This window comes from Melanerpes formicivorus, unplaced genomic scaffold (assembly GCF_026170545.1).
Source record: "Melanerpes formicivorus ecotype bairdi unplaced genomic scaffold, bMelFor1.0.p_v2 SCAF_10, whole genome shotgun sequence".
In the NCBI taxonomy this organism is placed as follows: Eukaryota; Metazoa; Chordata; class Aves; order Piciformes; family Picidae; genus Melanerpes; species Melanerpes formicivorus.
Window position 1 is genome coordinate 9364589 of NW_027142362.1, and position 140400 is coordinate 9504988.

Below are 140400 nucleotides of genomic sequence, written 5' to 3' on the forward strand. Positions count from 1 at the left end.
TCAAAGTACTTTCCAAATGTTAATTAGTTTCCTCCTCCCAACAGGCCAGGGAGATATTTGTTATTACCATCTCTGCTTCACAAAGGAGCCATTCTGAGCACGTTTCACCCCATGACTTGGTCAAAAGCAGGTAATATGGCAGGAGTCTGTTTGGAACTGATCCAGAAAAATTCCTGACTCCCATTCTTGCTGCCAGACAGCATTCCCTTCTTGGGAGTGGGGTGTGACACTCACCTTCACAGCACTTGCCTGCCCTTCCTCTGGTGCTTTTATTGGTGGCTCTTCAAACAAAAAAGCCAGACAACGATAACATGACACACCCAGGGCAGGCGAGGAAATGAAACTCCTCAAAATCAGAAGCTCTGAGTTGGCTTAGGGTTGATTTTCAGTCTCTTTCAATGTCCAAGAGTACATTTTATTTAGAGGCTGGTTTAGAGCCCTGCTGTAGAGTCAGAATCCTATAATCCATGCTCAAAAGGCGACTAACGTGGAACCGTCTGCTCCAATGCAGCCCAGGTAAGGACAGAGTGTTGGTGGAGAGTGCAAGCGAGCAGCAAAGGTCTGAGCTGAGCAGCTCATGCTGCAGCTGAGCCTTCTGAAACACTCTCACCAAAAGCAGAGGTTAAGTTAATGATGAGACAAGAAGACCATGTAGAGACAGCGTGACTCCGGCAATCCATGAGAACAATGCAAAGTTCAAAAATAGCAGTATTGACTGGTGGAAAAACAACATACATATAATTTTCAGGTAATTACTACAGTGTAATTATCTCTGTTGTTTTCATATGAGCCATCTGAAGTGAACCCTGCTTGCTACTGGAGCTCAGTTTTATTTACAGTGTTCCCACGACTAAAGTGGTTCTTTAGAAACAGCGATTAGGTAAAATAGAAAGACAGGAGGATTTCAGGCCAGATACTGTCTCTGTGCCAGTGGGCACAGCCCAGCTGCTGGCTTTTTATTCAGTGCTCTATCCACCTGGACTCTGAACCCCACTGTAGGCAAGATGAGAGTTAAAATACTGGAGAAGACAGTGTAGCATCTGTGTTGTCTATATTACTTCCATGAGTAATAATCTACACCTGTACTTGTCTACGTTACTTCTGTGTAACTACCTCCATGCTGTCTGTGTTACACAGAATCCCAGCATGGTGAGGGTTGGAAGGGACCTCTGGAGATTACCCAGTCCAACCCCCCCTGCTAAAGCAGGGGCACCCACAGCAGCTTGCCCAGGATCACAATGGCCAGGGGGATTTGGAAGCTCTCCAGAGAAGGAGACTCCACAACCTCTCTGGGCAGCCTGCTCCAGGGCTCCAGCACCCCTACACTAAAGAATTTTCTCCTCCTCTTCAGATGGAACCTCCTGGGTTCCACTTTGTGCTTGTCCTGTCACCCACCTCCTGGGTTCCACATTGTCCCTTGTCCTGTCACTGGGCACCACTGACAAGAGTCTAGACACATCCTCTTGTCCCCCATTCTTTAGCTCTCAATGAGTATTGAGAAGTTCCCCCCGGGGGCTGCGCTTCTCCAGGCTCAAGAGCCCTAGGGCTCTCAGCCCCTCCTTGTAAGCTTCTCCTCATACATTACTTCCATGTGTGGGTCCATAATGGAAACTGTAGGACAGAGAGGAGGAAAGAGACTGAAATGGTAACAAGGATTTTTCTAGATCTCTGCATGATGCAAATTTGTTATAAAACAAGCTTGTATGAAAATGTTGATCTGTTAAATGTACTGTGGGAGTGGATGAAGTGGGGGAGTAACACAAAGCATCAGAACCAAGACTTACTCTCAACCCAAGTTCTGGAAAATGCAGCACTTTGACTATTAAGGCTTCAGTTTTCAGCGGGGTTCTATTTATTAGGGATGAGTTAGTATTTGTAGAAAGCAACTCCTAGAGCATTGAGGCCTTGAAGTTTTAGATAAAACCACTATTAACTGGAATGAAGGGGTTTATGGCAGTGAAAACCTGGTTTTGTTGATGCTCTGAGTCTGTGGAGCTTAATTAGAATTCTACCTCACCTCTTGGAAGATACTTTGGAGATAGATACAGCTTTCTGTGATTTTTCTGCCCTTGCATTTGAATGGGTTTTGAGCAATTTAAAGCATCTGAAGCATCTGTCTCTTGAGGTATTGGCTTTGACATGGCACCACGGACTCCTCTCACTGCGGGTCCACAAAGGTCTGTTGCAGCTGGTCTTTGGCTCTTTCTTACTGTATCCCAACATTAAGAGATGGGTGCTAGTGACAAAAAAAACAGCCTTGTGATTCAGCCAAGTGGAATTTTGTTGACAAAAATGTCTGGATTTGACTCAGCCAAAGGAAATGCTTTTTAAAAAGTGCAGATAAGTATCTCAGGAATGATCATTTCTCAGGGAAAGAAATACTCTAGCCATAATCTAGAAAAATAGAACAATTCAACTAAAAATCCCAGAGAAAAGTGAACATTCAGAACTGGGGATGTTCAACACTGGCAGCTTTCCTGGGGTGAAAGTTACAGAGATTAATTGTAGGGAGTATTAAACTACATGCTGCAAGGCCGGTGGGATGCTGCTGGCTTCATAGCTGGGACTGGCTGTAGGGTAGTGGAAGCAGTGCCCTGTGACATAAACTCCTCTGGTGTAAATGAGCTCTGCTCTCAGTGCATAAGAGATGAAACGAGGCTGTATGGAGGCATTTTGTGTGGTACCTGGCCAGGAGGTTGAGGGAGGTTATCCTACTCTGCCCTAGTGAGGTAACAGCTGGAGTCCTGGGTTCAGCTCTAGGCTCCCCTGCTCAGAAGAGACTGGGAACTACTGGATAGAGTGCAGTGGAGGCTACAGAGATGTTGAGGGGAATTGAGCATCTCTGTGAGGAGGAAAGGCTGGGACACCTGGAGCTGTTGAGCCTGGAGAAGAGCAGCCTGAGAGAAGATCTACTCGGTGCTCAGCAAGGTATAAAAGGGCCTGTGGGGGGCAAGAGGATGGGGCCAGACTCTATCCAGTGGTATCCAGTGAGAGGACAAGGAGCAACAGGTGCAAACTGGAACCCAAGAGGTTCCACCTGAACAGGAGGAGAAAATTCTTTGGTGTGAGGGTGCTAGAGCCCTGGAACAGGCTGTCCAGGGAAGTTGTGGAGTCTCTTTCTTTGGAGAGCTTCCAAACCACCCTGGTGATTGTAATCCTGGGCAAGCTGCTGTGGGTGCCCCTGCTTTAGCAGGGGGTTTGGAAAGGATACTCTCCAGAGGTCCCTTCCAACCCCACCATGATGGGATTCTGGGATACCTCTGTGATTGGTTCAGAGGCAATCCAGGCACTTTCCTTTCCTGCACCTGTGCTGTAGGAAGGTTCAAAACCTGAGGGGCACTGTGGAGAAAGCAAATGATGGCTGCAATCTGTAGGCTGTGTGGTGTGGTCATGCAGCCACAGCAGGCTGATCCTGAAGGAAGTGGGAAGACCTCGTTCTGGTCATCCTCACCTTAAAACCTTGTGTTCATCTGACATGAGTGCTACTTTATTTGACATGGTCCAAATATAGAATAGCTTAATTATGAAGGACATTAGAGGAGTGCCATGAGCAAGCAAATATCATCCATTGACAGCGGAACGGAAAAGGCAAAGCAAATAGCTGTAAAGAATGGACTAATTGTTGTGCCTATTACTATTGTCTTGCAGCTGCAACTCTTTGTGTAGCTGTGAAGTACGTAGGGAGCAGGGCTTGACTGGGAATGTGTAATTCCAGGCTGGGAATACAATACACAGGGCACTCAAAAAATCAAGGGGAAAGAGTTTGTGGCACGGCGGCGGTCGGCTTGGAGTACTGGGAGTCGTAAACCACAGTGGTGTGTGTAGAGCAGCCAGGCAAGCTGATATTTCAGAACTGAAAAAACAGGAACTAGGCAAATGAAGCTGGGATGTGTCAGGCTGTAACGCTGCATGTGTAATTAAAGATTAGAGTAACTCATTTACATATGCTTTCCATACTGCAATAGCATTGTTGTACCAGGAGATCTAAGGATAGAAAAGTGGTGACACTAGCAGAATGGTCCAGGGTCTTTCCCTCCTTTAGGGCCTCAGGTGATTAACTCCCCCTCTGTTTATTTTACTAAGGTACCAGCAAAGGTGTAAGGAATCTTCCTTTTGTGACCAGCAGCCCTTGCTTTGGGCCAAATTTCAGATACAATGGTAACATAATATGATACAATATGTAATTAGTATAATTAAAAGGGCCAATAAGAAAGACGGGGACAGACTTTTGAGCAGAGCCTGTTGTGACAGGACAAGGGGGGATGGTTTAAACTAAATGAGATTCAGACTGGAGAGAAGGAAGAAATGTTTGCCTCTGAGGGTGATGAGACAGTGGCTCGGGTTGCCCAGAGAGTTGGGAGATGCCCCTTCCCTGGACCCTTTGCAGGTCAGGTTGTTTGGGGCTCTGAGCAACCTGTTCTAGTTGCAGATGTCCTTGCTGTCTGTGGGAGGGTTGGACTGGATGACCTTTAAAGGTCCCTTCCCACCCAAACCAGTCTAGGATTCTATGAATTTAATATAGTACTGCATGTGGATGTGTATTTAGGGGGAGATGGGTACACCAGCCAAGTCTCACTCAGTGCTGAACTTACTACACACACACTGAGCAAGGCTACATATGAAAAGGATTTATCTGATGTACTAGCTACTCCATTTTCTTCACAGACAGTTAAGCAATTGTCCCCAAAATGTACTTCTAGGTGTTTTTTTACCCCTGGAAAAGGTTATTTTGGTGACACATCTAAATGTTTTTTGTGCTCCAAACAATCTCTCAGGAATAAAAGATGTTTTTTTAGGACTTGGCCACATTTTCCTATCAAGAAATAGAGTCCTTGTGCCGCTATCACTAAATAATGTCCAAAAGCACCTCCCCCACTACTTCTGAGCAGAGATTAAGTTTGGACTATTAGCCAAAGAGGGGAAAAAAATCTTGGAGACTTGGGACTAATGAAAACAACATGTTAGCTGAAAAAATGCATATGCTTAAAAAATGTTATTGTGTCTGAACAGGGTTTGAAGCAAATGAGTTACGTGACAGGATGCATTTTTGGGGAGGTTAAAGAATAGGAAAATAGAGGAGAAGATAGAAGGTTGGTGGTCTTGGAGATCTTTTTCCAGCCTTGATGATTCTGTGGTTCTGGAAGCTGTGCATCTCATTGCAACATGGCAAAAAGGGGCACATGAACTTTTGAAAATGGGGAACTGAAAATATCCAAACATTGAATGGTTGAAGAAAATCTCCATCTTCATTTCTCTTTCTCTCTCTCCAGCAAAAGTTAAAAACAACCAAAATCTGTACCTGAGAAACAAAAGTGATGCCAACTGGAAGGGTTTTTTTTTTTTTAAGGTGCTCTTTTTTTTAAGGTGTTCTTACCTGTTTTGGTTGCACCCCAGTTGTGCTCCTTGATGGGCAAGTCCTGTTGAACTGAAGGCAGAACCGTGACAGACCTGAGCGTTGCCATCGCTGGCAGAGCTGCAGCAGAGCTAAAGCAACTGAGAGCACCTTGGAAAATTACTTTGTGTTGACAAAATCTTTTCTTGGCAAAGAAACCATTTTCTAAGTCTTGGGAGCAGAGAGGAACAAAATTTCATTACATGTAAATAATTGCCTAAAAATAGAAGCACAGATTGCTTTTCACATGAAATTCCTTCTTCATGCTGCAGTGTACACCACACTCAAATAAAAAGGCAAAGAAGTGACTGTCAGAAGTCCAGACTGAAAAAAACAAAAGGGTTTTAGCTGCTACAGCACTTGGGAGTGTTTAGGGTGACTTTTGAATTGAATATTCTGCACCCTCTCTTTTAGTTCACTTCCTTATTTTGATGTATCTGAAGGCATTCTTAGCCTGTGTTATTTAAAGCAAGGTTTGAAAGAGGACGCTGTGGTTTATGGCCATGTGTCAGGTTTGATAGTGTTATGCCATGATTTAGCAAAGCACTTAAGCACATGTCCACATCCCACTGAATTTGGTAGGAAGTGAAGAAGCAGAGGGAAAACTGTTTGCTAGGCAGCAAGCTCCTTTCAGGGGAGAGGGAAAAAAAAAATGATTAAAAAAGATTTATCTTTATACTATTATAGATCTTTTCACCAAATCCTTTCAACTAGACACAAACTCACAGATCAGATTAGATGATGATTATTAAACATATGCAAGCATTGAAAAGAAAAAAAGAAGTGCTCTAAACTGGGCTGGTTCAGACCACTGAAATAGATCAGCTAATTATGGTGCATGTGGGTGTACTGGGTAGTCATCTGACTGGCTTTTTTTTTTTCCTTTAGATATCTTGCCTAGCACCCTGCCCCCTCCCCAAACCAGCATTTTAGGCACTATGATAAGTCTTCATTACACGCAGTATTAAGCCAGAGTATCGGAGTATTACTTATCAGCCCGTTCTAATTGCTCCTCATTTTCTGAATGCTCCATTTGCTAACGCCAGTGCTGAGCACTGAGAACTGTAAAAGGAGTCAATGAGAAGAGTGGCGTGTCTGCAACAGAAATGGGACGTACCCACGACCCGGAGAAGAAGGAGGAGTCCCAGAGAGAAGATGCACCTGAGTTTTGAGTCACTACCATCCTGAGACCGAGAGAGGGAAATGTCTCTGAAAGATCCACCTGAGTTTTCTATCACATCTTGAGGCCGAGCTAAGGAATGTTTCAGGGTGAAATGCTTTGAAATGAAATGTTTGGGAAGAGGTGTGGGTTGTTTTCCTTGGGTTAGAGAATCAGGACTTTGTGTATCTTCTGAGTGATAAACAGGCTGGTATCAAAAAGCTACTTACTAGAAAGATACTCCATTCCACTCTCATATTCTTCCCCCTCAGTGGAAACTACCCGATTTTAAATTGTGGCCAACTATTCAAATCCAATGGGAGGCATAAATTATAACTCAGTAATAATCATGAGTGGTAATCTTTTTACTGCTGATTCCCTGTGTGGCCTCAAGCACGCTTTCTTTAATCTGCAGAGTGGAGATAATAATGCTTTTTTTGTCTTGCAATGCAGATAATAGAAGTGCTTGCTGAATGTGGGATGATTAATGTTACACCAGGTGTGGAAACATTACAAATTCTGTCTCTCTCTTGCTTAAAAGGGGGTACAATATTGGTCATGTTCAACACATTTTTTTTTCCCATTTTATGCAGTAAGGTGGTGGGGAAAGTCTATAATCTGTAATTAGGGAGTAGCACACAGGCAAAAGGAAGCTGAATCAAGCTAAGGTGTTGGGACTTAAATATTTGTATTTAAGCTGGTCAGCTTCACAGCTGATGCAGTCATCTTGCCAGGCAGCATTTTTTGCTATGTTTTTCCACCCTGCTGTTGCAAGAACCCACATTTGACTCTAACGTGAAATGACACTGGCCAGCTTGGATCTAACAGCTCTCTGCAGGCCCTCCTAAGAACGCTTACATTGCTCTTCCTAAAAGAAAAGCCCTGAACGAACTCACACCGATTGCCTGAACTTCTCCTGCAGTAGCTGAGGAAAATAAACCGTCTAATTTCCAGCTTCGTACAGGTAAGGAGCTGGAGGATGGCTGATGGCAGGACCCTGTCCCATGCTGCTCCCGCAGCCGCGGTGCCACCTGCCGGGGCCCAGCACCACGGCCGGGCCGGGCCGGGCCGGGCCCCCTGCTTCGCCTCGTACTTTTCACTCCTGAGGCACTCAACGCTGCGAATTAAGTAGCAGGAAGCAGAGTTGCAAATTCCAAATTTAATCAACTTATTGAGCACAGGAATGCGTGTCCGCTTCTTTCCCCTGACGATCCTCTTCGAGAGGGCTCCCAGCATGCCGGCGGGGCTGAGGGGAGCCAGGGCGCGGACACCCTCAGCGGCCCGGCCTCGGGAGAGCCGCCCGCTCTCCCTTCACGGAGCGAGCAGCAGGGAAGGCACCGCGGAGGGCCGCGCTGTCAGGACTGGGGAGGAAACTTTCCAAAGAGGGCGGATCGATGATCCCCGCGCCGGAGGCCCGGAACTCCCCGCAGCGCCGGGCAAGAATCCCACGGAGCTGCGGCCGGCAGAGAGCCGCGGCCGGGCTGAGCGAAGAGGGACAAAATGGCGCCGCGATTCAAACGCTGCGCGCTGCGTGCCGGCGGGGGGGCGGCGGGGGGGCGGTGTCCCGGCGGGGTTCACTGCGCCTGCGCCCGGAGTTGCAAGATGGCGGACAGTGCGGAACTAAAGGTAAAGCGCAGCTTCAATTCCCTTCGCGATGCCCCTCGCTGCTGCGCTCGGGGCCGCCGGGGCTGTGCTCCCTTCCGCGCTGGGGGCGAGCCAAACCGCTGCCGGAGCCTTGAGACGCTCCGCGCCGTTGCCTCGTCGGGGTGGCTGCGGCGGCGCCCCGCCGGCAGCGGGGGCTGAGGGACGGAGCGGGGCGGGGAGGGGAGCTGTCCTCCCCTCGCCTCCCGCCCGGCCGCTCTCTGCCGGGCAGCCCCACCGGGTGGCAGCGGGGGCGGGCGGGGAGGGCTCCCCTCGGCGCCCGGAGGAGGGGGGGAGGTTGGGCTCGGGCCGGGCCGGCGCAGGGGTGAGGGCGGCGGCGGCGGCCGGGGGGAGCCCCCGGGAGTTGTCGGTGCTAGGCAGCGGGTCTCGGCCGCCCCCGAGGCGGGGGACGGTTTATCGGGCTTCCCGCAAAGTTTCCAGGGGACTCTGCTGGCGGCTGCGGGCGGGAGGGGGCCCGGAGGACCGGCTCTGCCCGCCGGTGACAGGCGGCCGGCTCCGAACGAGCGCCCTCGCTGCCCGGTGGAGGGGTTGGGGGGGGCACACCGGCGGGGGAGCCCCGCTTGCCTCGGCTCCTTCCCACCCCGGTGAATAAAGGGACTTCAGAAGCAGATGTTGAGGAGTTGGAAGGTGTTCAACTTGCGGTTGTCCCTGTCACCCCGCGAAACGCATCGAAACCTGGTGCTGTGGAGCACCCTGGAGCGAAGTTGCAGCTCCCCGAGTGGGTCAGACTGGGCGGTGGGGGTTGGATCCTGCTGGGTTGATGTGGAGGGGGTTTAGGTTGGGTTCTGCCCGGGGAGGAGCAGAGGGAGCGACTGCAAAGTGCTTTCTGTCACATATTTTGGGAGATGGTAGTGGTGCTGTGGGGGGTGATGAGGTATGCACGTTGTATATACACACACACACACACACACACATAAAATGCTACCAAAAAAGACCTTTCCCAAAGTGATTGGAAAGTTTTTTGGGGGGGTGCAAACTCTGCCTTGCACACCCAGCAGTGCAGTTGGAGGATTTAATTGCGGTTGTCATAGGGTCGTTATTCATCAGGACGGCTCCTGTCTCCTTTAATACAGTGGAAGACCTCAATCAGAAGTATGTTAAATGCACAATGTAAACTACCGAGTATCTAAAGTATGACTAGGGAAATATTTTATTTTGCCTTACCCTAGAGTTTCAGTGGGGCTCAGTTTTCTCTGTACCAAAGGTTTCTTGCACTTTTCATTTTTCCATGCTTTTAAAGAGCTGTCAGGATGTAAAGAAGTAGAAAATCTTCTCTGTGTTCCAACTTCTTGGGGTCTCTCCCTGCCAGGCCAGGAGGAAAAAAAAGAATAGATCTTCCTTGAAATCTTTCTGTGGCTTTTGGTTTTCTGGGTATCTTGGAGAATGTATTGCTTGAGTTGTGTTGTCCCCAGGTATTTCCTTCCCCCTCCCCAAATTCTGCTTCCTACATAATGAGATGAAGGGTTAAGATGTGATTCCAGTGTTAAACTTTCGTTAATCCTAGTGACTGACTTTGTAAGAGTTTTTGGTGCAGAGTAGCTGGCTTGGGTTTATGCGATGCCTTTCTAAGCAAAACGACTCAAGTGGACTTAAAAAACAAACCAGAAGATCTAACCTATGGAATAAAGTGTTTGGGGTTTTTGATGTGTATTAAGATGACAGGATGGTGGTCAAGGGACAGTGCTGCAAGGCATGATTTCGCTCTGAAAATTAACAATTTATTGATCTTAGGAGCTTTGAAACCTGAAGCCTGTTGTCCATCACAGAGCCTCCAGGCTCTGGGTAAGGATACACGTGTTGGAGTACTGTTGGTCTGCACCAGCCTAGCTGAGAGGCTTCTCCTTTTCCCCTTCTCTGCAGCTTTACAGGTGGAGCTTTTGTGGAAGTGTGTTTGTGTCTGCTTGTCATCCTGGACTTCTTTATTGATCCTGAAACCTGCTTCTTGAGAGCTGCTAGACAGATACTATGATGATCTTATTTTTAAAGCAGTGTTGCTGCCTCAGGGATTTGACCAATTTATTTTGAATTTCACTTTACTGCTCAGGATGCCTCCGAGCTGGGACCGTAGGATAGTTGCACAGGATGCCCATGAAGATTTGTGGGGTGGGTTTGTTTTTTGGTAGCTGTGAGAGCTTGGCAGTTTAGATTAAGAGAGAAACAACCACCCCATTCACTTTGTAAGTTCCTACTTTGAAAACTTCCATTTTATTTTCCTTTTCTCTAGACTGTGCAAAGAAAAAGAGGTGTGTGGGTGTGCCCTCCTCTGTCGGGAGGGAAAGACAAGGGGGGGGCACGAAATTTCTCCTTAGGGTTGTAGCTGTCACATACTGCTTTTCCAGAAGCAGTACAGCTGGGTTATTAGGTCCTGGATGAGGTGAGTGCTCCTTGGAAAAACGTGGCTAATGGAAAGCTGTTAGGTGCAGCGGTTTGGTTGGGTTTGGGTTTTTTTTCATTGGAGCAGTACATCCTCAGAAAGCCTGCTTCTAAATTCTTCCTGCTTTTGAGAGCTGAAAGGTAGCTAAGGGGAGACCCTGCGATGGAGGACTCTGCTATTTGAAGAATGGACAGCGGATTCCTTTCATTATTTCAGTTTTCTTAGGTAAAAGTTTTGTTGTGTTTCTCCTCTGATTAATTAGCAGGCGGCATCGATTTCAGATTTAGTGACCTTTAAAGACTGGAAGCCAGTGTAATGGCTGTGCAGCAGCTCGCTCGCTCACTTTGCCAGATAAAGTTTGTCAGAAAAAAAATGTGTTCAGGTCCTCAAAACTTCCTCTCCTTCTGCGTAAAGAACCCTGGGGTTAGGCGCGGGCAGCGTGCACGCGTGTCGGTTGGGGTTTGTGATAGGACGGGCGGTGTTGCATCAATAAACTCAAATTAAAGAGCTTGCTTCCCCCCAGAAAAACAGTGGTCCTTCTTGCTCGCCATTCTTTTCTTACAGAGGTCTAAATCGTGAAGGAGCACTTCCTGTGATGTGTTTTCTTGCCACAATCGAGCATTTCAGGACTTTAGCCCGTTTGGTCTGTTGGAGGTGGGGGGGTGGGGGGTGGAAATCAGATAAGGTCAAACATACTTTGCAGACCTGAGGTTAGTAAGGATGCTGAATTCTGTGGTACCCTTGGAGGTTTGGGTGAACTGAACCAGCCTGCTTTCATTTATTGGTGAAGCAAGGTAACTGAAAAGTCTGTTTGGCTGTGGGTTACCTCCCGAACTCCATAGGCTGAGGCATATGTGAATTTTCCTGAGCTTAATTACTATTCCTGTATAATTGCATACAGACTCTTAATTTATCTCAAGGTAAGCTATTTAAAGCTCTTTCTAATTGGAAGGAGTATACTTGAGTGATTAAATCTTTCCTTCAATATTTCTTACATCTCTTTAAATTGGTTATTAGATTGTTGTGATCTTTTGCCTTCTACTGGAGTCTTTTGGAAATCATTACACAGTTTGCAATAATCAATTCAATTACACATGGATCAAAGAAGGAAAAAGAAAAGCTTATGTTCTAGTATTGTCATTCTTGATACTGTCCTAAGAAGCTGGTTTGGAAAGCACATGCTGGGAGGTTTTCTCCTTTGTTCTCTCTCCTTTTAAGAAAGTGCCTTTGGGGATTGAAGAGATCCCTGGTGTGTTTCTTGTTAGACACAATTTATACTTTCAAAAAAAGGAAAAAAAAAGTGAGCCAAGAGTTTGAATGAAAATTCATAATAGCATTTCCACACAATGGTGATGAAAACAAACCATTAAAAAAAAAAAATAGTTGGGAAATAGCCCTCCCCTCAATAGGGGGAAGCCTGTATTTTGGTTTGGTTGTGGTTTTTTTCTTTCTGAGGGGAGGGGGAAGCCAAGCAGCCCAGCGTTCAGGTGCTGCTGGTAATAGTGACAAATGGATCGCCGGGATGGAAGCAGGGCTGGGTTAAATTGCCTCGTCAGTGCTAATAAGCATAAGCTACCTATTTCAGTCTTCAATTAGAATTTTACTCCTCTATATTATGAGCTATTTTGGCATAATCCTTTTAGAAGTTGCTGGGGTTGCATGTTTCTGTGATTGAATTCAATGTAATCTACTTTTCATTGTTATCTGAGTCCAAGGATTACGTTATGTTCATGCCTGTAATTTGGTGCATGTCAGTGTAATTGTATTTTTAACTGTATTTTGGGTTAAATACCTTTTTTTTTTTTCCTTTTTTCTTTTTTTTTTGGTGAGCTTTTTGGTCTTCAGCACTGGCATTGCAGCTTATCAAATGAATAAAATTGGCAGCTGTGCATCACTGCTTAGCTGTCAAAGCCCCGATCCATAAGACTTCTTTATTGCCAATAAAACCCGACTGCACACTGTGTACACGTCAATATGGTGTCAGCACACTTCTGATGTGAGCCCCTCACGAGTGTTAAGGGCCATCCTGGAAGTGTTTGTAGCCTGAGCAAGTGGAATTCTTACTCATTACCCCATGTGAGAAGAAATGAAGGAGGGTAGAAGAGCCAGTAGTCCGTAGTAGGTATCTTAATGGGTTGAATGATTGGTTTCTCTTTTGGTCATAAAGGTATTTAGAAATGGAAGTGAAAAGATCTGTAAGATAAGAAGCAGGTAGAAGATGCATCTTACTTAGCTTTTTTCCATGAGAAGAAGAGAAAAGTGCTACCCCAGGGGAGGGAAGAGCTCAGGGCTGCTTGGCCATTGATAAGAATGTGGATGGCTTTGGCCCACCATATTTCAAAAGCATCCCACGGAGCAGGGTGTAGGTAGTTAATGATAGAATCCTAGAATGGTTTGGATTGGAAGATCAGCTAGATCTAACCCTGTGGTATAGGCAGGGACCTCTCCTACTAGACCAGCTTGCTCAAAGGCCCATCCAACCTGGCTTTGAACACTTCCAGGCTTGGAGCCTCCACAGCTCCTCTGCCCAGCCTGTTCCAGTGCCTCACCACCCTCATGGGGAAGAATTTCTTCCTAATGCCTAATCCAAATTGATCTCCTTCCATTTTGGAGCCATTACCTCTCATCCTGTCAGTCCATGTTTTTGTAACAAGTGCCTCTCTGGCTCCCCTGTAGCCGCCTTTGAATACTGGAAGGCTGCTCTGAGGCCTCTCTGGAGCTTTCTCTTCTCCAGGGTGGACAACCCCAACTCTCTCAGCCTGTCTTCAGAGGAGAGGTGCTCCAATAAGAGATCTTCAGATGCTGAAGTTATTTATAGGTTCCTGGGATGGTTTATGCTCTCAGCTGCCTTCATCTAGAGCACAAAGGAGGTGCAGACTTTGTCACTAATGTGTTTGGCAGGGTGGATTTTAGTTGCTGTAATCCATTCTAGTAGAAGTCAACATCTGATAATTTATCTCTTTAGTGCCATTATAGTGAAAAACAAAAGAGAACTTCCAAACACTTGAGAGTCAAGTGCTCTCTGTAATTGTTCTGAGATACCCCCAGCCCTCTCCGACCCTGAGAGCTGAGCTGCTGCAGTTCTCTGAAGCATCTCTTGTAATCCTTGTTGATTGTGGTGATGCTGATGAGCGAATCTGCAGCTGAACGCCAGGGTGAGTTGGCTGGTGGACTCCATTAGCGTGGAGCATCTTGGTCTCTGCCGAAGCTGCTGGATTTGAAGCAGCAGCGCTTTCTTGCTGTCAGTCAGTGTTTCAGAAGGGTTACTTCCTGTGCTTTGGGACTAAGTGTCCCAGAGGACTTGTGGCTGGAAATTGTTTTAATGTTGCAGCTTTTCTCTTACATGGTGGTGTTTGCCCCTCTGATTGCACAAGGAGAGAATTCTATCGACAAACCTGAAGTTATCTCAGAAATGTCTGTTCACTGTTGCTGTGAGAAACTTTGGCTTTGATGACAGATGTTACAGGTGCCCTTCTGGTGGAAGGCTCTGCTCCATCACCCTCCACAAAAAAAGGAGTAAAACCCTTCTGAGAGCCACAGTTTCACTCAAGAATGCAAACATGGGGCTTACTTTAAAAACTGGTTGCTGTATACATTCAGTGTCTTTTCCAGTCCACCCACAACTTGTGCTGTCCCCTGTAAGCAGGAACTTCATCTCTGCTTGACACACAGATGTGCCTGCCACAATCACTGAGAAATGTTTGTCTTGTTCTTAAGAGGGGAGAAAAGGGGAAATGTGTTGTTTGGATGTCTGCTTTGACACATGCTTGGACAGCTGAATTTCAGAATCCTCTTGATCCAGCTCAGGTATTGATTGTCTCATTGCTCTGTCACTATTCCAGCTCTGTGTAGCCCAATAAACGCTAGGAGCATTGGTTTGGGCTATTTAAAATGAAGATGATTGGATTTTCTGGTACAAGAATTGCATGTAGTCCCTTCAGTGGCAGTCTGTTCATGAAAATAAGTACCTTGCTTAAAAGTAGATTATTTTGCTAGTTAAAGGGGGAGATGAGGAGAAGAAAGGAGCTCCAGTAGCTTACAAAAGGGTGCTTATTTCTGTAATTTCACTCAGTGCTATCAAAGCCATTTTGAACAACTAGTCACTGCTGTAAAATGTGGCTGTTTCAAAGTGAATTTGAAGCTTTGGGGCTACAACAAGAAGTAGAAGATGTTAAGACTTGGGAAACGAGACTATATGGAGTTGATGATGGGAGATATTTCTTTATCTGGCCTTGTTCTGATATTCCATATTTTCCACAGCAGCCAGACCTAAACTAAACCAGATACCATTATATTATGTTCCTCTGTGTGCTGTGGCAGAGACCTTTCTGTGTAATTTCTTTTTTTTCCTGATTGTTTTGTGAGGCTCCTGTCTCTGTTGCAGCTGTATTGATCCAGGAGTTTGGCAGCAATCTGCTTAATCTCATTCTCCTGTTGGGATTAGGGTTGGCTATAGATTCACTGCCGTGTCCCTGCTGCTGTATTCTGTTCCTTAGCATATATATAGGACTACAGAAAGGTAGGAATGAGCAGAAGGTGGATTTTCTGGGGCTTGTCTAGAATATGTGAAACAAAGAAATGAAAAGCTAGTGTACAATTAGACCAAAGGTCAACCTAAGCATGACCTTTATGTCTACAGGAGATGATATACAAGAGATTTATATAGGAAGTGGCATGATAATTAATGGAGAAGGAAAAGGAGCCTTTGAAAGCCATTGCTTGGTAAGGATAGAGGCAGCTCTGCAGCAGAGCAAAGACACTGAGGGTAGGCTAAAGTTTATTTAGCACAGAGGACAGAAAGATAAGTGTTACTCACTTGATGTGCATCACTGAAGATTGCTTTGTAGTGAACTTCACTTGTTTTGTTTAGGAAATGGTAATGAGCTTTCTGGATACGTGCTAATAAACATGTATGAGTTCTGCCTCCTCTCTGCTTCTGCCAGGACCTCATGGGCTGGAGGTAATGCTTCACTTGCCAGTTTCTATCCTAGAAGTACGTCTAGCAGCAGGAGAGAGCAAGGAAGGCAGAGTTTCAATCTCTACCCTGCTTTGGGGCTGATAAACGACAGCTTTCCTGGGATAGTGAACTGTGAAGCATCCTTTTATCTCTGTAGATGTTTTCCTCCCTATGCCTTGCACGTTTTTCGTGTATATTACAAGTGCTTTTTCCCAGTTTCCAGCCTGGAGACCATTTATTGTGCTGAATTCTTCAGGGGTTCAGCAGGACTCTCCTGTTAGCTTTTCTTGGTGGTGTTTTCACTTTGACACCTGGTTGCTCCCTTGATCCTGGCCCTAGATTGTTTGGTAATGTTGATTGGAAGGGACCCTGAGAAATCTCCAGTCCAACCTCCTGCTCAAAGCAGGATCAGCTCTGAGGTCAGAACAGGTTACTCAGGACTTTATCCAGTCTGGTCTTTAAAACCTCTAAGGATGGGGACTGTACGATGTCTGTGGGCAACCTCTTTCACTTCTTAACTGTTCTCATGGTGAAAACAGGTGTGGTGGTTTTTTGTTGTTGCTGGGTTTTTTTCCTTGTTAATACTCAGCCTGAACCTCTTATTTCAGCTTGGGCCTGTTGTCTCATGTCTTTCTGCTGCGTGCCTCTGCTGTGCTGTGTGAAGATCATGGCTCTGTTTTCTTGGTGACTTCTTTTACATGCTGGAAGGTTGCTATTCGGTTCCTGTTCAATAGGCTGAATGAGCCCCATTCTCCCAGCCTCTTGCCAGATCATCTTGCTGTACCTCACATCTTTGACAGTAAGATACCAGGAGCTTGTTTAGGGATGGGATTTAAGCAGATGATTCTGTGCCACCAGTGTAGTTCTTGAGGAATTTTGCTTCCTCTGGTTTTCTGTTAGCAGAGATGTTACAGAATCCTTGACATCCTCAGAAACGTTCCTGACACTGTCCACTGTTATCACTGGAAACGGTGAAGGTTGCTTCAAGAATTGGATCTCAAAGCAGTGAACTTGCTGAGGAGAGATGATGGCAGATGACAGACAGAAGGTAGACAACTTTTCACCATGAAGCTCCGCAGCTCCAGAGTCAGACTCTGCCACTGCTCTTGGCAGCCTATTTCACTGCTCCACCACCCTCAATGTAAAGGAAGTTTCTCCTCATGTTTAGATGGAACTTCTTATATTCAAATTTGTTCCCATTACCTCTTGTCCTGTCACTGGGCACCACTGAAAAAAACCTGGTCCCATCCTCCTGACAATGTCTGGAGATGGAAGGGTCTGGTTTGGGTTGGAAGGGACCTCCGAAGGTCATCCAGTCCAACCCCATCTGCAATAAGCAGAGGCATCCTCAACTGGATCAGGTTGTCCACAGCCCTGTCAAGCCTTACCTTGAATATCTCCAGGGATGAGGCCTCAACTACTTCCCTGGGCAACCTGGTCTAGTGTTCCACTACCCTCATGGTAAAGAAGTTGTTCCTAGCACCCAATCTAAATCTCCTCTTCTCTAGTTTGACGCCAGTGCCCCTCATCCTGTTACTGTCTCTCTCCATCCTTCTTGTAGGCCACTAAAATGGGACCACCAGTGGAGAATCAGAGCTGAATCTTCATGCTTACCTTCACTTACAGCCTTCTGCAAGACGTTCCTTCTACCCCCTTGGTAGAGCAGAGTCTGGCCTCGGGCTTCTCCTTTCAGCTTTTCAAAGGAAAACACGATTACTTCGCACGCACAACAGAATATAGGATGGAAATAGCAGCGAAGATAGTTTTGCTTGGCAGTTCAGCAGAGGTGCAGCTCACCAGTGTTTATTTCTTTTAAAAGCAGAGGCCAAATGCAATAGAGATAATGTGCTTGGTTCAGGTGAAACCTGTAATCTGAGCTGCCGGATCTGCTGCAAAAAGTTGTGTGGCTAGGAATGTTTTCTGATACTTTTCGTCCCTCGTATTGTTTCTTTGAGACTCCCCTGACAAAATGATCTCACTTTTTTTTGTGTGTGTGTGTGTGCAGATGTCGGATCTCGTTTCCCCAGTGCAAAATAAGAGCCTTTTGAAACAGTCCCAAGCATTTATGTGGATTTTTTAGCTTATTGAAAAGTCCGTTGGAGGCAAGCTCTGCCCCACTGTCCGCGGAGCTGTTAGTGCACCTCCGAATATCATAGTATCGGTCAGGGTTGGAAGGGACCACAAGGATCATCCCATGCCATGGGCAGGGACACCCCACACCAGATCAGGCTGGCCAGAGCCTCATCCAGCCTGGGCTTAAACACCTCCAGGGACGGCGCCCCGACCACCTCCCTGGACAACCCATTCCAGGGCTTCACCACTCTCATGGGGAAGAACTTCCTCCTCACATCCAGCTTGAATCTCCCCACCTACAGCTTCATTCCATTCCCCCTAGTCCTATCACTACCTGATATCCTGAGACGTCCCTCCCCAGCCTTCTTGTGGCCCCCTTCAGATACTGGAAGGCCACAATGAGGTCACCTGGGAGCCTTCTCTTCTCCAAACTGAGCAGCCCCAAATATCTTGCACCAAGATGCAGATGGTGGAAGCTCAGCAGAAACAAAGCTCTGTTCTGTTTCCTAGGGTCTGTGTTGCTTTAGCAGTATCTCATCAGGGAATCTGCAGAGGCCACTCTGTGGCAGGGCTTCAGAATTATTATATATATTTTTTTTAAAAAAAATCAAGTATCAGGACTGCTGTTGGCTTGGATTACAAGAGTCTCAGATAATATTTTTCTAGAGGGTGTACACCCAGGTCTTTCTCTGGCTTAATTTACCTCTTTTTGGTGTTCAAATTTGCCTCTTTCAGTGGAGAGGTAATATTTTTCAGGAGAGGCTCTCGACGGTGTCGCTTGGGTTTCTGAGGGAATGGCTAAAAATAAACATGCTTTATAAACTGTAGAATGTGAAAGTAGCAGCAGTGGTTGAGACCAAGGGTCCATCTGGCCCCTAATTATCTCCTGCAGCTCTCAGAAGTGAGCATGTACAGAAAAGCGAAGCCAGGGGAAATACTTGTCGCCTCCCCGCAACATTCTCCTGATCTTCAATCCTCTGAACCTGTTGGACAAGGCACAGTAAATCTGGTTTCCATTGACTCTCTGGGTTCCTCTTGAACCTCTATAAACACTTTTTGTTCACAGTATTTTGTAGGGATTTCTGTTGATCTACAGCTTCTTGCTTCGTTCTAAGCCTGGTTCCATCCAGCTTCACCCACATGCTGTTCAGAGTCTCAACAGCTGACCCTTGTCTACTCTCCTTGAGCTGTTCATGATTTTCTAGGTTACTACCATACCTGTCCCCATGTGCTGTGGTTTTCAGTTTGAGAACTCTTAACCTTTTGCTCTTTCTGAACTAGGAAAGTCATGCTGGACATCTGTCGTCCTTCTGTGAACACTGCCACTTGTTCCTGTTTTATTTGTGAAGATGAGACTGCCAAACTCACCCACACTTTGGAGACCTGGGTGAGCCAGGGCTTCCTAGTGTATAATGATTTCTCATTTGCTGACTGCTCCCTTCCTAATGATTTCTCACAGTGATTTGTGTGTTTGACTGCTACCGAGCTGATGTTTTCCTAGGTCTGTTTATCTTGGGCCCAGGAACTTGCCCCAGTGTGGTAAAGGTCAGCCCAGAGCCCATCACTTTACATGTAAAGTGAGGTCTGACTGGTCTGCTTTTCCCCATAGACATCACTTTACATTTATATACATCGAATTGCTCAGTCACTGAGGTCTTTCAGCGATTCTTCAGTTTACCTTCATCCTTTTTTCCATGTCTTATCTCAGCAGCTTGGTCACCTCACTGATAGCTTCGTTTTCTCAGTCATTAACAAATAGGTTAAGCTTCCTGTGCTAGTGTAGTGACACAGAACTCCATGTGTGACCCTCCTCTATTGTTTGGGCTTGGGACAGCTTGGACACACTGGTAACAGAAGAACTTTGAACAGCAAGCTAAGGATCTGTGGTCTCTTTTTAAAGCCCACCATTATTAAGGCTGTAAGAATCCCCAGCTTGTGTGTGTGGGCTGGATTTTCTTCCTTTCCTTTGACCTGTGCTCTTCTGTTGTTTTTAAACATATGTAGAACTCTTGAGGTGGTGCCAAGCTGGTTTAAGGGGAAGCAGAGATCTGTTGAAACTTGTTTCCTCTGTTCAGTTAACTCAAAATATTTTTTTAGAACTCTGCCTCTGTTTTTCAGAGTAGATTTGCATAACTTAGTAAAGGCCTTGAGCTAAATATTGGGTGATGGACTCCATTGACTCCCTCTTTCCTCAAGCCTGTGCATGACTGATGTCTTGATGCCTCTATTTCTCCCCAAATATTAGACTGTCCTTTGCTTTTGATACAGAGGCTGAGTGAGGCTGTGAAGTAATGCCATGGTTACAACATTCTTACCTGGAAGTAGAAGCTGTATGTTATCTCCTGAGAGCATCGGAGGAGGCAAAAGGGTGAAGACAATTCATACTAAAATGACACAGCACAAAATGAACCACTGCTTCAGCAGCAGAGAAACAGGAATCCTGTCACTTAGGGCTTGAAATGTAGAGGGTGTATTCAGGAGGATGGGACCAGGCTTTTTTCAGTGGTACCCAGTGACAGGACAAGGGGTAATGGGCACAAACTTGAGCAGAAGGAGCTCCAACTGAACATAAGGAGGAACTTCCTTAGTTTAAAGGTGATGGAGTACTGGAGCAGGCTGCCCAGAGAGGTGGTGGAGTCTCCATCAGGGGAGACAATCAAACCCCACCTGGACATGTACCTGGGTGACCTTTAGATGAACCTACCTTGGCAGGGAGGTTGGACTCAATGGTCTTCAGAGGTCCCTTCCAGCCTCTACCATCCTTTGATGCTTTGTTTGTTTGTCATGAGATCCTAAATAATCTTTATTCCCCCAATATGTAAAAAGAGAGGGGCAGAATAAATTCATCATTCAAAGGACATGAATGAGCTGCAAGAGGCTTGTATTCTCACACATCCTCATTCAGAGTGGGACTTGGATGAGTGTGGTTCATGAGGTGGGGCAATAGTTTGGGCAGTGGAGATGAAAAGGAGCAGTGAGCAGGGCAGCATCTTCCCTCTGCCCTGCCAGGGGGCTGGGATTTTAGGGAAGGCAGGGTAAGAAAAGCGAGGGAGGGTTTGTCTCTGCAGCCAGTGCTGCAGAACTGCTGCACATCCTTGGTCAGGATTTCCACGTGGAAGTTTTAACTTTGCTATCAAAGTTGTTTTAGGCAGCTCCCTCAGCTTGGGTTGTTCTTGTGGCTGAAGCCAAGTTAAATGCAGTATCATTTTTGGAGGTTCCTCGCAATCAGTTTTGTGTATTTTAAACCATAGGTGTGGCTGCAATTTGGCTTCTAAAAACCTTCATTCCATCAAGCAGTTCGTTTCCAGGCAGGGCAGGGGTTATTGTGTGGATAGATTAACCAAATTCAGTCTGATTTTGATTGTAAGAAGAAAATACAGTGCTCAGATGGTGAGGTGGTGGAGAGGGGGACAACGGTGTGGTCAGATCGATGGCCCTGGGAAATGAAATATTGCTCTTCCCATTGAGCAAACATCATTAGTATCTTTCCCTAATGTGTGCCAGCATGACTGTGAAGGAAATATTTCTGTAGGTCTTGTCTCTGCTATATGTTGGCCAGGAAAATATTGCGTAGGGGATGTATTCCGAGCTTCCTAACCTGCTGCTGAGTGTGCTGACCTGGGATTAATCACTGTGAGCTAAGGGGTTCTTCAGCACTGCACTGCCTTTGAGCCTATAGGTAACACAGTGCAGCTAATGCATCTGAAAAAAAAAAAAAACAAACAATTTTCTGGTGTGGGCAGTACTGGAAGGACAGAGCAGCCCAAACTCTGAGGGATGCGGGAGGACCGTGGGATGAGGATCAGCTTTGTCATGAGTCTGGTGCCTAAGATGCATCTTCTCAGCCTGGCTGCATGTTGTCATTTGAGACTGTTTTCTTTCTCCTCTTTCTGAATGCTGAAGAAAAGCAGGAAGGTCTGCTTCCTCTCCTATTATTCCATCATCTTTCTGCATTTTTGCATAGTGGGAAGAAACCAGGCGTTGTGGGCGATATGAAAAACTGAGCTTCCTGCTCTCCCTGTCTTTGTCCCCTCGCCTCTTTTCGATGTCTTCCCCCCAGGATGCGCATTCAGCGCTTGGCACCACTGCTGCCCTGTTGCTCCCTTTCCAAGCTGTGCTGGTGCTTGGAATGGAATCAGTGTGATTCCTCACAGTCTTGCTGATGCTTTAGTGCCCTGAGTAGCAGCCAAAGAAGTCATCCATGTCTCGTTAACTTGGCTGGCCTGGGATCCTGAATCTTCCTTGGTGGGAACTGGGTTAAGTAGCACAGAATGGTGGGGGTTGGGAGTGACCTCTGGACATCATCCAACCCCCCTGCCAGATCAGGTTCACCTAAAGAAGATCACACGAGAATACATCCAGGCAGGAATTTAAAGTCTCCAGAGATGGAGACTCTACCACCTCTCTGAGCAGCCTGCTCCAGTGATATGTCATCCTTAAATTAAAGAAGTTCCTCCTCATGTTGAGGTGAAACTTGCATTCAAGTTTGTGGTCGTTACTCCTTGCCTTGTCACTGGGCACCACTGAAAAAAAGCCTGGCCCCATCCTCCTGACTCTCACCCTTGAAGTATTTATAAGCAGTGAAGAGACCCCCCACCCCTACTTAGTCTTGGCTTTTCCACACTAAAAAGACCCAATTCTCTCAGTCTTTCCTCATAAGAGGAGTGACCTAATGAACTTTTTTAACTGGAAGATGAACTTCTGCCTGTCACTATTTTCACCTGGATTTGGACAAGTAACATAGCAGAAGTTACTTTCACCCACCTTTTGATTTCTAGAGTAATAAATGTATTTTGGCGCCGGAAAATGGATCTGTCTCAATGTGTGATGTAAACACTAATTCTGTGTCATATTGTTGCATGCAATAAGTAATTCCTTTTTTACAGTTAGGAATAAATTAGGCTTTAGTGTACATTTAACTGCTCTATAAATAGTCAGACCTATAATTTGTGTTCCCTATTGTGCCATGACAGACAATAGCTCTTCAGAGTTTGAAAAACTGCTTTTTCCTAAGTTACTGGGTGGCCACATTGGGTTCACACATAGTTTCCTTGCTGGCAGTTTGTGGCTACTCTCTAGCCTAGATGCCTTGTTGAAAGTGAGAAGGTGCTAGGGGAGGTATGAGTGATTTGACAAGGTGATGTTCTGGGTGGTTGCATAGCTCTTTCTGTTCCTAGGGCAGTCATAGGTATTCATAATCCACTGACAAAACATTCCCACATTGATGCCCTCTTCTGTCCACCTCTGCCCATGTTTCTGAGGTTTACAGTGTGGATTTTGAAATCCCTTACATCCTTTTGTTTATGGCCACTGCAGTACTGGTAGATAAAATAAGGGAATCAGAGAAGTTGCTCCAAGATAAGTGATGATGCTTAAAGAGTAAGTATTCAATAGTTATGGAACAGAGAAAGGACTCAGTCCTTCTTTGGTCTTCAGCAAACAACTAGGACAAGCATGTTCTAGGAATGACTAGGGCTAAGGAAACAGTGAGAAGAGCTTGGATTACCTCTGCTTTGTAATGATGGCTCTGTTTCAGAAATAAGTAGAGGAAAGGCAAGAGCATGGGTGTCATCTCCTGAGAGAGGAGGAAGGCTTGAGCAAACAGAGTCCTTATCTTGCCTGAACTGTGTGAAGACCTGAAAAAAAAACTGCACTGAAGGAATGATTTTGAAGAGCTTCTCTAGAAACATGCTGGAAATCAATACTTTAGCAAAGCAGAGGCCAGCCTCAAATAATCTGTGCTACGATAAAACAGACAATCTCTAAGGGGCTGGAGAGCAGGTAGTTGATTTGTGTGGAGCATCTTACCCGATACTCTGAGGAACAGTCATGTACAAGGAAAATTTTAGTGTTGTTCAGGCTTTTAATTTGTCTTGATGACTTACAGCTATAGGACTGCTTACAAAGTGTGTACTTGAGCTTCCTTCTCTGGTTTCTATACATGAATTTGAAGACCTGATGAAATCAGTTCTGTGCAGAACGTCCAGCTTCGTTTAAACCCAGCCTCTCCAGATGCCAGTCTGATTGTTTGATGGAATATTTGTTTTCAGCTTATTGACACCGTGGGAACCTTTGGCTCTATTGCTTATCTCTCTGATAACATTTCAGACTAATTGTTAATAATAAATTATTTTCCTCAGTGGACCAGTGTTAGGAGGGAGTAGGCTGTTTGGCCAGTGGATTTCAGAGGTGTTTGTTGGCAGCAGATTTATTTCATCTCTGTTCTGTTTCTTCCTTTAGAAAGGGAAATCTTTTAATGATAAATTATTCAGTATTTCCCACACTTGAAATTTTGTCTGCTTTCTTAATTTTCCTGTTCTCCCTTCCTTCCTCCTTTCCTTCCTGCCTAGTTTGTGTTCTAGATGTTAACTGTTGTTGTGTTTTGTATCTTACCCTAGTTACAGATAAAAGCCCTGCCTAACATTCCTGTTGCATCTTTTGAGATGGTGTCTGAACAAGGTGATACTGGCACCCAGTGACAAAGATGGTGGCAATGGTGGCCTGATCTGAGTCCCAGCTCTGTGCATGGATCTTTGTGTGATGGAGGTCAGCATCTTAGAATTGCTCTTTTTAGGTGTAGTTCCCCAAGCCTTGGGGATGTTGGTCTCTTCTCCCAGGCAGCCAGTACCAGAACAAGAGGACACAGTCTCAGGCTGCACCAGGGGAGGTTTAGGTTGGCTGTTAAGAAGAAGTTCTATACAGAGGGAGTGATTGCCCATTGGAATGGGCTGCCTGGGGAGGTGGTGGAGTCACCATCATTGGGGGTGTTCAGGAGGAGACTTGATGGGGTGCTTGGTGCCATGGTTTAGTTGTTGGATTGGTTGATGAGTTGGACACGATGACCTTGAAGGTCTCTTCCAACCTGGATTATTATTCTTATTATACATGTCTCAAAATTTTGTGAGAAGAGTTGCTTCAAAGTCTAAGAGAAAACACTAATTTTATCAGCAGCCATTTGGGCTTAACTTCCCTCCCCCCATATTTTAAAGCGAGAATTGTGCACAGGTAACTTCAGTTTTCTCCTTTGCCTTCTCTCGGGGCACTAACACAGCAACTGGTTACTTTTTAAGGGAAATGAGATTCAATTAGAGACTGGCTTCTGCTGTTCAGTGCTTTGCAAGTTGGTATCCAGCTTTAATATGATTCTTAATTAAAACTTTTTGAGGTACCAGAGTAATAGGCAGTGGTGATGTAGCCTGTCTCCTGTGCTGCGTCCTACAGCATGGGAGAAAGGAGGGGAAAGCAAGCTGAACGTTGAAATGTTCATAGAATCATGGAATGGTTTGGGTGGGAAGGGCCCTTTCAAGGTCAGCTAGTCCAACCCCCCTGCAGACAGCAGGGACTTCTGCAACTAGATCAGGTTGCTCAGAGCCCCAAACAACCTGACCTACAATGGTTCCTGGCACAGGGCATCTCCCAACCCTCTGGGCAACCTGGGCCAGGGTCTCAGCACCCTCAGTGGCAAACATTTCTTCCTTCTCTCCAGTCTGAATGTCCCTTTTTTAGTTCAAACCCATCACTCTCTGTCCTGTCAGTCCCTGCTCAGAAATTAATCCTGGGGGGAAACTTCAACCCACCACACCATCTTATATGCCCCCTTTAAGTACGTTTGGCTGTGTAATCTCATATGCTGCAGTATTGTCTCACTTGAAGCTAATTAAATAGCAAAAGTTTGTTTTTAGTGGACAACTAAGCTCTTCAGTAGCAGGTGATAACTTAGAGCATGTGGAAAATAGATCACTTTACAGTTCTGTTAAGGTACAGAAATAGAATTAAAAGGAGAAAAAAAAACTTTGAGGAAAGCATGCAGCTATTTTTCACCTAAATAAAAGACAAAAAAACTTCTTTGGTGTGAGGGTGCTGGAGCCCATGAGTAGGCTGCCTGGAGAGGTTGTGGAGTCTCTTCTGGAGAGATTCCAAACCTGCCTGGCCATTGTGATCCTGGGCAACCTGCTGTGGGTGCCCCTGCTTTAGCAGGGAGATTGAACTGAATGATCCCCACAGGTCCCTTCCAACCCCCACTGTGCTGGGATTCTGGGATTGTGACAATAATTGGTTTTAATCAAGCAGTGCTGAAGTTGGCTGAAACATAGGAAGAAATAATGCCTGTTGATGCAGTAGAGTATTAAAATTGCTGCAAGCAAACATCAAACACTGGATGTAAGAATGTAGGTCTTGAAATTATGTCCCCTGCTGTTAAGAGGTTCTGTAAGCTGCTCCTGGAAGCTGCTGCTTTATCCGTGTTGCAATGTGAGTACATTCATTGCATTCCAGGTGCATTCTTCTCCAGCTTTCCTTCAAAACTGACTTCCAAAAGCTACATCTGCTTCATGCAGGTATTTTAGATGTTTCAAAAGTAAGTAGAGCTTCCTTCTCTGGTTTGCTGCTGGAAGAGAATGGCTAAAAGGATTCTTATTTAGTGAACTCCTAATTTAGAAATCCCTAATCAAATTATTTATGTAACCATTGCTTTTTTTCCCCTCCTTTTCCCCCTCCCTCCCCCCATTATTTATTTAAAAACATGTTTTCTTTTTAAAATCACTGGGGGAGGGGAAATCAACATTGTGGTTGTGAAGCTTCCAGATGCTGAGTCTTCTTGGTCCTAATTTCCACCCCCATCCCCCCACCCCCCCCTTTTCTTTTTTTAATACACAGAACCAATCTTTCAGGCTATTACTGAGTGCTCTTTAAGTTGTTATATTTTGATTATAATGAAGTAGAGCTTTTGTGTTGCTTGTTGGAGAGATGCTAACAGGACATACTGTGTTTAGCAAGCTCCTTGGCCAGCTGTGTCTTGTGGCTGGCCTGGGCTGTGCTGAAGCTTATTGCATAGGAATTAGCTCTTCTGTCAGCCAGTTGAAAGGCTTAGTTAAGGATAAGGACATTCCTAATAAAGAGTAAATTTGTCTGGCAATGACCCTCTCCCAAATAGCTGAAAAGAATTGTTTTTGTTATTAGCCTTAGGTATAAGCTGTTTGTCTTCAGAGAGGCAGATTGTTTTGTACCCAGAGATTGTCTAAACTGGTATTTCTGCAATTACCTGTCATAAGAATCATGCTGCTGCATAGCTCTGTGAAAATAATTCCCATCTGCAAAGATAAATCCACCAGGGACAATTAAGTTTGAGCGTGGCTGAAAAAAAATCTCGAGGTTCCAAGAACCAAAGAGAAGATTACTCCTGTGTCAGCAACCTTATTTAATACCAAAAGCAGTAATTCCATTCACCTAGTGAATAAAAATTCTCTTGAGAATGGTGAAACTTTTGTTATGGATTAAGATAAAAATGGGACTTACTTTAAATCAAGTACAGTTCAGCTGTGACTAAAGTCCTGGCAGGCTTTCTCCAACAAATGAGTTAGATAATGGTTGGACTCCATGATCTTTCAGGTCTTGTCCAACCAAAACAATTCTCTGACTCCAAATCTAGCTGTTGCTGGAGGAGCAGGTTCCTGCCCCAGCTGCCCACCCCGCTTCTCTGCTATATGACAGTGTAATGATGTGCAGCCAGGGCAGGACACAAGCATGGTTAAAAAAATAAATCATTAAAACCAAGAAAAATCAGTTAATCCCCCAGATTGCAGTGTTCCAGCACCAAAGGGGCATTCTGGGTAGATGGGCACACGGTCTGCTCTGGTGAATCTCTCTGCCAGAGGAAATAACCTCTAGGGAAAAGGGTGGAGTGGTCTTGGAGGGCAACTGCCTACGCTAATTAGCCAGGTTAGATGTGTCAAGGCTTTTGGGAGATGTTTCCCATGTATGATAGCAGAGCAAAATACCACAGGCATCTGCAAAAACCATAAGACAACTTTTAACACATGGGGATTCTATTAAGCATTCCAAACTCTGCCTGTTGTTAGGAGCAGCCACTTCAGTGGGGCTCGAGCTGTCTCACTGTTTGCTTTTGCATTAGCCTTTCACTCTCCAGTGAATTTTGTTATGGTGCATTTTCCTGTCTCCAGTAAGCAACAGACATCTCTGAGAGCTTGGTGCAGGATTAGGTGGAGGCTTCAGAACTGTGGGCTGGAAGGACAGTTTGGATTTAGTAGTGCTCATGTGTGAAACAACATGCTCTGACCTTACTAAAACATTAAATTTGAAGATGGTCAAGTTTCACCGGCACAACAGATAGAAGCAAGCAGTGTTTGCCAAGAGCAGATAAGGATACTCTTCTTTGTGCTAGCTGATCTGTGGAATTAAGAATGAAATGGTTATGGGATACTTGGTAAGTTGGTACATGAGCTGAGTGCAGAAGGATGGCAGGAGGAAAGTCACAGACTTGTTTCAGTTGGAAAAAAACCTCCAAGATCATTAAGTCCAACTGTCAACGTGACCATGGCTATTAAATCATGTCCTAAAGGGCCATGGCCACGTGTTTCTTGAACACCTCCAGGGATTGTGGCTCCACTACCTCCCTGGGCAGCCTGTTCCAATGCCTGGCCTCTCTTGCAGGAAAGAAATTTTTCCTGATATCCAACCCAAACTTCCCCTACCATGCTTTCAGGCCCTTTCTTCTTGTTCTGTCACCTGATACTAAGGAGAAGAGAGCGACCCTCACCTCAATCCAACTGCCTGTCAGGGAGTTGGGGAGAGCAATGAGGTCTCCCCTCAGCTTCCTCTTCTTCTTAGTAAACAACCCCAGTTCCCTCAGCCTCTCCTTAGCTGACCTGTTCTCCAGACCCTTCCCCAAGTTTGTTGTCCTTCTCTGGACATGCTCCAGCCCCTCAATGTCTTTCTTGTAGGGAGGGGCCCAAGACTGAACACAAGATTCAGGATGTGACCCCACCAGTGGTACAGGAGCACTATCACTTCTCTACTTCTGCTGGTCACACTATCCCTGATGCAGGCCAGGATGCTGTTGGCTGCCTTGGCCACTGGGGCACACACTCTCTCATTTAAATGGCTGTCAACCAGCAACTCCTGGTCCTTTTCCACCAGACAACTTTCTAGCAGGACCTCCTGCCCAGAAGCCCGTTAGATTCAACTGTTGCAATGTTTAGATGATCCTGAAGGTGTTTAAAAAGCTGTGTAGATGTGATGCTTGGGGATGTCGCTTGGTGGACTTGATAGAGTAGGGTTAATGCTCGAACTCCACGATCTTGAAGGCCTTTTCCACCGTTAAGTGGTTGTGTGGTTCGTCGCTCCCAGAGATTCCTAGTGTTAGCAAGTGCTTGAATGTGAGCTTCATCACCTGGGGAGGTAGGTTCAAGGGTCACAATGTTTTTATTAACAGATAGGCAGCCATATCATTCACAAGGAAGTGTATTGTTTGTGAGCATGCTAAAGTAAATAACACCTGATGACTTCATCTTGATAGCACACGTTCTCCGCTGCCGTGGGAAGAAATATGTTACCTGGTGGGAAATCAGGAATGCAGTGTGGGCTTCCTTAAGGTCAAACATCCATGGAGATAGCAGCAGTTGGTCAGTCCAGGCTATTTTTGATGCTTACAATATTTGGACATCATTTTGTTGACATCTTTTTAACGGATTCAAATCGTCTTTTTATTGCTGGTGTAGATTTGGCTTTACAAATCCAACATGTTCTTTATGAGCACTGATACACTGTGTAAATAGAGGGGTTCTTTGATTAAGAAAAACTCTATCTCCTCACTTGGATATCAAAAGGCAAATAAGATTTGTCCCTGCTGTTGGTTTGTGCCTGTTCTTTTAGTGCTTCCCTGCTTGCCAAAGATCACAGAATGGTAGGGGTTGGAAAGGAACTCTGCAAATCAGAGTCCAACCCCCCTGCCAAGGCAGGTCTGCCTAGAGAAGGTCACACAGGTGGAGTCACTGTCCCTGGAGGTGTTCAAGAAGCTTATGGATGTGGCACTTTGGGACATGATTTAATGGCTATGGTGGTGCTGGGTTGATGGTTGGACTTGATGATCTTCCAACCCAAATAGTTCTGTGTTTCTATGATATTGTCAATATGAGACTTTGTATTCATCCAGCTGGAAGTCAAAGAATTTATTGCCATTAGGGATGCCCGCAGAGCAGTCATCGGTAAATAGTTGTGTTTACAAGCTTGACTTTGAACTGGCAACTTGTTCCTCTCCCAGTTTTAACCCCTTCAGCATTGCTGTCCTGAGCTGTGTATGGCAAATGGTAAATCTACAGAATGGGGGCTGGGAGAGGGTTGGAAGAGCCCTCTGCAGATCATTGAGTACAACTCCTCTGCCAAGGCAGGTCCATCTAAAGAAGGTCACACAGGAACACTTGCTGCAGGTGTGTTTTGAATGTGTACAGAGATGGAGACTCTACCATCTCTCTGGTCAGCCTGCTCCAGTGCTCCATCACCCTTCAATTAAAGAAGCTCCTCCTCATGTTTAGATGGAACTTCTTGTGTTCACATTTGTGCCCATTGCCTCTTATCCTGTTGCAGGCCACCACTGGAAAAAAAACAACCTGGTCCTATCCTCCTGACCCCCACCCTTAAGTATTGAATAAAAAACACACCAAAACACCTTTATTTAGAATAAACCAAACCAGGTTGGAAGAGACCTTCAAGATCATCGTGTCCAACCCATCAACCAATCCAACCCACCTAAACAACTAACCCATGGCACCAAGCACCCCATCAAGTCTCCTCCTGAACACCTCCAGTGATGGTGACTCCACCACCTCCCTGGGCAGCCCATTCCAATGGGCAATCACTCTCTCTGTGTAGAACTTCTTCCTAACATCCAACCTAAACCTCCCCTGGCGCAGCCTGAGACTCTGTCCTCTTGTTCTGGTACTGGGTGCCTGGGAGAAGAGACCAACCTCTGCCTGTCTACAACCTCCCTTCAGGTAGTTGTAGAGACCAATAAGGTCACCCCTGAGTCTCCTCTTCTCCAGGCTAAGCAACCCCAGCTCCCTCAGCCTCTCCTCATAGGGCTTGTGTTCCAAGCCCCTCACCAACTTCGTTGCCCTTCTCTGGACTCGTTCCAGCAAGTCAATCTCCTTCCTAAACTGAGGGGCCCAGAACTGGACACAGGACTCAAGGTGTGGCCTAACGAGTGCAGTGTACAGGGGCAGAATGACCTCCCTGCTCCTGCTGGCCACACTGTTCCTGATGCAGGCCAGGATGCCATTGGCCCTCTTGGCTGCCTGGGCACACTGCAGGCTCATGTTCAGCCTACCATTGCCCAGTATCCCCAGGTCCCTCTCTGCCTGGCTGCTCTCCAGCCACTCTGACCCCAGCCATTGATCAGCATTGATGAGATCCCTTGATAAATAAGCCCTAATTTTCCCACCCTTTCCTCCTACGAGAGATGTCCCAGTCCCCTCAGCATCCTCTTGGCCGCTCTAGGAGACAGATGAGTTTTTCACTGCGAACAGCAGTAGCCCCCTTAGAGCTTGTAAGCATGCTGCATATTTATGAGCGTTCTCCTGTGCCTTTGCCTCCCCCTCCATTTTGAGTTACAGTGACTTCAACCTTTGAGTGTTTTGGTGGCGTTAGACAAACGCAGGAAGTTACAGCCTGTCATCGCACCGCTTGAGCTCCCCTGAATTGGGCCTTTCACTCCCTCTCGCAGGGCTCTTTTTATTCGCTAAACCGATTTCAATTTTTATAGTTTAGCCTTGATAGCTTCCCGGTGTGAGCCTTCCAGATAGGATTTAGGAGTAGGGGAATGTGCCTTTCATAAATGATGGGAACCTTTTTTTCCCCTCCGTGATTTCCTAGCCTCACAAACCTCAAACGTCTGCGCACCCCAGAGTTTAGTCTGCGTCGTTTGGAGAGCTCCTGGAGCTCAGGTCCAGCTTTCTTCTCCAGAAGATTTATAGCAGGGGTTAAAGAGGCTGCTGGTAGTGTGCAAGAACTCTCCTGTATTTTTACAGCTGGGTGTTGGAGGCATACTGAGATTAATTCAAAACCATTTCCATACTAATGTAATACTTCCTAGTTGCTTTCGGTAGGAAAAAAAGCAACCCCAGAACAATTTAGATTTTATTTGGTTTTATTTATTTTTCCAAACTCTCCTTTGGAAGTGCATTCTGGAATTCCTCACATAGTAGTGTCTTTGTTTTGTGAGGGGCATGTTTCCACTTGGCGTTGTCCTTGAGAGCAGCATTAGAACTTGGCCAGGGCGAATGTGTCCGCACTGTCAGAGCGAACTGCGGCCAAAGCTCATCCCTCCGGAGGGTCCCAAAGGTGCTGGGCAGGGTGTCAGCGTGAAGGCTTCTTTGGTGGAGTGTTCAGAAGAGCACAAGAGTGTAGACAGGAGGATTTTCTGTCTCATGCAGTATCACCAAGGTGGGAAGAGACCTCAAAGATCATCGAGTCCAACCTGTCACCCAAGACCTCATGACTAGACCATGGCACCAAGTGCCACGTCCAATCCCCTCTTGAACACCTCCAGGGACGGTGACTCCACCACCTCCCTGGGCAGCCCATTCCAATGATGAATGGCTCTCTCAGTGAAGAACTTTCTCCTCACCTCAAACCTAAACTTCCCCACAGCTTGAGGCTGTGTCCTCTTGTTCTGGTGATGCTTCACCTTTGAAGTGACTTGTTGCAGTGCTTGACCTCTTCCCTAATAATGAGTCTTAATTTCAGAGGCTGTTAGCAGATTATTGTAGCTTGAAATCGTGCCAGGGGAGGTTTAGGTTGGATACCAGGAAAAATTAGGAAGAGTGGTCAGGTATTGGAACAGACTGCCCAGGGAGGTGGTGGAGTCACCATCCCTGGAGGTGTTCAAGAGGTGTGTGGCCATAGCATTTTGGGACATGGTTTAATGGCCATGGTGGTGTTGGGTTGATGGTTGGACTCAATGATCTCAGAGGGCTTTTCCAATCAGAGCAATTCTGTGACTCTATTTCTAATCACTGTATTTCTGATACCAGAAGAAACTTCCTGTCAGGGTCTTAAACTGCTGAATATAAGTGAGTGACCAACCCTCCAGTATCTGTTTTCATTTCTTCTTCTTTCTCCTTTTTCTCTCTTCATCTTTGAACCAAAATTTGAGGTGATTTTCTTTTGTCTTTTGCTTCCCCCCCTCCCCCTTAAGCCTCATGTTAATGGTTAAGAGAATTATGAAGGCCCTGTTGTCTAGCTCTAGGCGGTAAATGCGGTGTGGTACCTAGCCAAACACTCCTTGTTGTGCTGGCAGAGCTTCTGAATGTGTTTTGGAGCTTATTCACAGCTTCTAGTTATCATAAACAGCCGGAAAGAACTTGTTAAATTTGCCAGATAGATCCCGGGGCTGATTACTGGAGACGGAGAAATACCCTTTCTAGAAAGCATTCATCACGTTGTGGGGACTGTTCAAGCTGCTGTTGATGGATGAGTGTGCTGCTCTGAAGACACTATCTTGTGGTGCTGGTGCTTGTGATAAATTCTCAGTGTTGTCCGTCATGCTTTCCTGGGGGACACTGCACAGTTTCTTTTAAAACATAAACAGAAGTCACAGTCTCCCGCCATCCCAGCGTGGTGGGGGTTGGAGCAGACCTCAGGAGATCATTCAGTCCAACCCCCTGCTAAAGCAGGGCCACCCACAGCAACTTGCACAGGATCACAGTGTCTAGGTGGGTTTGGAATCCCTCTAGAAAAGGAGACTCCACAACCTTTCTGGGCAGCCTGCTCCAGGGCTCCAGCACCCTCACACCAAAGAATTTTCTTCTTGTCTTCATCTGGAACCTCCTGGGTTCCAGTTTGTGCCTGTTGCTCCTTGTCCTGTCACTGGGCATCACTGACAAGATTCTGGCCTCATCCTCTTGCTCCCTACCCTTTATCTCTTGCTGAGCATTGAGCAGATCCCCTCTCAAGCTGCTCTTCTCCAGGCTCAACAGTCCCAGGGCTCTCAGCCTTTCCTCCTCAGAGAGATGTTCCAAACCCCACTTTGTAACCTCCCCTGAACTCTCTTCAGTAGTTCCTGGTCTCTCTTGAACTGGGGAGCCCAGAACTAGACCCAGAATTCCAGGTATGACTGACTGTAACTATCTGCTGCCTGGTTTTTACCTCTCAGCAAGTCCTCCCCTTCAAAAACTGGGACAAAAAGGTGAAGGCTCACGGTCTGTGGTGTTGGATCTCAGCAGATAACCTGTATCTGATCCTTTCTTGAGCAGCTGGACTTAGAGTTCATCTTCTGCATTCCAAACCAGTGTTTCAGCCCCCATGTATTTTTCTAGTCTAGAAATGATACTCTCTGCCTGAATCCACTTAGCTTTCCAGTTGCACTTCCTCTAAATGATGTGCCAGTGACACCAATCACACAGGGTTGTTGGAGGGATTTCTTACTCAGAGACACCACCACATAGATTTTATTTGGTTTTAAACTGAGTTCCCAACCTTTGTAGGTGAGTGAGGCAAGGTCCAGTTCCTGAAAGCCCTTTTCTTTGGTCTGACCTGTTAACCTGTGCTGAGAACTGGACTTCTCTCTGCAGGAATCTGCCAGACCTGAGCATCTTTCCTGGATGAGTGTCATGACTGGGCTGGGGTGGGAATCCATTCTTTAGATATAAAGACTTATCTCTGCTGGTTTCTTTGCAGAGAGAAATCAAAGTAGATGGTACTTCAGCTGGCTGCTTTATTAGAAGTTCAGGTTCCAGGTAAAGTATTTATTCTGGATGCTTCAGAGCATTCAGGGAGCAGAATGGTCCTGTTGTGTGGCACAGCCACATGTCTCCAACCAAACCTGCTTGTTTATTGAGAGAACTTGGTGAGTCAGGAGCTACAGAACATTCATTGAAGTTGCAGCCTGGTGGTTTGTATTTAATGGTTCTTTTGTGGGTGTCTTTGAGAAAACCCTTGTTCTTTCCTTACCTCCTAAGTCTCTACATGCAATTTTTTTTCCTTTGAGGAGCTTGAGCAATTTTTATTTCTGTTGGCTTGTAAAAAAAAGCGTAGCAACTTCTTGGAAAGACAAAGCTGTAGGTAGAACATCCTTCCCTATTGGTAGGCACCAGGGAGAAGTAGGTGGATGATGTGCGATGCCACACGTAGATTCCTTTTGCGTCCTTAAGCTTCCCAACTTCATTGGCTGTCTGAAGCAGGTGTAGAGCAGGAAACCATCCTTGTTTCCAGGTGAGTTGCTCAAGAACGTTTCCTCAACACACAGAAAAAGGGGATGCACCTTTTTGTGTGGCTGCAGCATGAGCCCATCAAATGGTTTGGTTCACGCAACTTGGCAGGAGAAGAGTGGCACAGATATTGAAACAAGCAACTGGGAGGTGGGAAAAGAAGCTGATCTCTTTGCTCTCATGAACCTTCTGCCTCCAGCCCCACCTTAAGACAGCAAAATGCCCTGATGGCTTTGGAGAGGGAGGGGCTGTGGTCAGCATCCTTGGGTGGGGGGCCCTGGGCTGAAGGAGGAGCATACATCAGGAGCCAGACAATCCCCATGACTAATGCAGCTTCTTGGGAGGAACACGTGGCTGTGTTGTGGAGCAGGAAATGTCAGATCTGTGTTTATAGATTAGAGTTACCTTCTAAACTCTGAAGGTCTTTAGGGTGAGTCAAAATAGAAATACTCTCTGTTAAACTGAGATAAGGGGAGTTTCTGTAAAGCTTGTTCTTACTCTTCTACACCTTGAACAGGTTCTCTGCCATCCTCATCTTCTCTCTGCATTTTAAGTGTTTCCTCAGTGTGGCAGGTACCAAAATGCACAACAACATCTGAACATGTGAACTCTTGGGACTGGGATTTGCTGGATCTGAAACTGGCTTGCAGTCAGCTTGCTGTGTTCCTCAAGCAAAGTTAGGCAGAGTGGAAGTAGCTCAACCTTTTTGTAGACTCATGGAATTGTTTTGACTGTAAAAAACCCTCTAAGAGCATCAAGTCCAACCTTCAACCCACCACCACACCTACTAAACCATGGCTCAGTGTGCCATGTCCACATGTTTCTTGAACACCTCCAGGGATGGGAACTCCGCCACCTCCCTGGGCAGCCTGTTCCAATGCCTGACCACTCTTGCAGGAAAGACATTTTTCCTAGTATCCAACCTAAACCTCCCGAGGCACAGTTTCAGGCCATTTCCTCTCATTCTATCACTTGAGACTAGGGAGAAGAGACCAACCCCCACCTCACTCCAGCCTCCTTTCAGGGAGTTGTAGAGAGCAATCAGGTCTCCCTCTCAGCCTCCTCTTCTCCAGATGAAACGACCCCAGCTCCCTCAGCTGCTTCTCTTAAGGCTGATTCTTTAGAACCTTCACCAGCTTTGTTGCCCTTCTGGAGTTTTTGTAGCTCAATACCATCCATTTCTTCTACACCAGCATGATGTTTGTTGGAAGATGTAGATGAGCACACAGCTAAGCACCGTCTTGCCTGTAGCTGCAGTTTCCAAGCTCTCTTTCAGTCTGTCTTGCAGCTGTGTACATCCTCTTAGTTTTGTTTGCTTGAGAATGTTTTTTTTCCCCCCCTTTTCTTTTTCTTTTTGATGTTATCTCTTTGTTTTGTTTTGCTGTTTCTTTTGTGCTAGGAAGGAAAACCCCAAACATTTTGCCAGCTTTGGTAAACAACCAGAGGCAGGGGCAGTTATTTGCCTTGTGGATATTTGCTGTTGTTGGGAGCCAGGCTCTTTGTGGAAGGTTTTGTAGCTCGCTGCAGCTGCAGGTGTACTGCTGTGAGTGATCTTTTTTACTTCTCCACTTCAGGCAACAGGGGAAAAAAAAGAGAGAGAGAAAGGAAAAAAAAACCACCAAGACTTGTGCCCAAAGGCTTTGTGCCTTTGCCCTTCAGCTTTGCTGGTGGAACTGAGCCAGCAAAGGGTTTGAATTTTGATGAGGTGAGATGTGATGGGGGACCATGAAAAAGATAAATTGCAGCGTTTTGGTGTGTATTTACTGTGTGTTTGACAGTACTCGGGCTGTTTCCCGGCTATAATTATCCCCCCCCCCATTCTAAGATTAGGGTAACAGTGTGACACAGGCCAAGGGCTTGTAGCCTGGGTAGTGCTTGTAGAAGCTGGTGGCACTTCTGCTGGTGGAGCTGGGTTGTGGCCTCAAATAAAACACAACTGGGGTGGAGGAGGGGAGAGGAATTTCCACGTTCAGATTGCAGTGACGTGGTGCCAGCACGGCTGCCTGTTGGGCTCTGCTTCCCCCTGCCACTGATTGACATGATCCACTGGCACAAGCCTAGGGATGGGGGGGTGTCCTTGTCAGGAATTACTTCTTTTTTGTTTGTGGAAGAAAGATTTATCAATGAAGGATGAAATAGTAATAAACTCACAAGCCTTCGTGGCTGGTTTTTGCCTGGCTGCAGTTTTGATCTTTGTAAATTTGTGCCCTCAACGCTGCAAACAAAAATAGAATCACAGAATTGTTTTAGTTGGAAAAGACCTCTAAGATTGTTGAATCCAGCCTTCAGCCTGTGACTGCCATGGCCACTAAGCTGTGTCCCTGTGTGCCATCTCCACACATGTCTTGGACACCTCCAGGGATGAGGTGAGGCATTCAGCAGGGTGGGGTTTTGGTGGTTTAGTTCCAGTTTTGGGCTACACGATGGACCCTGCTTGCTTTGTGCTTATTTCTACCTTGCCTATGCCTTCAACAAATGGAAAACACCTAACATGTAGCAGGAGCTTTGCTGGTAGATCAAGTATTTCTCAATCCTCTGTGTTTTGTGCACTGTGGGTCTAGGAGTTTATTATAAAACAAGAAGAGAGTGAAGCTCTCAGAGGTTCTGGCTGGTCAGGAAGTGACTTTTAACGGTGATAGTGGCAGGCATGAAAGCTTTCAGCTCTTAACTACTCATTCCATTGAAGGAATGTTTGTAAAACATTATAAATAGTGTTGTTCCATGTTTCAGATCTATTTGTTTCACTTTCCTTTCAGCTGTCAACACTTCAGATTGTAGCTGAGATGCCTTATTCTTTTAAGACGTCTCTGTTTCTCACGAAGTACCTCATCTGTTCTCATTAGTAGCTCTGTGACAGTCCCCGAGTTAAAAGTGTGAAGCAGGTTCTTGGGATATTCAGAGAAACAAATGCCAGCAAACTCCTGTTAAATCCAAAATGTTTGTGATGATCTGCAGCTAGTTTTGACTAAGGTTTGCAACAAGTTCTGTTGGAATGATTCAAGGGAGCAGAAATTTTGTGGCAAGTGTAGTTAAATCTATCTGGGTGCCACATTAAATAGATGAATCATCTAATTTGGGGCTTTTGAATAACAGGACTTATTTCAGCAGGGGGAAGTACCCCTCGTGGATACCTCTGCATAGGAGATCTCTTGCAGGTGCTGGAGGTTTGAGGAAGCAGCAGGAGGTTTGGGCTGGCTTTGCTAAAGCCAGAGATACCCTTCTAATAGTAGCACTTCTTATAGTGCCTTCTAATATTAGCACTTCAGGTTCAAGAATTAATGTGAAAATAACTGGAATAATGTGTGAGAGTGAAAACTTTGCCCAGCTCAAAGAGCTGGAGAGGGTGGGAGCATTTGTACTCTGGCAAATAGTATGTCATAGTTTGGTTATTCCCCCTTTGGTGGCTGGGATATGGCAGAGCCCTGGCATGCTGAATTAGCTGGTTAAGTCCCAGTTGTCATAGAATAACAAACTGGTTTGGATGGGAAGGGGTCTGTAAAGGTCATCTAGCCCAATCCCCCTGCAGTCAGCAGGGCCATCTGCAACTAGAGAAGGTTGCTCAGATCCCCAACCAACCTGACCTGGAATGGTTTCAGGTGTAGGACATCTCCTACCTCTCAGGGCAAGCTGGGCCAGTGTCTCATTACCCTCAGTGTCAAACATTTCTCCCTTCTCCCCAGTCTCAATCTCCCTCTTTTAGTTTAAGCCCCTTGTCCTGCCACAACAGGCCCTAATACAAAGTCTGTCCCCAGCTTTGTTCTCAGCCCCTTTAAGCCACTGAAAGGCCACCAGAAAGTCTCCTTGGAGCCTTCTCCAGGCTGAGCAAGCCCAACATTTTCATCCTGGCCTCACAGCAGAGGGCTTCCAGCCCTCACATCATTTCTGTGGCCTCCTCTGGTCCCATTTCAACAGGTCCATGTCTCTGCTGTGCTGAGGACTCCGGAGTTGGCCCCAGCACTGCAGGTGGGATCTCAGCAGAGCAGGAGGGGAGAATCTTGTCCCTCCCCCTGCTGCCCATGGTGCTAGGGATCAGCCCAGGACACAGCCAGGGCTGGGCTGGGAGTGTTTGGTGCCAGCTCATGTCCAGCTTTGCACTCCCAGCACCCCTAATTCCTTCTCCACAGAGATGCTTTTCATCCCTTCATCTTCCAATGTGGCTTGATACTGGAGTTGTCCCAACCAAGGCGCAAAGCCTTGCACTTGGCCTTGTTGAACCTCATGAGGTTCATGTGGGCCCACTTCTCAAGCTTGTCCAGATCCCCCTGGGTGACATCCTCATGCATGTCAACTGCAAACTTCACATGTATATACATACAGACTTCAAAAGTGATTCAGAATTTGAGCTTTGAGGTTGACTACAAAATGTTCAGGGTGGTTAATGGTTTCCTACAGAGGATCTTGATAGCCAGTTGTGGCAATGGGTTCCAGCCATGTCACTTGCTTGTGATTTCTTGGGAATGCCAAATTCTGCAGTAGTATCATTTCAGCTTGGCCTTGTGATGGTGAAGGAGCTGCTGTCAAGCCCTGAAATCAGTGGAAATCAGGCTTGTGAGTTGATTTTCTGGCTCCTTCTTGACTGATGGGGCTGTACTTGGTGCACAGCAGCTGGTTTCACTGCTTTGCATGGTGTTTTTTTTCCCTTCCTGAAGAGGTGAAACCATTTACAAGTCTTACCAGTTTAATTCATGAGACCATATTGGGAGAGTAAAAGACTGTGTAAATGAAGGTGCTAATTAATAGAAGGCAAAGCCCTACTCCCCCATCCAAAACAGAACATGCAGCTGTGATATGAGAAGGGAGGAAGTGGAAGCAGAAGTTTCCTTTAACTCATTCATGGTCATGTAGGGTTGAACACAACTCAGGTGGTAATTTTTCAGCCTCTTGTTAACAGTAATTTCTCTCCCTTTCTTTCAGACTGGGGGGATTAGTTATGCTGCAAAAAGTGAGGCAGGAGCTTGAAGTGAAGAGGGTTCTAGAGTCAAGCATTGGCACAGCTTCGACATGAGCCAGCAATGTGCTCAGGTGGCCAAGAAGGCCAACAGCATCCTGGCATGGATCAGGAGTAGTCTGGCCAGCAGGACCAGGGAAGAGATTGTTCCCCTGTGCTCTGCACTGGTGAGGCCACAGCTTGAATCCTGGGTTTAGTTTTGGTCCCCTCACTCCGAGGTGGACATCGAGTGGCTGGAGCAGGTCCAGAGGAGGGCAACAAATCTGGTGAAGGGTCTGGAAAACAGGTCTGATGAGGGAGCCAGAGTTGTTTAGTCTGGAGAAGGGGAGGCTGAGGGGAGACCTTATTGATCTCTACAACTCCCTGAAAGACAGTTGGAGTGAGGTGGGGGTTGGTCTCTTCTCTATGGTATGAGGTGTTAGAGAGGAAATGGTCTCAAGCTGCACTGTGGGAGGTCTAGGTTGGGTATGACAAATAATTTCTTTCCTGCAAGAGTGATCAGGCATTGGAACAGGCTACCCAGGGTGGTGGTAGAGTCATCATCTCTGGAAGTGTCAGGAAATGTGTGGACATGGCAGCTGGGGATGCATTTCAATGGCCATGGTTGTCTTAGGTTGAAGGTTGGACTTGATGATCTTAGAGGTCTTTTCCAACCCAAACAATTCTGTGATGGAGACTCCACCACCTTTCTGAGCATCCTGGTCCAGTGCTCCATCACCCTTCCATTAAAGAAGTTCCTCATGTTTAGATGGAACTTCAGATCTTCAAGGTTGTGCCCTTTACCACTTCTGTCTCTGGGCACCACTGAAAAAAAGCCTGGTCTCATCCTCCTGACACTCACCTTTGAAGTATTGGTCAACATTGAGCTTCCCCTACTTAGTCTTCTCCTCCCTTGAATAATAGCTGGTAGCAGCTTCTGGAAGCCGCTCCATCTCTGCAAACTGGCACTGGTTTTACCGTAGAGACCAGATAATCAGTGGGGCAAGAGGGGTGGTGAATGGTGTGCCTTTAAAAACCGTATGCTTAATGGGCTTAAGCTAGTTTCTAATGTTAGTGGTTAAGATGCTGCCTCTGGAATACTAATTATGATATTTTTTTCCCCCGCTTTGTTTCTTTCAAGCAAATGGTTATGAGCCTTCGAGTTTCCGAACTGCAAGTGCTGCTGGGTTACGCGGGGCGGAACAAGCACGGCCGAAAACACGAACTGCTGACAAAAGCACTGCATTTGTTAAAGGCTGGCTGCAGCCCTGCTGTCCAAATGAAAATCAAAGAACTCTACAGGCGAAGGTTCCCCCAGAAAATCATGACACCTGCAGACTTATCTATCCCCAGCGTACACTCGAGCTCCATGCCAGCAGCTTTGTCTCCGTCTACCATTCCACAGCTCAGTTACGATGGCCACCCAGCCACGTCACCATTGCTTCCTGTTTCACTTCTGGGACCTAAACATGAACTGGAACTCCCCCATCTCACATCTGCGCTCCACCCTGTCCATCCTGACATCAAACTGCAGAAATTACCTTTTTATGACTTGTTGGATGAGCTGATCAAACCCACCAGCCTAGGTAAGGCTGCAAAGCTTCTGATGCCATTTCGGCTCTTTTGGGTTTAAAGGGTAACGGAATGAATTCAGCTGCTCATGCAGCAACTGGTTAAATATTGCATCACAGCAGTGTTTAGAGAATTGCTATTTTTGGTAACTTTTGGAACAGATTGTTCTAGATGGAGAGACATCTTACGTAACACTCATTAGTTGCTTTAGCTGAGCCACTAAATATGCCTCAAAGATCCTTTATATTGAAGGGGTGAGTTTGACAGGAAACAAACTAAACCTTAGAAAGAGGAGAAAACTTGTCTGCTTTTAGTAGTTCTTAATAAACCTTAGAGAGTTTAATGACTTAAATACCAAACAAAACCATCCCTAAATCCATCCAGCCCCTACAAAAGCTTCTCATACATGCTGGGAAGGAATGCCGGGCTGGGTATTTGCTGTGCTGAATGTTATGAAGTTGAGGAAAGGCTTGTGGTTCTCTTGCAGTTGTGGCTACTTGTCTTTTAAACTGTCTTTTTTGTGTTGAAGGTTTAAATCACTTGTGTAGCTGCTGAGAATAATCTGCTGCTTACAGAGCATTATGTAAGAGTGCGTGAGTTTGCTGGCTCTGACTCCATGCAGCACTTAACAGCGTGGTTAACTTTTAATACTCTTAAAGACTGCCAGAATACAATAGTCCTGTTGATTTCTGGAGGGGCTGCTTGTATGTTGAAACCTTCTGTTGTCTTGAAAGCCTGGGAGAGATTCACTGTGTGAGAATTAGCTGGGAGGTGGAGATTTGTGAGAGTAGATAGGAGGAGATGGTGGGTGAGTGAAAACAACTCCTTTGCAAAAGAGATCTCCTGTAAACAAAAATGAGCAGGTATTACACACCAAGAGTCTGAACAGCTACAGGAGTGGAGGAGGCTGGCGCAGAATCATAGAATTGTTTTGGTCTGAAAAGACCTTTAAGATCATCAAGTTCAACCATTCTCTAGCTCTACCAAGACTGGTGCTCAACCATGTCCCTCAGCACCACCTCTCTCTGGCTTTTAAACACCTCCAGGAACGGGGATTCAACTGCCTCCATGGGGAGCCTGCTCCAGGGTTTGAGAACCTTTTCAGTGAAGAATTTTCTTCTAATATCCAACCTAAACCTCCCCTGGTACACCTTGAGGCTGTTTCCTCTCGTCTTGCCACTTGTTACTAGGGAGATGATACCACCCCCCACCTGGCTCCAACCTCCTCTCAGGCAGTTGTAGAGAGGCAGAAGGTCTCCCTACCATGTGAGCGGTGGTCTACAGATGTCTGAAGCATGCTGCAGAGTTGTTTGCATATATTTTTTGGTTGGTTTAGCTGTTATAACTGAGACATTGAGGGAAAACCAGCTTTTGGCAATCCCATGTTCTGGTTCAGGTATTTTTAAGAGGTATTTTCTGTCTGTTTAGCTTTAATTTAAGCCTTAATTGATTAATAAGCATTCCATGCAATGCTGGTGGTATAGGATAATTAGGTACTTGGGATGTATCTCATCACTTTTACATGATAAATACTTAACAATAATGCTGCAATTTCACTAAGACATTCCAATGCAGGAATTATGGGATGCATTTATCCCTAGATGTGGTAAGAACCCTTTGCTGTCAGTTCCGTGCCTGACAAACTGGCCCCTAGTGAAGAGATCATAAGTCACAGTCTGTCATGTCTTGTTGCTTGAGGAGTTTATATACAATGGGATGGGTTTTTTTTTCTCCCCTCTTTGTGGATTTTGAATGTCAGGGTAAGAAAATAGAAGTGGATGAAATTCCAACCAGATTAATTTTTAAGCAATTTTTGTCCTTTCAGGGTATGGTTGGGTGGGGGAGGGGGTATGTTGTTTTGCATGTGAACCCAGTCTGAAGATGACTTTCTGTCTGTCTGAAGCAGTGCTATTAAAAAGCTATTTTTCTTGTGCTTTTTGGGTGAAGAGAGAGCTTCAGTGTCTGTGCATATGAGGAATAGAATAGGATAGAATAGAATAGGATAGCATAGCATAGAATAGAATAGAATAGACCAGACCAGACCAGGTTGGAAGAGATCTTGAAGATCATCGCGTCCAACCTATCATCCAACACCACCTAATCAACTAACCCATGCAACCAAGCACCCTGTCAAGTCTTCTCCTCAACACCTCCAATGATGGTGACTCCACCACCTCCCTGGGCAGCCCATTCCAATGGGCAATCACTCTCTCTGTGTAGAACTTCTTCCTAATATCCAGCCTAAACCTCCCCTAGCACAGCTTGAGACTGTGTCCTTTTGTTCTGGTGCTGGTTGCCTGGGAGAAGAGACCAACCTCCAACTGTCTACAACCCTCCTTAAGGTAGTTGTGGAGAGCAGTAAGGTCACCCCTGAGTCTCCTCCAGGCTAAGCAACCCCAGCTCCCTCAGTCTCTCCTCATAGGGCTTGTGTTCCAAGCCCCTCACCAACTTTGTTGCCCTTCTCTGGACACGCTTCAGCAACTCCACATCTTTCCTAAACTGAGGGGCCCAGAACTGGACACAGGACTCAAGGTGTGGCCTAACCAGTGCAGTGTACAGGGGCAGAATGACCTCCCTGCTCCTGCTGGCCACACTGTTCCTGATGCAGGCCAGGATGCCACTGGCCCTCTTGGCTGCCTGGGCTCACTGCAGGCTCATGTTCAGCCTACCATCGACCAGCACCCCCAGGTCCCTCTCTGCCTGGCTGCTCTCCAGCCACTCTGACCCCTGCCTGTAGCACTGCATAGGGTTGTTGTGGCCAGTGTGCAGAACCTGGCACTTGGATGTGTTAAATCTCCTGCCCTTGGACTTTGCCCATCTGCCCAGCCTGTCGAGGTCTCTCTGCAGAGCCTCTCTACCCTCCAGCAGATCAACTCCTGCCCCCAGCTTGGTGTTGTCCACAAATTTACTGATGATGGTTGGTTGTTTCCTTTTGTAGTGGAAAATAATGTTGCTACAGTGCAAAACTGCTGGCTATAAATGTCATGGAAGTATTTGAGAGTAATAAAGATATGTGAATATGTTAACAGAAAAACTCTCGTGCATTGGCAGTGATATGCAGCTTTATATGCTGGCAACACAATGTGGAGCAGTTGTGCACACAGCTTAAGAGTTTGAAATGCAGGTATGGAGCAGACTTGGATTAATTTTCTCCATTTATGCAGTTGCTGATAACTCTTAACTACAAATATAATCCAAAGGGATTTGGTGAATCTTTGCCCCAAGTGGTCTGAGCATCCTCGTTACGGCTAGTTAAGCCGTGTGGGCTTCCTCAAACGTCAAGTGTCTAGGTTCCCTGGCTTTGTTTTCAAGGGCAGATGCATGTTGCAAACACTCAGAACTTCTCCTTGGCATCTGGCCAGCCTTCAAGCATCTCCTGTGTGCTTTTTCCCATCAGATTCTTCATGGGGTTAGGGATAAGAAACTTTGGAATTTACTCTGGTTGTCTCCACCACAAGAATGAACTGATGACCTGATCTGGGGCTTTGAACAGTGATCTCCCTGCTTAAAATGGAACTTACTGTAACAGGAAAAAATGGGTGTGAGAGAGAGAGGATGAGTGTGATCTCCACTGATTTGAGGATCTTTAGCTGCTTCTGACTGTTATTACTACAGTAAAAGTTGGGCCCAGCACATCTTTGGATGTGTTTCTCCTCAGTCTTTCATGAGTCATAGAATCATGGAATGCTTTATGTTGGATGGGACCTTTAAAGCTCATCTATCTAGTCCAAGCCCCCTGCAGCCAGCAGGGACATCTTCATTTAGAGCAGGTTGCTCAGAGCCCACCCTGACCTGGAGCAGTTCAAGGGATGGGGCATCTCCCAACTCTATGGGCAACCTAGACCAGAGTGTCACTACCTTCAGTGCTAACAATTTCTTCCTTCTATCCAGCTGCTCAGGTCAAGGTGGGATTGGTTGGGAGGTTTGCTATATTAGACTCCTGTCCCATCAAGATGTGATCATTAATTAAAAACCCAGTAATTTAAGCAAGCCTCGGGGCAGGGAGTTGCTCAGCAGGGCACTTGAACACACATTCTGTACCCAAATATCTTGTGTAGGTGGGTAGCATACAAGCTAATGTGAATAACAGCCAAGGAAATTAAACTTGCTAACTCTTATTTTTAATGTCAGGAACAAAAGCAGGAAATGGATGTTACCTTCTTACACTTGCTTCCTCAGAATGTAGCTCTCTGATTAAACTCCACAGGCTGACTGCTGACTGCTGCCTGCTGCCTGGGCAGGATTCGTGGTGAGGGCAGAAGGCAGTGCTTTACCCATCCCTACCCTTCTCACTGGCAGCAATGGAGGATCTTTGTTGAGTGTGGCTGGTTCAGCATGCTTCAGCTTGTATCCTGTGTCCAGCTATGGGACTCCCAGCACAAGAGAGATATAGATCTGCTGGAGTGGGTCCAGAGGAGAGCCACAAAGATGATCAGAGAGCTGGAGCACCTCTCCTGTGAAGACAGGCTGAAAGATTTGAGGCTGTTCAGTCTGGATAAGAGAAGGCTCCAGAGAGACCTTAAAGCTGCATTTCAGTATCTGTAGGGGTGCTACAGCAAGGCTGGGGAGGGACTGTTTAGAAGGTCCTGTGGTGATAGGACAAGGGGCAATGGTTTGAAACTGGAACAGGGGAGATTTAGGTTGGACATTAGGAGGAAGTTCTTCACAATGACAGTGGTGAAACACTGGAACAGGTTGCCCAGGGAGTCCCCATCCTTGGAGACATTCAAGATTAGACTTGATGTGGCCCTAAGCAGCCTGATCTAGTTGGAGATGTCCCTGCTGACTGCAAGGGGAGTTGGACAAGATGAGCTTTGAGGGTCCCTTCCAACCTGATGCAATCTGTGAGGAGCTAAGGTTAGATGGCATGTAACTAACTTCTTAATTTTATTACCTATCTGTGGCTTGCAGCAGCTCCTGCAGATTGTAGCAGTGAGTAGGATGCTTGGGGAAGAGCAGACTTGCCTAGCTAGTTGAACTTGTAAACTCAGCCTGTGCTACCTCAACCTGCTCTTGTTTGAAGAACTGAAAATAGCAGCCAGGCCCTGCTGACGGTTGGACTCTTCTCCTGCTGTTCCTCTGCTCAGATTGCAGAGTCTCTTGCTTCCTTCTGAGTGTTTCAAGTACTCAACTCCTGTAGCTCTCTCAGAGCCCTGTGGCTACTACTGACAATTACAGTTAAGCTGGCTGGGTTGTCAGCCTTTTCCATACTCCCAAGAAAACTGTCAGTGGGCTTGTTTAGCTGAGGCTAAGAGCTATCTGTCCTTGTTCAGTGGAGCTGTCGAATTTGATCCATATTTTATTAGTCATCCTCATTGCAAAATCAAGAAAAGCATCTATATTGGATGTTTTTGTGTGTGAGCCAGCTGGGAGGGCTCTGTGTTCTGAAAATGGCTCGTGGTGGATGAGTCTGTGCACTGAGCTCAGTGAGAAGTCTGAGCCCCCTGCCCCATGGTTAACCACAGCTTGATGTACCTTGAATATTGTGTCCAACTCTGGGGCCCTCAACGTAAGAAGGACACAGATCTGCTGGAGTAGGTCCAGAGGAGGGCCATGAAGATAATCAGAGGGCTGGAGCACATCTCCTACAAGGCCAGGCAGAGAGAGTTGAGGGCATTGAGCCCAAGAGAAGAGAAGGCCCCAGGGAGACCTTGTAACCACATTTCAATATCTGAAGGGAAGCTACAAGAAGGCTGGGGAAGGACTGTTCACATGGTCTTGTAGTGACAGAACAAGGGGCAGTGGTTTGAAACTGGAGCAGGGGAGACTTAGATTGGACATCAGAAGGAAGTTTTTCATGATGGGAGAGGTAAATTACTGGAACAGGTTGCCCAGAGATATGGTTGTAGCCCCATCTCTGGAGACATTCAAGATCAGACTTGATGTGGCCCTGGACAGCTTGATCTCCTTTCAGTGTCCCGGCTGTCTGCGGGGAGATGGGATGAGATGACCTTTGAGGGCCCCTTCCAACCTGATGCAGTCTGTGACTCTGTGATGTGGTTCTGTGAGTGAGTTTTTTGGAGGAAAAGCTGTCCAGTTTGGCTGGAAGGGATCAAAGTTGCTTTATTATTGTGAGTGTTGGTTTTTGACTAGGAGCTCTGTTAAATAGGAGAATTTGGCTTGTTGGTTTCTCAAGTGAAGCTGCAGCTTTCACTTGATTTTTTTCCCCTCCCCTGTTGTCAGCCCCTGGTGCACAGGCACTAATTGGTTGTTTTTTAACCATGGGGGCAACTTTCTGAAAGTGTAAGATAAGATCTGTTTTGTGTGGTGAAATGTTTACGATGAGATGAGTAACAAATACCAGGAGCCCTCCAGATTGTTATGAAAAGAACATCAGATAGTTAAGCAACATCTTAAAAATACTTCTCCTTACAGCCTATGTCAGTCCTAATTGCTTGAGCTGTGCTGCCGTTTCCAAACCTCCCATTTTTAACTAGATTATGGGTCTTTACTGACCTGTAATAGGAAATTAACCTCTTCCATTTAAAGGGCTAAAGAGGCTGTGGGTTAGGCTGTTCGCTCACACTCTCATAGTGGTGTATGGATAATCACCCTACAATTTATTTGCTCTGCTTCAGGGTTAAGCAGTATGGAACACAACACTGAAACTCACATCTGAAGCATGGAAATGAGGATTATTACCTTCAGGTGTCACCCTCTTGGAAGGAAGAGACAAGCATCCAGCTTTTGGGGAGCCATAGTATCACCTAGGGGTCTCTGTGTGCTGCCAGACTCCTGATACTGGCTCCATCAGGAGTTTCCAGACAAGCTACTGAGGCTTAGTTTAATTTCCTCATCTGTGGACTCTAATGACAGGGCTTCACCAAACAGCAGAATTTCACTCCCTCAAGATTTATGTGCTTACAAACCATCATTTGTACATCTGACTTTCAGTGGAGAGGGACTATTTATGAGGGCATGTGGTGATAAGGACAGGGGGCAATGGATTTGAACTAGAGCAGGGTAGATGTGAACATTAGGAAGAAGCTCCTTACAGTGAGGGTGGTGTGACACCAGGGTGGGTTGTCCAGAGAAGTTGTGAATGCCTCATCTCTGGAAGCCTTTCAGACCAGTTGAGATGAGGCTTTTTGCAACCTGGCCTAGTGGAAGGTGTCCCTGCCCATGGCAGAGGGGGATTTGAGCTGGATGATCTTTAAGGTCACTTCCAACTCAAACCATTCTATGATTTACCTTGAAATTGTCTGACTGTGACTGATCATGGGGCCGTACCATCCTTGGGGTCCCTTCCAGCCAGGCATTCTGTGATCCTGGGTGCTTGATCCTATGATTCTGGGTGCTGTGATTCTGTGTTCTGGAAAACACAACTTGCAGCTGATCTGGCTAAAAGCTCGAGGTTGCCTGTAGTTCAGGGTACGGCTATTAAATAATGAAACAACTCCCCGCGCTTAGAAATCTAGGTTGGAAACTAGAGAAGTTTTGTTTGGCAAGTGTTGCTCCCTTTCATGTATCAGCAAGCTGATCTGTTGCTCTGTGCAGCCAGTGCCATGGTTGATATGAAAGTCACGCTTTTACTGTCTCCTCTGTTTGTTATTTTTTTCCTTTGTGGGAGGAAGTTCAACAAAATGCTTTATTCTCAGCTCAGGCTTCAGCTTTCTGACTTCCGCCTTGACAGCTTCTAATTGTGCAAGAATAAGCTGAAATATTTGCTCTGTGCTGCTCATGTGCTGGAGCTGAACTAGGATTACAGTGCACTTAAGTGTCTTTTTTTGGCTTCAGCTTGTATTTGCATGTGGTTTGCCTCGAGTTCATCTATAGAGAGTCTTTCCAGAGTTGGTTGAAGTGTAAGAGAGCTTTAACCGGCCGGGTAGCTCCTGTGCTGCGAGGGAAGGACTGCAGTTTATTCCTGCTCTCTTCAGCTGATTGCTCAATCTCCTCATGTGTACAGCTGAGGTCACCCAAACTCCAAGGTTCTACAGGGTATGGATGTTTTCAGACACTGCCTCTCTGATGTGAATGGGAGCCACTTTGCTTCCCAGTATCAAATTAGGATGCCTTTTTGATGATTGTAGGCAGCAGGCTGAGGGAGGGAGTTCTGCCCCTCTCCTCTGCTGAGACCCCCACCTGCAGGTTTGGTGCCAGCTCTGGAGTCTTCAGCACAGCAGAGGCATGGACCTGTTGGAGTGGGGCCAGAGGAGGCCACAGCAATGCTGGGAGGGCTGGAAACCCTCTGCTGAGAGGCCAGGCTGAGAGAGTTGGGGTTGTTCAGCCTGGAGAAGAGCAGGCTCCAAGGAGACCTTTTGATGGCCTTTCAGTGCTTCAAGGGGCTGGTCAGCAAACTGGGGGCAGGCTTTTGGGCAGGGTCTGTTGTGGCCGGACAAGGGATGATGGCTGAAAACTAAAAGACAGAGATTGAGACTGGAGGAAAGGGAGAAATGTTTTGACACTGAGAGTGGTGAAAGCCTGGCCCAGGTTGGCCAGAATAGTGGGAGATGCCCCATCCCTGAACCTGTTCTAAGCCAGGCTGTTTGGGGCTCTGAGCAACCTCCTCTAGTTGCAGATGTCCCTGCTGACCTGGAGTTGAACTAGATGATCTTGGTCCCTTCCAACCCAAACTATGCATGGTTGGTGATTTGATCAGGAGTTGGGCTCAGTGATTCTCATGGGTCCTTTCTAACTCAGGATATTCTACAATTCTAATTAAAGCTTTTAGTAGAAGGAATTATGGCAAACCATGTGGCTGACTCAGAGCATGTGAGTAATCCATTAACGCTTAGTGAGCCAAGCTAAACTCAGAGTGGTGTCCCTTGTAGTGCTGGGAGAGCTCGAGGCCTGTCTGTGGAGCTTGCAGAGCACCAGGGAGGAAGCTCTGCTATTGCAATATATGTTTTTCTTTCAACCAAGACATTGAGTTCACTTAGTAGTTGTTGGCAATGCTGCTGAAAGTCTTCAGTACCTTGGAGTCTTTTAGAGGTCCTTTTCTCCATCTTTCTAATGGCTCCTAGAACAGGATGGCATGGGTTGTGCTGATCCTGGTACAGAGCTTGCTAGGGACTCTAATTGTGAACTTTAAGCTTGTTTTTTTTGCCTTTCCTGTTAGCCTTGTAAAACTTGTTGCTTAGTTGGTGAAAGTAAAAATACACTAGAAGCAGCATGGCCCATGTAGGGATACAGCAGTACTGGCTCTTTAGCACTGCTCATTTCAAGTGTTGCCCAGGGAGGTCATGGATGCCCCCTCCCTGGAGGTGTTCAGTGCTAGCTTGGTTGGTATTGCCTTGGGCAACTTGGTCTAGTGGAAGGTATCCCTGACCCTGGCAGGGGGGTTGGAAGTAAATGAGCTTTAAGGTCTCTTCCAACCCAAACCATTCTGTGCAGTTATGCTCCTTCCCTCTGGCAACATGGGGTGCAGTGGAGGGCTTGTGGGCTCAGGATGGGCAGTGCAAGAAGAGGTCTGGAGTAGGTGGGGTGGTTACCTTGCAGAGGTAGGTTGGGAGGAGAGAAGAGTTCTGGCAGGAAAACGTCTCTTCAGAAATCCTGGGGGGTCAGCAATGCTCTTAATACAGGTTACAGAAAATGATCCAACTTTAAATATCTGTCCAGTTGCACAGAATTTCCAGCTGATCTGTTTACACTATGCATCACAGAGTTATAAAATACGTAATATTTATGAATTAATTGTAGCCCTTGGAAGATTTCCACGCTATTTTCAGATATATATTTAGGCACTACTTCAAATAAGCTCCTGCGTGTCTCTTCTGCTTCCCGCCTTTCCCACCCCCACTCTAGCTCTGCCTCTTCTTTCTGAGCATTCATTTAACTGTTTAAAGCTTAAGTGGAGCAGAGTCTAGAACTGATCTGAAGTGATAAACGCTGCAGACTGACCAGAAAACGACCAGGTTTTCATCTGGTTGAAGCTGAAGGGGCCTGGCAGTGGCACTTTGCAGCACCCCAGTGTGTTTTGGGGTGTAGGGCAGTTGTAACCTGGGGAGAGGTGGGTTCAGAACTAGTCACCACAGGCAAGGAAGGAGTGAGTTGTATGTTTACTAAAAGGCTTCCCTTCAAGTAGTTCTGAAGTAGTTTTGGCCTTCCAATATCTGAGGGGGCCTACAAGAAGGCTGGGGAGGGACTTCTCAGGATCTCAGGTAGTGATAGGACTAGGGGGAATGGAATGAAGCTGGAGGTGGGGAGATTCAGGCTGGAGGTGAGGAGGAAGTTCTTCCCCATGAGAGTGGTGAAGCCCTGGAATGGGTTGTCCAGGGAGGTGGTTGGTGCACCGTCCCTGGAGGTGTTTAAGCCCAGGCTGGATGAGGCTCTGGCCAGGCTGATCTAGTGTGGGGTGTCCCTGCCCATGGCAGGGGGGTTGGAACTAGATGATCCTTGTGGTTCCTTCCAACCCTGACTGATACTATGATGCTATGAAGTGCTTTGAAATGTTAAGGTTATACAACATCCATTGTGATCAGGGATTGAAGTGAAATTAAATGGCCAAGGTGTCACAGCCAGTGACAAAGCAGAAATGGGAGACTCCAGAGTTTGTCTTGCTGTTGGACATAAACTGGGTATGGATGAGCTCCTGAAGCCCATGGCTTGTGCAGGGCACAGCATTCAGCCCTGCTTTTAGAGGTCACTCAGGGTGAAGGGTCCAGCTTTGGCTTCATCTGACAAGAGGGCCAGCAGCATCCTGGCTTGGATCAGCAGGAGCAGAGGCAGGGATTATTGTCCCTGTACTGGGCATTGGTGAGGCCCCACCTTGAATACTGGCTTCTGTTTTGGTCTCCTCTCTCCAAGAAGCACCTTAAGATGCTGGAGCAGGTTCAGAGAAGGGCAGTGAAGCTGGTGAAGGGTCTGGTGCACAAGTCTTGTGAGGAGTGGCTGAGGGATCTGGGATTATTCATCTTGGAGAAAGGGAGGCTGAAAGGGAGACCTTATTGCTCTCTACAGCTCCCTGAAATGAGGTTGGAGTGAGGTGAGGCGTTGGTCTCCCTAGTGACAAGTGATAGGACAAGAAGAAATGGCCTCAGGTTGCCCCAGTGGAGGTTTAGGTTGGACATGAGGAGCAATTTATCCCCCAAAAGGGTTGTCAAGGCCTGGCCCAAGCTGTCCAGTGCAGTGGTGGAGTCCCCAACACTGGACTCCACATGGAGATGTGGTGCTGAGGGACATGGTTTAGTGGTGGTCTTGGAGTGCTGGGTTAGTGGTTGGACTCAATGATCTCGATGGTGTCTTCCAACCAAAACAGTTCTGTAAGAAGAAATATTGGAGGCCTTTGTGTTTGTAGTTCAGAGTGTGTTGAAGCCAACTAACCAGCGTCCTCTCAACCCCAAAGCCTTCCTCCTGGCCTTTTTCATCTTCTGTTTCTATGACCTGGCTCTAGCAATTAGAAAGAGGCTTTTCCTTCTTTGCAGGGGAGGGGGTGATTGAGGGGGGGTCTGGCTGGGACTGACCTAATATTCACACTGAAATGCATTTAATGGGTAGCAGGAAATGAAGGATATGACAGGTTGTCCTTTAAAAGGTCCTGCTACGTGAATTCAGAAGAAAGGAGGAACTTGGTGCTAAGAGGTTGTGGTTAAGAGAAAGGAAGTGTTTATGTGTAAACATTTGCTTTACCCAGGAGCTTCATCAATTGTGGTGGCTTTAAAAGGGCTAATGATCCATCGGTGGTGGTGTAGACCTCCCATTGAGGTGCAGCCTCTCTCAGGTAGCTGCTTGGTTTCTGCTAACATACAGATGTTGCAGAGCACTGTACCCAGGCTTTTGACCTCACATCCAAAAGCAGTTGGATAAATGAACCCAGCTGAGGACTGATAGAAGAGGGTTTTGGCCAAATGACATTGTGAGGAGCTGTGTGGATGTAGTATTGTGTGACACATGGCTTGGCTTCTGCTGCAGCTGCACATAATTCAAAGCCTGTCTGAATGTTACCTTTTGAAAAGGTAAATGTTTTCTGTGCCTTCATCTAAATGCAGTAAATTTGGTCTAGCTTGGAGGCAGAGTATTAAATCTTCAGCAGTGATATTTGAAAGAGGATTGAACATAAATTGATACAATGCCTTCTGTTGTTCAAAAGCAAAAAGCAGAATGCCTGTGCTGCAACAAAATGAGGTGTCTTCCCTATGCAGGAGAGATAAGCAAGAATTACTTATGTGTTGGGTTGACAACTTCTACAGTGTTTAGGTTTTCCTGGTTAATATTTTGACAAATAAAACCAATTGAAATTCCTGAAAGCCCTCCTGAAACTGCAGCTGAGCCAGCTCCCAAGGAAGGACCATCCTCACCCACCCCTGGGCAGGGGATGCAGGGCATGGATGTGGCTAAACCTTCTGGGTTCCAGTTTGTGCCCATTGCCCCTTGTCCTGTCACTGGGCACCACTGATGAGAGTCTGCCCCTATCCTCTTGCCCTTTACTTCTTGCTGAGCATTGAGCAGATCCCCTCTGGGGCTGCTCTTCTCCAGGCTCAACAGCCCCAGATCACAGCATCACAGATCTCTCAGCCTTTCCCTCTCCCAGGGATGTTCCAGGCCCCTCAACATCTTTGTAGCCTCCACTCTCTCCAGTAGTTCCCTGTCTCTCTTGAACTGGGGAGCCCAGAGCTGGACCCAGTGCTCCAGCTGTGGCCTCACTCTGCACTGCCCTAGGTTAGTGAATAATCAGTTAGATATCTCTTGTTTATCTTACACCATGCAGCAAAAATGTGCTATAGTCTTGCTACTCTCACTTAACTATTTCTGCCTTCAGAAATAAAGATGCTGTTATAGGAAACCATTGGTCCTAGGCCAGGTCACTGATAGCTTTACTCATGGCCTGAACATGGGTGGTTACTGCAGTCTAAAGTGCAAGTTTAATTTTAGTCTGCATTTAATTTTAGTCCATGTATAATTTTAGTCTAAGTTTAATTTTAGTCCATGTATCTTTCTTTGTTAGAAGGTAATATGTTCCTGTCACTATTTAATAAGCCAGGTTTGGAAGGACATGGAACTGTTGGAGTGGGTCCAGGGGAGGGCCACAAAGATGGGCTGGAGCACCTCTGCTGTGAGGATAAGATGAGGGAGCTGGGGTTTGTTCAGCCTGGAGAAGAGAAGATTCTGAGGGGACCTTAGAGCTGCCCTGCAGTACCTGAAAGGATCCTACATGAAAGCTGGAGAGGGACTTTTCATATGAGTGTCTAGGGAGAATGATTTTAAGCTGAGGGGAAAGTAGATTTAGACTGGATCTTAGGAAGAATCTCTCACCATGAGTGTGGTGAGACTCCAGAATAGTTACCCATGGGGGTTGTGGATGCCTCTTCCCTGGGGGTGTTCAAGGCCAGGTTGAATGAGGCCTTGAACAACCCAGTCCAGTTGAGAGGCACCCTTGCCAATGTCAGGGAAGCTGGAGTAGGTGATCTCTAAGGTCCCCTCCAACATAAGTCATTCTATGATGATTCTGTGACGATGATGAAGATGGATGGAAAAGATCAACCTTAGAGTCTGGGCAGTGTGATGGTCAACTGCTGCCGGCTTAGGAAACATCACCCCCTCCACAGTGTGATAACTTCAGATTCATTAAAGATTTTCAGGTGTCTCTTTTTGAATGGAAATTGGAGAGACCAGCTCTTTCTCAAGACAGCAAGAGGTATTTTACTGCAGAAAGATTGTGTGGCTATTTTTAGCCCTGGGTACTGGTGAGGTGGAACAGAGTATTTTTAGAGCTGTAGAGAATGCAGCCACTCAGAGCTGGGTTTTGTTGTTTGGTTTTTATTTCTTCTTTTTATTTTTTCCCCCCACTTTAAGTGCTGTAGGGTTTTTCCAAAATAAAGAACAAAAAGTGGTAACAAATGCATTTTATCTGTCATTATTATTACTTATAGAAGAATATATTTGTCACCTGTCTCTCTCTGTATACACAGTTATGTAGACATCCAGCTAGAAATGGAAGTGTTTTGGGCTTCTGAATGATACTGTCAGGGATTAAAAGAATTTGTACTAAACTGCTGACAACTCAGGTGGAATGTTTAAAAAAAGGAACAACCAGCAAGGCAGAAATGGGTGATTCTGACTTAATATATACCAAACCCATAGGCTGTCTGGATCACTGCTTGAATGAGGTAAGCATTAGTTGGGGCTGTTCAGCCTGGAGAAGAGAAGGCTCCTGAGAGACCTCACAGCAGCCTTCCAGTACCTGAAGAGGGCCACAGGAGAGTTGGGTAGGGACTTTTAGCAAGGGCTTGTAGTGATAGGATGAGGGGCAATGGCTTTGGGCTGGAAAAGGGGAGATTTAGGCTGGAGATTAGGAAGAAATTCTTTCCATTGATGGTGGTGAGACACTGGAACAGGTTGCCCAGGGAGGTGTGGATGCCTCCTCCTTGGATGTGTTCAAGGCCAGGTTGGTTGAGACCTTGAGCAACTTGGTCTGGTGGGAGGTATCCCTGCCCATGGCAGGGGGATTGGAACTAAATGACCTTTCAAGTGCCTTCCAATCCAAACCATTCTGTGAAATAATTCAGGAAACTGTGGTGATAGTGCCTTGGTCAAAAGAAGAGTTTTGATGAAGCTATTCTGCTCTGTAACAGTTTTGTGATGTTTTAAAGCATTTTAGTGTGTGTTGTGCTAATGTTGGGGACTTGAAGAAGCAACAGACCTGAGCTTGTGCTGCTGTGTCTATATCTTCACAAGAAAATGTGGGGTTTTCTCATTGCCTTTCCTGATGTAAGCTGGATGAATGAAAAAGTAGTAAATTCTCCCCTCTACCCCTGTACTCCCCTCTTCAGCACCCCCTCAAAAAAAAAAAGGGTGAGATTCTAGTAAAATGAGAAGTAGATTTTAGGCAGCTTGCCTGAAAATTTCTTGTTGACACTCATTTAACTACATAAATCTGCTTGAAAAGCTTTTTATTGTGCTTTCAAAACCTGCTCTTTCAGATTTGTGAAGTATTCAGGGAGTTTTTTAGCAGCAAGGTAAAGCCAAGCTTCCAACTCATGCAATATTTTCTTTAATTACTGTGCCTTTGTTCTTAATGTGTAAATTAAAACCAAACTAAAAGTCATTGTATGTCTTCTCTGAGACTGCAAAGAGGACGAGCCCTGTGAACCACTCTTGCCTGATCCTTCAAGCTCTTCATAGAATCCCAGCATGCTGGGGTTGGAAGGGACCTCTGGAGCTCAACCCCTTTACTGAAGTAGGGGCACCCACAGCAGCTTGCCTAGGATCACGATGTCTAGGTGGGTTTAGAAGGTCTTCAGAGAAAGAGACTTCACAACCTCTCTGGGCAGCTGGCTCCAGCACCCTCACACCAGAGAATTTTCTCCTCATCTTTAGATCGAAACTCCTGGGTTCCAGTTTGTGCCCATTGCCCCTTGTCCTGTTGCTGGGCACCACTGAGAAGAGTTTGGCCCTATCCTCTTGTCCCACATAGGTCCTTTAGGTCTTGCTGAGCATGGAGCAGATCCCCTCTGGGGCTGCTCTTCTCCAGGCTCAACAGCCCCAGGGCTCTCAGCCTTTCCTCCTCACAGAGATGCTCCAGGCCTTTCAGCATCTTTGTAGCCTCCACTGGACTCTCTCCAGTTATTCCCTGTCTCTCTTGAACTGGGGAACTCAGAACTGGACAGAGCACTCCAGCCCTGGCTTCACTGTGGCATAGCAGAGCAGGAGGAGAACCTCCCCTGACCTGCTGGTCACACTCTCCTTAATGTACTCCAGGATGCCCCTGGAGCCTTGGCTGTGAGGGCTCAGTGCTGGCTCATGGGGAATTTTTTTCACCAGCACTCTGAGGTCCTACTCCATGGAACTGCCTTCCAACCCCTCACCTATATTGGTGCAGGAAATAACCATTCAGAGAGTGTCAAAGAAAAGGTCTAACAATTCAGAGTTACAAAAACCCACCCCAAACCTCCTCAGCCCCACCCCCCAAAACCATTCCTGGGCTCTGCTGCCCTGGCACGATTCCAGTTTATAAATGATGTATAAATCCACTCAGTTTTCAGTTGGATATCTGGGGGTGTGGGGGGGTGGGTTTGCTGTTCTTTTGTTAAATGATATTGGTTATTTGCAGGGCATGGTTGCATGTTTCTAGCCATCAGAATGAGTGGAGTTTTTCCCCCCTCCTTGTATAAAGTGATGTATTTGCATACTTCTGGTTTTAATCATACCCCGGAACTTGAGCAGGAGCTGATGGGCTTGACTTGCCAGGATCTGGTTGGTGTTCTTAAACCCACCAGCTGAATTAGTGCAAACCTCTTTGCTTTCTAAACTCTGAAATTCCAGATTTCCCATGCCTGTTCCTTGAGAAATCTGGACTCCTTAGAAACAGAGGAGTTTGTGTGGTCACAAATGAGCTTGGGAGCTTGGTGTTGCGTAGTAAAGCTGCTCAATTAGCTCCCTTTCATGTGTTTTGTGGAAGTTTTTCATGCATTGTTTGTAGGATAAAAGGAGCTAGAAGGGATAGATAAGGGTGTAAAAAGGTTGTGGGGAAACATATGGAAGAAGATTAGAGAAAGGCAGAAAGGAAAAGAACATTTCTCATCTCCCTTCCAGAGGATGCTTTTGGGCTTGCTGCATTTTTCCTAGGCAAGCCCAAGACACACAAAGTCCTTGTCCCTAACCTGCTGCTTCTCCATCTCCTGTCCCTGTATTGCTGATCAATAGCTAAAGGCTGCAGGGCAAGACGATGTGGCCAGAATCTTCTCAGTGGTGCTCAGGGACAGGACAAAGGGCAATGGGCAGAAACTAGAAACCTGGAAAGGAGAAATTTCTTTAGTGTGAGGGTGTTGGAGCCCTGGAGCAGGCTGACCAGAGAGGTTCTGGAGTCTCCTTCTCTGGAGAGATTCCCACCTGGCTATTGTGATCCTGGGCAGGCTTGTGTAGGTGCCTCTGCTTTAGCAGGGGGTTGGACTTGCATGATCTCCAGAGGTCCCTTCCAAGAGCAACCACGCTAGGATTCTGGGATTCAAATTGTCTTTATGAGCAGCTGAATCATCCCTGATCATAAAGCTTAGACTTCCATATGGTAGCACACACTGAACTGGGCAGCTGGTGATGAAAGTTGCTCATTCCCCTGTTGGTAGTTACACATCAAAGAGGCAGATCTGTATCGTAGGGGTGGCTGAAGAGCCTGACCATAACTCTCCTGTACTTTAGAGTAGTGTAGCTTCTTGTCTGTCTTCCTCTGCACTGTTCAATCTGTCAAGAGTTTGGATGTCTTCTGATTGGCTTTTGGATCATCTTTGCCTAATTGACACGTTCCTTCTCTGGCAATTTGGCCGCGCTCCCGTGGCAATCACAGTGATTGCTGCTTGTACACAAAGGCAACGTATTGACAGCGTGTTCTGTGGGTGTCAGAGCTGCTTTACAACTAAGAAAGCACTGAGCAGCATGGTCATCTCCTATCACTGGGGACCAGTGATCTTTCAGTTAATAGCCTTTAGCTTATTAGGTGGGTTATTAGTTATTAAAGTGAGTACATCTGAAGGCAATAGCCAGCTCCAGCAGGGACACTGAGGTGCTGGAGCAGGTCCAGAGAACAACAGTGCAGCTGGTGAAGTGTCTAGAGCTGAAGTCTTTCCTGGCCTGCATCAGGAACAGTGTGGCCAGCAGGAGCAAGGAGGTGATTCTTCCTCTGTACACTGCACTGGTTAGGCCACACCTTGAGTGCTGTGTCCAGTTCTGGGCCCCTCAGTTTAGGAAGGATGTTGACTTGCTGGAATGTGTCCAGAGAAGGGCAACAAAGCTGGTGAGGGGTTTGGGGCACAGCCCTGTGAGGAGAGGCTGAGGGAGCTGGGGTTGCTTAGCCTGGAGAAGGGGAGACTCGAGTGACCTTATTGCTCTCTACAACTCCCTGAAGGGAGGCTGTAGACTCTTCTCCCAGGCAACCAGCACCAGAACAAGAGGACACAGTCTCAGGCTGTGCCACGGGAGGTTTAGGCTGGATGTTAGGAAGAAGTTCTATACAGGGAGAGTGATTGCCCATTGGAATGGGCTGCCCATGGAAGTGGTGGAGTCACCATCATTGGAGGTGTTGAGGAGGAGACTGGATGGGGTGCTTGGTGCCATGGTTTAGTTGATTAGTTGATGTTGGATGATAGGTTGGATGCTATGATCTTGAAGGTCTCTTCCAACCTGGTCTATTCTATTCTTGTGAGGAGCACCTGAGGGATCTGGGGTTGGGAAGAAAAGGAAACCCAACAGATGAAGTCCACATTGAACTATGTGATTACACAGAGTAATTTGAATTCATTCATCTCTCTGGGCTGCAGGACAATAACTTTGCTAATTCCTCTTGCATCGATTGCAGTGTGTAGTTGCAGTCTTTCCATTTATACCTAAAAATAGCTGTAAAATTGTCTTAAAGACCAAATATTGCAACAAGTTTTCATTGTTAATTGTAAACATTGTGTTTCAATATCCTTACATTGTGATAACATGGCTGGCTCCCATCTGAAGCTCTGTGTGTTCCTCCTTTGACCAAATGTAACTGAAAAATGTATTAGAATTAAAATAGATGCTGGGTTCTGTAGGCACAAGTGTTTAAAACATGAGTTTGAGGCTGCATCCCAGCCCAGATGGTGCTTTTGGGGCTGCACCCCAGCCCAGATGGTTCTTTTGGACATTACAATCAAACTTGTTATGGGATGGAAAGGAAATGTGTGAAACGGCTCCTCAAACACAAGAAAAGGAAATATGGGGTAAATCTCTTCAACACAAGTAGGACATGGAACTGTTAGGGAGGGTCCAGAGGAGGTCATCAAGATGATCAGAAGGCTGGAGCACCTCTGGCATGGAGACAGGCTGGGAGAGTTGGGATTGTTCAGACTGGAGAAGAGTAGGATCCAAGGAGACCTTAGAGCAGCCTTCCAGGATTTGGAGGGGGGACTACAGAAGAACTGGAGAGGGACTTGTTACAGAGGCATGGAGTGACAGGAGAAGGAGTAATGACTTCAAACTGGAAGAAGCTGGATTTAGATCAGACATTAGGAAGAAATTCTTCCCTGTGAGGGTGGTGATGCACTGGAATAGGTTGTTCAGAGAAGCTGTGGAGGCTTCAAGCCTGGAAGTGTTCAAAGCCAGGTTGGATAGGGCCTTGTGCAACCTGGACTAGTAGGAAGTGTCCTTACCCATGGCGTGGGGGTTGGAACTAGATGGTCTTAACAGTCCCTTCCAAGCCAAACCATTCCATGATAAAAAAATGTTTTATATGATGTAATGCTTTAAAAAGGTTGTCTGTTGGTAGTGCTTGACAAAAGCTGCTCCTTGGTGTGCGTTAGCTCCTTCTGGCCCACCTAGCTGTGCAGCAGCTGATAACGAGCTGTGTGTGCTTGTTGCATCTAGTGTCATAAACTGCAGAGATCCTGCAGCATCCTCAGAGGAGAAAGCTCTAAATGTGATTTAGTGAGATGGCTGCTGTTAATATTTATACTACCTCAATGTCTATTCTATTGTTGGTTCCAACCTACCACATGCTGGTTTTAACACAATATCGGAGGTATCACCCTGAAGTGTTCACTCATCTGTCACTCAAGGATGAGTCAGGAAGTGTGGTGGAGTAAAACAAAAAATGATAAATTTATTGAGTGTTTAACACACAATATAGTTATTCATAACCTTCTAAAACCACAAAGAATAATGAAATTGAACAGCAGGCCTCTTTACAACTTTCACTTCAGTGCACGTGTTGATGAGCATGTTGAACAGTTCTCTGGGGAGAGGTTTCTCTCTTTTATTTAAATTTAATCTTATTTTCTTTTTCCAAGCCATTTTCATTGCTGTTGTGCGTGGTTCTGCACTGCAGTGCTGCCTGTAGCCCTGCTGAAGGGGTGTGCTTGTGATAGAGGCCTTGTTTCGGAGGTGTTTAATATAAAAATCTTCCCCAACCTTAATGATTCTAAGATCATCAAGTCCAACCCTTACCCCAGCACTGCTCAGGTCACCATCAAACCATGACCCTCAGCACCACATCTTCAGGGCTTTCAAACCCCTCCAGGGATGGGGACTCCACCACAGCCCTGGGCAGCCTGGGGCAAGCCTTGTTAGCCCTTTCCATGAAGACATTGTTCCTCATGTCCAACCTAAACCTCCCCATGGGCAACTTGAGGCCATTTCCTCTTGTTCCTTGGGAGAAGACACCAACCCCCATGTGGCTCCAACCTGCTTACAAGGAGTTGGAGAGAGCAATGCGGTCTCCCCTCAGCCTCCTTTTCTCCAGGCTGAACAACCTCAGGTCCCTCAGCTGCCTCTATTCTCCAGACTTTTATTTCCATCAGGTGCATTCCTTCTTCCATTGTGTTTTTGTTGTGGAGCACTATGGCACAGGGTCCAAGGACTTCAGAACCAGATTTCACTCTTGAGTATCTCGTGAGTTGTGTTTTGTATATTTGGTGCATTTAACTCCATAAATTAGGATAGGATAGGATAGGATAGGATAGGATAGGATAGGATAGGATAGGATAGGATAGGATAGGATAGGATAGGATAGGATAGACCAGGTTGGAAGAGACCTTCAAGATCATCGCGTCCAACCTATCAACTAATCCAACCCACTTAATCAACTAAACCATGCAACCAAGCACCCTATCAAGTCTCCTCCTGAACACCTCCAATGATGGTGACTCCACCACCTCCCTGGGCAGCCCATTCCAATGGGCAATCACTCTCTCTGTGTAGAACTTCTTCCTAACATCCAGCTTAAACCTCCCCTGGCACAGCCTGAGACTGTGTCCTCTTGTTCTGGTTCTGGTTGCCTGGGAGAGGAGACCAACCTCTGCCTGTCTACAACCCCCCTTCAGGTAGTTGCAGAGAGCAATAAGGTCACCACTGAGCCTCCTCTTCTCCAGGCTAAGCAACCCCAGCTCCCTCAGCCTCTCCTCATAGGGCTTGTGCTCCAAACCCCTCACCAACTTCGTTGCCCTTCCCTGTTCACGTTCCAGCAAGTCTCCGACAGGTGAGAAGTTCCATGTGTCGTAGTGCTCAGTCACTCTGTGTCCTTTTACAGGCCACGAGCTTGTTTCATGAAGGAAATACAAAAGTGATTGATGAGAATTCTTATTTTGTTTCTTTGATAGCAAAGAACATTCAGCCATGAAGTTACCATGGCTGATAAAAAAACTTCTCAGGCCGCTTGGTCTCAACTTTGCTGTTCCCTGGATCACTTTGTTTTTTCCTTTGTGCAGTGTATAATTCATGTTTCAGTGCATAATTTATATCTCAGTGTGTACTTTATATTCCAGGGTATAGTTTGTGTATTTTTTTTTTAACAGTTTATAATTCATATTCCAGTGTATACTTTCTATTCCAGGGTGTACTTTGCTTGCATGTAGAGCTTGTTTATTACACTTTTATTTACAGAAGGGTTTCGACGACGACTTTGCTTGCCTCCAAAACTGTTTACAGCACCAGACACGCGTGGGGCTGTTGGGCTTGCTGTAAAAATGTGTGTATTTATGTGCAGACACTTTAGTGAAATGAGCTGGTTCTGTTAATGGTTCTCTGCTTGCTGGTTTTAAAGTGATGATCTCTTGTTCTCTTCTAGCATCAGATAATAGTCAGCGATTTCGAGAAACCTGCTTTGCATTTGCACTGACGCCACAGCAAGTGCAGCAAATCAGCAGTTCCATGTGAGTGAGTTTGATCTCTAATCTAAAGTATTGCCATCAAATGAATCAACAGGGAAACTAGTTTAGCATAGCCTCCCGTTGGAAATGTCGTCTGGAGGGATACAGCTGTGTGCGTAGTGCCTCAGAGAATGGTTTCCTGGGGAATCCTCTCCTTTGTGTGCACGCTGATTGAGAGGAGAAAGGTGAATCACAGAAAACATCTGCTTGGAAGAGACCTCAAAGATCATCCAGTCCAACCAACCCTCTAACCAATTTAGGGTCAATCCTAAACCATGTCCCTAAGCACCAGGTCCACACACTGCTTAAACACCCCCAGGGCCAGTGACTCCACCACTGCCCTGGGCAGACCATTCCCATGTTTCAGAACTCTCTATGAAAGAAATATTTCCTAACATCTAGCCTGAACCTCCTCTGGCACAGCCTGAGACCATCTCCTCTAGTCCTGTCACTTGCCACCAAGGAGAAGAGGCTGCCCCTTTCTTGCTCCAACCTCCCTTCAGGGAGTTGTAGAGAGCAATGAGGTCGCCCCTCAGCCTCCTCTTCTCCAGACTGAACAACCCCAGCCTGTCCAGGTCCCTCTGGATGATACCCCAGCCCTTCCCATCATTCCAATCCCGTGTCAGATTCTGTGTTTATTCATTGTAAAGGCAGAATCATAGAAATGTTTTGGTTGGAAAAGACTTCTAAGATCATCGAGTCCAACCTTCCTTCATAGTATTTCATAGTGACCCATCAGAATTTCCTTAATAGTAGACAAAAAAGGGAATTGTAGAGTTCAGCTGAGAAGAGAATTGATTTATTCCCCTTAAAAAATGCAAAGTGTGTCTTGAGAGAGTAGTGGTTTGACTGACCAGAGAGAGAAGAGTGTGGTCTAGACTATATACACCACAAAGTGTGGTTTGCATACATTGAATTAACAGCAGACTGAGGCAATATTGATGAAGTTGTTGTGCAAACAATATGTTTCAACCTGTGTTCTCTTGTTCCCAGGGATATTTCTGGGACCAAATGTGACTTCACAGTACAGGTCCAGCTAAGGTAAGTGTTTGTATCACCTGTTCTTGATGCTGCTGCTGTTTGAAATACATCAGCTATAGGTTACCCACTAGGTCAGGCTTGCCTTCATGGAGAAGATTCTCATCCTGTTGTTTTCTTGTAAAAAGCAAGCTGTTGGCTGCTTTGAAAAGGGCAGATTTAACTACTTGTCCTTGTTACATGCAGCTTTCCTGAAGTTTCTGGTGGCCTGATGTCTGATGTGTCAAAATCCTGCGAGTATTTAGCTCTAGCCAGCTGGTTTTCTTCAGGTGGTTATTTCAGTGTATGCTCCTTTCTTTCACTCTACACCTGTCATATTCCAGGGGCCTGCACCTTCAGCATTTGTAGGGAGGGTTGTTTTTCCTAGCAGAGATGTCAAACACAGAGATGTCCTGGGCATGGCAACCCAAGGTCTATTCTTTTGTAGGCAATGGGAGGATTTATGGGAATCATTGGATTGGGTCCTAGCCTGTTGGTTATTTTAGAAGGTTTGATAAATGCATCATCTGTTGATTAAATTCTGTATATATCTCTGTAATTCTGCAGGGTTGTGAGCAGAGCTGGCTTAAGAGCTTGGTTCTGTCAAAAATGGCTGTCTTGCCTTTATCCCTCTGGTCATAGAGTAGTTTGGGTTGGGAGAGACCTTAAAGATCATTAACCCAGCACTGCCAGGTCTCTACTAAACCATGTCCCTCAGCACATCTCTGTGGCTCTGAAACCCTCCCAGGGATGGGACTCCACCACTGCCCTCGGCAGCCTGTTCCAGACCTTTGCAACCCTTTTGGAAAAGAAACTGTTCCTCATGTCCAATCTAAACTCACCCTGACCCTGTTCACTCACCAGACAGAAAGCAATTGCTTTTGGCTCTTCCTTGTTGGGACACCTGCTGATCAACAAGTTGCATTGGCTTGGTGTGGGGTCAGGTGGACAAAGGGATGAGGGGAGCATGAGGACAGAAGGTAGCTCCCTCCTGTTAGGTTCATTCCAATGTGATGGTGCATTCATGTGGATGGAGCAGGTCTCTTGGAAGAAATCCAGTGGAGCTGAGAGGCTCTTTCTGGTCCTTTGAATGCCTATTGTCCACAAGCTTGACCTACACACATTTTGTAGCACAAGGAAGGGTGTGTCTTATTTTGGTTCCAGAAGCAAATAAACCTGTCTGTGCTTGAGGAAATAAATAAAACTCTCTGAACTTAAGAAAGAGGCTTGACATAGACATGAGGATAGCATTTGATTCTGGGGCTGAACTGCTCTCTGGTTTGTTGGAGGAGGGACAATTGCAGAGACTTGTCCTCTGTGAAACCCTGGTCGTGTTTTGAGAGGTCAGGCTGGAGAAATGGTGGGCAAGACATTCAGGTCTGTCTTCTGAAAGAGAAACCTGCACATCTGAATGAGTCAGAGTTGGTCTGAGGGATTCAGGAAACCTGAGGAGGAATCTACAGCCATCTTGTTCCAAACCGGTCACTTGGGGGGAGGCCTTTCCTGCTTAATGACCTGCACAGCTAATTTGAGCACTGAGTTTAGCAAGATCTGTCATGCTTTCATAACTCAGTGGGGAGAGAAAGAATCCTTCTAGATGATCTTTAAATCACTTTAGAAGTGAAAGGTGATGGAAGCTCTTTGCTTTCAGGTTTTGTTTATCAGAAACCAGTTGTCCACAAGAAGATCACTTCCCACCCAATCTGTGTGTGAAAGTAAATGGGAAACCATGCAGCCTTCCAGTAAGTAAGATGTTACTTTGATATGTGTATTTGGATAGCATTATGTGGAGCTGTCTGTCAGAGAAAGTAGCCTGAGAATTTCTCCTAACCTTTGTTTTCACATTTTGGATTATTTGAATGAAGATGGATAGATGCCTGGAAAAGATGGTAGAGTAAATAGATGTCTGGAAAAGGTGGTAAATTGTTTCTCAGGACATCAAACAATATAGAATCATGGAATCATTGAGGTTGGAAAAGACCTCTGAGATCAAGTCCAACCTTCTACCCAGCACCTCCATGACCACTAGACTATATCCCAAAGTGCCACATCTACTAGTTGTTCAAACACCTCCAGGGAGGAAAAATCCAGTAGATCCAGAAGATTAGTTTTCAAAGCATATGACAATAAATTGCTATGTTTGACAAAGATTTTGTGGTCTGGCTGTAGTTGGGACTCATTTGGAAGCCCTCTCTGCAGGGAATAGACCATCACTGACCAACAGGCCTAGGGAGCCAAAAAGCTTGGTGAACTGGGGCAATGCACAGGGTTAGGCTGGGTGATATAAGCCAGGCAGGGGAGACAGGAGAGGTGACAAAGGTGCCTTTTAATATTCCTAGGAATAGGTGAGGCTGTGTGTAAGGAGATGGGGCTTGTAAAACACCCACTCTTTTATTGCCTGCTAGATAGCTCTTCCAATTGAAGAAGGAGCCTGGTTCAGGTGAGACACAGCTTCTACTGGGGCGAGGTTGTGATGAGAGGGGAAGGAGGCAAAAGCATTTTGTCTGTTTCTTTCTTACTGAGGGGATAAATACGTTGATTTCTAGGGCTATCTTCCACCAACCAAAAATGGTGTTGAACCAAAGCGACCTAGCAGACCAATCAACATTACCTCACTCGTCAGACTCTCTACGACGGTACCAAACACAATCGTTGTTTCGTGGACTGCGGAGATTGGAAGAGTAAGTAACTTTGGTACAAAAATGCTGTCTAAAGCTTCTCAGCTTCTGCTTTGGCATCTGTTTGGAAGATCTGAAAGATAAGTAAGCTGAATTGTGCAGAAAACACTTCAGGGTTTAGCAGTAAACTGCTCCTTCTTTTGATTGTATCTGCTAGGCAGATATGCTGTGGCACCTGGGGCAGATACGCTCCCTTAGATCACTAGCTCTCACTTCTTTTTGGTGTGATCTCTCCCACTTGATTCCCACCCCCCCACTGATACATTGAGGGCTCAGATAAGAAGATCAAGACTTCCTATAGAACATTTGTCTATCACAACTTCAGACTTCAAACTCCACCCCTGATTTTAGGCTCTTGACAAACCCTGTCTTGGCTTCAACTTGTAACTAGCGTGTGACATGCAGAACAGAGTGGGCTTTTACCACAGCAAATGTGGGCATGCTCAGCAGGCAGGGCCCAGGAGATTTAATTGGCCTTTTTTTACACTTCTATCCTCATAACTGCTGTCCTTATACTTAATATTTTAAAAGTCATGTGTTTGTAACTTCTTTTTGTCTGTGGGGAGAATATTACAGTTGGTATTACAAAGTTGCTGCTGTTCCACTGGGCTAATTAAATCTGGAACATGCTGCAAAAAGATACAAAAAAAGATGCAAAAAAATTACAGGCTGGGCAGTGACTGGCTGGAAAGTAGCCCTGAGGAGAGAGACTTGGGGGTGCTGGTGGACAAAAAGCTCAACAGGAGCTCTCAGTGTACATTTGCAGCCCGCAAAGCCAATCAGATCCTGGGCTGCATCAGGAGAAGTGTGGCTAGCAGGTCAAGGGAGGTGATCCTCCCCCTCTACTCAGCCCTGGTGAGACCCCACCTGGAGTACTGTGTCCAGTTCTGGAGCCCCTATTACAAGAGGGATGTGGAGGTGCTGGAACGTGTCCAGAGAAGGGCCACAAGGATGATCAGAGGGCTGGAGCACCTCTCCTATAAGGACAGACTGAAGGAGTTGGGGCTGTTCAGTCTGCAGAAGAGAAGGCTCTGAGGTGACCTAATTGTGGCCTTCCAGTATCTGAAGGGGGCCTACAGGAAGGCTGGGGAAGGATGCTGAGAATGGGGAATGGAATGAAGCTGGAGGTGGGGAGATTCAGGCTAGATGTGAGGAGGAGGTTCTTCAGCATGAGAGTGGTGAAACCCTGGAATGTGTTGTCCAGGGAGGTGGTCGAGGCCCCGTCCCTGGAGGTGTTTAAGCCCAGGCTGGATGAGGCTGTGGCCAGGCTGATGTAGTGTGGGGTGTCCCTGCCCATGGCAGGGGGGTTGGAACTAGATGATCCTTGTGGTTCCTTCCAACCCTGAATGAAACTATGAAACTATGAAACTTCAATACATTAGCCTCTGAATGAGTGCACTGCTTTCTGATGGCAAAGAATCCTACTGGATGCACGTTACAGAATCAACATGTGTTTGGAAAACGGTGGCTGTGCCACTGCAACCAACCAGCCTGCTTTCAGAAGTCCTGAAAATTGCCCTGAGGTGAAACCTCGTCCAAGAATTTGTCAGTGTGCAAATCCTGGGATTCCTGAGCCAGAGTGGAAAAATGCTTACAGCCCAACCATGCACAATAGCTGGTGATAAAGCATCACGACGCTGTTTCACGATGGATTTCTTGTGGAGCGTAAAACAGCCTCCGTCCAGGTTATGGAATAAATGATGGCTGAGTGATTGCTTTCAAACCTCCTTTTATCTAATGAGAACTGCAGGTATCGGAAATAAGTGTTGAAAAAATGAACCTGGTTTGGGTTATGTTGCTGAAGTGCCTGTGTGCAAGCTGATGATTCATAGAATCCCTGAATCCCACCATGGTGGGGGTTGGAAAGGACATCTGGAGATCAGATGTAGGGACACCCACAGCAGGTTCCCCAGGATCACAATGTCCAGGTGGGTCTGGAATTTCTCCAGAGAAGGAGAACCTCTCTGGGCAGCCAGCTCCAGCACTCTCACATCAAAGGCATTTCTCCTCCTGTTTAGTTGGAACCTCCTGGTTTCTGGTTTGTGCCCTTTGCCCCTTGAGCTGGGCACTACTGACAAAGATCTGGCCCCATGCTCTTGACCCCACCCTTTAGCTGTTGAGCAGATCCCCTCTCAGGCTGCTCTTCTCCAGGCTCAACAGCCCCAGGGCTCTCAGCCTTTCCTCCTCACAGAGATGCTGCAGGCCCTTCAGCCTCTTTGTAGCCTTCACTGGACTCTCTCCAGTAGTACTTCAGTTATAAACCCATATTGGCTTGCAGCTTACAATACAGAACTGAGGAGAGTGGCAGATTCTTCATGCATTTCATACAAATCAGATGCCAGTCAGGACTTCCCTGCTTGTGCACTGCTTTCCTAAAGTGATTGTTTGAGAGCTTGACAGTTAAACGTGAGGAATCGGATATACCATACACCATTTGAATTGCCCTCCTCCCCTTCCCTTCGGAGTCAGATGCATGTCCCAACTGGTTTACTCTACCTTTCCTCAAGTCATAATTGTCATTTATCTTTATTTTATATATATATATAATTTTTTGGTAACACAATCTGTTTCCAGAGCCTTCTGTACGAGCTGCCTTGGGCAAGTTCCTAGCTTTGTAGATTCAAGCTGTCGGTAAATAATTTCACAATGTTAATTAGCATTTTTTTCTAACTTCTCTCCTAATTGAGGCATTAAACAAACAAGTTAAAGCAGTGTAGTGGCTTTTAACGAGGGGAGAAGCCTTCCTGGTAAGAAGGAAACGTTTCAAATGTGGCATTTTTGGATGCTGCTGTCTTCGATTTGGGTAATACTCTGAGAAGATAGACGACTGAAATCCCATCTTGGGATCCTGGTGGCATCCTAAATAAAAGATGGAAGATGTCACAATGGTGTGGATTAATTTTGCTTTGCTTTGCTTTGCTAGTGGAAACACACATGGCAGTTGTTAGGGGAAGCCTTTCATTTTTCAGAGTGTATGAAAGCAGCGACAGGTTTAGGAAATGCTGCTTCTATCCAAATATAATTGATGTGCCCTGGTGTGAGAGCACAGATCTTGTCCTTTCCATTTTGAGGGTGGAAGGGAGAGAGGGGTGTTGCTGCTGCATGGCACATTTTTAGAAAGACAGTTACTACCTGCTGCTGTTAGCAGCTAACAAGAGAAAAAGAAGAGAGAGCTTCAGGAATCTCAGGCCCTGGTTTGAAACCAGTTAGTGATGCCAGGAAGAGCTCTGCCGTTCCTGCTTGTCCCTTGAGGGAAGGCTTACCCTGCATACAGGGGAGCTGGCAGAGTTCCTCACTCTGCATCTGACCTGCTTGTACACCAGATTATTTTCTGTAGTGGCAGAAGTGAACGTTCCTGGCTTCTGGCTGAACGTTGATGGGGAGAAGTGACCTAACCTCTTCCAGAAGGGAAGAACAAGACAGTTGGGAGTGGTGACTTCTTGCCCGCTCTGGTTAGATTCACTAGAGTACACCTCAGCTTCGCTGAACTCTTGAACTGCCTTACTTCTGGTAAGCCTTGGCAGTGAAGTTTGCATTTCAGAGACAGCAAGGGCAGGAAGATAAGCAAAAGTGCATCCAGGCGGAGTGGGGAATGCTGCAAGCAAGGCACCTCTTCATGTGTTGCTTTTGAAGAGGCATTGCTGCTGATTGTCCTCTTTTAAAAACAGAAGAAACTTTGCTTTAAAAAACAAACCCAAAGAGTTTGATCACATTTGACTTGACAGCTTCCCTTAAATGTAGAATCTGAAAATCATAGAATCTTAGAATTGGTTCAATTGGAAAAAACCTCTAAGATCACTGAGGCCAGCTGCTGACCTAACACCACCTTGGCCACTAAATCGTGTCCCCAGAGTGCCATGTCCACAGGTTTCTTGAACGCTTCCAGGGATTGTGACTCCACCACCTCCTTGGGCACCCTGTTCCAATTCCTGACCACTCTTCCAGTAAATAAATTTTCCCTAATATCCACCTTAACCCTCCCCTGGCACAATTTCAGGCCATTTCCTCTTGTTCTATCACCTGATTCTAGGGAGAAAAGACCAACACCTGTGACTGATGTACAATTACCTTTCTGACATGAACTGGAGGCTGCGTGTCCCAAGTCAGACATAAAACTTCCAGAGGTGTCCTAAATGCTGTTTTAATCCCTTGATTTACAGCTAAATCTACCTTCAGTGAAGCGTGCTGTCAACTTTTGTTGCCTCTCTCAAACTCCAGCCCGGGTGAAGAGCGATGTTTTTTTTCCCTAGGCTGAAAACTTCGCCATCTAAAGTCTTGTAACTGCTTTGGGAACAGAGTGCCCTGTAATCACACAAATTGCATAAGCAGTGTATAAAATGAAAGCTGTCTTTTTGGTTAACCCAGTGCTGACTTGAATTTTTGTTGTGTTTTCTAGACCTATTCCATGGCAGTCTATCTCGTCAAGCAGCTGTCCTCCACGGTGTTGCTGCAGAGGTTGCGAGCAAAAGGAATACGGAACCCCGATCACTCTAGAGCTCTGAGTATGTCTGATGTGCTGCTTGCTTAAAAAACAGAAAAGAAAAGGGAAAACAGCTTTTGTAAAAGGAGATTTGAAATAGGACTGTACTGACTGAGGTTTGGACTTCCTACAATTCTCTGGGTTTGGAGAATCTGATAGTGGTGTGCTTTGTATTCAGTTCCAATTCAAAGACTCAGAGGCCTTTGTTTGTACTAGGAGCCAGTCCAGGAACCCTGTTGACACTGTGAAGGGGAAAAATGCAAGAGAATCTCTTTTCAGTTCAGCCATACTGGCTTTGTTTCCTCAGAACAGAACAACTGTATTTATATAGTTAACTGAGTAATTCAGTACCTCAAGCAAGCTGACCTAAATGCCTGATACTGAACCTTTATGCTGACATGCTGGAGGAAAGTCTCCATCAACACAGTTTTTTGTTTCTTTGGCACAGTATTGTGGAGTGAGCTCCTGGAGAGAGAGTGTCTAGCACAATCCTCCTCCCAACCCCCTTCAAACTGAAGTGTGAGCTTTGCTGCTTTATTGTTTTCTCTGACAAGCACATGTTGGTATAAGTTTGTAAGCTGAAACGGCTGCATGTTTCTTTATCGAGGAAAGGGGTGAAAATACCAACACCTGATAGCTGTTGGTCATCCTCTTCAGTGCTCAGATGATGTGTGTTGTAGCCAGCACAGGACCTTCTCCAAATGGGGAAGAAATTAGTCCACCAGTAAAAGCTCCAAAGCCAGTGGCATTAGCTTGTGCTAATGCAGCATGATGATTTTAATGCCCAGAAATCTAGATTGCATTCAGGTGAATCATGCTCTGTGTGTACAAGGTGAGACTGAGGGTATATCATAAATTCATAGAAGGGTGTGGGTTGGAAGGGACCTTAAAGATCATCTAGTTCCAACCCCCCTGCCATGGGCAGGGACACCTTCCACTAGACCAGGTTGCTCAAGGCCTCATCCAGCCTGGCAGTAAACACTTCTGAGGAGAGGGCATCCACAACCTCCCTGAGCAACCTCTTCCAGTGTCTCACCACCCTCACTGGAAAGAATTTCTTCCTAATCTCCAGACTCAATCTCCCCTCTTCTATCTCAAAGCCATTGCCCCTCATCCTATCACTACAAGCCCTTGTGAAAAGTCCCTCTCCAGTTCTCCCATAGCCTCCCTTCAGGTACTGGAAGGCTGCTGTAATGTCTCCCTGGAGCCTTCTCCTCTTGAGGCTGAACAGCCCCAGTTGTAGGTCCAGCTCATAGAGCAGGAAGAACATGGAACTGACTCATTCATTTAACCAGTGACTTCTTCTAAAACAGTCCTTCTGAGTAAAAGTAGAGGATGGGTAAAGGTGAAAGCCTTCTGAAGTTCTAATATTTCACAGCAGTTGTTGAAAACTCAGATTTTTTTCTTGGGGTGCTTCTGATTTCTTATTTCTGCTGTTGAGTTTTGAATCACAGGATGGCTTGAGGAGTATTTCAGAGGGTTGCAGTGGTGCTTGTCCATCTGAGAGTTCCTCACCCATGTTTTCAATGTGCTTGAAGTTAACAGTCAAGTCAATGTGGCTCATCTTGTCTGTAGCTTTGAAATGACTGTGAGGTACAAAGTTGCATGTGAAGGAAAAGAGACATTCCTGTATAAATACATTTTTAGTTTCAGATGAGCTTATCCCACTTTCCACTTTGTTAAATCTTGTCATCATTTATGAGCTTTCTAGTGGGTAAAGACCGCTTGTGTCACGTGTTTATTGTGTGAGTCTGAAACAATAGTCTCTGCTGCTTGCTTCCAGTGGATGTGGCACACTGAGTTTAACACACAGTTTCAGGCTTGTTTTATTTCTCTATCATCCAGTTTGTGATTAAAATCAACTCTAAAATGAACCTTTTCTTCTTCCAGTTAAAGAGAAACTGACCGCTGATCCAGACAGTGAAATAGCAACAACCAGCTTAAGAGTGTCTCTTCTTTGTCCAGTAAGTTTGGGGTTTTTATTCCCTCAAAACTGATTCTGAGCAAAATGTAGCTGTTCTGGTAGAGGTTAGCTTGTGCTTACCTGTGTATTAGTGTTACGGGGCTAGGATCGAGTGCAGAAGTTAGCTGTCACTGTGGTTAAGTGTGTGATACAGCCCTGAGAAAAGCAGTGTTTCATGAGCTTGAAAACACTATTCAGAAGTACTGTAGATTCACAGAATCGTTTTGGTCGGATAAGTGCTTTAAGATCATTGAGTCCAACCATTCTATAGCTCTGCCAAGGCTGGTGCTGAACTATGTCCCTCAGCACCACATCTCTGCCTCTTTGGAGCAGCTCTGGGGATGGGGATTTAGTCACCTCCCTGGAGAGCCTGTTCCAGTCTTTGGGAGCCCTGTCAGTGAAGAAGTTTCTTCTGATATCCAACTTAAACCTCCCCTGGTGCAACCTGAGGCTGTTTCCTCTCATCCTATTGCATGTTCTTTGGGAGAAGATACCAACCCCCACCTTGCTTCAGCCTCCTTTTGGGGAGTTGTAGAGAGCCTCCTTTTCTCCAAGCCGAACAACCCCAGTTCTCTCGTCTGCTCCTCACCAGATCTGTTCTCCAGACCCTTCACCAGCTTCATTGCCTTTCTCTGGACCCACTCCAGCCCCTCAATGTCCTTCTTGGAGTAAGTGCCCCCAAACTGACCCCATGATTCAAGGTGTGGCCTCAGCAGTGCTGAGTACAATGTTTATTATATGTAATCATTCACTGCAATATGTCAGTAGGTTTTCTGAGTGTGCAGTTTGGGTCCTTGAGTGGGGTACAACCACTCTCAGTGGAAAGGTAGGTGAATCTGATAATCAAAATAGCTCTTCAGCCCTTATCTGCAGTCAGAGCACTGAGCATCTTTTAACTGAAGTTGGCTGTAGGCTTTGAGCATTTAGCAATCACAGATTTTATCGAGTTGGAAGGGACCCTCAAAGGTCATCTTGTCCCTTCAGTCAGTAGGGATATCCCCAACTAGATCAGGCTGCTCAGGGCCCCATCAAGTTTGACCAGTGTCTCCAGGGATGGGGCCTTCACCACATCTCTGCACAACCTGTTGCAGTATTTCACCCCCCTCACTGTGAGGAACTTCCTGATGTCCAGCCCTGCTGTGGTTTAAAAGCTATTGCCCCTCGTCCTATCACTACAAGCCCTTTCAAACAGTCTCAGCTCATCTCAGATTGAGGTAATAATCTTAGATTCAAAACAATGCAGTGTGCTAGAGGTTGGTATTCCAATTTTGAAGTGGGAGAAGACAGTTGTAGTTTATGTGGTAGTGGCAGGGATGTGCCTTATTTTGACCTACTCGGTGGTTTTCAACCAAGACCTGGGTTTCTCATCATTGTTATGTGACTCAACCTTAATATTTGTGCTCTTGTTTTAATTCTGAGGACTCGGTGCTCTTGTTTCAAGTACCAGGAACCTTCTCTGTATTGATTGAGGCAGTATCTTTATTGCAGTGTAACTTTTTAACCTCTTTTCACCATTAAGGATACATCTGTTTCCTGCTTTGGCTCAATCTGCTCAAGCTTGTCAGGAAATTTGCAGTGTTGAAATCTACAGAAGAGAACTGCCTTCATCCTTTCAAAGCTGCAGTTTATTTCTCAAGTTATGCACTGTGTTCTTAAACCCTACCAATGTAAAGATCAACTTTTTTAACAGATAAGCTTTGCTTCCTAAGGAAAAACCCAAAAAGGCACAGTTGACATTGTGGTTCCTTTTTACATGTGCATGAGGTTACTATAAATCTTTTAAATGTCTTTTCATCATCTTCAATCTGAAGCCTTCCTCCTTATCAACACTGATGCTGACTAACTAATAACACATTTATAAGGAAGATAAAACCCATCTGTGAGAAAGATGTAGAGATTACACTGACACCGTAAAATCCTGCTCTGTCAACTTAGAACCTCATAACCTATAATAATACAAATCTCTGAACTTCTGTATGACATCAATACACTGAAGGATTTGGGGTCCACACCTGCTGAGTTGAATTTTTGTTGGGCTCTTAGTACTTTTGTTATTCTAGAAAGCACAACAATAGTTCTGTTGGGGTTTTGGGTTGTTCCTTTAGGCACAATATCCTTACCTCTTAAAATTATCATAGCATCATAGTATCATTCAGGGTTGGAAGGGACCACAAGGATCATCTAGTTCCAACCCCCCTGCCATGGGCAGGGACACCCCACACTAGATCAGGCTGGACAGAGCCTCATCCAGCCTGGGCTTAAACACCTCCAGGGACAGAGCCCCAACCACCTCCCTGGACAACCCATTCCAGGGTTTCACCACTCTCATGCTGAAGAACCTCCTCCTCACATCCAGCCTGAATCTCCCCACCTCCAGCTTCATTCCATTCCCCCTAGTCCTATCACTACCTGAGATCCTGAGAAGTCCTTCCCCAGCCTTCCTGTAGGCCCCCTTCAGATACTGGAAGGCCACAATTAGGTCACCTTGGAGCCTTCTCTTCTGCAGACTGAACAGCCCCAACTCCTTCAGTCTGTCCTTATAGGAGAGGTGCTCCAGCCCTCTGATCATCCTTGTGGCCCTTCTCTGGACATGTTCCAGCACCTCCACATCCCTCTTGTAATAGGGGCTCCAGAACTGGACACAGTACTCCAGGTGGGAGTTCCCAGTACAGACGAAAATAAGCATCCCTCAGCAGGAATGAAATGGCTGTCAGAGTCTAGATGTGCCTCTGTGTTAATTCATTAGCTGGAGTTAATCTTCATGCATTTCCTGGACTTACAAATTTGTGCTTGATTTGTCAAAACCACCATTTGGGGCAGTTCTGTTGCTTTATAGATCATTCCATGGCAATTTTCTGACCTGCTTCTTTTTGTCCTGATTGCCTCCACTGCTGATAAAAGTCCTGCAGTGCTTTTAGATACATTTTTTTCTTTGGTGATTGGGGTTCAGATGAGTTGATGCTACAGGAGGAATATTCTCTAGAGCAGAGCTTTTATATCTGCAGGTTTGCTGTACCTAGAGATGTCACATTCTCTTCTTCTTTCTCAGGGTTCTGCCAAGGGTAGAACCAAAACAACAATCAGGTATTAGGTTGCAGCTCCTCAGAACTCCTATCTTTGTCAGTATTTCCTCTTTAAAATCATTGTCTGTCCTCACTGACACACAAAACAAAGTCTACAGCAACATTATTTGGCGTGTCTTTGCCTCTATGTCATTTTAACAGTGTCTGCAAAACCTACAGACTTGACTTCTTCTCCAGTGTGTTCCTCATTCAGTGCTGTCTGATTTCACTGGAACTCTTGGAGAAGAGGAGGCTCAGGGGTGACCTCATTGCCCTCTACAACTACCTGAAAGGTGGTTGTGGCCAGGAAGGGGTTGGTCTCTTCTCCCAGGCAACCAGCACCAGAACAAGGGGACACAGTCTCAAGCTGCACCAGGGGAAGTTTAGGCTCGAGGTGAGGAGAAAGTTCTTCACCAAGCGAGTCATTCGTCATTGGAATGTGCTGCCCAGGAAGGTGGTGGAGTCACCACCCCTGGAGGTGTTCAAGAGGAGATTGGACGTAGCACTTGGTGCCATGGTCTAGCCATGAGGTCTGTGGTGACAGGTTGGACTCGAGATCTCTTCCAACCTTAGTGATACTGTGAATAATCCAAAGGTTTGTTGGGGCAGAGGCTGCACCTTTCAGTGCACAAGAAAGGTTGTTAGCATGATTCAAACAATCTTCAGGTCAGAATGTGATTTTTGTTATTACAGCCTCCATGTTTTTCCTTGCTAGCTTGTAAGCATTTGGCTCAGGGAGAATTCTTTTTTCTTGTAAGTATTTTGTGCTTACTCTCTAATGCTTGGAAGTACACATTGCAAATGCAGAGCCAAAACCGCAGGAAGGCTGCCTCCTCAGCTCTGCTACTGTGAAAGGTGCTGTTCTCCCATCTCATTCATGCCATGGAGATGATTCTCTCTCCTGTGTCCACTTCACTGAAATAAATGGAATTGGCTGTTGGGGTGAGGGTGGCAGGTTTAAACCTGATCACCTTTCTTTCACCCTCCCAACAGTGCAGAGCAAGGCAGCTTCCTCTGCATTTGTTTTGGATTGCTGCTGAGCTTTTTTTAGCACAGAGGCTCGCTCTCCCTCCGAGATGATGGAGTACAGAGGGAAAAAAAAAATGCTCTCCTTAACTATTGGCTGAATCTAGCCAAGATACAGCAGGCAAATGGGCTGGGCTGGACTGAGCCTGGCTTTCAGGAAGAGGCTTAGGGGTTTTTTCTTTATATTTATTTATTTTCCTTTTTATTTCCCGCCCCCCCCCCCCCCCAAAAGAAAAATAAATAAATCCTCAGGCTCTGCAGCCAGACCAAATGTTTAACTGAAGAAAAATTCCAAGTGTAGCCTTTTCCTTGTAGGTATTGCAGCTTTGTTTACAAATGCTTCACTCCTGGTTTGGGTGCATAATTAGCAGGAGGAGATAGGGAAGGGTTGTGTGCTTGCAAAAAGAAATTAATGCGGCGTTTCTTCGGCTGCCAACGAGCAGCAATCGAAGCAGCAAGTGCTGGGAAGCAGAGTTTTCCCCAAAGTTAGGATGCATCCTTTCTTTTATGTGACCTTTTCACTTGTCAGCCCTGCCACGGTTTGGCCAGTTTGGCCGAGCTGATCCAGGAGGTTCAGTGCCAAAAACGGGAAGGGAGACATCAAGTTGTTATCGCCGAGCCTCGCTGGGTCTGTCTGCATGCGTGTGGCAATCCTACTGCTGTGTGGAAATCAGAGCCCCAGTTTTTATACCAAAAGCCTGTCAAAATGTTTCTGCTTTAAATCTGCCTCTGTGGTTTTTTTTTTTGACTCAGGGGATGGGTATTTATGTGCTTCCTGCAGCACGTGTCTTCAACCTTCCTTACTTTGGTTTTGCATCGCACAGAATCATCCCAGGTTTTATTTCCAGCACCTTTACTTAGAGCTAGGAGATTCTCATTGTGCCCAAAAGACAAATGAGCCATTGACCTACCATCTGGGAGATAAGAATTCATAACAGACATGGATCAGGGGGCCTTGCTTTGTTGGGGGTTGATTATGTGACAGAAATAATGTGCTTGGTCATGGATTTGGGGGGGGAGGGGGTGCCAAACACATGGCACAGCCAGCACCCCCTGCAGTCTGAGCTCCCCAGCACCATTACTGCAGGCTCCCCAGGGAGTTCTTTGCTCCCCTCCCATCTGGTGGTGAGTTTTGTGACAGTGACTGAGGGTCAGAGGGAGGAAAAACAAGCAAGATCTTGCAGTCTAGCTGTGAATTCACGGGGGATGGGCTGGAGGGATTTCTGCTTACGGGGGATGCAACAACAACAACAAAAAAGCATCATGGAGGAAGTAGTGGACTGTGAGTAGAGCCTTTGTTCTTCATACTGTTTTTAGTTTTCTGATATTCTGAGATTGAGTGCCATCCTGTGGCACCCATCTTGTACTGCTCAGAATCAGTATGCATGACCACAGTGGTGGCTTAAGCCCTACTAAACCCAGTTCCTCATACTACCCTTTGGAAAACCTTCAGCCAGTTCTAGCAGAGAAATAATTGTGTGTGTTTTAGTCAGATTTATCTTAACTTCAAAATACTCAATATAAATAGCCCTGAGATTGCAGACACTTAATAAATAATTGTTTTGTTGGTTTTCAATGTGGGAAAGGTCTTGTTTAAGACATTCCTGCTTTTTTACCTTTAGTGTGGTCAGTCAGAGCCCCTCCTAACCTCCCAGCATAAGCACTTTGCCAGAAAACACCTGCTTGGGATTTTTGAGGAGAGGAAACTTTTATTTTAACTTCAGGTGAACATGAAACACCTTTCACTGTCTAATCAGTTTTGCTTTCATCATACCTTCATGTTTCATGGCCTGGCTTAGCATTGATTTATTGACTCCGAACTGTTCCACAGTTTAGCCTGAACACTCTCTGTATTTAGCTCTCCTATGTTATCTGTTCCACTTAAGCACTCAGCTATGATTTCTTGTGTTAAACTTGTGGAAGCTTTATGCTGGCCTGCACAACCTCACTGTCCTGACCTTCCTGTACTCTTGAAAGAAGGGATGGTCCCCTTCGGAGCTCATCTTCTGTCTTATCTTCCATGAACATTTGCAGACCCTTTGCAGCCTTGGAAAGGAGTGGTGGTATTAGAGGAGATGGTCAGATAGAGAAATGCATCAGGAAATTATCTGCAGGCCTGCAAATTAATTTTTTGTGTGCTTGCTTCTGTGGCTGTAAAGTTAAAGTAGCAGCTCTGGTAGTGCCCTCAGGAGATTTAGACAACAGGTTGAGCTGTGAGTAGATAGGAGAGGACTGACCCACATTCATCAGCCTTTCAGATACTAATGAAGAAGAATTCTTTTTTGTGGTTCATCCAGGAAACTTACATGCGACAGGTGCTTAGTGGAGTGTGGAAGGATGTAGTCTTCAGCTTCCTTGATCAGATGTAGCTAAACATGTGATTTATAGTAACTTACACAATAATCAAGCCTACAGGAAGGAGGAAGCAGTGTTTGTGGAATGTGTTTTAATCAAAGCATGAATTTGTGAGAGTTCTCCTTAGAGTAAAATTCACCCTGTTGTGGTCTCTTTTCAGGCTTGGGGAAGCTCTGTTAATTTCATACCAAGATGATGTAATCTTGTCTTGTTTTTGTTGTCTTATTTTTCCTTTCCTTCTCTTAAAGCTTGGCAAAATGAGGCTAACTATACCATGCAGGGCCTTGACTTGTTCACACCTGCAGTGTTTTGATGCCACTCTGTATATTCAAATGAATGAGAAGAAACCAACCTGGGTTTGCCCTGTCTGTGATAAGAAGGCTCCCTATGAACACCTCATTATCGATGGGTAAGTCAAACCTGCAGTCAAAAAGGATGTGCCTTCCACACTCTGCTTACTGTCCTGGTGCTGCACAGAAGAGAGTGCTCTGAAATCTTGGCTCTCTGGCTGTGATCTCTTTTAAGTGACACTGTCATGGAATTTCCTCACTGTGGGTGAGGAGTTACTAAACAGGTACCTCTTCGTCCAGTATTTAGAGGAATTGTGGTCATCAAACTGCTAAAGTTAACAATGATAGAAGGGATTCCTTCAATCCCAGGTACATTTTTGAGCTGTCTTGCCTGAAATGGTTGTGTTTTCTTAGTTGCTTTTTCTCTTTTCTTCAATATTACATGGTGCTGGATCCTCAAGTGAGAACAGCACCTCTTGTCCTGTCTTTTTATGAAGCAACTACACAACCCTGGCATAGTTGATAGCAGTCCGTCATGATGGATCAAATAAATACTGCCCATCCTCCAAATGCCTGTGGCATTCCATGTACAATTCCACTCTTGGGGAGCTGGTGTCTATAGAAAGGGACAGGAATTGATTCCCTGGTTCTGCCTACCTGCAAAACATTCAAAGAATAAGGAACTCTGGGGTTGGTTCCCATAAAGAAATGCCAAATATGTGTTCCTGGCCTTGCATTTTAGTTCCTTCTATAGGAATCTTTCTGAAGTGTGATAAAAAGGTAGAAAACAAAATAGAGTCTTCTGCAAATGCCCTCAGAATGTTTTACTCAACCAACCAACAAAATGCCCAACCAATCAAACCACCAGAAAAAGCAAAACTGAACCCCTTGAACTAAACAGAACCCCAGAAAACCACCTCACAAATGACTGAGTCTTTTTCCAGTGAGTGTCTACTTCATTTTGGTGATCTGTCAGTGAAGCATTGTGAAGGATGGAAAAGACCTCTTAAGAGTATCAAATCCAGCCTCCTGCCCACCTCCATGGCTCTAAGACTGCTCAGGATCACCTTTAAGACCTTACAAAAGGCGCTTAAGGAGGCACTCAGGGCTCATAAAGGCTGCTTTGGAGACCTGGACCCTAAGATTTCCACATCTTCTGCTTTGGATCAAAGAACTGGGGTTTTTTGTTCTGGGTTTCAGCCTGCAATAGGAAAGATTGAGAAGTCTTAATTAAACCAACACATTATCCTTCTTTCTTCTTGTGTTGCCAGGTGCGGATGTTGGAGGTTAGGTGATACAATTATAGCATCCCATAGAAAGAAAGCTGTTTCGAGCAAATGTCTCGTTCTGGGAAAGAGTGAACTTTCTCACTAATTAAAGCAAAGCTCTTTCCTACACAGAACCACATGAATAGTCTTGGTCAAAAGCTGGAATTCCCACTGGGAGTGATGTGGTGCCAGGATCCTAAAAGGTTTAGGAGGCGCAGCTAGGAGGAGAGGCTGTAAGTTTAGATTCCCATGCGAAGTTTTGTGCTTCTAAAGAGGTTTCAGACCATACCTACTTACATGCTCAGCTGTATGGGCTCCTTTAGGATAGGAGTTTTCTCACTTAAATGTTGCCAAAGATACATGGGGAGGAGGAGGAGGAGGAGAAGGAGAGTTAAGTAAAGTTTTTGAACAATTCTTTCTTTGTTTTGGAATGAAAGGAAGAAGGCTCACATTCTTCCTTTGTTTTGGGAAATGGAGATTTCATCAGCTCTGCAGGATTCCACTCTCTAGTTGTTTTAAGTGAATGTGCAGGCATTTATTTTAGATATTTTGCATTTTTCACAGATTCCTTTTTTCTTAAGGAAACACATGAGGGAAGGGTGGAACGAGGAAAGCTTTCAACTCTAAAAGCACTAATTCCAATAATAAAGGTAGCAGAGGGGGGAAAAAAGGAGTCAAGCTCTGAGGAGTCATGTTCAGTGTTTTTGATTGCCAGGTTGTTCATGGAAATCCTGAAGTATTGTACAGATTGTGATGAAATTCAGTTTAAAGAGGATGGGTCCTGGGCTCCCATGAGATCAAAGAAGGAAGTGCAGGAAGTAACTGCGTCTTACAATGGAGTTGATGGTGAGTTTTGTTTTGGGGTGGATGGGCTGAGTGTCACACTGCCAAACTATTCAGTAGTGATGTGTCTCTAGCTTAAAAGGTTTATTTTTGCATGGATCTTGTAGCTTTTAAAGATCGTTTGTGAGAAAGATTGAGTTATAGTATCCCCAAATCTCAGCGTGGGAGGGGTTGGAAGGGACTTCTGGAGCTCATCCAATCCAGCCATCCTGCTCAAGCAGGGTCACTCACAGCAGGTTGCCCAGGATCACAATGTCCAGGTAGGTTTGGAGTATCTCCAGAGAAAGAGTCTGCACAATCTCTCTGGGCAGCCTGCTCCAGGTCTCCAGCACCTTTACACCAAAGAAATTTCCCTTCATGTTCAAATGAAGCCTCCTGTCACCACTGAAGAGTGTCACACATTGATAGAATGGTTTGGGTTGGAAGAGACCTCAAAGATTTCCAACCCTCCTGCCATGGGCAAGGACACTTTTCCACTAGATCTGATTGCTTAAGGCCTTGTCCAGCCTGGCCTTGAACAGCTCCAGGGAGGGTGAATCCACAGCTTCCCTGGGTAACCTGTTCCAGTGTCTTACCACTCTGACTGTAAATTATCTTGTCCCTCCTCAAGCTTCATTCCCTATTCTCCTATCACTACAAGCCCTTGTAAAAAGTCCCTGTTAGGTTTGTCTGGGGCTGATGGCACTTTCTCAGTTGCCATTATGTGGTTCTGTTGTTTTTTACTTTGAGCTGTAAGCTTTGTAAAGGTGTGTAATAAGCTTTGATGTTACGGTGATTGTAGTGGAGTGCTACAGCTTACAATGTTGACTTATTTTGTACAGGATGCATAAGCTCTTCCTTGGAACATCAGGTGTCTTCTCACCAACAGTCAAACAAAAACAAGAAAGTGGAAGTGATTGATTTAACCATTGATAGCTCATCAGATGAAGAGGAGGAGGAACCATCTGCAAAGAGAAGCTGTCCTTCCATATCTCCAGCATCACCATTAAACAATAAAGGGTGAGAAGAAATACACAGGCCAATGCAGAGGGAATACACCCATGGTGGGGACCAGTAACACACTTCAAAAGAAATAGTATCTAGAAAGTTCTGTGTGTGGTTTATATCCTGTTTTATTAGCTTGTAGCAAATGGATTTGATCTCAGGTCACAGGGCCTGAGAAGACTGGCAGAACAACTTTGACTTAAGTGTGTAAAACAACAGTTTTTCAGCTGTGCTTGTGAAAATGAGTATCAAAAAGGCTTGGTCTTTGGCAAATCAGGAAATGTTTTACTTCCATAGAGAAATAGAAACACAACATGTGGAGTGAGGAAGAGAGAGCAAGGGGAAACATGAGTGTGCTTTGGGAGTGCGTGGGGTTTGCTGGTGCTTACTGCGGGGAGTGGAGTAATCAAGAGTGCCAGAATAACCTGATCACACCCAGGCAGCCAGGCTGGTAATAGCACCCTGCTTGCATAAACATGTGGGGATGAAAGCTGAGGCTGAACCCAAGGGATCCTGGTTTTGAAGTGGCTACACCTCCAGTGATGTAACTGTGATCACTTTAAGTGATCACCTGAAGCTCCTCAAGACCTTTTTAGCTTTTCTTCCTTTGCTGATTCCTTGTAGAGCATAAATGCAGTGTTATTATACAGATTTGCACCTTTTTGAGGGATTTAGGGTACCTTTAGGATTGTCTGGCCCTGCTTTAGGAGTATTTGTAATATTTTTATGGCAGAGATCCCAATCCCATTTGTAGACAGAGTCCTCCGGCTCTGTTGTTTGAGGCTGAACTTGCCTTTGCTTTCAGTTTTGTTAAAGTTCAATTTCTTGGACTGAATTAATTTCTCTGATAAAATGTTATTGTGAGAAGAAAGCTTGGGGAACATGTGATGGCTTTTCCTCTTACCCCTTCCTATGAGACATTGTGGCATTGCAATGCTTTGTGATGCTTTGAAATCTAGTTGCATACCCATCATCACAAAGTGCTTAATGTGTCTTGAGAGGTTGGCTTTTGTTACATGTGAAAACAAGCAAACCCTGCATGGAGCAGAACTAGAATCATACAACTGTAGAACTGGGTTGGAAAAGACCTAGACCAGCCTTCAACCTAAGACTGCCATGGGCTCTAAACCGTGTCCCCAGGTGCCATGTCCACATGCATCTTGAACACCTCCAGGGATGGTGACTCCACTACCTCCCTGGGCAGCCTCTCCAATGTCTGACCACTCTTGCAGGAAAGAAATTGTTTCTCATGTCCAACCTAAACCTCCCCTGGGGTAATTTCAGGCTGTTTCCTCTTGTTCTATCACCTAACACTAGGGAGAAGAGACCAAGCCCCGCTTCACTCCCACCTCCTTTTAGGGAGCTGTAGAGAGCAATGAGGTCTCTCCTCAGTCTCATGTTCTTCAGACTAAACACTCCCAGTTCCCTCAGCTTCTCATAAGAGTTACTCTGTTGACACTTCACCAGCTTTGCTGCCCTTAGGAACCTTCAAATGCAGTTCTTTTAGCCTTACTCTTCTAACAAGCCTTTGTTTCTTCCAGCATTTTGAATCTACCCCATCAAGCATCTCCTGTGTCGAGAACACCCAGCCTTCCTGCTGTAGACACCAGCTACATCAACACATCACTTATCCAAGACTACAGGCATCCATTCCATATGACACCTATGCCTTATGACTTGCAAGGTGAGCTTCTGACTGCTCACAGCTGTAAGTACAGCTCTCCAAGCACTGCTCATAGAATCATAGAATAGTAGGGCTTGGAAGGGACCTCCAGCGATCATTGAGTCCAACTCCCCTGCCAAAGCAGGATCACTAGGGCAGGTAACACAGGAACACATATAGATGGGTCTTGAAAGTCACCAGAGAGGGAAACTCTACAACCTCTCTGGGTAGCCTGCTCCAGGGACCAGAAAAGGATTTAAACCCACAGTTACTTGACAATCCAGTAGTGCAAAATAGTATTTTGCATCAATAGAGGATGAAATGGTATTAAAAAAAGAGGAAAATTTACATTGATACTGTTAAGTCTTTTAAAGATGGATGTTTTTCAAGCTCCAGTAGAGAAGAGAAAAGTCATCAGTGTTATACTGGGTTTATTTCAGACTAAATAGTGGGAAAATTGAGAGCTGTTTCTTGTGGTTTGAGAAGTTTTAATTTTTTTCTTTGCCTCTTCACAGGTTTAGATTTCTTCCCTTTCCTGTCAGGAGACAATCAGGTAAGTCAAGGAAAATCAAGTCATATGGCAGAATACTCTTTTCTGAGGACTTGCTGATGTGGCTGTGTAGGCAAGGAAGCAGCAGATGTATGTTGGAGGTGTAAATGCAGGCAGGCTGCAGCTTTCTTCTCTACACACACAAACGCTGACTGAACATAAGCATTCTTTAAATATGGTTGTAGGACAGGACATAACAAATGGTAGACACTGAAGTCTCCAGGGGTTAAGTGCAGGCAGCCACTGTTATACTGTGGAGTGACCCTTGGTTGTAGCTGAAGGTCCACCAGCCATCTCCTTAGTCTTTCAGTCCTAAGGTCTGACTTGGGCCATCTGACAGGGCTAGGCCCCACCACTGGGACTCTTGACAGTTCTTTACACAATTGGTTTGGTGGGATGGGACCTTTAAAGGTCACCTAGTCCAAACCCTGTGCAGTCAGCAGGGACACCTGCAATTACAGCAGGTTGCTCAGAGCCCCAAACAGCCTGATTTGGAGTGTTTCCAGGATTGGAGCTTCTCTGGCTAACCAGTTCAAAGTTTTGGGAACTAAGGAGGTCATTCTCAAAAGGAATCTGGGTTGGCAAGGCCTCCCCCTTGACCACTTTTGCTCTTGTGCATCCAAGAAAAGCAGGGGGCTGTAATGGCTCTCCTGGCCTTTGTTCCTTCATGTTTGTTGTGCAGTCTCAAGGAGGAGAGTTGCACTAATTGTAGAGGGATACTTCTGTATCATAATTAAGACCAGAGCCTGCACTGGAGAATTTGGATTCAGAAAAGCTCTCTGGATATTCAGTGAAACATAAAAAGGAGAACTAGTGTGAAACAGGTAGCATGGAAGTCTTCTGCTGCACTCCTTACTTAACTCCATAGTTAATACCAACACACAGATACTGGGTAGCAAGGACTACCTTGCATATGTCTTTCATCACAGCAGAAGGAACCATCAAGAGCAAAATTTCCCTACAGGGAGATTATATTTAAAATCTGATCCTGGAGAGAGGAAGTTGTTGGCTTTTTAGGGACTGCCCAGCCCTTGCTGCCACCTGATGGGACTAAGCTTGCTGGTTCTAGATAGGCTTTCCACAGAAGTCTACTTTTCTCTGCCAGCAGTGGTTATTAGCACATAGTTTCCCCAGCTTTGGTTGCTCTTTTGAGCAGAGGAGAGGGATGACAAAATGTTCCTTTGAATTTGGGCAGGGGGGAGAGGGGAGGAAATTTTTCCAGCCAAGAAATTTCTGGGAAGAGGTAAAAGTGCTGCTCCTTACCATTCCTCACTGGTGTGGTACTGTTTGCTGTCACTAATAATTAGTATTTCCAATTTCTTTTGGCTTCAGAAATCAGGGGGCCGCAGAGGTAAAAGTATCACAGTATCGCTAAGGTTGGAAGAGACCTCGAGGATCACCGAGTCCAACCTGTCACCACAGACCTCATGACTAGACCATGGCACCAAGTGCCACATCCAATCCCCTCTTGAACACCTCCAGGGATGGTGACTCCACCACCTGCCTGGGCAGCACATTCCAATGACCAATGACACTCTCGGTGAAGAACTTTCTCCTCACCTCAAGCCTAAACTTCCCCTGGTGCAGCTTGAGACTGTGTCCCCTTGTTCTGGTGCTGCTTGCCTGGGAGAAGAGACCAACCCCCTCCTGGCAACAACCTCCCTTCAGGTAGTTGTAGAGGGCAATGAGGTCACCCCTGAGCCTCCTCCAGGCTAAACAATCCCAGCTCCCTCAGCCTCTCCTCATAGGGCTTGTGCTCAAGGCCTCTCCCCAGCCTTGCTGCCCTTCTCTGGACACATTCAAGTGTCTCAATGTCCTTCCTAAACTGAGGGGCCCAGAACGGGACACAGTACTCAAGGTGTGGCCTAACCAATGCAGAGTACAGGGGCACAATGACTTCCCTGTTCCTGCTGGCCACACTATTCCTAATGCAGGACAGGATGCCATTGGCCCTCTTGGCCACCTGGGTACACTGCTGGCTCATCTTGGCCACCTGGGCACACTACTGGCTCAAGCAGTATCTGAAGGAGGCCTACAAGAAGGCTGGGGAAGGACTTCTCAGGATCTCAGGTAGTGATAAGACTAGGGGGAATGGAATGAAGCTGGAGGTGGGGAGATTCAGGCTGGATGTGAGGAGGAGGTTCTTCAGCATGAGAGTGGTGAAGCCCTGGAATGGGTTGTCCAGGGAGGTGGTTGGGGTGCTGTCCCTGGAGGTGTTTAAGCCCAGGCTGGATGAGGCTCTGTCCAGCCTGATCTAGTGTGGGGTGTCCCTGCCCATGGCAGGGGGGTTGGAACTAGATGATCCTTGTGGTCCCTTCCAACCCTGACTGATACTGTGATACTATGACTGCATCTGCCCACTTACCGTACAGAAAGGTTGAGTAGACAAGCTGGTGGAAAAAAGAGAAGCTGTCAGAGCTTTAGCTTACAAATACCTTCTATTTATTTTTAAAAAATCTTTTATTTTTGAATTATTTTTCTGTGTGTGTGTGCTGCACTGGATCAAAAGTCTGAAATGTAACTTGCAAATGTTGTTTTTCCCCCCCCAGCATTACAACACCTCCCTTCTTGCCGCTGCAGCCGCGGCAGTTTCCGCCTCAGATGATCAAGAACTCTTACACTCTCGTTTTTTCCCATACACTTCATCTCAGATGTTTCTCGATCAGCTAAATGCAGGAGGAAGCAGTTCTCTGCCAGCCACAAATGGTAGCAATAGTGGCAGTAACAGCAGTCTTGTTTCCTCCAACAGCCTGCGAGAGAATCATGGTCATCCAGTTGCAAGTAGGAGCAGCACGGACACGGCGTCTATCTTTGGTATCATACCAGACATTATTTCCTTGGACTGATTTTGTTGGGGTTGGTTTTTTTTTTGTTTGGTTGTTTGGTTTTGTTGGTTTTTTTTTTCCTTCTTCTTCCTCTTTTTTTTTTTTTTCCCCCCTCTCCCTTCTTTTTCTTGAAGCAAACGAACTCATCAGGAGGAAAATCTTTGTGCTTGGTTTTACTTTCCTGTTAGAAAAACGTAGACGAGTCGGTTGTCGATTTTTGTTGTCGTCGTTTTGGTTTTGGTTTTTTCTTTTGGTTCCCTCTTTTTTTTTCTTTTTTTTTTCCCTTTTTTTTTTTTTAAGGGGGACAAAAAAACAAAAACAAAACAAAAAAAAACAAACAAACTTTATGTGTACAGAGAACAAAAGTATATTTTCAGTTTTACTTTTGTATATAAACCTAAGATGGCCTCGCTGGTAAAAATTAAGAAAAGAAAAAAAAAAAAAAGGTGAAAAAAAAAAAAAGGACACAAAACAAAGACAAAAAAAAAAAAAAGAAGAAAAACAAGGAGCTTCAGTTGGTTTTTATGGATGCTGAAGATTTTACACCTGTGCATTTGTCATGTGAGTTGCTTTTGGTTTCCTCTTCCCCCCCCCCCCCATCCCCCTCCCTCCTCGCCCTCTAGTTTGGACACAAGTGGCATTTTTTTATTCTTTATTTCTTCACAGTGACATAAACAGGAAAGGAGCTGAACTTTGCAAAGTTCAAACTTGTGAGAGGGTTTTTTGTCTCCTCTTGGAGGCATTTAAAGTCTTTAAGTGGTGGAATCTTGACCCCCTCCCCCCCTTCCCGTGTTTAGTGCTTAAAGCGGAATAAACCCCACCCAAACTGTTCACAGCACCCCCTCTGTTTGCAGGACAGAGCCTTTCAGGAGTGGGTTTGGTTTTTTTCAGGGTTTCTTTGGTCATTTCTGGGTCTCTGTGACCCTCTCATCAGATGATGTGTGTTGGGTTTTTTTTCCTATCCCATGCTTTGCACAAGCTCATTAGCGCACCAATTATTCTCGAGGGCCAGACTCAATCAAATCTCAGGCTGAGGAATCACTCAGCTGTGCTTATGTGTGGGGACAAGACAGAGAAATTTCAGAGCCTTTAGCCCCAAGTGAAAGCATCACCACATTGGAGTGCAGGGTTTTTGTTTTGAAGAACTTACTGTAAAATCCTTTTAAAATAACTTCAGATCCTAATCAGCAGAAATATTAAGCATGTGTCAGCTTTAAATCCCTGGAAGTGCTTGTGCTTTCAAGTTAGCCACGTGTGTATAAACAGCCTGTTGACTCCAGGCCTGTCTTCTTCTGTCTGGAGAAAACCTACTTGCAGTAGCAGATCAAATACCTGCTTTAGTTTCTGCTGGGGGTTCACACTTCCAAGTGTGAACTTGCCAACAAAAACAAGGAAGAAAATCCAAACACCAACATGTTGCTCTTGCATGGTTTGTGCAGCTGGTAGCAGCCTTGGTACGTTGTCTTCTGACTTCACAGTCCTCCAAATCAATAGTAAATGTTCAGTGTGAGTCTCTGCAACCCAAAAACCAGCCCAATCACCCAGCCCCCACCATGCAGCCCTTGTGCTCAACCCCGTTGCTACCTCCTCTTAGGGGTAGTGGGTTTCAACATTCAGTTTCCTCTTTTTGGCCTTGGAATGAGTTTGATTTCCCTGACTCATGTTTCGGATTCAGTACACTTCTGTTGAACTTTGAGCCATACTGGCTTCCTGGTTTCTTTTTCTCTGTTTATATTGAGGTTGTGCATGACATAGGAAAATCTTCTCTCTTTTTTTTTTTTTTAATTATTATTATTTTTTGTTAAGAACTGATGAGTCATTTGGGCTGATCTGTTCTTTCCTTGCAGTGTGTAAATAGCTGGAATGCAGTTTTTTCAGGAGATTAACCTTTAAAGAGAAAAGGGGGGGGGGGGGAAGGGAGGGGGAGGGAAGGAAGTGATTCTCACCGTGTCCCAAAGTCCCATGTCAGAGAGAGTAAATATTTCCTCTGGTGTGAAAAGTATTTTTGTAACTGGTTGAAAGTGCAGGTAACAAGTTTATCAGGAAAGAGTGTTAAGGAATACTACAATTAACAGATCCTTGTCTGAATTTTTTTTTTTTTTCCATGTCCAAGACTGTCTGACTGCAGCTAAAGTTGCTTTGAGCATTGACGAGGGCCACCTTTTGCCTATGAAGTTGTCTCCGAATTGTGCTTTGATTTAAAACAAGAAAAAAAAAAAACAAAACACATTAAAAAAAAGGAAAAAAAAAAAAAAAGGAGAAAAAAAACACCAAAAAGAGGAAAAAAAAAAAAAAAAAAGGAAAAAACCAAAATATGAAGAAAAAAAAAAAAAAGGAAAAAAAACCAATATAAATCTTTAATCCAAGTAGCATTAGGTATTGCTGTATGATCAGTCGTATGGTTATTTGAGAGGTTCACCTTACGTGGCATCCAAATTGTTTCTAGTGTTTTTACAGCATCCCTCTGCCACTAAATAGTTGACTTGAATTTTGACAAACAGCTGTTTTTTGTGTTTATATGTATATGTGTGTGTATATATGTATTTATAGATCTCTCTGTGTGTGTGTGTGAGTTCAAAAAAGAAAAAAAAAGTGAGTTAAATAGTTTTTTTTTTTTTTCCCCCCCCCCTCCTCCCCCCCCCCTCTTCCTCCCCTCCCTCCTCCCTCCTCCCTTCCCCTCCCCTCCCTCCCTCCCCATGCATGTGTATTTCATACATATCTGGCTGATATATATATATAAATATATATATTTCACCATACACCAATTTTATAATTTATTAAATGTCAGTTTAAAGAAGAAAAAACAAAAAAAAAAAAAAAAAAGGGGAAGAGAGAGAGAGAGAAAAAAAAAAAAGGAGAAAAAAGGAAAAAAAAAAAAGACAATAAAAAAGGATAGAAAACGGGAAATACTTATTTTTTAAACTCAAGTCTGGTTTTGGAAGCGATTAAAACCTACACTTAGGAATATATCTCAGACCTTTTTAGTCATGGATACTAACCTGGTAACTTCAGAGCATACCCTTTTGCTGTACTCCTCCTCCTCTTCCTCCTCCTCCTCCTCGTCCTCCTCCCACCACCCTTTGTAAACCTGGAGTCCAGCTCCCCCCCTCCCCCCGTCGGTGGTGTAACTGGGAAGCTTCTGAAACACCCCCGGAGAGCTCTCGCGGTGGCTGTTCTATCAACGATTGTGGCAACGGGTTGGTTTCCCTCCCCTCCCCCCCATTGACTGTGTTGTTCAAGATGAGCCTTTGAAGAGCCTCATTTGTGTCACTTCTGACAATGGTATTAAAATCTTGTTTAATTCACGTCGAAACTGACGTCTGGCCAGTGTCTGGTAACGCCCAACCCGGCAACTTCTCTTGCCTCTCCTAGCTTTTGGAGAGTGAGGTCAGCTGATGACGTCTTCCATTTCCTCGCCAGTTACCCTGAAGGGGAGGAAGGCTGTGCAGTTCACCACTGTCCTTTGGGGTTTGGGTTTCTTTTTTTTTTTGTGTTTAACCTCATTGCTCTACAAAGAAGGGACAGAAATGTTCTGGAGGCCTCCTTTGTGGTGTTGCTCCCATGTGCTTTGTGAGTATTCCTGTTTCACGCTCGGGTGTTCTTTAGAGCTGACGGATCTCTGTGCCTCTGACCACAGTTAACATTGCTTGGTAGAAGTCTCAGTCTGAGTTCTCAACAGGTTCCCTGCAGCTGTCACTCCAAAACTCAAACCTCCATTAGTTGGCACGTGCGTTCTCCGAGATGCAGTAAGAGCGGGCCAAAGGTGGCCTGGTCTGTGGTACTTCTCCATCTGCTCCTGTAATCCTTACACGATGGTCTCTTGTCCTCCAGTTCTTCCAGCAGGGGAGTGGGGTGTGCACACACATGTGTGACCATGCTGCATGTGGTGCTGTGCGCTTTAGGTACACACAGGGGTATGAGTACAGGGTATCGGAGCAGCAGGGTGGAAGTGGCTTTGCATCGCCCTTGAAGGCATCACTGATACATCCTTTAGCAGATGAAACCCCACCCTAAGCCGTAATCCTTATGTGTTTAAAACCTTGTAGCACTTCCATAACATAGCTGTAACAGCGGCTCCAGGCTTGCCCCTTCCTCTCATGGCCAGGATTCCCAAAAAGCCTTTCAGAGGAGGAGATGACCAATAGATTTTCTTTGGACTCTCTTGGACCTGCCTCCCAAGGCAGAGCTTAAGGACTGCGAGGAGAACGTTGGGGAAGCAAATCCTTCGTGGCAGTTTTAACCATTTGTGAGCACATTGGCAATAGGAAAGATTTTTGGGTTGTCCATAGAACTTCCTTTTTTTTTTTCCTTTCTTTCTTTTTTTCCTTTTTTTCTTTCTTTTTTTTTTTCTTCTTTTTTTTTTTCCCTTCCTTTTTTTTTTTTTTTCCTTCTTTTTTTTCCTTCTTTTTTTTTTCCCCTTCTTTTCCCTCCTCCTTCCTTTGTCCTTTTTTTAAAACAACAGAACTTAGATTTCTAACAAGGGAAAAAATTGCTGGTGGTCCCCGAAAGTGCTGCTGTTCATTGTTTTAATTAACAAAGGGAAAAACAAACAAACAAACAAACAAAAAAAAAACCACAGAAAAAAAAGAGAAAAAAAAATAGTACAAATGTATATATAAGCAGAATATTAAAATTACCATTAATTCCATGAATTTTCAAAGATGTCATTCATTGCCTTAAAAAGTTTTTTTCCTTAAGTTTCCACACGGCATGCCAAACCAGTAAATGGCTTTTAAAAAATGTATAGTAGACCAATGTCAGTTTGTATAAAAGTACCAAGTGGAAAATATTTATTATATGCATTTTGGGGGGGGGGAAACCACAAACCAAACCCAAACAAACAAAAAAAAACCCCACAAAAATACCCCCACCCCCAACAACAACGACAACACCACCCATCCCCCCCCCCCCCCCCCGACAAACAACAAATGGTTTAACCTATTGAATGTTACCTGTTTCTGTAGAAATCTTTAGATGTAATAAAAAACATTCAGTTATGTTGTGTTTCCTGAGGTGGGACAAAACATCAAGGGAAGGGAGGAGGAGGAGGAGGAGGAGGGGCTTGGGGTTTGTTGTTTGTTTTTTTTTTAGCCTAGAGATCGATGATCGTTGAGGTCTCTTCCAACCTTAGTGATACTGAATATCTGAAGGGGACCTAGAGGAAGGCTGGGAAGGGACTGTTCAGAAGGGTTTGTGAGTGGTGAAATGCTGGAAGAGGTTGCCCAGGGATGTGGTTGAGGCCCTCCCCCTGGAGACATTGAAGATCAGCCTTGATGTGGCCCTGGACAGCCTGGTCTTGTTGGAGGTGTCCCTGCTGACTGCAGCAGGGGTGGACAAGATGCCCTTTGAGAGTTCCTCCCAACCCAATGCAATCTGTGAGTCTGTAAAACCAAACCAAAATGTCTGTGTGTCAAAAGGGGAAAACTTACATTGCTTATTAGAAATCTTTAAATGCCAGGATGTGGCTCAGTAATGCCAGGATGTGGCTCAGTTGATAGCGCATAAGACCCCTAATGGGAAGGTCATGAGTTCAAGCCTGCAGTGGGCAGTAGTGTCCTCCCTACTCTAGTCATGAGGTCTGTGGTGACAGGTTGGACTCGATGATCTTTGAGGTCTCTTCCAACCTTAGTGATACTGAATACTGAATAGAGAAGAACCAAGGGAGGTTGGTGGATGCCCCCTGCTGTATGTTGTCTTTGTGAGGGTCTGTCGCTTCTCCCAAGGGACAAGCAGTAGGACAAGAGGGAGCAGCCTCAAGTTGTACCAGGAGAGGTTGAGGTTGGAATTTCTTCCCCCAAAATGGTTGTCGAGGCCTGGCCCAGGCTGCCCAGGGCAGTGGTGGAGTTCCCATCCCTGGAGGGGTTTCAAAGCTGTGGAGATGAGGTGCTGAAGGATGTGGTTTGGTAGAGACCTGGCAGTGCTGAGTTAATGGTTGGAGTCAATCTTAGAAGTCTTTTCCGAGCAAAACAATTGAGTGATTCTAAATTCCTCACCAAAGGACCTCTTGTAGAGTGGCTATGGGCATTGAGGTGCTGGAGTGTGTCCAGAGAAGGGAAATGAGGTTGGTGAAGGGCCTGAAGCACATGGTCTGTGAGGAGCATCTGAGGGAGCTGGGGTTGTTCAGTCTGGAGAAGAGGAGGCTGAGGGGAGACCTCATTGCTCTCTACAACTATGTACAAGTAGGTTAGAGCAAGCAGGGGACAGCCTCTTCTCCTTGGTGTCAAGTGACAGGACCAGAAGAAATGGTTCCAAGCTGTGCCAGGGGAGGTTCAGGCTGGATGCTAGGAAATACTTCTTCACAGAGAGGGTTCTCAAACACTGGAATGGTCTCTCCAGGGTAGTGGTGGAGTTACCATTCCTGGGGGTGTTCAAATGTGAGGACAAGGTTTAGTGTTGACCCTTCAGTGCTGGGTTGGACTGGATGATGTTGGAGGTTTCTTCCAACCAGGTATATTCTGTGGTTCTGTGAAAGTGGTTTTGGTCAGAGATGGAATGTGTTTTTCCTGTTGAAGAGAAGCTTCATTTTCCTGCTCCTGTTTTGTTTTCTCTGCCAGGCTGTCTCTAGGAATGTCTGCTGGGCAGCCATCCCAGAGCCTGGTGGCAGAGCCATTTACCCAGCACAGCATTTTCAGTGTCTTGCCTTGAAATGCAGACACAGCTGAACTGCACAGAGGCCTGAGGTTGAAGATGTTGCACCTTAATAAATAATGTGACAGAAGTACCACAGTGCAGAGATCTTGTACCTTGGAGGAGCAGAAGAGGAGGAGAAATGAGTGAGCACAGCCTCTCCCTGTGCTTGGAGACTGGGAGTTGTCTGCAGCCAGTGAGCATCACTAACTGGGGGAAGCTGGAGAATTCCTGACTGCTTGTCTGCTGTCCCTTTGGGTAGTCAGCAGGGATACAGCCACTGTGCAAGTGGAGCTGTTGACTTTACAGCTTCATGACAGAGGAACATCTGGTTGGGATCACACCATAGATCCAGGGAATACTCTGGGGCTGTGGACAGTTACATGAAATCTGCCATTGTTGTGACATAGTCAGGCTTCCCAAGGAGCCTGTTTCTACACACAGAGATGTGTCTGGGCTGAGGGGTGTGGAGGCAGCAGATCATAAAATGGTTGAATTGGAAGGCACCCTAAAGATCACCCAGTTCCAAGCCCCCCTGCCGTGGACAGGGACACCTCCCACTAGCCCAGCTTGCTCAAAGCCTCATCCAGCCTGGTCTTAACACTTGCAGGGATGACATGTCCACAACTTCTCTGAGCAGCCCATTCCAGTATCTCATCACCCTCATAGTAAACAACTTCTGAAGTCCAATCTAAACCTGCCCTGCTCTAGTTTGAAACCATTGCCCTTTGTCCTGTCACTACAACCCCTTCTAAAAAGTCCGTCCCCAGCTTTCTTGTAGCCCCCTTTAGGTACTGGAAGGCTGTTAAAAGGTCTGCCTGGAGCCTTCTCCAGGCTGAAAATCCCCAACTCTCTCAGCCTGTCCCCATAGGAGAGGTCTTCCAGCCCTCTGATCATCTTTGTGACCTCCTCTGAACCCTCTTCAACAGATCCATGTCCGTCTAGTGCTGAGGGCACCAGGGCTGGCCGCAGTACTGCAAATGGGGTCTGACGAGAGCTGAGTTATGGGTGGTGCTTAACTAGAAGTGAAACCCTAACTACAAATTGTCATTTGTGGCACAATCTGTAGACTGAGATGCACTTTTGAGGTTAGAGTTGGGTTTTTAAGCAGGACACATTACACAGGGGGATGTTACATTCAGTTTATTGAATTAACAGAGAGCTCAAGTTCTGTGGCAGCGGTTCTCCAGACGTGAGGTGAGCACCTGCGTAACCATGGTGTGGGAAGGCAAAATTAAGGCTTTTGGAGGGCAAATGATGATATCCATGAGTATGAGTAGCAAGCAAGGAAAACAAAGTTTCAAGTCCTGCTCTTACCAAATCTCTTGGTTTGAATCTTAGTAGTCAACAGGAGGAAGACAAATGCTGCAGACAAACTCTTCATATTTGAACGTTCCCTTTGGTCCAACCTTGGCTTCTTTCAGCAGGTCATCCACTGAAAGGAAGAGTAAAAAGTAAACCAGGAGTTTGAGTGGTAAAAGAAAAAGATTGAGTGGTGCATAGTAGGGATGTGGTGATCTGCAAAATGCAGAATTGGAGTTTTCCAGTCATTTTTGTTGGGAGCAAGAACACTTGGAGCTCACTTGGAGGTCCCATCTGGATTGTTGTTGTAAATTAGCATCATCCAAGACTTTGATTTTGAGTTCCATGCCTAACTTCTGGAGCACAGGTGGTCATCTCTTTTGAGCTGTGCGTGGCAAAGAGCCACACATTTAGTCCAAACTGGCTTTTGATTGCTCTTGGTAGGGCCTGTCCTGGTTCAAGCGGGACAAAACTATGTGCCCATGCAGGTTGTGTGCCTGATTTTAAGTAGATTTGTGTGGCTCTTGTCAATACTGGTGTTGGAAAATGAAGAAGACCACCTCAGGCTGGGCTCTAAGGGCTGGAAGTACTTGCACAGAAGTGGTCACCCTGCAGTAGTGATGGCTGTCCCTCCAGCTTTGGGAACAGCTTGGCAGGGACAGCAGTTACCTAACTCAAAAGTCTCTGGCTAAACCATTAAAAGGGATTTTTTCCTGTCAAGTGATGTCACTAAAACAGAAGGAATGACATGTGAAGAGCTGTTAGATGTTGCTGAAGGAAGCTGCTGCTGGGAATTACATGCCATCTTCCTTTGGGAGACAGGAGAGGAGGCAAATTCCTTCTTTACTCATAACAGAGAGAGGGTTGGTGCTAAAGCAAAGATCAGAGAATCCCAGCAGCTTCTGTCTGATGTTTTGGGCAGCAGTGTCCTTCAGTAAGGCTTCTAATACAGCCCAGGAGAGGGTTTACTGGTGTGCTTGCTGGTGTTGAGGGGCTGTGTCCAGTGTCGTGAGCATGTTGGGGGGGAATGGGGCAGGTGGTCTGTTGGAGTGAAAGGCTTTGGACCTCCATTTATCATTTGATGACACAGGATCATAGAATCCCTAAGGTTAGAAAAGACCTTTAGGATCATCAAATCCAACTGTAACCCAACACCACCATGGCCCTTAAACTATGTCCCCAGGTGCCCTGTCTACACATTTTTTTGACACCTCCAGGGATGGTGACTCCACCACCTCCCTGGGCAGCCTGTTCCAATGCCTGACCATTCTTGTAGGAGATAAATGTTTCCTAATATCCAACCTAAACCTCTCCTGGCACAACTTCAGGCTGTTTATTCTCATCCTGTCATTTCTTGGGAGAGGAGACCAACCCCCACCTGATCTAACCTTCTTCCAGGGAATTGTAGAGAGCAATGAGGTCTCCCTCTCAGCCTCTTTTTCTCCAGACTAAACAACCCCAGGTCCCTCAGCTGTTCCTAAGCAGCCCTGTTCTCCAGATTCTTCAGCAGCTTCATTGCCCTTCTCTGGACCCACCTCAGCCCCTCCATGTCTGCCTTGGAGTGAGGGCCCAAAACTGACCCCAGGATTTGAGGTGCAGCCTCATCAGTGCCTGATACAGGGGAGCAATGAGCTGGAAAAGCCTAGATTCAACAACAGAGGAAGATCAGGAGGGGAGTAAGAAGGTGGGGAACATTTGGTTCATCTTTGGTTTGCAGAGTACCTTCTTCCTCAGAAAGCTTTTCTCCTAGTCTGGTGAGTTTAGCTCTCAGCTCGGAAACAGCGATGACACCTTCCTTCTGCCTGTCTATCATGGACAAAGCCGTGAGGATCTCGCTCTCGGGCTCCTCCTGCTTCATCTGCCTGTACATGATGTTGAGGAAAGTGGAGAAATCCAGCTCTGCATTCCTGTCTGCAGAAATAAGAGCAGATTCCTTAGGGAGGGCTTGGGTTTGTAGTCTGGATCCAGACCTCAGTATCCTCCTCTCCCAACCAGTTCCCCTTTCCAAGGGCACCTTCTCCTTTTTGCCTGACTCTGGTGTGGACCACGATGGACCCACTGCTGGGGTCTCTCTCCTGGCCACAAAGCCCACTTAGAGCTTTGCTAGACTGCTAGAATCATGGAATTGTTTGGGTTGGAAAAGACCTCTAAGATCATTGAGTCCAACCTTCAACCTGAGACTACCATGGCCATTAAACCATGTCCCCAAGTGCCATGTTGACATGTCTTGAACACCTCCAACAGACCGTGACTCCACCACCTCCCTGGGCAAGCTGTTCCACTGCCTGACCACTCTTGGAGGAAAGACATTGTTCCTAATATCCAACCTAAACCTCCCTTGGCACTATTCCAGGCCATTTCCTCTCATTCTGAGTCTTTGTGTCCAAATTTTTTAGCCCAGGCCACCCTTCTCTCATGAATCTTTGGTCTTTGTGCTGTGAATTCATTCGTACAGGCCCGTAAGAGGACAGATGTTGGAGCTGTTCTGCCTCTCTGGGTGGACTGCTCAGTTTCCTAGCCTCCAAATCCGTAATCAACCTCCCTTTCTGCTTTTGGAGTTTTTCTGGTTTGACTTTGGATTGACTTTATTCAAAGCACATCAGACTAGTTTTGGTGACTGCTCCTGGTTATAGAATCATAGAATTATAGACTGGGTTGGAGTGGAAGGGACCTTGAAAGTCATCCTCTTCAAGGGCTTGTGATGATAGGATGAAGGTCAATGGATTGAAGTTTGAAGAGGGCAGATTTAGACTGGAGATTAAGAGGAGATTCTTCCCAGTGAGGGTAGTGAGACACTGGAACAGCCCACCCAGGGAGGTTGTGGTTGCCCCCTCACTGATGTGTTCAAGGCCAGGCGGGATGAGGCCCCTTGAGCAACCTGATCTATGGGAGGTGTCCCACTAGGGGGTTGGAACTAGGTGATCTTTAAGGTCCCTTCCAGAGCAAACCATTCTATGAATCTGGTTCATGCTGCTTTGTCTGAGTATTGTCTCCTGGGCTCCAGGCGGCCTCCTTGTCTCGGCACGTGGTCTCCTGACGGTGGAAAGGTCGCATTTCTCCCTCCCTAACCCGGAGTGGTTTATTTAAGGGCTGCCACTGCTCTTTGCTCACCGATCTTGTGCAAGTGCAGGTGCCTCTGCACCTCTCCTGGCGTTGGGCTGGCTCCCAGGCACCTCATCACTACCATCAGGTCAGAGGCTTTGATCTTCCCTTTTTGTTTCTTGTCGTAGAGGGAGAAACATTCCTTGAACTCTAATTAAAAACCGACACTCCGTTAGGCCATGTAAGCTCACATTCATCTACCAGGGAGGTTTTCTTCTCCTGCTGCCCGCTTGGGCGGCGTTGGGAGAGTTCCAGCAGGGATATTGTGTCTGCTTCGGAGTGTCTCCTTTCAAGGAGGATGATGGACAGTGGGGGAGGACCCTGGGTAAAGTGCCAAAGGCAATTAAAATCCAGGCTTGTGAATAGCGAAGCTAATTGGGGTCCTTCGGGCTGATGAAGCGACTCTGAAATGGGGGTCAGGCTTCTGAGGGTGTTAGAGCACTGTGAAAAGGGCTTTTCTCTGCTTCCTGGAGGCACAGGATCGTTTGGGCTGGAAGAGATCTTTGAGATCATCGAGTCTAACCATTAACCCAGATCACCACTAAACCATGGCCCTCAGCACCGCATTCCCACGTCTTTGAAACCCCTCCAGGGATGGGGACTCCACCACTGCCCTCGGCAGCCTGGGACAGGGCTTGACAACCCTCAAGGGGAGCAAATTGTTCTTCACGTCCACCCTAAACCTCTTCTGGTACAACTTGAGGCCATTTCCTGTTGTCCTACCGCTTGTTCCCTGGGAGAAGAGACCAACACCCCACTTGCTGCAACCTCCTTTCAGGGAGCTGTAGAGAGCCAGAAGGTCTCCCCTCAGCCTCCTTTTCTCGAGGCTGAACAACCCCAGATCCCTCAGCTGCTCCTCACAAGACTTGATGGGGTGTGAGAGAGCATGCTGAAGGACTGAGCTGTGGGGAGAGGTGCAGGACTCTGGGTTGGCCCCTGCCATGATCCTTGCAGCCACCGACTGGGTTTTGATGAGACCAAACAGCTGAAAATGTCACGTTTGACGTCTGTGCTGGGACAGGAGGTGAGATCAGGTGAGTCCAGCAGAGGCTGTGCCTGCCCTGCCACCCTCCCACTGCAACATCTCTGCATCCTCACCTCCCTCACCCTCTCCCTTCCCCCCACAAACAGTTCCCAGTTCTCAGATAACCAGCCGAGGCTGGGAGCTGACCTAGATAAAGCTGCCGTCTCCCAGCCTCTTACTGGGCACACTGAGTGCCCTGGGTGCAGGGCAGGAGGGGAAAGAGAAACCAGTTTGTGCTGGTGCCACCACCCTCTGCCACCTCCTCATCCTCTCTGTCCCTAGGACTTGCTGCACTGGGAGTGCTGGGTGTCCTATGGGTGCTGTGGTGGGTGCTGGGTACTCTCTGGATACCATGGTGGGTGCTGGGCACTCTCTGGGTGTCCTGGTGGGTGCTAACTGCCCCGTGGGTGCTGTAGTGGGCACTGGGTGCTCTCTGGGTGCTATGGTGAGTGCTGGGTGCCCCGTGGGTATCATGGTAGATACTGGATGCTCTCTGGGTAGCATGGTGGGTGCTGGCTGTCTCATGAGTGCTCTGTTGGACCCTGGGTGTCCTATGAGAGCTGCGGTGGGTGTTGTCTGCCATATAAGTACCATGGTGGGGGCTGGGTGCCCTGTGGGTACTGTGCTGGGTGCCCCGTGTGTACCATGGTGGGTGCTGGGCATCCCAGGGGGCAGCACCCCACGGGTGCCATGTCCTCTCCGTGTCCCAGCCGCCACCCCCGCCCTGCTCCAGCGCTGCCGAGCTGCTGAGCCCCGGGCTGCAGATTAACAGATTTCAGTAATACTCTTATTTCAGCTTTCTTCTGCCCTTCTCCCAGCAAACCCTGCCAGCCCCAGCCCTTCTCTTCCCCAGAAGGACTTTATTCTGCCTTCACCCTCCTCTTCCCCCTCCACCTTCACCCACCCTCACTGGTGAAACCTCCAGCACTGCCAAGGGGCACCTGAAATGCCTCCTGGCCCCAGGGCCGCTGTGGGACCACCTGAAATACCTTCTGCTGTGGTGGTGGGACTGGGAGGTTACCTCTGCTGGTCTCCATGCAGTCCAGTTTGAGGGGCTGGAGTAGGGAGGGGTTCAGCTCCTTGCCTGTGCCCATCAGCTGCTTAATGAAGTTGGGGAGAATTCTCTGGGTTTAGGGCAAGGAGATGCCCTGGAGGGCTGGGAGGGAGGGAAAGGGGGTGGAGGGGTGGGGGTGGAATACAAGCCCAGCTTGGGAGTCTGGGGAGAAATCCCATTTTTAAATAGGGATGGAAATAAAAACCCATCTAGAAGTGTCAACAGCTGCATAAAAATCTGTCAACATCTACATAAAAAGACAGGTAGATAGTGAAAAAAAAAATATATATATCTTTAAAGATGTCTAAAAACAAGAATGTAGCTAAAATTAAACATGTAGGAACCCAAATATAGAGAAACCCAAATATATAGAGGCTGAAGTATATAGAAAAATAAATATATAGGAACCCATATAGATATATATAAATATATAGAAACCCAAATATATAGAAAAATAAATATATAGGAACCCATATATATATATATATAAATATATAAAACCCCAAATATATAGAAAAATAAATATATAAGAACCCAAATATGTGGAAACCCAAATATATAGAAAAATAAATGTATAGGAGCCCAAATATATAGAAGCTAAAATATAGAGAAAAAGAAATATATAGGAAACCAAATAATTAGAAGCTAAGATATAGAGAAAAATAAATAGATAGGAACCCAAATATTTAGAAGCTAAAATAAAGAGAAAGATAAATGTATAGGAGCCCAAATATATAGAAGCTAAAATATAGAGAAAAATAACTATATAGGAACCCAAATATATAGAAGCTTAAATATAGAGAAAAATAAATATATAGGAAACCAAATATTTAGAAGCTAAGATATAGAGAAAAATAAATAGATAGGAACCCAAATATATAGAAGCTAAAATATATAGAAAAATAACTATATAGGAACCCCAATATATAGAAGTTAAAATATAGAGAAAAATAAATATCATCGTATCAGTCAGGGTTGGAAGGGACCACAAGGATCATCTAATTCCAACCCCCCCTGCCATGGGCAGGGACACCCCACACTAGATCAGGCTGGCCAGAGCCTCATCCAGCCTGGGCTTAAAACACCTCCAGGGATGGGGCCTCAACCACCTCCCTGGACAAATATATAGGAACCCAAATATTTAGAAGCTAAAATATAGAGAAAAATAAATATACAGGAACCCAAATATATAGAAGCTAAACTATATAGGAACCCAAATACTTAGAAGCTAAACTATATAGGAACCAAAATATTTAGAAGCTAAACTATATAGGAACCCAAATATATAGAAGCTAAACTATACAGGAACCCAAATATTTAGAAGCTAAACTATATAGGAACCCAAATATATAGAAGCTAAACTATATAGGAACCCAAATACTTAGAAGCTAAGCTATATAGGAACCCAAATATTTAGAAGCTAAACTATATAGGAACCCAAATATATAGAAGCTAAACTATATAGGAACCCAAATATTTAGAAGCTAAACTATATAGGAACCCAAATACTTAGAAGCTAAACTATATAGGAACCAAAATATTTAGAAGCTAAACTATATAGGAACCCAAATACTTAGAAGCTAAACTATATAGGAACCAAAATATTTAGAAGCTAAACTATATAGGAACCCAAATATATAGAAGCTAAACTATATAGGAACCCAAATATTTAGAAGCTAAACTATGTAGGAACCCAAATATTTAGAAACTAAAATATGTGGAAAACCAAATATATAGAACCCCAAATATATAGAAAAATAAATATATAGAACCCCAAAGATATAGAAAAATAAATACATAGAACCCCAAAGATATAGAAATAAATGCATAGAACCCCAAAGATATAGAAATAAATATATAGACCCCCAAATATATAGATAAATAAATATATAGAACCCCAAATATATAAAGAAATAAATATATAGACCCCCAAATATATAGATAAATAAATATATAGAACCCCAAATATATAAAGAAATAAATATATAGAACCCCAAATATATAGAAAACCATATATATAGACCCCTAAATATTCAGAAGCTAAAATATATAGAGAAATAAATATATAGAAACTAAAATATGTGGAAACCCAAATGTATAGGAAACTAAATATCTAGAACCCCAAAGAATAGAAAAAGAAATGCATAGAAACATCTCCCAACAGCTACATAAAAATCTAGCACCATCTACATTATAAAAAGAGATAAATTCAAGTTCCCCAAATAAAAATATATCTAAAATGAAATCTGTAGGGAAAAAAAAAAAATGAATGCCTAAAAATAAAGACAGAGGAAGAATAGACATAGAGAAAAATCCAGCAATGTCTGGAGTAAAATATCTGTCAGCAGGTAAATCAAATGTCAGCATCTCAAATAAGCCCAGGCTGGATGAGGCTCTGGTCAGCCTGATCTAGTGTGGGGTGTCCCTGCCCATGGCTGGGGGGTTGGAAGTAGCTGATCCTTGTGGTCCCTCCCAACCCTGACTGATGCTATGATACTATGAACTATCTCTATGTGTATAAATATCAAAATACCTTAAAAATTTCTACCAATAGATCTGAGGTATAGGAAAACAAACGGCCACAGAAGCAGCTCTGTAACATATGTATCAACACGTGAATAAAACATAGATCAACGTCTCAAAGTATGTCAATGTCAGCAGGTAACAGCCTCACCCCCCCTTAAATTAGAAATAGATCTAAAATCAAATCCATCAGTAAATCTGAAGAAGAAACACCTGTGGAAAAAGGGATAGGAAAGTGGCTCAACATGCAGGTGAAAATACACAGCAGCACCTCAAACTCGTAAGTGAAAATAGAGAGAGAGAGAGCAGCATCTGGAACGAGGCAACTGTAGGTGTGAAAATAGAAGTGAGATGCAAAACTGGGGGTAAAAATAGAGCTTAAATTAAATGTGTAGATATATATATGAGTAATACAGGGAGAAATACATGTATATGTATTTATATATATATAAAAAAAAATATATATAAATATATATATAAATGAACATAGAGAAAATGACACAAAAAATATACAGATTAAAAACAAACATATTTAAAACAGGTAAAAGAAAAGGCATATAAAAATATACATAACATGGAATAGATGAATAATAAACATATGTAATAGTAAACCTATGTCAAATATCTATCTAAATAAATATATATATATATAAAAGCAGAGGCATGTGTTTAACTAAAGTGTATATAAATACAGGGATATATATAAATGAATATATATAGAGATAGATAGATAGATAGATAGATAGATAGATAGATAGATAGATAGATAGATAGATAGATAGATATAAAACTACAGATATATATATGAGGTGTTTAAGCCCAGGCTGGATGAGGCTCTGGCCAGCCTGATCTAGTGTGGGGTGTCCCTGCCCATGGCAGGGGGGTTGGAACTAGATGATCCTTGTGGTCCCTTCCAACCCTGACTGCTACTACTATGATAAAAGCACAGATATATATAAACACACACACACATGTCTATCTATCTATATATAAATTAGCTAAGCTACTTTTGCTAATTAACCCCCACCCCAAGCAGACCCCAACTCTCCTTACCATTAATTTGATCCTGGGACAGAAATTTTGCCTGGTTCGTGGAAGCAGGGAAGGAAAAGGAGATGGGGGGGGGGGAGAGGAGAAAGACATATTCAGCTTAAAAATCAGGAGGTGGGGAGCAGGAGGGAGCAGTTTTCTATCAACCCAGCCCCTTTCCCTCACCATTGTTTTGGGGCCTTCCTGGTGCTTGGTGCTGCTGGTTGCGTTGGAAGGTGTCTGAAGCTACTTTTCTCCTTGATTAAGGGCTAAAGTCCTGCAGCGTGGGGTGGAGCGTGGCCAGGCTGTAATAAATACCCCGCTGCCATGGCTACCAGACCTGATCCTGCTGCCAGGGCTGGATCCTGCTGCCAGGGCTGGATCCTGCTGCCGGTACAGCTCCTGCTCCCACGCCCTGCTGCGAAGGGCTCTTCCCAGCCTGCACAAAGCCTTGGGACGCTCTCAGCAGGACTCCGAGCAGTGATGTGGACGTGGTTTAATGGGCATAGAATTGCAGAATCACAGAACCATTCAGGTTGGAAAAGACCCTCAGGATCACCAAGTCCAACCCAGAACCCTACTCTGCAGCGTTCAACCCTAAACCATATCCCCAAGCACCACATCCAAACCACCTTTAAACACATCAGGGGTTGGTGACTCCACCACCTCCCTGGGCAGCACATTCCAAAGCCTGACCACTCTTGCTGTGAAAAGCTTCTTCCTAATGTCCAGTCTAAACCGACCCAGTCACAGCTTCAGGCCATTCCCTCTTGTTCTATCACTAATTACCTGTGAGAAGAGACCAGAAACAGCCTCTCCACAATCTCCTTTCAGGTAGTTGTAGAGACCAATGAGGTCTCCCCTCAGCCTCCTCTTTTCCAAACTAAACAGCCCCAGCTCCTGCAGTTGCTCCTCATAAGATTTATTCTCCAGGGCCTTTTATCCCATCCTGTCCTCTACAAAAAGATCAGAGAATCCCAGACTGGTTTGGGCTGGAAGGAACCTTAAAAAGGTCATCTAGCCCAACCCCCCTGCAGGGACATCTGCAACTAGAGCAGGTTGCTCAGAGCCCCGAACAACCTGACCTGGGATGGTTCCAGGGATGGGGCATCTCCCACCTCTGTGAGCAACCTCACCAATTTCTCACCAGCCTCAGTGTCAAACATTTAATCCTTTTCTCTTGTTTAAAGAGCTGAGCCAGCAGCTTGGCTGGGGGGGTTGGGTATGGGACAAGTGATGTTCTGCCTCTCCAGATCCACCAGTGCTTGAGTATCCTGAAAAGAAACCCAACAACTGTGTAGCCAGGGCTAGCACGTGTGCGTGAGATGAAGCACCTGATGCCAGGCTGTGCTGGAGAGACAGACCCAAGAACAAAACACTTAATGGCTGCAGGGACTACAGCATGGACCAGACCTTTCCCAGGATAGGTCCTGCCCTGTGACAATGACACAGTCAGGATCCTTCAACAAGGAGCTGCTTGAGGAAGCAATGTGAGTCACTTGTGTTTTGCCAGATGTTTTTCTTCAGTCATCTGGATTCCATCAGCTGGGCTTCCATACACATTTTACAGGCATATACCATCACAAGGCTGCAGCTGGAGCTGCAGGAGCTCAGCACCATCACCTAAAGCTGGAGAAGTGGTGAGTGGGAGCAGCAGCCCACACAGAACCTATGTGAATGAGGCTGGCCCTGGAGTTCACCCCCAGCCTGATGCTCTTTTTGGGGTGTTTTGAAGGGATTTGGCCCTGCCTGCACTCTGCAGCGAGGGCTCAACCCCAGTGCTGATGACCAGGACAAGAGGAGGACTCTCTGAGGAGTCACAGCTGAGCAGAGCTGTGGTGAAGGTCCAAGGTAAGGAGGCTCAGCCCCTTCCCAGCATGTTTACTGGGCTGAGAGCAGCGTGGGAAGAGCAGAGAAAGCTCTCCCTGCCAAGACATGGGGAGGGTGAGAGTGCTCAGACTCCCTGGCAAAAACCACTCCTGTTAAAGGCTGGGATGTTCTCCAGGATGCTGCTGGTGGGATGGGGGTTCAACAATGGTGTAAGTCTAGAGTGCTGCACCCCAGCTCCAGTACAGGAGGGGTTTGGTGCTGTCCTGTAAGCACCTGGAAAAGTCCAACATGGAACTATGCAGGTGTCAGGGCTGGTGGGTGGAAAGGAGTCTTGTGTCCAGTTCTGGGGTTCCCAGTTCAAAAGAAGCAGGGAATTACTGGAGAGAGCCCAGTGGAGGCTACAAAGAGGTTGAAGGGCCTGGAGCATCTCTGTAAGGAGGAAAGGCTGAGAGCCCTGGAGCTGCTGAGCCTGGAGAAGAGCAGCCTGAGAGGGGATCTGCTCAGTGCTCAGCAAGAGAGAAAGGGTGGGGGCAAGAGGATGGGGATAGACTCTTCCTGGTGGTATCCAGTGACAGGACAAGGGGCAACAGGCACAAAGTGGAACCCAGGAGGCTTCCCCTGAACAGGAGGAGAAAGTTCTTTGGTGTGAGGGTGCTGGAGCCCTGCAGCAGACTGCCTAGAGAAGCTGTGGGGTCTCCTTCTCTGGAGAGCTTCCAAACCCCCCTGGCCATTGTGATGCTGGGCAAGCTGCTGTGGGTGCCCTGCTTTAGCATGGTGGGGTTGGACTGGATGATCTCCAGAGGTCCTGTCCAACCTCACCATGCTGGGAGGAAAACCAGACTAAAAGCAGTAAACCCAGAGGAGACAGCCCTCCCACAAGCCTGGCTTTGAAGTGTTAAGCCACAAAGACTATTTTCCCCTGGGGCTGGAACACCCCCTGGCTAGGTGGGGTGCAGCTAACAGATGACACCTCTTGCAGCTGATGTTGGTCAGGAATTTATTTGAAATACATCTACATTAGAAAAACTAGATATATAGATATATATATATATATTTACTCTTCTTTTTGCTTCTTCTTTAAATCACTCTAAAATATCAAAACTTATAAACTTTCCTTTGCTGCATGGAGGTTGCTCATGTGCAGGGTGTAAAATGCCCAGGGCTCAGGGATATAGATGACACCAGGGTACTTCTTCCTGAGGATTTTGTCATTCCATAGCCAAACCACCCAGAGGGCAATGAGGACCAATGTGATGATGAAGGAGTAGAAGAGGAAGAGCCCATTGCTGTCCAGGACAAGTCCTTTGCGTTTCTGGTGCATCACTAAAGCCATCATAGCAAAGAAGGTGAAGATGTAGAGGATGAAGATCTGACCCTCTGTCACCAGATACCTACAAAGCAAACACCCACCTGTTAGTGCCCACCCTGGGAGACAGTATGGAGTTCAGCACTGGTTAGGCCACACCTTGGGTACTGTGCCCAGTTCTGGGCACCTCAATTTAAGAAGGACATTGATAGACTTGAATGTGTCCAGAGAAGGGCAATGAGGCTGGGGAGAGGCCTTGAGCACAGCCCTGTGAGGAGAGGCTGAGGGAGCTGGGGTTGCTTAGCCTGGAGAAGAGGAGGCTCAGGGGACACCTTATTGCTCTCTGAAAGGAGGTTGTAGCCAGGAAGGGGTTGGTCTCTTCTCCCAGGCAACCTGTGACACAAGAGGACACAGCCTCAAGCTGTGCCAGGGGAAGTTTAGGCTCGAGGTGAGGAGAAAGTTCTTCCCAGGAAGAGAGATTGGCCATTGGAATGTGCTGCCCAGGGAGGTGGTGGAGTCACCATCCCAGGAGGTGTTCAAGAGGGGATTGGATGTGGCACTTGGAGCCATGGTTTAGTCGTCAGGAGGTGTTAGGTATTAGGTAATAGGTTGGACTTGATGATCTCTGAGGTCTTTTCCAACCTGGTTGATGCTGTGATTCTGTGAGTGAGGGCAGCTCCCAGCACTTCCAGCTTCAGCCGTGGAGAGCATCTCAACATCCAAATAATCTCTGCTGCTTTCTCCTGCCAGCCCTGAAGCTGTGATTTGTTTTCATGTTCCTTATCAGTAATTTAACTGCTGAGCTGGGGGGAGAATGGCTAAAGAGATACATGCCCAGTATGGGACTGGAAAGGTGCTTGGGCTCAGGTTGTGACTGGGATGCTTCCAAGGCAGAACCAAAGCCAGAATCTGGCTCTGGCCTGTGGATTTGTGCTCATCTAGCCCTCAAAATCCACTGCTCTCCCCATGCTGTGCCAGGCAGTGGGTGGGTGTTAGCAGGGAGGAGGAGGAATGACACTCTATGCTTCTTAAATCTCAGCGATTCAGAGCTGGAAAGGGAGTGCAGTAACTGGGAACTGACCAAATCAGCTTGATGATTTTGATGATCAAAAATTAATTTACTGTGTAAAGATGGTCTCAGCAGGGGGGGGCAAAGCCATGGGCAAGAGAGAGAACATCATCCCTGCAGAGGAATGAAAGAGTTGTTTGGCTGCCATCAGGGAATGCATTTGGGAAGATGGAGCTAATGAAAATGGGAAATAAATAAGACCTCTCTCAAAAGGCCATTTGGAGCTGCAGGGCAAGCTGAGGAGGCAGCTTGTGAGCATCAGGCAGGCCTGGGCTCTGTGTAAGTTGCCTGGGCAACTGGTGAGAGCATCCTCATTGTCACCAACAAGCTGAGACCTGGTGGAGGAGCTGCAAGCACCTGGTGACCAATCCAAAATCGTCAAGGAACAGTGCAAGGAACAGCAGCCTTGGAAGGGATGCAGATGGCAAGTGAAGGCTGGAAGCTGGAGCTCTGGCAGTAACAATATGGAATCCCAGACTTGTTTGGGTGGGAAGGGACCTCCAAAGGTCATCTAGTCCTACCCTCCCCTGCAGTCAGCAGGGACATTTGCAACTAGAGCAGGCTGCTCAGAGCCCCAATCCTGGCCTGGACTTGTTCCAGGCAGAGGGCTTCTACCACCTCTCCTTCCTCTCTTTTCCCTTGCCATCAGCTTATTTAAGGTGGAGGACCTGGGGGCAAAGCTGTGGAGGTCTCCTGGTGAAGCCTTTGAGGAGATACCCTTGAGACAAAGACTGCTGTGATGTACTGGTGTGAGTAACTGGCACCAAGCAACCTGGGCCGGGGTCTCACAACCTTCAGTATCAGACATTTCTTCCTTCTCTCCATTCTGAACTTCCCTTTTAGTTTAAACCACCACCCCTTGGTCTGGCTATGGATGCAGAAACACCCCAGGCAGGGAGAGGAGTGCTGTGGGGTGCCCCTCAAGTTGTCCCACCTTGCAAAGGCTGCAAATTTCAATGGGATTTGATTTGATTTTCCAGACCTGCTCTGGGGACTGGAGAACCCCTTGGCTGCATGCTGTAGGGCTGCTTGTGGTTCTCCCTCTTCTTCCCTCACCCACCCAGACTGGCAGAAGCCACTTACCAGTAATAAAGGCTGCTGGGCCCCATTAGAAGCAAGGCAGCCACTGGCATCCTGCTCTCCTCTTCAACAGGGGTGAAGCAGCCAGTGAAATAGATAAAGAGTATCAGGAAAAAAGGGATATACCTGGAAACAAACAACTCCAATGGGTGGTGTGACCTTGGAAGGTGTTTAACCCCACCCCTCCAAATCTAAAATAGGTTCCTAGACAATTCCTGTGCTGAGCTGGGAATTAATTTGGTGACCTACCCTGGCCACACATCCTCAGGCAGGTGAAGCAGCAAGTAACTGGGGTGCTGTGAGATCACAGCCCTGGCCATGCAACACAACAAGGGCTGGTGGTGCCTCGTGCAGGGCTAGGGCATGTCCTGGCTGCACCGAGTGCTCCTGCAGACCATGAGGCCTCTGGGATCTCACAGGAAAAGCCCAAGTTTGCTGGTGAGGTCACACACTGCAGCTCAAGTGCTCCATCAAACAATTCTGTTTGTTACACACCCAGGCTCCAAGAGGCTGCGTGGGAGCACTGGGTTGTGTTACAAGCTGCACTGCAGGAAAGCAGGATGTGGACCAGCATTTCAGGGACCTAACAGAGGCCTTCTTTTATTTAGAATCACAGAATAGTTTGGGTTGGAAGGGACCTTTAAAGGTCATCTAGTCCAACCACCCTGCAGGGGAAAAAGAGCAGGATTTGCTTGCTTCCTGGTGCTCAAGGGAGGGGATTCTGCCCCTCTGCTCTGCTGAGACCCCACCTGCAGTGCTGGAGCCAGCTCTGGAGTCCTCAGTACAGGAGACAGGGACTAGCTGGAGCATTCCAGAGGAGACCAGGTCACTTCCAAGCTGGTATTCCATGATAATGTGAATCTAGCCCTTTATATGCTGCCAGATAACCTTGAGCAGAGGGAAGGCTCTCCCCTGCTGGGCTTTCCTGGTTTATTTGCTGTTATGGCACCACAGAACCCCATACTGGTTTAGGTTGGAAGGGACCTTTAAAGGTCACATCTAGTCCAACCTTGCTGTAGATAGCAGGGACAGCTGCAACTAGAGCAGGTTGCTCAGAGCCCCAAACAACCTGAACTGCAATGGTTCCAGGAACGAAGCAGCTCCCACCTCTCTGGGCAACCTGGGCCAGGCTCTCACCACCCTCAGTGTCAAACATTTCTCCCTTCTCTCCAGTCTGAATCTCCCTCTTTTAGTTTCAACCATCACCCCTTGTCCTGTCACAACTCTGACCCCATCTTTATCAGCACTGAAAGGCCACAAGAAGGTCTCCCTGAGACAGACACATCGAGGGGGACCCAGTGGCTTTCCAGGGAGAAGATCACTCTAATCTCTCTCTGGCTATCAGAACTTTATCTCCTGCCAGCTTTCCTCAGCTTTGCTGTGTTTTTTCCCTAGCTATTAAGCTCAGATCAGATCTGCTCTGCCTTTCCTTGTGCTCTGCTCTGAGGCTGCACATGGGCTGCCAATTGCTTACCACATGGAGTGACCTAAATATTCATCGTAGTAGTAGAGGAGCTCAAAGGAATCAATCTGCAAGGCAACCAGAAGAGATTTAAAAGGGCAGAGGGAACAGGAAGTTATTAAATGAGAACATGCAATTACTGTGGGAGGTTTAAGTGCTTGTATAGAGAGATAAATAAAAGCCTCTTTACCAGGGTCTCTGGCTTCAGGTTCTTGATGATGGGATTCTCTCTCACAGACAGGTGATGCTGGTAGCCGCTGAAAATCAGGCGATGGTTCACCGAGTCTCCCACCAGGTGGATGCTGGCTCCCATGACAAACATGATGATGCTGACATAGATCATGGATCTTGGTAAGGTCTTGGGGGATCTCTCAATGAGCTAAAAACACAGAGATGGAAGTTCTTCACAGAAAGAGAGATTGCCCATTGGAATGTGCTGCCCAGGGAGGTGGTGAAGTCACCATCCCTGGAGGTGTTTAGGAAGAGACTGGATGGGGTGCTTGGTGCCATGGTTTAGTTGATTAGATGGTGTTGGGTGATAGGTTGGGCTTGATGATCTCAAAGGTCTTTTCCAACCTGGTTTGTTCCATTCCATTCCATTCCATTCCATTCCATTCCATTCCATTCCATTCCATTCCATTCCATTCCATTCCATTCCATTCCATTCCATTCCATTCCATTCCATTCCATTCCATTCCATTCTTCTCTATTCTTCTACTGTACTCTACTCTACTCTACTCTACTCTATTCTACTCTATCATCATTGAATTCTACAATGGGTTGGGTTGGAAGGGACCTTAAAGATCATCCAGTTCCAACCCCCCTGCCATGGGCAGGGACACCTCCCACCAGATCAGGATGCTCAAGGCCTCATCCAGCCTGGCCTTGAACACCTCCAGGGTTGAAGCCTCCACAGTTTCTGTGGGCCACCTGTTCCAGTGCCCCACTACCCTCACAGTAAAGAATTTCTTCTTTATATCTAATCTGAATCTACCCACTTCCAGTTTAAACTGTTACCCCTTGCCCCATCACTACACTCCCTGACAAAACAGTCCCTCTTCTCTCTCCTGTAGGCTCCTTTTAAGTACTGGAAGGCTGCTTTAAGGACTTCAGGCTGAACAACCCCAACTCTAAGCACATCCTCATAGGGGAACAGTAGCAAGACAAGAGGTAAATGGCATAAATTTGAACATAGGAAGCTCCACCTAAACATGAGAGAGAACTTCTTTATTTAGAGGGTGGCAGAGCCCTGGAGCAGTCTGCCTAGAGAGGTGGTGGAGTCTCTGGAGACTTTCAAGGCCCACCTGGATGTGTTCCTGTGTGGGCTTTATTAGAATAAACCTTTATTAGAATAAACCAAAGCAGGTTGGAAGAGACCTTCAAGATCATCCTGTCCAACCCATCAACCTTTAGGCTTTAGGTGCCCCTGCTTTGGCAGGGGGGGGTTGGACTCAATGATCTTCAGAGGTCCTTTCCAACCCCTGCCATGCTGGGATTCTGTGATTCCCTAAATGCATCTCAGGTGCATTTCCACCAGCCTACCTGGCTTCCAGATGTGAGCACACACTTATCCCTGCTTACAACACTCCAGGCTTGGGGCAGAGTGGCTGGAAAACTGCCCAGCAGTAAAGGACCTAGTGGGGGTTGGTCAACAGTCAGCTGAACATAAACCACTGTGTGCCCAGGTGGCCAAGAAGGCCAAAAGCATCCTGGTCTGGATCAGCCATGGTGTGACCAGGAGGAGTAGGAGGTGATTGTGCCCCTGCACTGGGCACTGGTGAGGCCACAGCTCGAGTACTGTGTTGTTTTGGGCCTCTTGCTCCAAGAAGGACATTGAGGTGCTGCAGTGTGTCCAGAGGAGGGCAACAAAGATGACAAAAGGTCTGGAGAACAGGGCTGGTGAGGAGCAGCTGAGAGAACTTGGTTTCTTCAGGAAAGGAGACTGAGGGGAGACCTTCTGGCTCTCTCCAACTCCCTGAAAGGAAGTGGGAATCAGGTAGGGGTCAGTCTCCTCTCCCAAAGAACAAGTGATAGAATGAGAGAAACCAGGCTCAAGTTGCACCAGGGGAGATTTAAGTTAGACATTGGGGAAAAAAAATCTCTTCCCTGCACGAGTGGTCAGGCACTGGAACAGGCTGCCCAGGGAGGTGGTGGAGTCACCAGCCCTGGAGGTGTTCCAGAAACCTGTGTGGCCATGGTACTCTGGGACATGGCTTAGTGAGCATGGAGTTGTTGGGCTGACAGTTGGACTTTGATGACCTCAGAGGTCTTTTCTAACCTCAACAGTGCTATGACTCTATGAGACCCACCATTTCTGCCCTTGGTAAACCTCCCTGCAAAGCAGCACCCTGCCCTGAGTCGATGTTTGGACCTAGTCAGTGATCTGCTCCAGAACTGCTTCACTAAATGTGCTCAGAAGGGATGAATGAGAAACCAGAAGGCTGCAGCCTTCTCTGCTGAGCAGATCTGCAGGGCTGGCTGTGCCCTCCAGTGGTGGGAGAGCCTCCAGCAGCATCCAGCCCAGCACAGGCACTTCACTCCCTGGCCAAGAGACCCCTGCTTCTTTCTAGTTCTCTGCTGGGTGATTTTCAGAAGGCTCTGGTTGAACTGGTTGGGTTTTTTTTCTTTCTTTCCTCAAGGAACCAGACTCACCTTGCTGTGTCCTTGCTTCTGAAGAGGAAGCTGCATTTAACCCCCTATCTAGAAATATCTCCTGGCCAGCAGAACCGGTTGAGGCAACCTTTGGAACACCAGCTTCAGTTACAAGCTCTCCCTGTCCCTTCTCATGGTCTCCTCAGGTCTGGGTGGAGGCACAGAGGTAAGGTTGGCAGGGAGCCTGGTGTTACTCAGAACCTGGAGCAAGCTCCTGCAAGCCTGGCTGGGGATGAGGAGCAGGAGTTCTCTCCAGCAAGATGCTCCTCACTCTGCTTGCAAAGCTGGGAAGACCTCAAAAGTCAATCTCCTCTCCAGTGGTTCAGGGCTTGGGAGTCACAGGTCAGAGGGGGACACATCAGCCCAGCCTGAGGATCAGCTGGGGCCACCTTCACCTCTCCCCTGCCTCTGCTGCCAAATCAGCTTTGCAGCTCTTCATAAAACAACGAAAAGCTCCTTATTTGTGTTTAATTTTGGGGCTTAATGTTCCCTCTCTCTGTGACCGCTCTGTGACTGCCAGAGGAGGCAGAGAGGACACGGACAGCTCTTATCTGATGGAAAAGGAGGGTGGGACGTGCCCTTGGAGAGGACACTGGGCAAGAGCAACACACCCTGAATAACAAATGGCTTTGGTTGTGTTGTTTTGCTGTGGACCAACCCCTTTGTGCTGTCCACACACCACTCCTTAGTGCTGTGCTGCCAGGGAAGGCCAAGCCAGCAGATTTTAAGCTGATGAGAGCCCAGCCTGCAGTAATGGGCTGTCAGATGGTGAGGGGGCAAACCAAGCTGCAGAGCTTCCACACTCCCCAAAGGACCAGATCACAATCACAGCATCACAGAACGTCCAACCCCCCTGCCAGAGCAGGACCACCTGGAGTAGGTCACACAGGAACGCATCCACAACCTCTCTGGGCAGCCTGTTCCAGGGCTCAGTCACCCTCACAGTGAAAAAGATTTTCCTTATGTCCACGTGGAGCCTCCTCTGCTCCAGCTGGCACCCATTCCTCTTTGTGCTGTCAGTGGACATCACTGAGCAAAGCCTGGCTCTGTCCTCCTGACACCCACCCTTCACATCTGTGTCAACATGAATGAGGTCACCCCTCAGGCTCCTCTCTTCCAAGCTGAACAGACCTGGCTCCCTCAGCCTTTCTTCAGCAGGTTCCACTCCCTTCACCATCTTTGAATATTCCTTTCTGGCCACACCAGCACAGACCCATTACTGTTGGAAAAAACCTCTTAAGACCATCAAGTCCAACCTTCTGCCTGACATCTCCATGACCACTAGACCATGTCCTGAAGTGCCACATCTACTTGTTTTTTGAACACCCCCCGAGGTGGTGACTCCACCACCTCCCTGGGCAGCTTGTTCCAAGGCCTGACCATTATCTCCAATCTCCCAGACAGACTCAGGGGAGGGAGAACCATTCACATCTTGGGCCATAATTCAGTTTCTAGCTGATGAGGGTTAAAATCTAATTGCTTTCTCCTATCTTCTGGCAGCAAAGTATTTAATAGAAGACTTCTGATGATGTGTGAGTCCTGAACCTCATCAATAGTTTACACCATCCAGCAGCTGACAGCTGAAGCAAGGTAAATTCAAGCTAAAGACACAATTCAAATGTCAAAGAGCAAATGTAATCAAGCTCTGAATGATTTAGAATGTCTACTAAAGTCCCAGCTGGCTCAGGAGGTCCATGGGTGGATGTTGTCTTAAAAACACCACACTGGGCATTGGTGAGGCCATACCTTGAATATTGTGTTCAGTTTGGGGCTCCTCACTCCGAGGAGAGCATGGGGTGCTGGAGCAGGTCCAGTGAGGGGCAACGAAGCTGGTGAAGGGTCTGGAGAACAGGGCTGGTGAGGGACCTGGGGTTGTTCAATCTGGAGGAAATGAGGCTGAGGGGAGACCTTCTGGCTCTCTACAACTCCCTGAAGGGAGGTTGGAGGCAGGTGGGGGTTCTCCCAAGGAACAAGTGATAGGACAAGAGGAAATGGCCTGAAGTTGCACCATGGGTGAGGAAGAGCTTCTTTACTGGCAGAGTGGTCAGGCATTGGAACAGGCTGCTCAGGGAGGTGGTGAAGTGACCATTCTGCAGGTGCTCAAGAAACGTGTGGACATGGCACCTGGGGCCATGGTTTAGTGGCCATGGTGGTCTTACAAACAACTAGTTGGACTCAGTGATCTTAGAGATCTTTTCCAACTGAAAGAATTCTATGATTCTATGAAATAGGGTCCTGGCTCCTCCTGATTTCAGAGTTCCCATGGGGAGCAATTTGCTTTGTAGATGGAGCAGACTGAGTTGTATAAAGATGGTTGCTGGGTGCCCTTCTAAATATGGCCCCAGATGGCTGGGGCTGGCTCACTTGTAGGGGCTTGTGACCAACCAACATTAGGTCTCCCAAGTTCCCAACCTCCATACCTTTACAAACCTCTATTTTCTGCCCTGTTTTAACACCCAGTAGCTTGAAATAAAATGGCACCACCTCCAGCTTTTACCTTTAGCAGAAGAAAGGGTGTGATCACGTTGTAAGCCATGTGGAAATAGTCTCCAGCGCTTGGTTTGTTCAGAGGAAACCACTCCAAAGGCAGGATGATCTGAGGGAAAAGAAGGCACAGCAGTGTCTCTTCATCAGTGATACAGACAATGGGATCAAGGGTACCCTCAGCAAGTTTGCAGGTGACACCAAGCTGAGAGGTGAGGCTGAGGTGCCAAAGGGATGAGGTGTCAGCCAGAGGGAGCTGGAGAAGTGGGCCCGGGTGAAGCTCATGAGGTTCAACAAGGCCAAGTGCAAGGTGCTCCTCAAAGGCATCCCTTTGGGGTAGAAACCAGCCTAGGGGTCTACCCTATGGGACCACCACAGCTTTACCCCCCCTATCTTCTACCCTAAATAAGCTGATTGCAAGCAAAGAGAGGTGGTAGAAGCCCTACCCTGGAACCATTCCAGGTCATAGAGTCATAGAATCACTAAGGCTGGAAAAGACCTCTAAGATCATTGAGTCCAACCACAACCAACATGTCACGTTGGACAAGGCTCTGAACAACCTGCTGTAGGCTGGTTGGCCTAGATGAGCTTTCAAAGTCCCTTCCCACCCAAACCTGCCTGTGACTCTATGATCCTAAAGCACTGGGCCTGCCTCTGCCCCACTGACCATTGCAATGGGACGTCCAAAGTCCAGCACCCAGTTCTGCAGGGTGAAGTAGAACCACAGATCCAAATGAAACGGGGAGGTCTTGAAGGTGTCCTCATTCTTGACTGCTCCATGCCTAGAGAACACAGAAATGAGAGTGTCAGCCTTGTGTCATGTAACAGGTTTCTGAGGAGGCAAGGAGCAGACTCCAGGTGTGTATCCCCACCCGGAACCTGCGCTCCCCTGGCTGCCATCGCATCTCCAGGCTTTGGGATCTGTGGAATAAGCACAAAGTTGAGAGGAGGAGGCGGCAGAGCAGTGAGGAGGCTCTCCCTGGCTGGGAAGTGAGCACAAAAGCGAGCTGGAAAGCTTAAGTGATGAATTAAGTGCAACTATTTTTAACTTTTGCATGACAAAGCAAAATTCAACTCCCGTGGTACCTCTGCCGAGCGCTAAAACTGCGCCGGTGCCTGGTGGTACTCCAGCACAGCCTGCTCTGGAGGCACTATCACCTTCATCTTCCACACTCAAGAGCTTCTGCCTCTGCAGAGCAAGGCCTGATCCAACCCCCTGCTGAAGCCCTTCCGTCAAATAACCTTCCAGCACCACCAGACCATCACCTCCCTATGGGAAGAGTGGGTGAATCCATCTCCTGTGGTGCCCAGAGCAGCATCAGCTGGATCAACCATGAGCTTGTGCTACCTGAGCCCCAGGTCCAGACACAGTGGATGGAGGAAGAGGATGGTGGAAGCCCTGGACAAGTCAGGGTGTCCTGGATGAAGCTAGGAGAACTGCAGCTGTCAAACCCTGGAGCAGCTGAGGTAAACCAGGATGCTGTGGACAAGGGCAAGTGAGGGAACCCTATAGGAGGCTGAGAGATCCCAACCCTCCAGGATACTCTGGACAGCTGCAGCATCCAGGATATGGGGATGGTAACCAAGATGGGGCTGGAGAGCATGGGATAGGGTGGTGGTGCCTGGCATGGGGCTGAGGGGCATGGTAACTGAGGATGGGGCTGGGGGGGGATGGGGTGGGATGAGATGGTGTTACCTGAGATGAGGCTGGAGGGCATGGGATAGGGTGGTGGTACCCAGGATGGGGCTCGGAGGCATGAGATGGGGCTGAGGTACCTGGAATAAGGTGGTAGTACCCAAGGGGGGTCTCGGGGGCACAGGATGGGGTAGTGATACCTGCGGTGGGGTAGTGGTAGCCAGAATGGGGTTGGAGAAGCACAGGATGGGATGGCAGTACCTGAGTTGAAGTGGTGGGAAGCTAGGATGGGGCTTGGGGGTACAGGATGGAACTGGGGGGCACGGGATAGGGTGGTGGTACCCAGGATTGGATTCGGGAGCACGGGATGAGCTGGGGGCTGGATGGCGCCGGAATATCCTGGGGGATCTTGGGGCAGGATGAGCGTGGGGCTCAGGGGATGCGTCGGGGACCCCCGGGGAAATGGGGAGGGGGTTGTCGGTGGCGGTGTCCCAGTCTCATTCCCGTACCCATTCCCATTCCAACCCTCCCCGCTCCCTTCTCCCGCCGCTCACCTGCCCGGGTAGAGCGTCCCGGCGGGCTGGGGGGCTCCCGGGGCCACCGCCGGGAACGGCCGCCGCCGTGCCGTACCCTGCATGTGCCCGGCCCGGCTCGGCCCGGCCCGCTCGGTCCCGGCCCCGCTTCTCCCGGCTCGGCTCGGCTCGGCTCGGCTCCGCCCGCGCCCCGCCTCGGAGCCGGGGACCCAGCAGCGGCTGCGCGGCCGCAGCCTCCGGGACCGCCCCGGGAGAGGCGGCGTGTGTGTGTACGTGTGTGTGTATGTGTATGTGTGGGGCGGGGGGGTTGGTGGCTCGGGTCAGCCCTGCACGGCTCGCATTAGCCCGGCACGGCTAGGGTCAGCCCGGAACGGCTCAGCCCAGCACGGCTTGGGTCGGCCCCGTACGCCTTGGATCTGCCCAGCACGGGTCGGGTCGGGTCGGGTCGGTCTAGCACATCTCGGATTGGCCCACTATGGTTTAGCACGGCTCGGCTCGGCTCAGCCCGCCCCAGTATGGCTCCGCTCAGCTCAGTACGGCTCGCGTCGTCCCTGCATGGTTCAGATCAGCCCAGCTCGGGTCAGCCCAGCCCAGCTCGGGTCAGCCCGGTTTTCCCACCCCCGCACCCAGTCCAAATCCTTCTGCAGAGGAGCGGTGGATAATCCTGGCTGGGTTTAAAATAGAGGGACAGGAGAAGGCAGATTTTAACTCTTTCATTGCTCTGGCGATGAAAAGCTCTTGGCCCTGCTGGGCAACCAATCTCACACAATCGGAGTCAGAGAATCCCAGGTTAGAAGAGCCCTCAGGGATCATCTGCTCCAAGTTTTCTTGGGAAACACACAATCTGAGCAAGATGTCCCAACACCCTGGAATCACAGAATCCCAGCATGGTGGGGGTTGGAGATCACCCAGTCCACCCCCCCTGCTAAAGCAGGGCACCCACAGCAGCTTGCCCAGGATCACAATGGCCAGGGGGCTTTGGAAGCTCTCCAGAGACTCCACCTCTCTGAGCAGTCTGCTCCAGGCTTCCAGCACCTTCACACCAAAGAAGTTTCTCTTCATCTTCAGATGGAAGCTCCTGGGTTCCAGTTTGTGCTCATTGCCCCTTGTCCTGTCACTGGGCACCACTGAGAATCTGGCCCCATCCTCTTGCCCTCTACCCTTTATCTCTTGCTGACCACTGAGCAGATCCCCTCTCTGGCTGCTCTTCTCCAGGCTCAACAGCCCCAAGGCTCTCAGCCTTTCCTCCTCACAGAGATGCCCCAGGCCCCTCAGCATCTTAGTGGCATCTGCTGGACTCTCCTTGAGTTCCTTGTCTCTCTTGAACTGAGGAGCCCAAAACTGGATCAAATGTTCCAGCTGTGGCCTCACTAGGGCAGAGCAGAGGGGTTGAACCTCACTGAACCTGCTGGCCACTCTTCTTCCTGCACCCCAGGAGAACATTGGCCTTTGTTAGGAGGGCACATTGCTGATCATGGTGAACCTGTCCAGACTTCACTTAGTGATAGCTTTGGCTGCAGTGATCACCATAGCGTAGAGTTTGGGATCTATCTCAATTCCAGTCAGGTTTATCTCAATACCAGGCCTCACCTGGCCAAGAAAATGAGATTCAGAAGTAAGAAAAGGCCAGCAGAGAAGGAGATGGAAAGTAGAGCTCATTGCATGCAATCACTGCAGCATTCTAAGCCTGAGGTTGAATGGAAATGAGGTGTTGAAGCACAGCTCTGCCACAGCTTTGGCTTGTGGCCATGGGCAGATCACTATGTGTGGCAGGACTTGCATGCACTCCCCTGGAGAGAAAGAACTCATGTTCTGCAGCCACATGGCATAAAGCAAATGGACTCTGAGGAGTCAGGAGATGTGGATTCTCTGCTCTGCTACCTCTCTGCCATTTTGCCTGGATAAAAGCCATCAAGTTGGGATAACCTGTGGGCAGTTAAGGTGTGAGGCCAAGGATTTGCACTCCCTGGGACTTGTAGTTTAGGGTCTAAATCAGGAGATACATCTTATTTGAAACATGCAGAGCTCCTCAACTGGAGATACAACTCCAGATGTGCTCCTGGACAGGAGAAATGGGCATTTAACAGACTTGGTGGTTTGGTGCACTGAAACCCTTTGGCTTCTGACCCTGCTGTTGGGTGGCTTCAGGATGCTGATGATGAATATGGTGGAGCTCAGGGGCTTACACACACTCAGGTACTCTCAGGATTGGCTTTAAGCTATGAGCTGTGCAGTAATGACACCAACAGGTTCAAGGCCAGGTTGGATGAGACCTTGAGCAACCTGGTCCAGTAGGAGGTGCCCCTGCCCATGGCAGGGGGGTTGGAACTAGATGATCTTTAAGGTCCCTTCCAATTCAAACCATTAAGCGCTATGTGTTGAGAAGGTAACTGGGGATAATAACTTGAAGTTTCACCATAGCTTTCCACCCAGGAATCATGGTCCAGACTGCAGTGACCTGGATCCACCAAAGGTTCAAGAAGCTGCAGAATAAAGGCTTTAGTCTCTCTGCTCAGTGGTGCTGCCAGAAGGGATGGTGACAGCATCGGTACTTCCTCAAGTGACCTCTGCACTGTCCATGTTAACATATGAGGGAGCACCTGGGCACCATTTGCTGGACAAAACCCCATCCTTGAAAAGCAGAGGAGATCACTGAGGTAATGGAAACAGGTTCCACTTAAACCTACCATGACTCCTCCTTGTTGCACTCCACCTTACACGTGTACATGGCTGTTAAAAGCTGACCCTCATTGACTGAACACCATCAAGCTGACCATGGCCTGACTTGTGTCCCTCTTGCTTCTCCAGGGCTCTCCTTGGCCACAGTGACCATGTGGCCAGGCTGCTGCTCCCATACATAATGCACAGGCCAGCCTGCTTGAAACTTTCCACAAAGAGCGGGAGCTCCAGTTGCATGATTTTGAATTAACTATTCATATGGCTGACACTGGATCCCCTTGAAAAGAGTGGCACACAACAGCCGGCGCTGCAAGTCGGGCATCGCGTTTCGCACAGTGACCTTCATGGGTCTCAGGTAACTGGTCACAGAGTGGGACTGCTCCTGAAGATCTCTGGGAGATGATCTGTCAGAGGAAAGGAGAGGCGACCGAGCAGGTGGGTTGTGTTTAGTTCTTGGTTAAGCTGATACGTGTACAGCAAGGCTGGTAATGATGTTGCTGAAAGCAGGGATGAAGCTCCTGCGTGTGCTGAGACTGGGCACGACAGGTTTGCAGGGGTGGAGTCATGGCTGAGGTGATGAAAGCTGCTGGTGCATGCATTAAAATAAGAACAGAGCCAAGCAAAGCCAAACCCAGCCCAACTGAACCAACACAGCCAAACCCCACCTGAGCCAACTAACCAAATCTAACTAAACCAGTCCCATACGACTAAACTGAACCCAATCCAAACTAATCCAATGCAATCCAACTGAGCCACACCCAACTGAGCCCAACTGAACCCAAACCTAACTAATCCAACCCAGTCCAATTGAACCTGACCCAACCCAGCCCGCCTGAACCCACTCCAAACTAACCCAGCCCAGCCAATCCAGTCCAACTGAACCAGACCCAACCCCAGCCCAGGCCAACTGAACCCAACCCGATTTAACCCGAGCAACCCAATCTAACTGAATCAGACCCAAACCAACTCGGTCCAAATGAATCCAACCCAACTGATTCCAACCCATCCCTGCTGAAACCAGCTCAGCCCAACCCACTTCAGCCCGACCGAACCAAAGCCAGGAGGGCCCAGCCTAGCACCTGACCCTCCGAGGAAGCCAGGCCAGGGCAGGGCAGGCGAGCCCGTGCAGCGCCAAGCTGCCCGGTGTCCCCGGGCCCCTGTGCCACTCGCGTCCTGGAACGTCCGTGCGCCGGCGCCGATTGCCGGGGGGACGCGGGGCAGGACGCGGCGCAGGACGCGGCGCTTCCGGTTTCGCTTCCGGAGTGGGCGGGAGGGGAGGAGCGGCGCCCGGCAGGGCCCTTCCGGCGACCCGTAGCGGTGCCCCCGCGCGCCGTGCCGGGCCCTCTCCGTCCGTTGCCGCTCTCCGGGTTTCCCCCTTCCCAGCCCAACAGGGTGGGCCCGGGGCGGCCGGGGCCGCGGGTTCGCGTCCCTTCGTCCCCCGCGCTGCGGCGCCGGGGATGGGCCGCGGGCCCGGGGCGGGCGGCAGGGATTCGCGGGGCTGGTGAAGGCGGAGGTGGGCGCTGGGGCTGCCCCGTCTCGCCGCTGGCCCGCAGGGGCTGGCAGGACCCGGGGGGCAGCTGGCCCCGAGGGGGCCGCATGTGCCCTCCGCCGGGCACCGAGGCAGGACGGAGGAGGAGGCGGAGGGAGAGGCCGCCCCGGCGGCGGGGCAGGCCGGTAGGCCCGAACGCGGCCGTCTCGGTCGTCGGGGCCGAAGTCGGGAGGAGGAGGAGGCGGCGATGGAGGGCCTGGCCGGGTACGTGTACAAGGCGGCGAGCGAGGGGCGAGTGCTGACCCTGGCCGCACTGCTCCTCAACCGCTCCGAGAGTGACATCAAGTACCTGCTGGGCTACGTCAGTCAGCACGGCGGGCAGCGCTCCACCCCGCTCATCATCGCCGCCCGCAACGGCCACACCAAGGTGGTCCGGCTGCTCCTCGAGCACTACCGTGTGCAGACCCAGCAGACCGGCACGGTCCGCTTCGACGGGTATGTAGAGCTCTGTGCTGCCCCACCAGAGTCGAGCAAGAGGATGGTCTGGTGGGGAGGGACCTCTAAAGGTCATCTAGTCCAACCTCTCTCAGCAGGGACATCTGGAACGAGAGCAGGTGGCTCAGAGCTCTAAACAGCCTGACCTAGAATGGTTCCAGGAATGGGGCATCTCCTGCCTCTGCAGGTAGCCTGGGCCAGGCTCTCACCATCCTCAGGTGTAAAACATTTCTTCCCTGTCTCTGATCTTTAGTTTAGACCATCACCCCTTGTCCTGTCACAACAGGCCCTGCTCAGAAGTCTGTCCCCAGTTTGCTTCTCAGCCCCCTGAAGTCCTGAAAGGCCAGCAGAAGGTCTCCTGGGAGCCTTTTCTCCATGCTGAATGACCCCAACTCATCCTGGCAGAGGGTTTGCAGCCCTCCCATGACTGCTGTGGCCTCCTCTGTCCCTGCTCCAACAGGTCCCTGTCTCTGCTGTGCTGAGGACTCCAGAGCTGACCCCAGCACTGCAGGTGGGGTCTCAGCAGAGAGGCGTAGAGGGGCAGAATCCCCACGGTGTTGGTGAACAGTCCAGGACACAGGAGGGCAGAAAGCAGAGGTGTTGGTACCTGCACCGTGCAGGGACTTGGGTCCTCACCCCTCCCCCAGCTGGTGCTGGGACAGTTGCTGCTTTAGCCATAAAAATGCCTTGTTTGACATCTCCCACCTGAGGCTTTCTGAGTCATAAATGCTTTTGCCTTCTGAGATTCCCCCACCTGAAACTGGAGACAAGATTCTTTACAGCCTAGAGAGCTCCTCACTGAACAGGTCACCTTGTAGTCTCTCTTGCTGTGCCAAAAGGGCCTTTTGTGTGATGTCCTTTGCTGCCATGAGTGACAGGCATCAGATGAGGGTAGGGTGATACCTGCCTGCTGGAACCAGGCCTTTCTTTACTTAAATTGAGGGTTTTCCAGTGTCCAGTCCAGACACCCTGAGGAGCATCCCTTCCTTGCTACTGGGAGCTGACATATGGGATGGCTGGGGGTGAAATGTGACATCTTAGGATCGGAAGAAAGGGATGGAAGGGGCTGGGATCTGGTTGGGGTAGTGGAGCTGGTGCCTCTGTTGATGTCCAGATCCTTGGGTGCTGTGTTGCCACAGCAGAATCCCAGCATGGTGGGGGTTGGAAAGGACCTCTGGAGATCATCCAGTCCAACCCCACCCTGCTAAAGCAGGAGCACCCACAGCAGCTTGCCCAGGATCACAATGGCCAGGGGGGGTTGGAATCTCTCCAGAGGAGGAGATGCCACAACCTCTCTGGGCAGCCTGCTCCAGGGAAAGAAGGAAGGGAGAAGGTTGTTTTTCAGATTCCTGAAGCAGCTCTTGCCTGTGTGTCACTCCTGAACGTCAGGCTGACTAATGGTGCAGCAGATGGCTCTTTTGAACAGCTTCAGGTTTTGCAGGTAGCTTGTGCAGAGGGAAGAGCTCACATCAGATGCCAGGAGGGATGGTAATGGGTCCCCACTGATATCTTTCATCTGGTTCCTGCTTGATGAGCTGGAGTTCTGCCTTGTGCAGCTCCACCTGGCCCAGGGAAGGATTGTCTCAGTTCTTCTGTGTCGAAATAATGGGGAGGAACCAACTTCCCTGTGTGCTTTGTGGTTTTCTTGTCCTCTTCCAGCCCTTTTCTCCTACAGGTAAGAACTGGTTGAGAGAACCTAGGGTGAGACCTGCCCCAAATTCAGTTAGAGGAAGTGTCTGTATTGTCAGACAGTAACAGGAGGAGACTGTGACCCCGCCTCTGCTGCTGCATTTTCTTGTGCTGTGCTTTGATAGGATGGTGCCAGAGCCTCTGCCTGGGGCAGATTAAAGGAGGTGTTGTGTGAGGGACAATGGGCACAGTGGAGGTCACAGTCTGGAGGGGAGGAGTGTGACCCTGCGTAACTCTCATTCCTCTGGAGATAAGGTGGCACAGCAGCTCCCCTTGTTTGGCCTCCAGACTTTGGACTTCAGTGTCATAGATTCACAGAATGGTCTGGGTTAGAAGGGACCTTAAAGCTCATCCAGTTCCACTTCCACTAGACCAGGGTGCTCAAGGCCTCAACCCAGCCTGACCTTGAACACCTCCAGGGAGGAGGCATCCACACCTCCCTGGGCAACCTGTTCCAGTGTCTCACCACCCTCACTGGAAAGAATTTCCTCCTAATCTCCAGTCTAAATCTCCCCTCTAGTTCAGCAATCAATTCCCTGCTGCTCACTGACAAATCCTAGCCTCTGTGTTTATACAAAACCACTTTCATGTAAGAAGTTCCTTCATCCCTCTGAATAAAGCTGGAGATGTCTCTGCACCCCACAGCTCTTAGGCAGCCTCCAAAATGTTGTCTAGAGGTGTTGGGTTTGCAAACAGTCAAGCAAGTTGTTTGTGTTTGTCATGAAATGATAAAAATCACTGTTCAAGTTGAAATGAAGCCAGTGTTTTATGTGAGTTTTTACACTGAGACCAAACCATGGCTTTTTCCTTCGGGAAGGAGGCTGAGGGGAGACCTCATGGGCCTTTTTCCTTTGGGAAGGGAGTGTAACAGCTTTGAGGAGGTCTGGAGAGCAGGTCTTGGGAAGAGCAGCTGAGGGAAGTGTGAAGAAAAAGAAACTGAGGGGAGACCTTCTGGCTCTCTACAACTCCCTGAAGTGAGACTGGAACCAGGTGGGGGTTGGTCTCCCAAGGAACAAGCAACAGAACAAGAATAAATGGCCTCAAGTTGCCCCAGAGGAGGTTTAGGTTGGAAATGAGGAGCAGCTTCTTCAGTGAAGGAGTGGTCAGGCATTGGAACAGGCTGCTCAGGGAGGTGGTGGAGTTGCCGTCCCCGGAGCTGCTCAGAAAGTGTAGACATGGCACTTCAGGACATGGCTTAGTGGGCAGGGTGGGTTGACAGTTGGACTATGGTGATCTTAGAGGTCTTTTCCAGGCCTAATAGTCCTATGATTGTATGAAAACCATTGTATTAGGAGAAACTTCTTCACTGAAGGGGTTCTCAAACCCTGGAGCAGGCTGCCCTGGGAGGTGGTTGAATCCCCGTCCTTGGAGGTGTTTCACAGAAGCAGAGATGTGGTGCTGAGGGACTCCAGACTTGGCAGAGTTGGAGAATGGTTTGACTTAAAGATCTTTTCCTACCAATCCCATTCTGTGATTCTACATGTAACTCTTTTTGAATTGTTACTTGGCAGGGAAGTGTGGCAGCTTGGACACAGGGAAATCAGCTTCGTGTCCCCCAGCTGATCTGAGTGTGCGTCAGATGCCTGTTTCTCCCTTGAAGTGCCTCTTGGAAAGTCAGGGAGGGATCTCAGCTTGGTCCTTGCAGTCACACACAACGTGCTGGCTTTGGGAATGAATTTTGGGAATGGAAACATAGTATCATAGTGTCACAGTATCAGTCAGGGTTGGAAGGGACCACAAGGATCATCTAGTTCCAACCCCCCTGCCATGGGCAGGGACACCCCACACTAGATCAGGCTGGCCAGAGCCTCAGCCAGCCTGGTTTTAAACACCTCCAGGGATGGGGCCTCGACCACCTCCCTGGACAACCCATTCCAGGGCTTCACCACTCTCATGGTGAAGAACCTCCTCCTCACATGCAGCCTGAATCTCCCCACCTCCAGCTTCATTCCATTCCCCCTAGTCCTATCACTATCTGATATCCTGAGCAGTCCCTCCCCAGCCTTCCTGTAGGCCCCCTTCAGATACTGGAAGGCCACAATTAGGTCAGCTCGGAGCCTTCTCTTCTGCAGACTGAACAGCCCCAACTCCTTCAGTCTGTCCTCACAGGAGAGCAGCTCCAGCCCTCTGCTCATCCTCGTGGCCCTTCTCTGGACACTTCCCAGCATCTCCAGATCCCTCTTGTAATAGGGGCTCCAGAACTGGACACAGTACTCCAGGTGGGGTCTCACCAGAGCTGAGTAGAGGGGGGGAATCACCTCCCTTGACCTGCTGGCCACACTCCTCCTGATGCAGCCCAGGATCTGATTGGCTTTGTGGGCTGCAAGTGCACACTGAGAGCTCCTGTTGAGCTTCCCCTCTGCTTTGCTGAAGTTAACTGTCCCCTCTTTTACAAGCTGTCGGCGAGGGTGTGATGGAAACCAGACCTCTGAAACAGGCCAGCTCAGCACTCATTCTGCTTCAGAGAGTTTTGATTTTATTCCTGGAGTTCCCTCTGTGGATCCAGGCTGCTGCTCTGGAGGCTTTGGAAGGAGAAGGATCAGTGCAGAGGAAGCAGGAGTGGTTTTGTGGCTCTTAAGAGAGGATGGGATGTGAAATTCTTAAGCCAGCTTTAGTATTCAGCTGGAGGTTTTTGTGTCACTCTGCTCCTCTTAACTTTTCTGCCTTTCTTTAATGTGCCAGTTTCTGGCATGAGGCATCAAAGGAGACGTAACCCTTGTAACTATTCTTCCCCAGACCTCCCCAGGCTGAGGGCTGGAGCTTGCAGGTGGCACCTTCAAAGCATGTTCTAGTGCACAAGGTGGCTAACTCCCCAGGCTGCTTTGAAGTTTCACCTTCCAGTGCTTCTCTGGGAGGTCAGTGTGCTTGAGAAGTCTCATTCTTTTGCCTTGGTCATCCCAGGAGGTTCTTTCGAGTGCAAAAATAGGATGGATAGAAATCAGCTTTTGCTGGCTGGGTATGTACGTGCCTGCTGTAGGCAGCATGGGTCACAACCATTAAGACTTCAGGCTTGGAGCAGAGTGGCTGGAACCTGCTCGGTGGAAAAGGACCAGGGATGGTTGTCAGCAGCTCAAGATGAGCCAAGGTGTGCGCTCAGGTGGCCAAAAAGGCCATCAGTGTCCTGGCCTGGATCATGAAGAGTGTGGCCAGCAGGAGTAGGGAAGTGACTGTCCCCCTGTACTCAGCGCTGGTGAGGCCACACCTTGAATCTTGGGTTCACTTTTGGCCCCTTCACTCCAAGGACATTGAGGTGTCAGATCATGTCCAGAGAAGTGCAACAAAGCTGGTGAAGGGTCTGGAGAACAGGTCTGGTGAGGAGCAGCTGAGGGAAATGGGGATGTTTAGTGTGGAGAAGAGGAAGCTGAGGGGAGACCTCATTCTCTCTGCAGCTCCTTGAAGGGAGGCTGGAGCCAGGTGGGGGTTGGTCTCTTCTCCAAGGAACAAGTGACACAACAAGGGGAAAATGGCCTCAAACTGTACCAGGGGAGGTTTAGGTTGGGCACGAGGAATAACTTCTTCATGGAAAGGGTTCTCAATGCCTGGCCCAAGTGCCCAGGGTAGTGGTGGAGGTCCCATCCCTGGAGGTGTTTCAGAGCTGTGTAGATGTGTTGCTGAGGGATATGATGATGTGGTGGTGCCATGGCAGTGCTGGTGTAATGGTTGGACTCAATGATCTTGAAAGTCTTTTCCAACCCAAAAGACTCTGTGGTTCTGTGCTGGTGTGGCTCTCTGACTGCACGAGCCTATGATTCATGCTGCTCGGCTGTCTGTAGCAGACCCCTCTGGTTGGACCTAGTGATCTCTTGAGGTCCTTTCCAACCTCTGATGTAGTGATACTGTGCAGGCAGGTTGGTTTAACTGCTTCTCCCTGCCTTGCCCTTTCCAGCTTCGTGATTGACGGGGCCACAGCCCTCTGGTGCGCGGCGGGGGCCGGCCACTTCGAGGTGGTCAAGCTGCTGGTGAGCCACGGTGCCAACGTCAACCACACCACGGTGACCAACTCCACCCCTCTGCGGGCCGCCTGCTTCGACGGCCGGCTGGACATCGTCAAGTACCTGGTGGAGAACAACGCCAACATCAGCATCGCTAACAAGTACGACAACACCTGCCTCATGATCGCCGCCTACAAAGGCCACACCGAGGTGGTCAGGTACCTGCTGGAGCAGCGCGCCGACCCCAATGCCAAAGCGCACTGCGGCGCCACCGCCCTGCACTTCGCGGCCGAGGCGGGGCACCTGGAGATCGTCCGGGAGCTGGTCAAGTGGAAGGCCGCCATGATGGTCAACGGCCACGGCATGACGCCCCTCAAGGTGGCCGCCGAGAGCTGCAAGGCCGACGTGGTGGAGCTGCTGCTGGCTCACGCCGACTGCGACAGGAGAAGCAGGATCGAAGCTCTGGAGCTGCTGGGTGCCTCGTTTGCTAACGACAGGGAGAATTACGACATCATGAAGACCTACCACTACTTGTATTTAGCCATGCTGGAGCGGTACCGAGACAGCCAGGACATCATCGAGAAGGAAGTTCTGCCCCAGATAGAGGCGTATGGAAACAGGACTGAATGCAGGACTCCTCAGGAATTAGAGGCTATCAGGCAGGACAGAGATGCCCTGCACATGGAAGGTCTCATTGTGAGGGAAAGGATTCTGGGCTCGGACAATATCGACGTTTCTCACCCCATCATTTACCGGGGGGCTGTCTATGCCGACAACATGGAGTTTGAACAGTGTATCAAGTTATGGCTCCACGCCCTGCACCTAAGGCAGAAGGGCAACAGGAACACTCACAAGGACCTCCTGAGGTTTGCTCAGGTCTTTTCTCAGATGATCCACCTAAACGAGCCGGTTAAGGCCAAGGACATCGAGAGCGTCTTGAGGTGCAGCGTCCTGGAGATAGAGCAAGGCATGTCCCGCATCAAAACCACCCCGGACTCCGACATCCACACGGCCATGGACAACTACGAATGCAACATCTTCACCTTTCTCTACTTGGTCTGCATCTCCACCAAGACCCAGTGCAGCGAGGAGGATCAGTCCCGCATCAACAAGCAGATCTACAACCTGATTCACCTGGATCCCCGCACCCGGGACGGCTCCAGCCTGCTGCACCACGCCGTCAACTCCGGCACGCCGGTTGACGACTTCCACACCAACGACGTCTGCAGCTTCCCCAACGCTCTGGTGACGAAGCTCCTGCTGGACTGCGGCGCCGACGTCAACGCCGTGGACGGCGAAGGCAACAGCCCTCTCCACATCATCGTCCAGTACCACAGGCCCATCAGTGACTTCTTGACGTTGCATTCCATCATCAACAGCCTGGTGGAGGCTGGTGCTCACACGGACATGACGAACAAGCAGAAGAAGACCCCTCTTGATAAAAGTACCACTGGGGTGTCTGAAATCCTCATTAAAACTCAAATGAAGCTGAGTCTCAAGTGCCTGGCTGCCCGAGCAGTACGGATCTATAACATCAGCTACCAAAACCAGATCCCCAGAACTCTGGAAGAGTTTGTCAAGTTTCACTGAGCTGAGGTGAAAACTTTTTCGTGGCGGTGCTAATCCCGGGACAACATCAGACAGCAGGATGCAGATGTATATGTGGAGATGTTTGCCTCTCTTCTGTTGGGTTTGGGTTCAGTCTGGGTGCAATCTGCAGCCTCAGTTCTCATCTTGGGAGATGAGATCTTGGGAGCAGGTCTTTGGGGGTAGGTGGGGAGGGAGGAGGGGGAGGGAAAACCCCCCCCTTAAACCTAAGCCACATCGTTTTCCTGTCGTCCAAATGAGTTTGGTCATTTCTTTTGATTAAAAGAAATTGCTTTCTTATCTCTTTGTTTTTATAACCAAAATGGAAAGAATCTCCACTGTAACTGGTGCAGGGTGGTTTTGTTGCCAGTCCACATCCCCGCTGGTTTGCAGCTAAGTGCTTGAGGCGGTGCTTTGCCCTCTACAGAAGCTCCTCCCTCCCCTTCTCCCCCCTCCCTCCCCTTTGATTCTTTCCACCAGTAGCTTTGCAAATTTGAGAACCTGTTGGAGTGAGGTGGGGGAAGAGCAGTTGGAAATCATGTGGTGGCTGGTTGCAAGTGATGTCTTGACATACAGAGCAGTCTGTTGCTCTCATACCTCACTGTCTGGTTTTGTTTCTAATGCCTCTCAGTTGATGCTGAAGATGTTGGTAACACTTGAAAAGTTTTAGGTCTGTTTTGTTTTGTTCTGTTTTGAATTCCATGTTGAACAGCAGCTACCAACAGCTCCAGGTGTATGGAATGCTCTGTAAGGAAATGCAGGTTTCAGTTCTGCTGTGGTGTGGCCATCCAGTGCTAGCTGAGCTGTCAAGCTCTTCATTTACACTACTCTAGGAAATCAGGAATAAAGATGCTGAAAGAAAATGGGAATGCTCTGTTAGGAAGAGCAGGTTTAAACTCAGCTGTGCTGTCACAGAGTCACAGAATGTTAGGGGTTGGAAAGGATCTCAAAAGATCATCCAGTCCAACCGCCCTGCCAGAGCAGGTTCACCTAGGGCAGGTCACACAGGAATGCATCCAGGCAGGTTTTGAATGTCTCCAGAGCAGGAGACTCCACAACCTCTCTGGGCAGCCTGTTCCAGTGTTCTGCCACTCTTACAGTGAAGAAGTTTTCCCTTACGTTCACACGGCCCCTCCTGTGCTCCAGCTGGCACTCACTGCCCCTTGTCCTGTCGTTGGACATCGCTGAGCAGAGCCTGGCTCTGTTCTCCTGACACTCACCCTTCACATATTTAGCAACATTCTGTGATTCTGATGAGATCACTCCTGAGTCTTCTCCAAGCTAAAGAGCCCCAGCTCCCTCAGCCTTTCTTCACAAGGGAAATGTCCCACTCCCTTCATCTTTGTGTCTCTGTGCTGCACTCTTTCAGGAAGAGGTCCTTCTTGACCTGAGAGGCCCAGAACTGGACACACCAGGGCAGAGTAGAGGGGGAGGAGACCCTCTCCCCACTTGCTATCCACACACCTTCTAATGCACCCCAGGATGCCATTGGCCTTCTTGGTCACAAAGGCACGCTGCTGGCTCGTGGTTATCCTTCTGTCCACCCAGACCCTTAGATCTCTTTCTGCTACACTGCTCTCCAACAGATACCCCCCAGGCTAGCTGGTCCCATGGGGGTTGTTCTGTCCCAGATGCAAGACTGCACACTTGTCCTTGTTGGATTTCATTTGCTTTCTCCCTGCCCAACTCTCCAGCCTCTTCAGGTCCCTGTGAACGGCAGCACAGCCTTCTGGTATGGCCAGCTACTGACAGCTGAGCTATCAAGCTCTTTATTTATACTGTTCCAGGAAACATGGAATAAAACTGCTGGGGGAGGGGAAAGGAACTTGCACCTTGCCAGAAGTGAGCCATGGTTTGTTTTTCTGTAGCTGAGTCACTCCTATGTAAAGCCCATGCATGGATACCTGGGGGGGGGGGAGGGGGAAATGGGTAGGGCGTTTGTGTTTGTGTGTGTGTGTGTCCCAACATTTCAAAGCTGCTTTTTAACTTCTTTTCCTTTTCCTTTTCTTTCTTTTTCCCCCCTGTTGTTACAAACATGTACCTTTTTAAACTCAGAAAAAAAAAAAAGAAAGTATGTCAGACCTGCACTCTGGAATTCCAACTGCTGCATCTTCCTGAGGGAGTAGTCTTGCCACCAAAGAGAGTCTTCCTTCAAACCACTTGCAAATGGCTTTGCCGATGAGCGGTGGAGGGTGAGGGGATGGATGGGGTGGGGGGGGTGTGTGTGTCTGTGCCTCCCTGAATTGACCTCGAGGGTTTTGTTGGTTTTGTTTGTTGTGATTTTTAACTCCTTTCACTTTGAGACTCTTCTACAAACCCTTTGAGTTTGTCAACTCCCCCTCCCAACCCCTCCCAATGATCCTAGCATCAGCTCTTTTGTGCTGAGCCACTGATTGTATCCTAACACCCTTTCTTCAGAGAGCGCTTCTCCTTGGTAGAAGTGGCAGCTACTCCTGGCAGTGAAAAACACACACCACCATGTCACTTCTTTTGATAGGCTACTGAAAAGAAAACCCCCCCCCCCCCCCCCCCCCCCAACAAACTCTCTCTGATGTTTTTTTAACTGTCAGATGATGAAAAGAATGTTCTGTAGGTCTTCTCTTTTGTTGGTTTCTAAACCAGCTGGGTAGAACTTTTAAGGCAAGGGTTTTGGTTTGTTTTTTTTTTTGGGGGGGGGGGGCACACCTTTCTATTTGTATTACAAAGAAATAAACATTGAATGTGGAATTAATTAGCTTGGAGCTCTCCAGTTTTGGTGTTTGTTTCCCCCCCACCCCCATCTGGTGCCAAGCAGGACAATGCTGCTTAGGTTAGCTGGTGTCAAAAGTTATGGTAGTGGCTGTTGGGGCTCCTCAGAGTCGTGGAACTGGTTTGGTTGGAAGGGACCTTAAAGATCTTAAGACCTTCAGTTCTTGACACTTTTGACTGGATAGTAAGAAGAACTTCTTTCCAGTGAGGGTGGTGAGAGACTGAACCAGGTTGCCCAGGGAAGGTTGTGGCTGCTCCCTCCCTGGAAGCGTTCAAGACCACATTGGATGGGGCCTTGAGCAACCTGGGGTACTGGGAGGTGTCCCTGCCCATGGGCAGAAGAGGTTTGACAGTAAATGTTCTTTAAGGTCCCTTCCTTCTGTGGTTTCTGTGCTTATCACATTGGGAATAATGTGACCATCAGGCCCAGGGATTGGAAGAGACATTAAAGATCGAATAGTGACTACTGTGACCATCAGGACCAAGGAAGGGATTTTCACCTCTGTATTGGGCACTAGTGAGGCCACACCTCAAATACTGGGTTCCATTTTGTGACCCTCACCATCAGAAGGACATTGAGGTGCTGGAGTGGCTCTAGAGAAGGGCAAGGAGCTGGGGAAGGGTCTGGTGAAGAGCAGCTGAAGCACCTGGAGTTGTTCAGCCTGCAGAAAAGGAGACTGAGGGGAGACCTTCTGCTCTCTACCACTCCCTGAAAGGAGACTGGAGTCAGGTGAGGGGTTGGTCTCTTCTCCTAGGGAACAAGTGATAGGACAACAGGACATGTCCAGAGGTTGCTGCAGGGGAGGTATAACTTGGACATGAGGAACAATTTCTTCATGGAAAGGGTTGTCAAGTCCTGTCCCAGGCTGCCCAGGGCAGTGGTGGAGTCCCCATCCCTGGAGGGGTTTCCAAGCTGTGTAGATGTGATGTTGAGGTTTAGTGGTGACCTGGCAGTGCTGGGTTTACAGTGGACTCGATCTTAAAGAAGAAAATTCTTGACTGAAAGGCTCCTCAAAGCCTGGCCAGGGTGGTGGTTGAATCCCCATCCCTGGAGGCATTTCAAAGAGGCAGAGATGTGTCGCTGAGGGATATGGTTTAGCACCAGCCTTGTTGGTCTCTTCTCCCAGGCAAACCACCACCAGAACAAGAGGACACAGTCTCAAGCTGCACCAGGGGAAGTTTAGGCTGGAGGTGAGGAGAAAGTTCTTCACAGAGTTGTTAGCTGTTGGAATGAGCTGCCCAGGGAGGTGGTGGAATCACCATCCCTGGAGCTCTTCAAGAGGGGATTGGATGTGGCACTTGGTGCCATGGTTAGTCATGAGGTCTGTGGTGACAGGTTGGCCTCGATGATCTTTGAGGTCTCTTCCAACCTTGGTGATGCTGTAAAGCTCTCAGCTACACCCCAGAGGGGAGTGAGCTGCCCCCCACCCCCCCCCCTCCATCCCCTAGCTTTAAGCCAGCAGAGCCAAGCAGCAGAGCCCGTCCCTTCGTAAAATACTTTTATTTTCAACCCTTAAAAACCCCAAAACATCCTAGGCACAGTATTTACCAAACACCCCCCGGTGGGCAGACCCCTTCCTTTGGCCTCCACCACAATTAACATTAGCATAAATAATTCTCTGCTGATGCAACCAAGGAAAGATTCTTGTCCAGAAACGACAGCACCGACCGGCCGGGTTTGCTCTATGTACATCTATCATACACGACCCACGGCCCCTGGCTGGCCACCAGCTCCTCCCAACTGCTCTGTGGGGGCAGAAAACACTTCCAAAAGTAAGGGGTGAAATTGATTGGGTTTTACCACTTCTGAGTTTGTTGTGTTGTGGTTTTTTGGGTGATTTTTCCTTCTGTGTGTTCTCCTTTAGTTCAACCAGTTTAGAGTAAGTATGTACAGCTGGACACTGGAGATCTGCAGTTAAGGTGCTTTCATTTGCTTATTTCAGTGCATTAAGAAGGTCCCTGGAGGTCTTTTGAGAGATGTGTGGGCCATGGCGCTTTGGGACATGGTTTAATGGCCGTGGTTTTAAGGGCTTAGATTGATTCATAGAGGCATAGAATGATTTGGGTTGGAAAAAGGACCTTAGAGCTCATCTAGTTCCAACACCACCACTCCCCACCCCCTCCACGGGCTGGGACACCTCCCACTAGAGCAGCTTGCTCAAGGCAATGGTTGACTGTGGCCAGTTCTGTACTGTGTCCAGTTCTGGGCCCCTCAATTTAAGAAGGACATTGAGACACTTGAATGGTCAAGGCTGGGGAGAGGTCTTGAGCACAGCCCTATGAGGAGAGGCTGAGGGAGCTGGGGTTGCTTAGCCTGGAGAAGAGGAAGCTCAGGGGAGACCTCATTGCCCTCTACAACTACCTAAAAGGTGGTTGTAGCCTGGAAGGGGTTGGTCACTTCTCTCTAGCAACCAGCACCAGCACAAGGGGACACAGTCTCAGGCTGTGCCAGAGGAAGTTTAGACTGGAGGTGAGGAGAAAGTTCTTCACCAAGAGAGTCATTAGTCATTGGAATGTGCTGCCCAGGGAGGTGGTGGAGTCACCATCCCTGGAGGTGTTCAAGAGGAGATTGGAGGTGGCACTTGGAGCCATGGTCTAGCCATGAGGTCTGTGGTGACAGGTTGGACTCGATGGTCCCTTCCAACCTTAGTGATACTGTGACTTGGTGATCTCAGAGGTCTTTTCCAACCAAAACAAGTCTATGGTTCTATGATCTCCACCCAACTACTCTGGGTTAACCAACCTAACACAGTTTGAGAGCCATGGCCAGCAGAGCCCAGGGAGGGGGGGTTGCTACAACCCTCTCTTGTTTTAAAGGGTGTTATTTTTCACTGGGTTTTGCAGCCCCACTGTCTGGGGCGTGCTGCTTCAGTGGCCCTGCCATCCTTGCCTCCTTGCAAACCCAGTTTGAAGCTCCTCTAGGTGTGGCCCAGAGACCATGAGCAGAGGTTTGGGGTCTTTGGTACGAGCAGGGTTGGATTTCATGGCGGGGGGAGGGAGGATGGTGGTGTCCAACCTATTGAGGTGATTTTGCATAAAGGGGGTGTAGGCTCCACTCCATGCAATCCCAGCTTCACCCATGGTGTTGAGGTCAACCTCTGCTCCGTCACCAGCGAGGGCATGAGAGGGGACCTGGGGATGGGGGGGACCTGGTGGCCCCAGCAGTGTCACTCCAGCCCATGGGCACTTTGCTCCTGTTCGGCTGCTCGCCTGCGGCTCCCGCTCTTAAAAAAGCCAAGCTGTAGGGTGGAAAGAGACAAATGAAGAACCCCACTGTTACTCCAGCTCATTGCTCTGACTGGGCCAGTGCCAAGACCCTGCAGATAGAAGTGGTGGAAGCTTAAATCCTAAATATAAAAAGCATGGAAGCAGGGAGAGGTTGGTTGGAGAAGCTCCTTGTGATGCATGGTGGTGCCAAGGGGCTTGCGGGGCTGTGGAGGTGGAGCTGGGATGTCCCTCCAAACATGGAGGTCTCCACCAAGCCCCTGATGTGTGTGGCTGAAAGGCTGCTCACCTTCCAGAGTGCAAGGACAAGCAGGGCCAGGAGCAGGAGACCTCCTAAAGTGCTACCCAGGATGATCCAGATGGGGATCTGCGATTCCTCTGGCTTGGAGATTTCAAATATTATCTGCAAGGAAAGAGCATCCAAAGGTCCTGCTGGGGGAGGAGCAGACTGGAGGGCATGGCATGACGGTGGGAATGCTGAGCACCCCCTCTTCTGGGAGGATGCTGGAGCTGCTGGACAGGATGACCACCCTATACACCAGGAACTGGCTCCATCCTGCGATGCTGAGACTGGAGCTGTTCCGATCCAGCCACGACTGCACCAAGGTGCTCCAAGCTCTGTAGAGCTGGCTCACTCCAGCCCTTCTGCAGGGATTTCCCCACTGGGGTTTCTGGGTGGTGCAGCATTCCCAAAGCTGTCCATGTGTGACTGCCCTGCCCAGGGGGTCACTCACCTGACGGCTGGGGTCCTCCTCACGGAAGATGAAGGGGCTCCCAAAACGTCGCTGGAGAGCAGCGTTTGTGGTGAGCTTCAGTGACTTGAACTTCAGCTGCACAAAGAGAAGCTGGAGGTGAGCACCATGCCACACAGTCACAGAGTCATTTGGGTTGGAAAAGGCTGTCATGATCATCCAGTCCCACCATTAACCCAGCACTGCCACATCACCACTAAGCATGGCCCTCAGCACTGCATCTTCATGGCTTCAAAACCCCTCCAGGGATATGGACTCCACCACTGCCCTGGGCAGCCTGAGCCAGGCCTTGACAACCCTCAAGGGAAAACAGTTGTTCCTCATATCCAAACTAAACCTCCCTCAGGACAACTTGAGGCCATTTCCTCTTGTCGTACCACTTGTCACTAGGGAGAAGAAACTGACCCTCACCTGGCTCCAGTCTCCTTTCAGGGAGCTGTAGAGAGCTAAAAGGACTCCTCTCAGGCTCCTTTTCTCCAGGCTGAACAACCCCAGGTCCCTCAGCTGCTCCTCACAAGACTTGTGCTCTATACCCTTCACCAGCTTTGTTGCCCTCCCCTGGAGATGCTCCAGCTTCTCACTGTCCTTCTTATGGTGAGGAGCCCAAATGATTACCAGACATGGGAAAGGATCTAGCACCCTGTAAGGGTTCTCCCCACAGCTTTGCTCCCCAAAGCAGCTTTGCATCTGTGCCAGGGCTGCTGGGTGGTGCATCCATTGAGAAGGACAATGCAGGGAGTGTAGCTAAGCTGCAGTGAAAAACCTAACTGCTCAGGATCCAAGTTCCCAGGATGAAGTTGATGTGCAGAAGGTTGGGTGCTCACACCCAGCCAGGAGACCAGGATGTGCACCCTGCACATGCCTGGTCTCCTTCAGCAGGTAAGTGTGAGGGCTGCTCTGGGAGGACTTACTGCTTTCAGAGACTTCATCCACAGGTTGCCACGCAAGTGCAAGTTCATCTCCTCGTTGGGGGCTAGCTTCACATTGCAGTCGATGGACACCACGTCAGAGTTGCTGTGGTTCTGCAAGGGGAGAAGTTGGTGGTGTAGGAGCTTCACTGCCTTGGAAAGGGGATAAGACCCACCTGGACTTCTCCTTTGGCACACATTGAGAAGAGCAAAGGCCAGACCCCGGTGGAGGAGCCACCTGTCCATCCTCCCCCATGACAATTCCACCCTGGGGGCTTCCCAGACTGATGGAGCTCAGCTGAGAGCCAAGGTCAGGCTCAGGATGCTGCATACCAGGTGGGGGGTGCGGGAGAGGTCCTCCTCAGCAGGTGTCCTCCGGTAGTCAGTGGTGTTTCCCCAGATGTTGCAGGTTGTGTTCTCCTGAGGGGAAAACCAGTGGGCATGGGGACCACATTGGCCACCTCACCACATTGGCCACCTCACCACAGCCTTTCCCATGCTCAACATCCATCCCGGTGGAAGTGGAGGGGCCCAGCAGCCCTCTGGACTTTGCTAGAGCTAGGGACTGAGTTTGGGTCACTGTGGGATGCAGCTGGGTCCTGCCCCAGGAGGAGTCCATCCTTGCTACTTTATTAAATTGCTGGGGTTTGTGCCTCTCCCCAGTGAGCCCCAGCCTGGCAGAGGCCAAATCCAGCCATAGGCACACTGTCCCTTCACTGGGCTCTTTCCATGTTTACTCCTCCATGGCTGTAGGGGCAGTGGGAGACTCAAGATGCCCTTGGATCCATTCTGTCTGCTCAAGCCTCCACCCCAGACACAGCAGATACTTTCAAGACCCTGAAGAATTCATTACATGCCAGAGGGAGGTCTAGCTCAGAGAAATATTTGGACTGAAACCCTTTGGCTGCTTCCATTTTCCATGTTTCCAGCCAAGGAAATTCCAAAGGGAGAAGCAACACAAGCCAAGAACATCCAGGCAGGTGTGAGCATGGGGGGGAGGGAGAAGGTTTGAAAAAGGATGGGATGACCCACCATGAGATGTTCCTATCCCTCCCTGGTGCAGAAGGGACCCACATGTGCTTAATGGGGCTGAAAACCCCTTCCTACCTGGTCCACCACAAATTCAGTCAGGAGCAGCAGGCGGTTGCCCGCCCGGGTGGCCACGGGGATGGTGAGTTTGATGGTCACCTCCTCCACAGGGAAGAAGCCAAGGTTCTGCAGCTGTGAGGACAGAGGACAGGGATGTTCCCAGGGTGCTGGCATCTCAAGGGATGAGGACAAGCAGGGTGACCATGGCACAACCTGCCTCCAGGATATCACTTGATCTGACCCTAAGCCGGTTGAAAACCTCCTCCTTACCTTGAAGGTGCAATGAAAGGGGGGACCAATGCTGTCATATCTCTCCAGGGAGCTGTTGGACCTGATTTCATAGTAGTCCAGGCTTGAAGCCCTGTCATGACATAGGAGGACAAGTCTCAAAGTAGGCTTTGAGCAAACAGAGCATGAAGCAGCCCCACATCCAGCCATCCCAGAACCAGGTTAGGAAGCCCCTTCCCAGGCCTTCCGCAGACAGATTCTTCAAGCAGAGGACTTTTGGTCTGTCTGGCCCCATTTTGGATGGAAACAACCACCTGGCTCCCCCTCATACAACCAAAGATGGGTGACTTTCCTGCTGCTCTGCTGCTGGAGTAGTTTCCATTCTTGTAGAATCTTTTTTTTTTGGGGGGAGAGCCTATTTAATTTAACAGAGACATCCAAGACCTTGGTTGAAGGTTTGAACACCTCACAGGAGATAAATCACATCTCTGTTTTGCAGATGGAAAGGAGGGGAAGGAGCCAGGAGCATCTGATGGACGCTGTGAGAGCCTGGCTGGGATGTCACACGTGCTCATTGGTGTCACAGCATGAGGTGACCCTCCCCCTAACCTCAATTAATTTCCATTCCCCCCCTACACCCACACTCAAAGTGCTCAAATGTGATTTTTTTTTGCTGCTGTTGCTTCTCCTCCAAGTTCTCCCTTCTCACATAAGGCTCTGCTGATCTTTATTAAGCAAATAATTCCCCCACTCCCCATAAATTTTGAGTATTAAAGTGGTTTTACTTTCAGTGCTCCACTGTGTGTGAAAAAAAACACCAAAAGCAAAGGGGGAAAAAAACCCCAAACCCAACCAAACATAAAATGACTGAAAGTCACAAAAATCTGCTCAGAATCAGAGCTGGGAGTGCCAGGGAATGTGCTTCTGGGGGCCACGAGGGCTCTTCCTTGTCAGCAGGTTAAGAAGTTAGCAGCAGGTTAATAAATCCTCCTCTCTGCTTGGGCTGAGGATTCCCCTTGCTTGAGTTCCTCCTCTGGATGCCCAAACTCTTCCACACACGCCTCAGCTGAGCTGCTGGAGAGAGGATTTTTAATGGGATGGCCAGCAGCCCAGAGGTTGGCTCCTGACACGTGGCATGAACGTTGTGAACCTCCAAAAGAAAGGGCTTTTTCCCTCTTCAAGAATGAACTTGCCCTCACAGCTATTT

General features: G+C 47.5%; 5 protein-coding genes across 7 annotated transcripts in view; 2 read left to right on the forward strand and 3 right to left on the reverse strand.

The window, feature by feature from the left end:
- Nucleotides 1-8119: 8119 nt before the first annotated feature.
- Nucleotides 8120-92217, forward strand: PIAS1 (protein inhibitor of activated STAT 1). 2 transcript variants are annotated; one of them, XM_068143550.1, is made up of 14 exons: nucleotides 8120-8177; nucleotides 40686-41130; nucleotides 62574-62658; nucleotides 63649-63696; nucleotides 65324-65414; nucleotides 66219-66353; nucleotides 70747-70852; nucleotides 72721-72794; nucleotides 79485-79645; nucleotides 81510-81640; nucleotides 82459-82636; nucleotides 84163-84305; nucleotides 84800-84837; nucleotides 87384-92217. In XM_068143550.1, the coding sequence occupies exons 1-14, from the start codon at nucleotides 8154-8156 to the stop codon at nucleotides 87678-87680; spliced, it is 1956 nt and encodes a 651-aa protein (XP_067999651.1). In that variant the 5' UTR covers nucleotides 8120-8153; the 3' UTR covers nucleotides 87681-92217. The 2 variants fall into 2 exon arrangements, with proteins under 2 accessions (XP_067999651.1, XP_067999652.1); XM_068143551.1 differs by having other exon boundaries at nucleotides 8142-8177; nucleotides 87584-92217.
- Nucleotides 92218-95418: 3201 nt separating this feature from the next.
- On the reverse strand, nucleotides 95419-104612 carry CALML4 (calmodulin like 4). 2 transcript variants are annotated; one of them, XM_068143553.1, is made up of 6 exons: nucleotides 104507-104612; nucleotides 104345-104375; nucleotides 98700-98840; nucleotides 97311-97499; nucleotides 95604-95721; nucleotides 95419-95491 (listed from the first exon to the last, which is right to left on the reverse strand). In XM_068143553.1, the coding sequence occupies exons 1-5, from the start codon at nucleotides 104507-104509 to the stop codon at nucleotides 95624-95626; spliced, it is 462 nt and encodes a 153-aa protein (XP_067999654.1). In that variant the 5' UTR covers nucleotides 104510-104612; the 3' UTR covers nucleotides 95419-95491; nucleotides 95604-95623. The 2 variants fall into 2 exon arrangements, with proteins under 2 accessions (XP_067999654.1, XP_067999653.1); XM_068143552.1 differs by having other exon boundaries at nucleotides 95424-95721.
- Nucleotides 104613-107133: 2521 nt separating this feature from the next.
- On the reverse strand, nucleotides 107134-118569 carry CLN6 (CLN6 transmembrane ER protein). Its single transcript, XM_068143555.1, has 7 exons — nucleotides 118394-118569; nucleotides 116871-116985; nucleotides 116217-116315; nucleotides 111258-111446; nucleotides 111080-111135; nucleotides 109609-109731; nucleotides 107134-107541 (listed from the first exon to the last, which is right to left on the reverse strand). The coding sequence occupies exons 1-7, from the start codon at nucleotides 118474-118476 to the stop codon at nucleotides 107253-107255; spliced, it is 954 nt and encodes a 317-aa protein (XP_067999656.1). The 5' UTR covers nucleotides 118477-118569; the 3' UTR covers nucleotides 107134-107252.
- A 3755-nt stretch (nucleotides 118570-122324) lies between these two features.
- On the forward strand, nucleotides 122325-130543 carry FEM1B (fem-1 homolog B). Its single transcript, XM_068143554.1, has 2 exons — nucleotides 122325-123035; nucleotides 128611-130543. Exons 1-2 carry the CDS (start codon nucleotides 122788-122790, stop codon nucleotides 130244-130246), a joined length of 1884 nt encoding a protein of 627 aa, XP_067999655.1. The 5' UTR covers nucleotides 122325-122787; the 3' UTR covers nucleotides 130247-130543.
- A 3930-nt stretch (nucleotides 130544-134473) lies between these two features.
- The window catches only part of ITGA11 (integrin subunit alpha 11), a 70996-nt gene continuing 65069 nt past the window's right edge, over nucleotides 134474-140400 (reverse strand). Inside the window, exons 24-30 of the mRNA XM_068143556.1 lie at nucleotides 139236-139326; nucleotides 138984-139097; nucleotides 138210-138296; nucleotides 137880-137990; nucleotides 136951-137046; nucleotides 136506-136619; nucleotides 134474-136230 (exon numbers count right to left, since the gene is read on the reverse strand). Of these exons, the coding sequence (XP_067999657.1) occupies nucleotides 136159-136230; nucleotides 136506-136619; nucleotides 136951-137046; nucleotides 137880-137990; nucleotides 138210-138296; nucleotides 138984-139097; nucleotides 139236-139326 (685 nt within the window). The 3' untranslated portion in view covers nucleotides 134474-136158. The remainder of the gene's footprint in view (nucleotides 136231-136505; nucleotides 136620-136950; nucleotides 137047-137879; nucleotides 137991-138209; nucleotides 138297-138983; nucleotides 139098-139235; nucleotides 139327-140400) is intronic.

Coding starts and splice junctions, on each gene's coding strand:
- CALML4 (XM_068143553.1), bottom strand. Junction 98,841..104,344: donor GTCCCAGGATCAAATTAATG/GTAAGGAGAGTT, acceptor GTTTTTAATTAG/AGTTCAAGGAATGTTTCTCC. Junction 97,500..98,699: donor CCTGCACTTGCACAAGATCG/GTGAGCAAAGAG, acceptor TTATTTCTGCAG/ACAGGAATGCAGAGCTGGAT.
- FEM1B (XM_068143554.1), top strand. CDS start 122,788: ATGGAGGGCCTGGCCGGGTACGTGTACAAGGCGGCGAGCGAGGGGCGA. Junction 123,036..128,610: donor GGCACGGTCCGCTTCGACGG/GTATGTAGAGCT, acceptor TGCCCTTTCCAG/CTTCGTGATTGACGGGGCCA.
- CLN6 (XM_068143555.1), bottom strand. CDS start 118,476: ATGCAGGGTACGGCACGGCGGCGGCCGTTCCCGGCGGTGGCCCCGGGA. Junction 116,316..116,870: donor TTGGACGTCCCATTGCAATG/GTCAGTGGGGCA, acceptor CTTTTCCCTCAG/ATCATCCTGCCTTTGGAGTG. Junction 109,732..111,079: donor TATTTAGGTCACTCCATGTG/GTAAGCAATTGG, acceptor GTTTGTTTCCAG/GTATATCCCTTTTTTCCTGA.
- PIAS1 (XM_068143550.1), top strand. CDS start 8,154: ATGGCGGACAGTGCGGAACTAAAG. Junction 70,853..72,720: donor CGATCACTCTAGAGCTCTGA/GTATGTCTGATG, acceptor TTCTTCTTCCAG/TTAAAGAGAAACTGACCGCT. Junction 72,795..79,484: donor GAGTGTCTCTTCTTTGTCCA/GTAAGTTTGGGG, acceptor CTTCTCTTAAAG/CTTGGCAAAATGAGGCTAAC.